This window comes from Adiantum capillus-veneris, chromosome 22 (assembly GCF_014529385.1).
Source record: "Adiantum capillus-veneris isolate H3 chromosome 22, ASM1452938v2, whole genome shotgun sequence".
Taxonomy (NCBI): domain Eukaryota; kingdom Viridiplantae; phylum Streptophyta; class Polypodiopsida; order Polypodiales; family Pteridaceae; genus Adiantum; species Adiantum capillus-veneris.
The window spans coordinates 68,517,644-68,661,822 of NC_140952.1; the positions used below are offsets into that span (position 1 = coordinate 68,517,644).

The 144,179-nt window shown below is 43.2% G+C and overlaps 1 protein-coding gene and 1 long non-coding RNA gene across 3 annotated transcripts; both read right to left on the reverse strand.

Annotated features, from left to right (window-relative positions):
• Nucleotides 1-18,873: 18,873 nt before the first annotated feature.
• Nucleotides 18,874-92,774, reverse strand: LOC147429538 (uncharacterized). Its single transcript, XR_015185877.1, has 2 exons — nucleotides 92,627-92,774; nucleotides 18,874-19,044 (listed from the first exon to the last, which is right to left on the reverse strand). It is a non-coding gene; the product is annotated as an uncharacterized LOC147429538 (long non-coding RNA).
• Nucleotides 92,775-115,827: 23,053 nt separating this feature from the next.
• LOC147429539 (uncharacterized) lies at nucleotides 115,828-136,109 on the reverse strand. Of its 2 annotated transcripts, XM_086495792.1 has the most exons (10): nucleotides 135,805-136,101; nucleotides 135,587-135,642; nucleotides 135,452-135,504; nucleotides 118,853-119,415; nucleotides 118,412-118,558; nucleotides 117,776-118,339; nucleotides 116,838-117,608; nucleotides 116,478-116,563; nucleotides 116,327-116,367; nucleotides 115,828-116,214 (listed from the first exon to the last, which is right to left on the reverse strand). In XM_086495792.1, exons 1-10 carry the CDS (start codon nucleotides 136,024-136,026, stop codon nucleotides 116,132-116,134), a joined length of 2,586 nt encoding a protein of 861 aa, XP_086351918.1. In that variant the 5' UTR covers nucleotides 136,027-136,101; the 3' UTR covers nucleotides 115,828-116,131. The 2 variants fall into 2 exon arrangements, with proteins under 2 accessions (XP_086351918.1, XP_086351917.1); XM_086495791.1 differs by having other exon boundaries at nucleotides 115,828-116,563; nucleotides 117,776-118,300; nucleotides 135,452-135,642; nucleotides 135,805-136,109.
• Between the last annotated feature and the right edge of the window lie 8,070 nt (nucleotides 136,110-144,179).

Sequence of the window (144,179 nt, forward strand, 5' to 3'; positions counted from 1 at the left end):
CCCACTGCAAATGCACCTATCGCAAATGAAATCTCGGTTCTTGAGATGAGTATCTTGTACATGAGACTCCTGAATGCTGATGCAATCCTAACAATATCTGCCAATTTGACCATCTCAGTCAAATCTGGCTTAGAACTCCACTTATGGAAATCACCCTGACACCCGAACTCCAATCCGTGGAATCCATCCTCGTGTCCATCGCATGTCACATGTGCACCAAGAGCATTTGTCTGTCCTGAACCCTGTGTGGTAAGAGAAATTCCTAGCTCTAACTCACACACATCAGCCTCTGGCCGAAGAATATCCATGAATGACTAAATCACGGCTAGATCCCCAGCACTCAAGCTATCCATATTCATCATCATATCCACGAATGACATGCCGTGTTGCACAACTGTCTGCACAACTGGCTCAACATGCTCACAAACTGTAGCATCATGCAACCTATTCGCAAAGGAGACATGCCTCATCTCTCTGCATGGCTACGTACTCATGAGCGAAGACTATCCCATCTCATATGTGACATACTTGCATCGCATGAATCGTGCCAACACTAGCACCATTCGCTATGACTAGCTGTCTACGATGCAATCTGAAACTATGTTTGTCCAGCACTACCTGGCATCCGCTATCTCCTAACTGAGTCACAGAGATCAAGCTCTGCATCAAACCTGGCACATGGCATACATCTCGCAACACGTATGATGCACCACTCGGCAACAAGAGTCTGACATCTCCTACACAAACTATGTCATGTATTGAACCATCAGCTAGACACACATGTCCAAGCATACCACTAGCATATGTGCTAAACCACTCACGACTCGGTGTGACGTGAAACTTAGCACTCACATCTAGTATCCAATGTGAAGGTAAGGTGTCGTCAAAAACCATCAGCTAGACACACATGTCCAAGCATACCACTAGCATATGTGCTAAACCACTCACGACTCGGTGTGACGTGAAACCTAGCACTCACATCTAGTATCCAATGTGAAGGTAATGCGTTGTCAAAAAACGACATACGAAAGTCAAGAGTAAACATGGAAGCAAAGGAGACATCTCCGTCATGTGTAGCCACATATTGTGATAGCATCCCTCTTGTGTTGTCTCCTGCGCTGTCATATTCGCCAAAACAACACCTACGTACATGCCCTGTATGACCACAATGTCAACACACAACATCTCTATGTCTGCAAGATCATCCTTTGACTATAGGCGTCTCTCTAAACTCATTTGTGCCAAAACCATTGCACAATCTTTTCCATAAATCTCTAGTTGTACACGCATTTAAACCAATGCAATAGACAAACCCACCAAGGTGTAACATGATCGTCGAACGTGCAAGCTCATCCAAGTCCTCCCACTCATCGTCAGTCATAGACTCTGGTCTAGTATCCATGCCCTATAGTGGCAACACTTGGCCCAACTAAGTTAATGCATCATGCATACCTTCTTTCCAATGCTCAAAGTTTGAACGATCAAACTTTGTATGGAAAAGCACAAACCCTGACAATGATGTACATGCCAAATCCATGGCGATAATCTGTGACAAGACCGAGCACAAATCAATCAACTGACAATAGCCAAAGCCTCGCTAACTCATACACCAAGTACTATCAAAATACAACATAAGCTGGCATAAGCTGTCTAAGAGAAGTATCAGCTTGATCAATGTAATGAAACAAAATGAGCAAAACCCCTCAAATGATGCCAAAAACCCCACTCTAATCCAAGAGCACTATGTAGTAATCGATGAAATTATTATCAACAATCTTCCTCCTAAAGAGATTACCATATATATGTCAAATGAAGTAATCGGGTGAGCAAACACTCTCACAATGCGATGCCAAAACACTATGACAAAGCAACCACTGAGTGCCACATGCAATCAAAACACAATTGCAAACCATGCGCATAAACTAATAAACTCGCAAGAAAAATCCAGCAGAGTTTTGATAGTATTTGGCTATCTAACCATAATAACCATACATGCCATAAACATGCTCAAAACCATGATCAAATCATGGGGAAAATCCGCATGCAAGTATACATGAGCTGCCCCAAAGTCTCAACTCCCTAAACTTGAAAAAACATCCTGTAATCCGAAACACAAAGTGCATCAACCACACTCTACAAGTGAGGCATATACTAGCATAAACTTGGATGTAAACCAACCAAAATATGACACAAATTGATGCTCAAAACAACTAAAATCAGCCCACATATGCCATTGCAAGGTGAAGAATATCATCCGCAGAAAAGCGCACATCATGTGCATCCACATGGCAATGTAAATGAGCATCAAGCATGTACCAAATGTGTAGCAAATGAGCATCCGAATCAAATGCCCCTAGTTCTAGTAGATGATCTCCATAGTGCCCTCTATCTAGTCCTTCATCCTCAGTTGTCCATGCCTCCTCTTCATCTACTATATGTAGTAACACACATGGTGAAGTGTTACTCTCATTCACATCCCTATTACTCTCCTCTAGGATGGCATATGATGATCCAAATGGTGGGAAGTAGAATAATTCAATGTATATCACTCTAATCTCAGTGAGTTGTAAACCGATCCAGACATGACGAGCCTCATTATCTTGTGCCACAACTCAAAGACGACCTTAAATCTCTCTTCTGAAAAGTATTGCTACTCCTCTAGAACCTCTAGAGGTCCCTTTTTGTGTGGTCCTTCTAAAAGCAAACTCCCACTGATATCCCTCTAGTCGTGGTAGACCTCTTTCAGGGCTTTGGTGTGTCTCTATCAATGGAAATGCCTGTATCCTCCATCACATTGTCTAATCTCCGTGGGTATGTCCATAGTGAGCCATTGTAGCTCCATACCTCAATGCATGTCTCTCATTTACTAGGTTTTTGTTGCATAGGTCATGATTCCCTATTCGATGGTCCTACCATCAATGATGACCCAACCATCAAGACATGTGGCCTTTTTCCCCTCCTTGCGTGCTGGTCAGACTTGTAACATGATGCTCTCTTGTGTTCCTATTGCGTCCGAGTAAGATCGTTGTCAAGGTAGATTATGCTATCCTCTTTTAGGCTCCACAAGATCACCTTTTTTCTCATAAAGGTGGTTTTCTTTGTCTCTGTGTGGGGAATTGTAGGATGAGCACTCTTGCCTTTGTGAGATCTTTGCCAGCTCGCCATGCTTTGATAAAGGGAGGGGGTGTTGGGGTAAAGGTTTATGTGGCCGGTTAGGCCAGGTGCCCGCCCACTATGCTCATTCATTATGTACAAAATAGAATAAGGGGGCTCACATGTAGAGAGTGAGTTTTAGCCCCTACAAACACAAGGTCTCCTCTTCTGCTCTCTTCTCCATTGTTTCACACACTCACACACGCTCCCGCTCGTGCACTTCAATTGGTATAAAAGCTTAGGGATTGGGAAGCACCATTGGAGCTCAGCGGGGAAGCAAGCAGAGAAGCAGCAAAAACTGCACCACATTTTTGCAGTTCTGTTTTGACCTATCAAAATGTCTTCATTGAAGCCGATCCCACGCTATCTTGACCAATTTTTTGTCCTCTTCCACTTTAGAAAAGAAAGTTTTCTTAAAATCTTCATCAATTTTGAGATATGTCACTCAGATTGCCTGTAGGTCGTGAAGTACAAGCTGCAAATTTTTACAGATCTATTTTGACCTGTAAAAAGAGCTTAATTCATGTCCATTCTCTCTTTTTCCAACCGTTTTTGTGTGGTCTACAACTTTGCAGAAGGAAGTTTCTGCAAATTCTGAACGGTTTGGAAGATATGGGCTGATCGGCTGCAAGGTATTTAGAAAGTTGAAGATTATGTATGCCTATTGTGGTGATTTGCTACATACAGAGAGCTTGGATTGAGCTTTGTCATTCTCTTGTTTTGAGCGTTGATGTTTTTCTCTTAGTGAAGAAAGTATGGGTTGAGATTTTAAACAAATTTATGCGCATACGTTGAGAACATTTTGTGGATGTATGCATTTTTGTGGACTCTCAAGATTTGAGAGTCGGATTCATCACAAGTTATGTGCATTGACTTGTGCGATTAAGCAGATTTCAAGAGTGTGGTGCAAAGAGTTTTGCAAGAATTTTTAGCATGATTGAGAGCTGAATTTCCATCATCTCATTATTTATAATGGGATGGCTCAATAGCCAGGATTTGGAGGACTAACTTCTTTTAACATGGGTGTCATACCAGATTAGGAGGTACAATGATAGATTATGACATGGAAGCTCTAGAGGCAACAACACTAGTCACATCCCTAACAGTTTCTCCACAATTTATTGGTGCAAAACACACATACTTAGCCCTCTCTCTAGCCAACACACTTGTGATGCCAACCCCAACATCAAAGACACCATCACCACCATATACTTTGCACACAATTCAGCTGACATCTATTCAGAAAGAGTAAAGCGGGGTATGTTAGAGACAATGGATCCTATAACAACACCTGATGACATCACTACATAGTTAGTTTCCATATTGGACAAAGCTACTTGTCAAAGCTTCCCTCACCAGACACACTTTGGAGAGCATGTTAGACCTGGAACTATGCCCTAGAACAGATCGTATGATGATGAGTACTGAGAGCTACAAACACATGTCTACATGCAATGAGCCCTAGGTAATATTACAGAAAGGATAGCATAGAGAGAGATGGGGAGACTCATCCGTCATAAAAAACAAACATTTGAATAAGCACACGAACTACAACTTTATCATTGCTTCGTGAGTAAGGATTGCATCTTGATCCACAATAACTACCTTCTTCATTGAGGGGATGGTACAACTATAAACCGCCTATAGCACGAGCGAGCCTCAGACCGCACCGAATTACATGGTGAGCACATCATCTATGGAGCTAGGACACTAGCTCTCTTTATAGAACTTTTCTTCAATAGAGCACTAGCAAAGGGCCTCCCAACCAAGTGGACTATGCACACCATTGTGCCTATCCATAAAGCAGAAGACATGCTCAACCGGGCAACTACATGACTATTATGATTGGTCACACGTTAGCCAAATTGTATGGAGCAGTACTACAGGTAGAGATGAGCATCCATGCAAAGTGAGAGGGACTCCAAGATCTAGGGCAGGCAAGATTTAGAAGAGCCTTCTTTACCAAAGACCACATCCTCACTTTGAGGTGCTTGATTGGCTAGACCAAATTACGGAGGAGGAAGCTATATTGTTGCTTTATGGGATTTTGCAAAGCATTTGGCACGGTGCCATGACAGAGACTCTTCCAGCATCTAAAGTTACTTGGCATCCCCCCAAGAGAGATGATATGGGGCATATATGTCTTGTATGAGTAGTTCTTTCGATGAATTCATTGCCCAATCGGGATGTCAGATATTATTGCTAGCACCAATGGTGTGAAGCAAGGATCCACTATCTCCCACACTCTTTGAACTCTACATCGATGAGGTAGCTCTTTATAATATAAGGCAATAGTAATTTAATCATGTGAGTACACCACCTAATTCAAAGCATCCTTTACGGATCGATTTCCATGATTACAATGGTTCTAAGACTTTTACGTAATGGTATGCACATGTAGAGAGAGAAAAATGATTGGTGTGGTGCACGTTTATATGATGATATCTAAGCCGTTGTATGCATGTTTGTATGATGATATCTAAACCATATGCACATGTAGAGAAAGAATTGGGATTGGGGTGGTGCCTCCTGCTTACCATAGGCAATCTCTATGCCCATTGCAAGCCTTATGATTTTACTGGAGTATGTAGATCTGTGTCTCCATGATGATAAAGGTATTTGTGGACAGAATGTGTGTGTTTTTCAAACATATGGAATAGTGAGATAGTCCAGTGATCCCCAAAATTTGTATTTGACCAGGAAGTATACCATAACCTTCTAGAAAAGAATTGTCTAATGTAACATTGGTGACATTTGTGTTGTTATCTACAGTCAACATTGGTTCTCCTCATTGGCTTCAAGATATGATGATGTGCGTGAACTGATGGGGTGTGTGAGTATGTTGTGCTTGTTGCCAAGTGAAGAGAGCTCGTGGTTTATGTAGTGTAGCCAAGGGATTTTCCCAGGTGATTGCTTTCAAACTCGAGCCTCATGCGTAGCCTTCAAAGAGGCACATGTATATGTTTAAGTTAGAATTGATCTATTTTTATATATTTTCTATGAGCCAGTGTGCCCTTAAAGGAAGTATTTGAAGTATTACAGATTACAAAATCTTCTATTGATTGAATGTGGTCCTACAGCTATTAGGTGGATAGAAAAAATGTAGCCGAGTACGAAATGGGACATATAGTGATGTATAACAATCATGTTATAGCGTTTCTAGTTCTACTCACATTTTGTCAAGATGAGTTAGATTTAGGTTTGTTGACGTTAGAGTTAGTGAAGTATCTACATAGTGCATAGGAAAAATGGTTAGATTATTTGGGCTAGAGGCACATTCAAACTATCTGGACATTAATTGTGGGATGCATGTATCCCTCACCAACACACAAGCATTCACAAATATAAATTTTCTTGGCATCCACGTTGATCGTAATGCACAACCATTTTACAAGTTCATGGGATGTTTTTATACCAATAAAGGGACATTTTTTATTTGCATAGAACTTGTACAAAAAAAGAAGAAAAAATGGGTTTGGCAATTCACGTCTATATTGAATCTCCCCATGTCTTGGGAGGTGTAGACAGGAGCTATATAAAAAATAATGGCAGATGGGAATCAATGCTCCGCAATCGAGAGCATGGTATGTAGTTAAGTACATAGCTCAAGTCACTACTCCTGTAGTTTTAGTTACTCTTCTTATTAGAACTTGGCATGGTACATACGGATTTGTTGGAGGATGCTGACTTGGTTTGAAAAACAAAGCTTTAGTCAAAATCATCGAGAGAGACACAAGGAAAATCACCATGGATGAGGTAGATGTGTGTATTGCTAGTGAATTTGCTAGACCTCAAGGTGGTGTGTGTGTGTGTGTGTGTGTGTGTGTGTGTGTGTGTGTGTGTGTGTGTGTGTGTGTGTGTGTGTGTGTGTGTGTGTGTGTGTGTGTGTGTGTGTGTGTAGATGTTCTATTATAGATAATAAGACATAATTGAACTTATCAAAAGACAGTTGGCTTTGAAACAAAGGAGATGATAAGGACAAAACAATTCAGTCTTAGAATCAATTTTATACAATGATTGTAGGAATGAAGCATCATTCCAATATATAGTTTAATAAAAGAACTTCCCAAGCAGTAGGTATGTGTAATCCAGTGTTGGACAGCTTGCTAGCCAAAAAAAAACCTTCCAAGATAAGAAAGAGTCCTTACCTGCATCCATCCAAACAAGACAATAGATATGTAAGCCTTGGATGTGTTTTACAGGTATCAATGAACTATACCAGTTGTTATCCATGTCCATCTTACAAACTATTTTTTAAAACTTACAAGCTAAGTCCATATTTATGAAAAATGTTCTCTCTTTTTTTTACTAAAATCCCAAAGTTTTCAGTAAAGTAGTGTCATTTTGATTAGAAGGCCATCACCCCTTCTAATCCAAGTGTTTGAATCACCCCCTTTTTTTATTATTATTTTTATTAGTTATGTCAGTTCCATCAAAAGAAGTTTTTCTTTAAAAAGTTCCATTTTAGAGTTCTTATCTAGTATCAAGCATGTTTAAGTTTGTTTTTAGGTCAAATACCCATCTTGGTAAATGGACTCCAAATTATCCAAAAATCTGTATTCACTTTTCTTAAGCACTCCAAGTAGAACGGAGCCTTGATATAAGCCAAGCCTTGAGCCGAATCCAAAAAATATACCATGCTTAACATCAGTATCCAAAGCTACAAAAAGGAGTAACATCCGCCCAAGAGAATGCAGAAACTGTAATGTTAATCCAAAGTAAAGACCAAGTACTACAATATTGTGCAATCGGGCCCAACAAGCCCAAGAACCCATAACAGTGCACAGTAAGACAACAATGCACCATTACCTATGTATTTATCACAACCAACCTAAAACAGTGCGCAGTAGGATAGAAACACACCATCACCCATGTATGTACCCATAGCCAATCAATATGCGAGGCCTATCAAGGCTTCTCTATGATATTGCTAAAAAACCTATGCAATGTTGGGATTAAAGCCCAAGTGGCCTCTTATACGGATATGGTCGGCCGCCTGCCTAACTCACTTATCACTAACTCTTTGTATATACTCACTTATACTTTTGTGGATAATAAGGTTTTGAGAGATACCCTTCAAACGAATTCTATATGTACTGTGTAAGCTCTCTGTGTATCTGTGTGTGTGTGTGTGTGTGTGTGTGTGTGTGTGTGTGTGTGTGTGTGTGTGTGTGTGTGTGTGTGTGTGTGTGTGTGTGTGAGTCGATCTACCCTCCGCTCCGCAACTTTAACTGGTATCAGAGCGAGGTGCAGTGCGATTTTGCGTAGTCAAGCGCGCGCACTTTCCAGGTAGATTCTAGATCCGGAGCTTGGAAATTCACACTCGGCGTTCCGGGAGTATTTCATGTAGTTGACCTGTAGTTTTACCCCCCTTTCGAATCTGTTTATGCCCTCAAAATTTCGTTATGAGCACTACATCAGAAGATAGGTTTCAGTCGCAAAGAAACCCGTCTTGTGTAGATTGGCAAGCAGGAGGTGGTCGACATCAATATCGGCATCAACATACATCACCATTAGTCTTCAAAGCATCATCTATAGACTAGGTACACATATATATCATCAGATATATACATTGCAGTCTGCATTTCTACTTCTTGTGCTTGTCAGGTTCCAGGGGAGGTGTGGCCATACGACGGCTTGACATCACTGGCATGTATTGCAGATTGATGTACTGTGATTGCGGGTCTGCTAGTTGTGAGTCACGCTAGCAGACAGACCGCCGCAGCGGTCATAGGACAGTGATTGGTCTATTGTAGGATGTATGATAGTTCTGGGCAGTTTGTTGAGCCATCTGAGAGGGTCGTCTGTGAGGTTTTTTGAAGCCAAGTAGTGGGGGTTGGGTTACCCAGTGTAAGGTGGATTAGGTTGCTAGAGTTCCCCTCTACACGCATCCTCTTCGGCGACTTTTATCCCATAGGATGTATGACTTTGTGTAGACACTAGATTGCATCTTATGCGTCAGGCCGTTGAGGCATTGTTTAGGGTTCAGTCTTGAGACAGATACAAGTTCTGTCATCGCCTAGACGGGAGACAGTATATGCTTACAAGATAGCATATTATAGAGATTTTTAGATTTGTCTCACTGGTCAGCTATTTACGGGTTTTTTTTAGCTATCTTTTGGTTTCCAGAGCTCAGTTTACAAGGGAGACTCTGTCAAAAAATTTCAAAATACTGACAGTTCTTGAGGAGAGGTGTTCAGCTTGTTGTTTACAGCTTGTTTATTGTGTACAGAGTCCAGTTTACAGGGGAAACTCTGCCAGATTTTTCCCAGAAGTAAACAGTTTGGCAGATATGGAATCTTCTCAAAGTGAGACTCTTTACAACATAAAGAAGCTGGATGGCACAAACTTTCCATTCTGGAAGAAGCAGATTTGGCAGGTTTTGGTGCAGAAAAAACAAGTGAAGCCATTGAAGCTCAAAGGGGAGGGACCAGAAGGTATGGCTGAAGATGAGTGGGAAGAGCTTGACGAGTTAGCTTGTTCCACAATCATGCTGACACTGGCAAAAAATGTTTACTTCAACGTAGCATAACAGACTATAGCGTATGGCGTATGGCAAAAGCTATGTGGTATGTACGAAAAACAAAGTGCTGCTTCTCAGATTTACTGGCTCAAGAAATTGGTGGATTTGAAGATGAAGGAAGGGACAGCCATGTCAAATTATCGCAATGAATTTCACACAATTTTTAGCCAGTTAACAGCATAGGAGATAGTCTTTCCAGATTTAGTGAAGGCTATGTTTCTCTTAATCACTTTGCCAGACAGTTGGGATACTTTTCGTACAGCGTTAAGTAATTCTGTCATGCCAGAAGGTCTTACAAGTGCCAATGTAGAAGGCAGCTTGCTCACAGAGGAAGTGAACAGGAAGAACATTGACAAAGGCAAAAGCAACAGTGCTTTGGTCGTTCGAGGGAGACAACGGTCTAAAGAGAATAAGGGTAAGAAGGCACAAAACCGAAGTAAGTCTCGTGACTCGAAGTCAAAGGATGACATAGAATGCTACCATTGTGGCAAGAAGGGTCACATGAAGAAAGACTGTACGAAGTGGAAACAAGAAAACAGCAAAACAAAGAGTTCTGAGCAAGATGAAAAGAAGAGTTCAGTGAAGATTGAAGAGGTGAATGTCACAGGATTTGGTTCAGACAGTGATTCTGGTATAGCAGCTAGTGACATCTTCCTCACAAGCAATCTTGATTCTGTTTTCTTGACTGCAGAGGATGGACATGCTATGAGTGATTGGATTATCGACTCAGGGGCATCTTTACATGTTTCTTCGCACAAAGAGTGGTTTACATCATACATGGCTACTAAAGATTATGTCAGACTTGGCAATGAGCAGGTTTGTGACATACTTGGAGTGGGAGATGTGCAGTTGAAGTTTCAAAATGGCTCTTCTTTATGGCTCAAGAATTTCAGACATGTTCCAGAAATCCGAAAGAGCTTGATCAGTACAGGGAAGTTGGATGATGCGAGTTATGTGACAGTTTTTGGGAACATCGCTTGGAAGATCTCCAAAGGTTCGATGACTGTAGCACATGGCAGCAAGTCAGGAACTCTGTACACTTTACATGTTTCAGAGGTTAAAAACCATGTAATTAATGTGATTGAGCAGCCAAGTTGGCATCGTAGGCTGGGACATATATCAAAAAGAGGAATGGAAATACTTTCTCATTATGGTTATTTGCCTGGATTTTCATTTCAAGATTTTGAGTTTTGTGAGCATTGTGTTTATGGTAAGCAAACACAGGAACCGCACAGATCAAAGAGGAATCGTAGGGACAAACGGTTAGCTCTTGTGCACAATGATCTATGCGAACCAATGCCTAGTTTGTCACTAGGGGGAGCAGCATACTTTTGTACATTCATAGATAACTATTCTCGCAAAGTATGGGTTTACCTCTTGAAGCACAAGGATGAGGTGCTCAAGGCCTTTAAGACATTCTTGCAGCTTGTGGAGAATCAGAGTGGTCAGAAATTGAAGTGCTTAAGGACAGACAATGGTGGAGAGTATGTTTCCAAGGCTTTCCAAGACTTTTGTGAAGCAAAAGGAATAAAGCGAGAACTTACTGCACCATACAATCCTTCACAAAATGGAGTTGCAGAACGTATGAATAGGACCATACAAGACAAGATCAGAAGCATGTTGTCAAATGTTGAATTGCCTGATGGATTTTGGGCGGAAGCAGTGGCTACAGCAATCCATTTGATCAACAGGTCTCCTAGTAGGGTTCTGGATAAGAGTGAAGTGGCTGAGATGCTATGGACAGGCAAGGCACCTTCGTATAAGCATCTTAGAGTCTTTGGTTGTGAAGCTTATAGCCATATTCCTGAGGAGTTCAGGAATAAGCTAGAACCAAAGAGCAAGAAGTGTATTATTCTTGGCTACGGAGAATTGGGCGAGATGGGTTACCGGCTTTGGGATCCTGAGTCCAAAAAAGTTATTCGTAGCAATGATGTGCATTTCAATGAATCCAAGTTTCACGCTAAGCCAGAGAAGATAGAGGAGATCAGAAGAGTTGTCTTCTGGGAAGATGGACCTAGTGCTAACACATTAAGACAACATGGTCAGGCTCAGGAACAACCTATAGAGGCTAGAGGGGCAGAATCAGTTGTTGTGAGAAGTTTTGAGCGTGTCACCAAACCACTTGATCGTTATGTTCCATCTCTAAATTATGTCATGCTCACGGATTGCGGAGAACCATATTGTTACGAGGCATTACAAGTGGTTGACTCGAAAAAATGGCAGTTGGCCATGCAATCAGAGATGACGTCTCTGCATAAGAATCAAACGTGGGATTTGGTTCAATTGCCAAAGGGCAAGAAAGCTCTACCTTGTAAGTGGCTTTACAGGTATAAGCTTACTCCTCATGATGGACAGCCAAAATACAAAGCACGGTTGGTTGCTAAGGGTTTTAAGCAAGAACACAGAATAGATTTTGATGAAGTCTTTTCACCAGTTGTCAAGATGACAACATTGAGAAGTGTACTTGGTTTGGTTGCCAAACATGATCTGCACTTACATCAGATGGATGTGAAAACGGCATTTCTTCATGGAGATTTGCATGAGGAGGTTTATATGCAGCAGCCAGAAGGGTATGTTGAGAAAGGCAAAGAGAAATTGGTATGTCGTTTGAGAAAGAGTCTCTATGGCTTGAAACAGGCACCAAGAGAATGGTACAGGAAGTTTCACCAATTTATGCTTTCTCAAGGATACAAGAGAGGTGAGACAGATCATTGCCGGTATACTTGACAAGCTAAGGATGGTAGCTTGATAATCCTCATTTTGTATGTGGATGACATGTTACTTGCTGGTAGACAAATGGCAGAAATTTCAGCTCTTAAGTCAAAAATGGCAAAGTTTTTTGACATGAAAGACATGGGTGAGGCAAGTCATATACTGGGTATGCGTGTCCAGCGAGATAGGTCAAAGAAGATGCTTTACTTATCTCAGGAAGAGTATATTGACAAGGTGTTGCAACGTTTCCATATGGACATGGGAAAGGCATTGATGACACCATTGCCGTCATATGTGAAACTAAGCAACCAAGATTGCCCACAGTCTGAGGTGGAAAGAGTTGAAATGGATAAGGTGCTGTATGCGTCTGCATGGGGGAGTTTGATGTATGCAATGATTGCTACACGTCCGGATATTGCATTTGCAGTGGGAGTGGTTAGCAACTATATGTCAAATCCCGGCAAGAAACATTGGGAGGCAGTGAAAGGTATCATGAGATACTTAAAACATACAAAGAGTATGTGCATATGCTATGGTAGTCAGGATTTGAGTGTCAGAGGATACACTATCTCAGATTATGCAGGAGACTTGGATAAGAGGAGACCTACATCAGGCTATGTCTTTACATTGGCTGGAGGTCCCATATCATGGCGATCTCGATTACAAGATTGTATTACGCAATCTACTACAGACGCTGAGTATGTTGCAGCAAATGAGGCATGCAAAGAAGGTATTTGGCTTGGTAGATTGGTAGCAGACTTCGAAATCAAAGTAGATATGCCAGAGTTATATTGGGATAGTCAAATTGCTATACAATTGGCAAAGAATCCAGTGTTCCATTCGAAGACTAAGCATATTGATGTGAAATATCACTTCATTAGGGAAGTACTTGAAGACAAGCAGATACAACTGCTGAAGATCCACACCAAGACAATCCTGCTGATCTACTCACAAAGGGACTTCTAGGAGAGGGCTTTCTGCATTGTCATGAGTTATTGGGCATTGGATAGATGGCAGCCATGTAAATCTTTGTACATTTATGTTCATAGATTTATAGTTACTTAAAGTGCCACATTGGACTTTAAGTGGGAGGTTGTTGGGATTAAAGCCCAAGTGGCCTCTTATACGGATATGGCCGGCCGGCCGCCTAACTCACTTATCACTATATCTTTGTATATACTCACTTATACTTTTGTGGATAATAAGGTTTTGAGAGATAACCCTTCAAACGAATTCTCTGCGTACTGTGTAAGCTCTCTGTGTATCTGTGTGTGTGTGTGTGTGTGTGTGTGTGTGTATGTGTGTGTGTGTGTGTGTGTGTGTGTGTGTGTGTGTGTGTGTGTGTGTGTGTGTGTGTGTGTGTGTGTGTCGATCTACGCTCCACTCCGCAACTTCATGTAAAAGCGACAGTAGCAAGTAAATCACAAGGTTTCTTGATGCTCATTAAGCTCCCCAAAGCATGTCGAGTAACTTCCAACAGAGTACTTGCCATGCTACGTAAAGTAGCAACACAATCCCCTTAAAAAATCCAATATTTGACATAGAGAAGTCCTCCAAAATAAAAACCAGTTAAAAGATTTTCAACGGCGACAGCCGGTACCTCATACCCCCCAAAAAAATCAACAGTAATCATGACCTTTAACAGCAACCCTACCAGTGGAAGGGAACACAGCATGCTAAAATACCATTACAATATGTGTTTTTTCCATCCAACCAAGGACCTTAACCATGTTATGTTTATACAGAGTTGCAACCTCATAAAGCACCACATTAGCTACAGCACCACTATCATAATGAAATTTCCCTTTAAACCAGTAGATATCGCAGGAAAAACTAGTACGTGCCATAAACTACAACAGCATGTTGTTGTTTAATCATGGCCCTATTTGCCACACCATCTGGTAACACCATAACGACTATGGTCAGATTAGTTCAACGTAGAAATGTACATCATTCATGCCATTAAAAAAAATCATCTCATACACTCCTAGACTAACCAGGTTCCCAACCAGGAGTCGTTTATGTAGAGAGAAAAACCATATTACGAACTACCATACCAAAACAGGCTGCAGCGTAAAGAAACACAATGCATTAGCACCCCCCCTGTTTTTAAATAATCACCAGTCTGTAAAATATGTATGCAAGGGCAAAGAAGCAAACTTGAGTCACCTGCGTTGCAAGCTCCATTCTTCACAGTATCACAGCAACTTAATGTAAACAGAATAATCATGCCAAAAGCTAAGTGAGGGGTAGAGATGCACCCTCACCTCTTTAAATAGAGGAAGGAGGATGGTCGTCCGGTCAGTGTGATGAGCAGAGTGCCATGAATGTAGAGATCCCCACAGCTACAGCGAGCCCGCCAATAGGTAGAATGCAAGAACTATTCCTGGCGCCTTCACGGCAAGTATCGGCAGTAAAACTGCCTTGCTTTGTAAAACCCCTTTTCCTAGAAGGGTTAATATGTAGGTGGCCACCAAATGTGGTGAAGCTTAGGCTAATGCTCTTTAGGTATTAAAATGTGTGTGTGTGTGTGTGTGTGTGTGTGTGTGTGTGTGTGTGTGTGTGTGTGTGTGTGTGTACCTGCCCTGTCCTAGGCACCAAACACAATGGGTATATAGTAGGCCCATTGTGAATTGGCCTATTACCTAATTAAAGAAATGAGATTTTCATGTTTAAAATGTAACCCAGGCCAGTTATGTTGAGTTAGAGATTGTATAATTTTATGGACAATTTGGTTTCTACTGAACCCGTTACTGCAATACTTATTTATAAGTAGTTTAATGTCCTCCCAGGCAAGGAGATAGTTGGAGGAAGAGTAAATGATTAGATATAGTAGGCTGATACAGGTGCTAAGTGCTGCTTTGTGTGGTCTATTACTATTTCTCTTAATGAATTTCATCGGAGGCAGTTTAAGTAGATCCCTTTTCCACGCAAACCTTAGGTCGTATCCACCAACATAGGGAGTGTGAAGGGAGATTAAGGAACTGAACCGAGGTGAAAAAAGCTCCATCAGGATTTAAGAACTCGTGTAAGGATGTAGGTTCAATTTTTAAGCAGTGAGGGGATATAAGGAAAATTTCCTCAAGGAAAGCTTTATTGTTGATGCTAAGTATGTCATCCATGTACCTGTAAGTATGTCTGAAAAGTGACAAGTTATTATCTCGACATTCCATGGTTTTAAGAAACCACTTGTATTTGAAGAAGGCTAGGTAGGTATTACACATAAGTGGAGAACGGGAGAACCCCATGTGGATACCTAGGCATTATTTAAAACAATGACCTCCAAAAATTATAGTACACTTATCAAGCAGCCATGAAATGTACCGACAAAGTTTCTCTTCATTGAAGTGTAGGGGGTGTAAAGAGTGTGTTTTCTTTATCCACTTTGGTTTGCTGGAAAGTGATATATAAACAAGATTTTTCCTTCTTGCATTGGAGAAAGCCATTTTAATTACCTTGGAGAGAACAATTTTAAGGCCAAGTTCCCCATCTAGGGGAATATTTTCATAACATTGTGTGATATCAGCAAAAAAAATATGAAAGATTTTTTCAGGGACGTTAATAGAGACTTCAGTGGAGTTTTTTGTAATCCAGAAGGGGGTGTACTATATTTGAAGGAAGTCATGACAAATTTTCTGTTTAGAGGCACAAATAAGTTCACACTCAGCTAGTATTAGCTCAAGGCATAGCGTGATATCCTTAGTGATATTAGTAAAAATACAATTAAAAGTGTCAGATATCCATCTGAATTTGTGTTTATGTATTTTATATGTGGGAAAAAGTATTGGCAACTTTTTGTCTTGTATAGTATAGCCTAAATCCTCCAAGTTTTTTGAGATATTATTGGTGGCAGTCTGAATGGAAGAGTTAATTCTCACGAATTCATGCCCAGAAACCCGATCTTGGGCAGCAATCCAAGCAAGTTTTTTACAGGTGAGAGTGGGGCAATTAGGGTTTTTGTCTAGCCCGACTATGAACCAATTATTAGATATCTTTTCAAAATCAAGAGCAAGTTCCGGTGTTAACCAAGAATTATAAGTAGATAACCATTTTCTAGGGATTTGTGATATTTTTTCGAAGGAAGCATTCCTCCATAACTTTAGCTAAGTCCAGTAGGACTGTCTTCTTCAGTTGGAGAGAACTGACAAGGTCAGTTAGATAGCTAAGTAAAGTTGATAGAGCCAAGTAAGGGTTTTTAGGAAAGTTAGGTATGTGATTGAGCCCATTGGCCAAGATTTTCCTAATCTTTATATTGTCAATGATTCTAAGATCACAAGTAGAAACATGAAGACCGTATGTATCAAAGTCTTTGCAATATGTGGTATATAGACTGCAAGTACATTCTGGAACAGATTCAAGCCGAAGAAAATCATTACTATAAACTAAGTTTTTTACAGTTTGTTGATATGACCAGCCAATGAGAACATTATCTAGCAGTTTATGATTGCCAGAAAGATGGTCAAAGCACTCACAAAAAATTGCTTTACGTTGTATCCAATCGAGAAGTACATTATGGAAGAGACAGTGTATGTAGATAAAGCTTTGGTTTGGAGCAACTTTGTTGAGAATCCTTCGTCCACAAGGCCTCATGGTAACCTACAATTCAAGGGTTACATTTCAAGAAAATTCCTAATGGGAGAATTTATGCCTCTTCCCCTAGTAAAGCTAGGAGATTTTCGTCGGTTGAAGAAAGAGCTAGGTGTTCAAAAAGAAGTAAAAGAGTTAGGGGTAGTGAGAGAATTAGGTCTTGTCAGAGCAGGAGAGTCATCTTCCTCAATATAGGGTTTGAGTAAGCTAGTGATAATTTTTACACCTTTGTAGTTAGCATAAGTGGTAAGGTATATTCCAGGTTCATCAAATTTCAGTTCCTTTAAGATGTCTAGCATTAATCCACGAAAAATGTTAAAGGCAATATGAGAAATTACAATCTGTTTAGCTTGGCTGCCCAACCAGAAGCAAATAAGGGAGAGGTAAAAATCAACTTGGTTTTCTGGGAAGAGTAGGTCCAAATGGTTGAGAATAAACCAGATGGCATGATCAAACCACATGATGCTAGATTCGCAAGAGGCCTTAGGGTCAAGAAATCTGCAAGCACATGTAACATAGGGTCGAAAGACGTTCCAAATGGATTCTGTATAGAAGTCCGGGTTACTTTTAGAAAACTCCATGTTCCCTTTCGTATGGATATAGAAGCCACTATTAGAAGGGCACTTAGAATGGTCAATGATATTGAGGTTGAAGGGTGCTTTAATAAGTTCTCCTTTGTCAAGAAGCTGCCCACCTTTTAAGATCCTGAGTCTGCAGACCTCGGCTGTAGATGCAGGGAGGTTGGCAAGGTAAACCCAAGTTTCACTCAAAATAGGTGCTTTGTTGGGCAGGACCCAAAGCTGATGGTCCACTCCAAAAGACTCGATCTCAATCTGTCTAACAGGTAAGAAGGAAAAAACTTTTGAGATTTTTGGCACCATTTCTAAAAGGTTTGAATCATTGGGGAACAAAGAGTATTCTGAAATTCTTTGACTGCTTCAAGAGTTGCACTATCCCTACAAAAGATACCACCAGTTTGAGGGATCGTAGGGGTAGCTAGGGTACTAACAAAAGATGGATTGAGGCCGCATAGCTTCCTCAAAAAGTTAGACAAATCAGTCCTAGAGGAAGAGAATAGTGCAAGCTCCTGTTGGTATTGTAGAGAGAGAATAGGAAGTTGGGCAATGTACTAAAAGATCAAATTCACACCTTCCTTGGAGTCCTTATCTAATGTAGCCAAAACTTTAACCCAATCATAAAAAGATAATATGTGTAAGATAGACATTTTCTTGTCTAAGGTAAGAGCCAAGTCCCATATTAATTGAGATGAATCCAAACTGTTAATACATTTGAGGACAAGAGACGTGGCCACAGAGAGAGGTTCAAAAGTCAATTTCAATCCTTGTGAGAGAGCAAGGGATTGCAATACATCAAAAAGGTTAAGTGAGGTTACAGTTACTTACAAAAGTAAGTAATATAATCCTTGGCCTTTCTAGCAAGGAAGGGTCTGGTTCTAATTGCCAGAGCTTTTTTTGTTTTATGGCCTTTTAGGTACAACTTATCTGCTCGAGAATCTTTGTGTGATTCTCATGGCTATGTTTTATACTCATGTGGGCTGTCATTCTAAAAGGTTTGTGGTCCTGAAAGGCAATAAATATGATTAGTAACTGTAGATTGGGCTTGCAAACCTTAAACCGGTAAGTCAAAGACTATAGTAGCCGTGAGCACGGGACCAAAAACATAGTCTAAGAAGGACCACCTAACACCAATCAACCAAAAATTTACAGACTGTGGGTTCAACTTAGAGCTAAGTTTTTGCATTTTTTTCCACAGCCAGCATCCCGGTTTTTTTTCCAAAAAACCTTATGTATAGGATGTGTGTAGTTGTTCTGTTATAGATAATAAGACATAATTAAACTTATCAAAAGACAGTTGGCTTTTAAACAAAGGACATGATAAGTACAAAACAATTCAGTTTAGAATCAATTTTGTACAATGATTGTAGGAATGAAGCATCATTCCAATATATAGTTTAATAAAAGAACTTCCCAAGCAATAAGTATGTGTAATCGAGTGTTAGACGGCTTGCTAGCCAAAAAAAACCTTCCAAGATAAGATAGAGTCCTTACCTGCATCCATCCAAACAAAACAACAAATATGTTAGCCTTGGATGTGTTTTACAAGTATCAATGGACTATACCAATTGTATCCATGTCCATCTTACAAACTTTTTAAAAAAACTTACAAGCTAAGTCCATATTTATGAAAAATGTTTTCTCTTTTTTTTTTACAAAAATCCCAAAGTTTTCAGTAAAGTAGTATCATTTTGATTAGAAGGCCATTACCCCTTCTAATCCAACTATCTGAATCCCCCCCCCTTTTTTTTTTTTATCAGTTATGTCAGTTCCATCAAAAGAAGTTTTTCTTACAAAAGTTCCATTTTAGAGTTCTTGTATAGTATCAAGCCTCTTTAAGTTTGTTTTTAGGTCAAATACCCATCTTGGTAAATGGACTCCAAATTATCCAACAATCTGTACTCACTTTTCTTAAGCACTCCAAGTAGCACGGAGCCTTGATAAAAGCCAAGCCTTGAGCCGAATCCAAAAAATACACCATGCTTAACATCAATATCCAAAGCTGCAAAAAGGAGTAACATCCGCCCAAGAGAATGCAGAAACTATAATGTTAACCCGAAGTAAATACCAAGTATTGCAATATTGTGCAATCGGGCCCAACAAGCCTAAGAACCCATAATAGTGCGCAGTAAGACAACAAGGCACCATTACCTATGTATGTACCACAACTAACCTAAAACAGTGCACATTAGGATAGAAACACACCATCACCCATGTATGTACCCATAGCCAATCAATATGCGAGGCCTATCAAGGCTTCTCTATGATAGTGCTAAAAAACCTATGTAAAAGCGACAGTAGCAAGTAAATCACAAGGTTTTTTTATGCTCATTAAGCTCCCCGAAGCATGTCTAGTAACTGCCGACAGAGTACTCGGCATGCTACGTAAAGTGACAACACAATCCCCTTAAAAAATCCAATGTTTGACATAGAGCAGTCCTCCAAAATAAAAACCAGTTTTCAAAGATTTTCAACGGCAACAGCCGGTACCTCATGCCCCCAAAAAAAATCTACAGTAATCACGACGTTTAACAGCGATCCTACCAGTGGAAGGGAACACAGCACGTTAAAATACCATTACAATATATGTTTTTTCCATCCAAACAAGGACCTTAACCATGTTATGTTTATACAGAGCTGCAACCTCATAAAGCACCACATTAGCTACAGCGCCACTATCATAATGAAATTGCCCTTTAAACCAGTAGATATCGCAAGAAAAACCAGTACGTGCCATAACTACAACAGCATGTTGTTGTTTAATCACGGCCCTATTTGCTACACCATGTAGTAACACCATAATGAGTATGGTCAGATTAGTTCAACGTAGAAATGTACATCATTCATGCCATCAAAAAACATCATCTCATACACTCCTAGACTAACCAGGTTCCCAACCAGGAGTGGTTTATGTAGAGAAGAAAACAATATTACGAACTACCATACCAAAACAGGCTGCACCGTAAAGAAACACAGTGCATTAGCACCCCCCCCCCCTTTTTTTTAAATAATCACCAGTCTGTAAAATATATATGCAAGGGAGGAGAAGCCAACCTCAGTCACCTGAGTTGCAAGCTCCATTCTTCACAGTATCACAGCAACTTAATGTCAACAGAATAATCAACCAAAAGCTAAGTGAGGGGCAAAGATCCGCCCTCACCTCTTTAAATAGAGGAAGGAGCATGGTCTTCCGGTCAATGTGATGAACAAATCGCCAGAATGTAGAGATCCCCACAACTACAGCGAGGCCGCCAATAGGTAGAATGCAAGAGCTATTCATGGCGCCTTCACGGCAAGTATCGGCAGTAAAACCGCCTTGCTTTGTAAAAAGCCCTTTTCCCAGAAGGGGTAATATCCACGGTGGCCACCAAATGTGGTGAAGCTTAGGCTAATGCTCTTTAGGTATTAAAATGTGTGTGTGTGTGTTTGTGTGTGTCTTTAGGCAAAATCATCGAGAGAGACATGAGGAAAATCACCAATGATGAGGTGGTTTGTGTGTGTGTATATGTGTGTGTGTGTGTGTGTGTGTGTGTGTGTGTGTGTGTGTGTGTGTGTGTGTGTGTGTGTTGCTAGTGAATTTGATAGACTTCAAAGTGATGTGCGTGTGTGTCTTTTGTAACTGTAGAGCTCTTTCTTAAGGAAGCTCCCTCCATGGTCGATTCGTGGCTGTGTTGTAAATAAAGGAGGGTAAGTTTGTGAGAGAAGGAAGACTTGCATGATGATCTAGTTTGGGGGGGGAGAGAGAGAGAGAGAGAGAGAGAGAGAGAGAGAGAGAGATTAAATACTTGGAAAACTATGATTTAATAGAGGTTTTTATTAAGATAAAAAGGTATTTGCATAAAATAACACCGAAAATGCTCTATGATGTATAGGTTCTTCTAGCTTCATAATTTATTATTAAAGATAAATTCCAAAATTTGAAGATAAGATTACATCAAACCTAGGTTTTTTTGTGCACTACAAGTCACGATACTCCCAACTAGAAAGATTTGATGCATGCCCTCAGAAGACCGGGTTGGTTGAAGATAATAGTGATGCCAAAAAAATTGTTGACATGAGGAGAGTTAATTGAAGCTAGGAAATTTAGTAGATAAGATTAATTGGCACATACAAGTAATTGCATCAAGACTCTGGATGACTCCCAATTTACCAAACGTTTGGAAGTCAGTAACTCAACAAACTTTTGAGATAAGTACAACCACTAAAACCAATATTAAATAAGAGTTTAAAAAGATATATAGCACGATAGAGTCTAGGATAAATTTGTCTGGTAAGCTTGCAGACAATCAATGGTTATCAGGAGGCGAGACATCTGGAGAAATCTCTAGGTTCAAACAAGAAGAGTCCTATGAAAGAGACAATTGGTTTTACTGTGACTAGCCAACAAGCTACCGTACTACTACGTTGAGCAATCTTGAAAGGAGAACATAAGAACCACAGAGAGTACAATGAGTACTAACATAAAGAATGTTAGCAATCAATGGAGCGACCGGTTTTATGATTTATTACACTTCATGATGGGACTTTCGGTACTGGTGGTTGAAAATCAACAAAGAAGGGGCGATATGTGAAACATGGGATTAGTCCCCCCTTTCCACTAGCTAGCAAACCCATGTCTCCAAGTGCACCTAACTACTTATGTCATCTCTTTCCAAAGGACCTGAAATAGACATTCTTTCAACATTTTCGAGATAGTTCTTAAGATCATGAGCTTCCTTCCGCTCCAAAGGCACCATACACGTAACTAGGTGTGGGGGAGGGGGGCACAAACAGACTATCAACTATGACCCTACCCTTCCACTTGTTGGCAATTCCCTAAGGCCAAACCACACCTAACTATGTGTGTATTGCCTTCCTCATAGAATCTCAATTTGTTATGGTAAGTCACATCGTGGGTCTAAGGGGAATTTGTTTACAATCTGTTATGCTTAATAAAAAGATGTGTGTGTGTGAGAGAGAGAGAGAACCCCGCCACCGACGGGAAGTGCTACTAGTGTATGTATATTCATGTGTGTATGTAATCCATGTGTATTAATGTAATGACCTTTTGTTTGAAAGATTTTGCATGCAGATAGTTGTGCAATATAGACATGTAGGAGAGAAATTTGGGAGAAGGTGTTTACTTCAATTTTAGGCAATGTCGAGGGTTTGTAGGAATGGCAAGGGAGTAGAAACTTCACTCTAACTTTAGATGTCATTGAAGATAAATAAACAGAGATCATACAATTTTTATATTGGGACTAATCAACCATTTCATCAATCAACATATAATAATGTCAAGTTCATGTTAGAAAAGGAAGTAGAGAGATTAACATTAGACCAAAGTTATGCTCAAAGTAGTTTGTAATAGGGAGATGAATAAAAGGGTCTGCATATAGTAGGAAAGAAAGAGAGGTTAGTTAACCTTCCAAGCAAAAAAACAACGATGGCATAAAAAACTACATAGTTATGGATGCATGTGTGTGTGTGTGTGTGTGTGTGGAGAGAGAGTGCTATCATCAAATAAGGATAGTGAATGAAGATATGAGGGCCGAAGGCTCAATACGGAAGAATAGGTCTTGGCTGCAGAGGCAGGACTAGAGAAAGTAAAAGGGGGGGGAGGAGGGCACTGGTGTAGCCCACTCTTTGTGAGCAGCAGTCGGAGGCAAAGGAACAGACGGACTAGCACGCAAGTCGCACTATCACATTGGAGCATTGTTGGAACTTGGAAGCAGGCCAGGCGGCTGGCCCTCCGCTATAGGCATAATATATTTGAGGGACGCAAGACCAGGAGGTCTTTTATGGTTGCTGCTGGGTGTAAAAATCATAGTTACCTAGAATGGGAAATCGGAACGGGGAACGGGAACGGCAACATGCATGAAATGCCATTCCTTGTTACAGATACTCATGTCCAAAACACGGAACGGGGATTCGGAATGGGAACGGGGAACGGAGAACATGAGGTCAAGATGGCTGAGCAGTTAGGGGCAATGAAAACACTGACTATGGCCTTAATGGCGTGTAAACCACTGTGTAGTACTCATGGCTATACAGGCCACAGCAGGGGCCATGTGAGCAGATTGTCATGGGGACTCCCGAGAAGACGCAAGGATGTGAATGGGTTTGTGTTCTCAAGGTAGTCATTGGGAGATGAAGGCAAAAAGGCGTTGCTGTAGTTTGTCCTACAATTTTCCTTTTTCCTTAGAGAGCAACATTAAGAAGGTGCACTAACGACAATACCTAGCTTTAATGCAAATGGGTAGACACCATGGAGCTGCGTGAGAGGGGTTAACGACACAAGCTGCAGCTCTTGCAGAAGGCATTGACGGTAACCTAGGGCAAAGGATCTCCGTGCTTCTATTGACCCCTTTGCTCTACACAGGTGGAAGTGGACAGAATTTAAAGAGGGTGGACAATCAGTGAACTTTGAATCCTTTTTCAGATTCCGAGATGCTCCGAAGGCTTTGGCTTTCATTCAGCAGTTTGATATAGCCTTCTCTGGAGGACATTACTTAAAGCACTCCAAGATTAGGAGGGCAGCATCGGTTTTAAAGGGAAATGCACGAACTTGGTGGTCCACTCTTCTTTTGAGGAAAGAAGCTCCGACCAAGTGGTTGAAGTTCAAACGGCTCTTTATTTCTTCTTGGTTGACCCAAGAATACGAACGAGATGTGAGAACCGCTTGGAACTATCTTCGGATGACCAAGGGTGACACTTTGGACGCATATTCTGAGAGGTTTTGGGATTCTTTTCTACCGACTCTTCGTTTAAGGTGGTCACTTTTAAAGAATAGATTGAGCGGTTTTCCTGCGAACTCCCTACATAGATTTGAGATTTCTACCTTGAACAAAAGTCTGAGTCTATACAACAACTAATGGAACATGCTAAGTGGGGATTCTCGATACATTCGGGTAATTTGACCTACCCCACTGATGAAGTTTTGACTCAGAAGACCAGATAGACCTCGACCAACGGTAATAGAAAGAAGAACTACTGTCACAAACTGGTGACGTGGCAACCCTTTAAGTTGTCAAGTGACGAGGGGACCCCGGGGGGACAAGACAATTAAAGCAAGCGGCTACTGCCGTGGCTGGCGTACGGAATTCCGTAAATAACACTGACTGTATAAACCTCTGCAATTCGCGCTGACAGCCGTATGACCTGCCGGAAATTACGCTGGATGAAAGATTTTTAAGGAATTGCTTTTGGGACATAAAGATTTTGAGTTAAAAGATTTTGGGGCTATGCTTTTGGGCATCCCTTGTACCAATAAATAAGTGGGCTAGGCCTCATTACTAAGAGCATCTGGACACAGAGTCTGAGAGTGAGCGTCTGCCTACTCTCTTGTACTTTGAACACAGATCAATATAAAAAGAAATACCGAAAGGGGCGCTAGTCTTTGGGCCCAATACCTCTGGGCACGGAACTACGCCGGGCCGTGTTCTCTTTGTGAACTGTTTTGGAAGTGAATCTTTGTTGTGTCATGGTAGAATCTTGACTTGGGGTGTCCAAGTTTGTTATAGTGGTATCAAAGCGCGGTCGATTTCTCATCACCTGGGAAATCCGATCCTTTTCTCGCGACAGTTATGGATTCCAACAAGAGTCAGTCGACTTCTTCTGCATCTGCTAATGCGGGAGGAGATCACGAAGAAGATTTACATAATCAAACAGAGGAAGAGTACGGGCCTCCTCGACCTACTTAGTTCGAACTTGAAGAGATGGAACGTCGACAGCAGGTTGACGAGGCAACAAAGCAGATGATTAAAATGCGAAGGATCCGAAATTTGCAAAATTTTTGTCTCGGCAATCCATCGCAGAAGTGCACACCTAGTGGTAGAAAGCAACAGAACCACCCAGGATGTTTACAGAGCAAGAATTACAAGAGGTGGTTCAGACACAGATAAGTCAGCTTTTGGACGCAGACAACAAATCCGAAAAGCAAGAGAAAAGGCACAAGAAAGGGACCGACTCCCCGAGTTATTTGGGTCGTCAATCTTCTTTTGCATCGGCAAGAAAGTAAAAGAAGCGTGTACGATTTGAAGGACTACCCAATTCTTCTTCTTCTTCTTCTTCTTCTGACAGTTCTTCTAGCTCTTCTAACTCGAGTGACGAAGACAGAGAAGGCAAAAAGCGAAGCAAAAAGAAAAGCTTTGGAAAGGGAAAGAAAAAGGAAAAGAAGTCCAGATTCTGCCCAGTTTCTGACAGTTCTACAGAGGAGTCATCCTCAGACAGGTTGGACTCCGACGATCACATGTTTTATGCAAAGAAGAAGCATTTTTATAGAGCCAACCAATATGAATTTCTCGAAGATAAAAGCAAGAAAGTAAAAGAATTCAAAGAAGGTTGACAGTCGATTAAGTTCGAATCCTTTTCTGGGTTTCGAGATGCTCCGAGGGCTTTGGCCTTCTTTCAACAGTTTGACATAGCTTTCTCTGGAGGGCATTACTTAGAGCACTCCAAGATTAGGAGAGCTACATCTTTCAAGGGAAATGCTCGAACATGGTGATCCACTCTTCTTTTGAGGAAGGAAGCTCCAGTTAAATGGTTGAAGTTCAAAAGACTCTTTATTTCTTCTTGGCTGACTCGGGAGTACAAACGAGATATACGAACTGCTTGAAATCATTTTCAGATGACCAAGGGAGATTCTTTGGATGCTTATTGCGAGAAATTTTGGAACTCTTTTCTACCGATTTAAGGAACAGATTGAGCAGTTTTTCTGCGGACTCCCTACAAACATTCGAGACTACTGCCTAGAACAAAAGTCTAATTCTATTCAAGAATTGATGGATCATGTGAAACGGGGTTTTGCGATACATTCGGGAAATTTGACCTACCCCACTGATGAGATCTTGACTTAGAGAACCCAATAGACCTCTCACAATGAAAGTAGAAAGAAAAAGAGTTTCCAAGAAAAGAAAGACAAGGATACATGACCCCGACTTACTCTTCTGGAGACGGCCAATTATATCAGAGAAGGGAAGTGTTTTGGATACGGGGAACATGGGCACATCTCTGCGAAGTGCCCCAAAAAGGCACAACAAGAACAACATGAAGACAAGCCAGAGAGTTCGAGAGCAGCAGAGGAACGTGGCAGAAAAGGCAAGATGAAAGCAGGACTGGTTCCAGATTGCATGGGTACTGATCCAAGCACGATTGATGAAACTACAGAACTTTGCCGAGCTTGGGGCAAAGTGAAATATTAAGAAGCCCTCACTTTCTTTGATGGAGGAGCCAAGGCCAACTTCATTTCACCTGAATTGGCACCGCGGCTTGAGATTACACCCGATCAGATGGGACCACCAGCATCGGCAGTTCTAGCGGCACCCGGACGGGACATAGCCATTACACCTGTCATTGGCAAACTTCGGTTGCACTGTTAGGGGTATTTGGGGCATGAGGACTTTTACATAATGCCCTTAGAAGGTTGTGACGTCCTCCTTGGAGTCCCTTGGTACCATAAGAATAACGCCGTGGTCGATTATCGGACAAAGAAAGCGACTTTGATAAATGAAAAGGGCCGAAAAATTGTACTTGATGTGAAACTAAAGGGCGAGTCTGTTCCTATTGTATCGGCTTCGGCCGTTTTCAAACTAATGAAATTCAGTCTGTATGTTTATTCGATCTATTTGAAAGAGTTAAATGATGAACACATAACGAACATGTCTGAACTTGATAAAGAACGCCAAGATTTTCTCCACACTCATGCCGATTACTTTTCTGAGGGCCTGCCAGGCGAGTTGCCACCATCTCGTCCTGAGGATCACGTTATTGATCAGATACCTGGAAGCACACCACCGAACCGGCCACCTTACCGTGTTAGCCAAGCCCAAAATGAAGAGATTATGAACCAAGTGAAAGACCTTCTGGAAAAGGGTCTTATCTAGCCGAGTACTTCACCCTACTGCTCTCCGGTGTTGTTGGTTTTAAAGAAAGACGGATCTTGGAGAATGTGCATTGATTACAGAGCTCTCAATAAAATCACCATCACGAACAGATTTCCGATTTCAAGGATCGATGATATTCTTGACCGACTACTACAGGGATCCCGTGTTTCAGTAGGATTGATTTGAAAAGCGGATATCATCATATCAGAATCGCGCCGGGAGATGTCTACAATATAGCCTTTCAGACGAACTTCGGTTTATATGAATTTCTGGTGATGCCTTTTAGCCTTACCAATGCTGCAACGACTTTCAACCGAATGATGGATAGGATTTTTAGAGAGTACAGATCTTTTGTTGGCACTTTCTTTGATGACATTATAGTCTTCTCCAAGGATGAGGCGGAACATAGACACCATTTGCTACAGGTCTTTCAGGCATTGCGAGATCACAAGTTAGTTATCAATGCCAAAAAGAGTGAATTTCTCTTGCCGGAGATACACTTTTTTGGACAAATCGTCTCAGCAGCAAGAGTATAGATGGACTCTACCAAGATTGACACCATACGTGATTGGCCCGATTTGAAGAATGTTCATGAAGTTAGAAGCCTCTTGGGCTTAGGTTCTTACTACTGGCGGTTCATTTGAAAGTTTGCAAAGGTCACTTCCCCTTTGCACGTTCTGACACAGAAAGAAGTCCCTTTCTCGTGGGGACCCACAGAGGTGACTGCCTTTCAGACTTTGAAAGAGAAATTGACTACGGACCAATATTAACTATATATTGTGATGCTTGCGGTCGTAGTCTGGGTGCGGTGTTAATGCAAGAAGGCCATGTCATTGCCTATGAGAGCCGATTGTTTTCAAGGCCGGAATTGACAGCACAAATTTATGAGAGTGCTTTTGACGGTTATCCATGCTCTTACTCAGTGGCGACATTACCTACCCAGAGCCGATTTTACGGTCTTCACTGATCATCAAAGTTAACGCTACTTCTTGTCACAGAAGCAGCGTTCAGAAAAGCAAATGCGGTGGGCTAACATCTTGTCACAGTTTCACTTCTAGATTGTCCATACATAGGGACAAAAGAACTTAGTGGCAGATGCTTTGTCCCGGAAGCCGTTAGTCTTAGCTATCTCCGCGATTCACCATAGAAGCTTCGAGGACATGATCGCGGGATGGCTACTTGATGAAGAAAACGATGTTCTGCGTTACACAGCATTGAGGGAAAAGGTTCCGAGTGAATGCCATTGTCCACCTTTTACGTGTTACCGCGGCATTGACACCACTTTGAAAGGTGTGTAGCGTTACTTCTTTTGGCCGAGACTCAAGAAGGATGTGGACAGCTTTGTACACAGTTGCTTTGTATGCCAGAAGGTCAACTTTGACAGGCATAAAGCACAGGGATTGTTACAGCCTTTACCCATTCCCACCCGCCCCTAGGAAAGTATTGCTATGGATTTCATTTTTTATCTCGCGAAGACACAGAGTGGGCATGATGGCATTTGGACTGTCATCGATAGATTTAGCAAGCAAGCTCACTTCGTTCCAGTGAAGAAAACAGTCAAGCCGGATCATTTAGGGGGACTGTTCATTTCATACATTTTCAGATTACATGGCATGCCTGAGACAATAGTCTCTAACAAAGATCCCCGATTCACGAGTTTGTTTTGGAAGGCTATTTGGGAGAACATTGGCACACGGTTGCAATTCTCGTCATCTTTCCACCCGCAGACAAGAAGACTCAATGGAAAAAAAATTTGCCCTTGGTGGAATTTGCCTACAATAACATGATCCACTCTTTGACAGGGAAGGCACCATTTGAGATTATTGAAGGTGCTACGAAGGTTCCACCCTTCCTTAGCACAAAAGATAAGATTTTCGAAGCCGACCAGTACACAAGGGACTTGGACACTGCTTTTGCCAAAGTTCGGGAGGCTTTAGAAAAATCTCAGGAAAGACACAAGAAGGCAGCAGATCGACACCGTCACGATTTGAAATCAAAGGAAGGCGATTGGGTGCTCTTACGTTTTGAGAAGGCACTGGCTTTTTCCAAAGCTTAGCATGAGATACTATGGACCTTTCCAGATAAAAGAAAAGATAAATCATGTCTTTTTTAGATGGAAGATTCACAATGCTTTTTATGAAAGTGTCTCAAGGTAGGACCAATACATACGTACGGTACTGATCCATACGGACGTTCCGTACACAATGTATTGTGTACGTACGGATCGTACCGTACGTGCATCATTTTACTTTTTAAAAAATTTGGGGATTTTTCCACCCGTTTGTATTCGCTTGAGGCCCATATGTTCATGCGTGACCAAAATTTGCCTACCTTAGGCCCGAATCCCAAAACGCTTAAATTTTAAGAAACCAGAGACTTACTGTACGAACCAGAGAACAGAGAAACTCTTACAGAGAGTGAGAAAAAGCTCTGCACAGGCTTACACAGGGAAGGTAAGTGCCTCTTTCCCTCTCTGGTGTGTGTTGCTCTCTACCCCACGCTCGTCTGAGCTTCCCTCTCGCGTTTCCCTCCGTCTCTCTCTCTCTCACACACACTTTTTGTTCCCGTGATTCTTGCTCAATGCTCTTGAATCTTGCAACAGGAGCAAGAATGCCGAAGCCGACCAATCCCTGTTGGAAGGAACACACAACTGTCATCCGTATTGTCAACACTCCAACTCAAAAGGGTTCCGGTTGTCGCGAATGGTCATGCAGGTATTGTGGTTTCTCGCTCACAAGTACAATCACACGTGTTGTGAGGCATTTGATAGGGATTAAGTGCACAAACAACTGTAGTGCGTGCAAGAAAGTGCCCAAAGCTGTGAACGATAAGCTAATTGCTGATAACTTTCCAGAAGAGTTGGCAACAGACTCTTTTAAAGGGACTCAGCAGACATAGGATGCGCTGCAAGATGCTCTTCTTGGAGAGTTTGGTGTACAGGGAGATGACATTCTTGAGTCTCAGTCCACACCTATGGGACAGCCATCTGGTAGTAGAAAGAGAGCACGGATCATCGGAGTAGACGAGGATGAAGAGGACAGTGATGTGCATGCGTCGAGGCAGACTACTTTGCCTTCACGGGTGAATTCCCAATCTTGGGTAAAAGGAGCGGCAGAGAGTGGCTGAGATGGAGATTGCTCGCACTCTAATCAAGTGCAACATTAGCTTCAATGTCTTGAGAACTGATCAGTGGAAGAGGATGGTTAGAGCCATTGCACAGGTTGTTGCGACAGATTCTTGGTCAGGACTTGAGTACAAGAAGATGCGCACCACTATGCTTGACGAGCAGAAAGCCTTGATAGACAAGGCATTGGTCCCAGTAAAGGCAAGTTGGCAGCAGTTTGGTTGCACTATTATTTCCGATGGCTGGAGTGATATACGCAGGCACCATATCATCAACATTCTTGTCTCCTCTTGCCTTGGTACCTATTTCTTACGCGCTGTGATGCCGGGAAAGCAGGAGAGAAGATTACAGCAGAGTTCATTTACAAGCATATCAAGAAAGCCATTGAGGATGTGGGTAAAGATAATGTGGTACAGGTGGTTACAAACAATGCATCCAACTGTGTAGCAATGGGGAAAATGGTGTCGGTTGAGTTTCCAGGTATTGTTTGGACTCCTTGTGCAGCCCATTGTCTAGATTTGCTCATGGAGGATATAGGGAAACTACCTTGGGTGCAGCCCACAGTGACTGATGCTACTCGGATTACTACATTTTTCCGAAAGAAGCATCAAGCTTTAGCCATATTTTGCAGCCACAGTGCTCTTGACATGGTGAGGCCATCCAAGACCAGATTTGCATATATGTACATAGTTTTGCAGAGACTCTTGAAGTTGAGGGATCCACTTCTCCAAACTGTTGTGGACCCAAAGTGGAGAGAGATGCATGATTCACAAAATGAGAAATGCAAAGCCATTCAGAGACGGGTGCTAGATGATGCATTGTGGACTGAAGTGCAGAGTTTGACAGTGGCGTTGCAGCCCATTTACATGTTGCTGCGGGTCACCGACATGGAGGGATCCACATTGGGTTTGGTTTATCACCTCTTCATGCAAATGAAGGTGCATAAAATGGCTTGCCAATCCTTGTCACAAGATCGGTAAGCTGAGCTTAATACTTAAATACATTATACTATTAATCTCTACTTGTAATTTCCTGAGTCCTGACCATGTTTGCTTGGGTTTTATGCAGTCGAGCTGATGTCCTAGCTCGATGGGAGTTTATGAGTCGTCCCATTCATGGGATGGCTGCAATACTCTATCCTTTCGACCCCAGAGTTGTTTCATGAGAGTAGTATCTTGGCCCTGAAGGACAAGTACATCAACCGCATGTTTAGCATTGAGGAGCAGTTGCAGATACATGCGGAGATGAGTAGTTTCATGAATAACTTGGGGCCGTCATTCACACGAGCAATGGTGCTACGTCCAGAGGCCACCAAGCTTCCTCTCACATGGTGGCAAAACTATGGTAGACAGGGCCTTTCACATCTCACTACTATTGCTCTACGCTTGCTCTCACAGGTATGATTTTGACACACAGAGGTCACTGTTGGCTGACTTCAAGTTTGATGGTATTGATGCTACCATTGCACTTGCCATTGTAGGATTGCTCAGCAGGCGCTTGTGAGCGCAATTGGAGTGCCTACTCCTTGATTCATACGAAAATCCGCAATCGGCTGAGCACTTCACAGCTAGAGAAGCTAGTATATTGTAGGGCCAACATGAGGCTTGTACATTCCTACCATGCTTTGGGGACACTCAAGCAGGTTTGTTAAGCTTTGTTCTCATTGCTCAATGTAGTATTAGTATGTATAATGTTGTATACAAGTCAGTGGTCACAGTTGTTTATACTTTGAAGTTTGAATGTTGAATAGGCTGACCCTACAAAAGTGAAGTTGATGGATGATCCGACTACAGAGACGTTGGATCAGCAGATTCAGAACGAGCAGGAGGATATTCTTCGCATGCTCCATAGGGAGTTGGAGAGTGTGGATAGGTGTGCGACTAGATCACGCGCACGTGCTTACAGTATTCCACTCCGTGAGAGAGCTGCAGATCCAGGGATTGCAAGGCGGTAGATGATTCGCAAGGGGAAATTGCCTATTCGTACACCTCGGCGACGTGCGAATGAGGCAGTTCCTCTCATTCACACTCAGGAGGAAAAGGAGGATTTTGATCCAGACTTGCAGGCACCTTGCCCAGCAATGGTAGAGCCAGAGTATGATGAGGGCAATGTCTTGACTGATGGAGACATGTCTTCTTCAGTTTCCTCATCCTCTGCCTCTGATGATGAGTTTTGAGGTCACCATTTGCTAGACATTTTAGTTGGCAGCAGCCAACTAGTTATTTTCATTTGATGTATGCTTTTTTAGGAGCTATCTTGACTATTGACTCCACATTTGTGATTTGTGACCTGTAGCTGAGTCCTGACAGCTGTTGTCAGTTGTGACATTCACATTAGTATGGACTCTGTTTGTTAAATGTTCATTGTCTTGTGACTGTCCAGTTGTCTTAACTCATAATTGTCTTGCTCTTTTGATGTCATGACTCATGATAGCAGTCTATAAGTGACGAGTCTAATAGGTAAACATGTACACCGTACAAGTTCAAACTTCAGTGCCCGCAGGCGCATATCGCACGTCAGGTATGCGATTCTTGAGTCTCTAGCTGTTGTATATAGAATTTAGACATAATCAAAGTTGTAAAACATCAAATTGACAAATTCTATAGCTTTGTCTCTGAAACTGACAGTTATTTTTGTGGTTTCTACTCTTTTTTACCAATGCCACGTATTTTCCGTACATAAAAAATTTACCCATACGGGACTATGTACAGTACGTACTTCCACGTACCGTACAACACGTATGGTTCCACCTTGAAGTCTCTTGAAGCCTTTTAAAGGCGATGTGCCCGATGATGGGGAGCTAGATGAGCAACCCGAGGTGGAGAAAAGCGAGGAGATACTCGTTTTAGAACAGATATTGGCACACAAAGTTAGAAAGATTAAAGGTAAAGTGATTAGGCGATTCTTGGTTAAATTCAAGAACTATCCTGCATTGGATGCGAAGTGGATGGAGGAGGAGGACCTAGCAGATACTCCTCAGATTTTGGAACTTTACCTTGAAGCATTCAGTTTAGCATAGTCTACTCCGATAGAACCCCGATTTCAACATGGGTGAATCTAGTGTAGCGGGCTTGTACAAGAGGGGAGTCACTCTGCTCCTATGTCAACAGATTACCCCGATTTCGATATAGAGTCACTGATGTCCCTTTGGGTTTCAAGGATACTGTTGGGCTGACAATATTCTGTTGTATGACTTTATGAACTGGAATTCCCAAAAATGAAACTGATTGATTTGTACTTGACTTGTTTGAGTGCAGGAACAGAAAGGTGAAATGACTGCAGCATTTCGGTCTCATAAATCTCTATAGACATGATTGCAATAAGGATTAGTTAATCGGGCATCTGTGATGTCCCAACTAAATCTAGATGAGATTACTAAATATGTTGCTGATTAATCACGGTCTGAGATTTGAAATGAATTTGAATGTGATTTGTCATGTGATGTCCTGTGATGTGACTGTCGATTTGTACAAGTGCTAGATGTGTTGTGTCTAGTGCGTCGGTACTAACAGTCAGAGTCTGCTAAGACAGTTTATGGCCTCTGTCTGTTTTGCAGGCATAATCGAGGGCGATTACAATTCTTTCAAGAGGGGGATTGTAACAGACTTGGACACTCCAAGTCAAGAATCAACCCAGCAGCACCAAATAACCACTTCAAAACAATTCACAGATCACAATAGATTTGCACTGGCTCGGCGGAGTTCCGTGCCTAGAGATATTGGCCCCAAAGATTGGCGCCCCTTTCGGTATTTCCTTTTATATTAATCAATCATCAAAGTACAAGAGAGCGGTTAGGGTTTCACTCTCAGACTCTGCGTCCAAATGCTCTGAGAAGTGAGGCCCTCACCACTAATTTAAAGGTTACAAGGGATGCCCAAAAGCAAAGCCCCAAAAGCTTCAAAGCAAAAGCAAATTCTCTCTCTCTCTCAATGAGAGTCAGTAAAAAGCAAGTTCTCTTTTTCTCTTTCTTTCTCCCAAATCAAAGCGAAAAACTGAGATTTGCGTCGCTCAAAATTTCCCAAAAAAAAATTTAAAAAAAAATAATTCCGCCTCCACGATTTTTGGAAATTAGGGTTTTTGGCAGAAATTAGGGTTTGCAGGAATTTTAGGGTTTCTAGCAGAAATTAGGGTTTCTGCTATCCGCCACACTTTGTGACATACCCCCTCTTGAAAGCATTGTAACGACCGCGATTACGCCGACAAAAGCCATAAACCGTCTTAGCAGACACTGACTGTTAGTACCTACGTACTAGGAAAAAGCCTCTCCTTTCCCTTTTTCTTTCGCAGGCGTGCCTTCTCAAAAGTAAGAGCACCCAATCATCCTTCTTCAATTTCAAGTCGTGACGATGGCGATCCGCTACCTTTTTCTGTCATTCTTGAGACTCCTGTAAAGTCTCGCGAACCTTGGCAAAAGCCGTATCCAAATCTCGCGAATATTCATCCACTTCCAATATCTAATCTTTCGTGCTCAGGAAGGATGGAACCTTCGCAGCACTTTCAACAATCTCACATGGCGTCTTCCCCGTCGAAGAGTGTATCGTGTTATTGTAGGCAAATTCCACCAAAGGTAAGTTCTTTTCCCATTGAGTCTTCTGATAAAATCACTGAATTGGCAATCTCAAATTGCCCGTCAATCTCCAAGTGGAACGATGACGAGAACTGCAACCGCGTGCCAATGTTCTCCCAAATTGCCTTCCTAAACCAACTCATAAATCTGGGGTCTCTGTCGGAGACAATCGTCTCAGACGTGCCATGTAATCGGAAAATCATCGTGATCATTCTGTATTCTCGCGAGATCAAAAAAAAATGAAATCCATTTCAATATTTTCCCAGGGGCGGGTGAGTATGGGTAAAGGCTGTAACAATCCCTGTGCTTTATGCCTGTCAAACTTGACCTTCTGGCATACCAAGCAACTGCGCACAAACTCTTCCACATCCTTCTTGAGTCATGGCCAAAAGAAGTATCTCTCTACTCCTTTCATGGTGGTAGCAATGCCGCGGTGACCCGTAAAAGGTGGACAGTGGCAATCAGTCATAACCTTTTCCCTCAACGGCTGTGTAACGCACAACATAGTCTTTTTCATCCAGTAGGCTTCCCGAAGGGAGTATCCAGCTACTATCTCCCCATCCCGTATCCGTGTGAAAATATCTGCAAAATTTGTATCTGTGGCACACTGATCGACCATATCCTCGAAGCTCCTAAATATGATGTATCGCGGAAATAGCCAGAACCAAAGGTTTCCGAGACAAAGCATCTGCCACCACATTCTTTTGTCCCTGCACATGGACAATCTCGAAGTGGAACTATGACAAGATGTTCACCCACCGCATCTACTTTTCCGAAAGCTGCTTCTGTGACAAGAAGTAGCGCAAACTCTGATGGTCTGTAAAGACAGTAAAATCCGCTCCGAGTAGGTAATGCCGCCACTGAGTAAGAGCATGGATAACCGCCAAAAGCTCTTTCTCATAGATCTGTGTTGTCATCTCCGGCCTAGAGAACAAATGGCTCTCGTAAGCTATGACATGGCCTTCTTGCATTAAGACCGCACCCAGACTACGACCACAAGCATCACAATATACTTCAAATGACTTCTGCAAGTCCGGCAAAGTCAAAATAAGTCCCGTAGTCAATTTCTCTTTCAATGTCCGAAAGGCAGTCACCTCTGTGGGTCCCCACGAGAAAGGTACTCCTTTCTGTGTCAAGGTATGCAAAGGGGAAGCAACCTCTGCAAACTTTCATATGAACCGCCTATAGTACGAACACAGTCCCAAGAAGCTTCTAGCTTCATGGACATTCCGGCCAATCACGGATAGTCTCTATCTTGGCCGGGTCCATTTGCATTCCTGTTGCTGACACAATGTGTCCCAAAAAGTGTATCTCTGGTAGGAAAAAATTCACTTTTCTTTGCATTAATCACTAACGTGTGATCTCGTAATGCCTGAAAGACTTGAAGCAGATGATCTCTATGTTCTGCCTCATTCTTGGAGAAAACAATGATGTCGTCAAAGAAAGTGCCAACAAATAGCCTGTACTCTCGAAAAATCCTATCCATCATCCGGTTAAATGTCGCAGGAGCATTGGTTAAGCCAAAAGGCATCACCAAAAACTCAAATAACCCAAAAGTCGTCCGAAAAGCTGTCTTGTAGACGTCTCCCGGTGCTATTCCGATCTGATGATATCCACTCTTCAAGTCAATCCTGCTAAAGCACGAGGATCCCTGTAACCTGTCGAGTATATCATCGATCCTAGGAATCGGAAATCTGTTCTTGATGGTGATTTTGTTGAGAGCTCTATAATCGATGCACATTCTCCAAGATCCGTCTTTCTTCAAAACCAACAACACTTGAGAGCAATACGGTGAAGTACTAGGCTGGACAAGACCCTTTTCCAAGAGGTCTTACACTTGGTTCATAATCTCTTCGTTCTGTGCTCGGCTCACACGGTAGGGTGGCCGGTTCGGTGGCGTGCTTCCAGGTATCAGATCAATGGTTTGATCTTCAGGCCCTCTGAAAAGCAATCGGCATGAGTGTGGAGAAAAATCTTGGCGTTCTTTTGATCAGGTCAAAACATATTCAACCTTTATCCAGTGTTCAGTTCTCTTCCAAAAGAATGAGTAAGAAACTGAAGTTCATCAAGTACAATCTCTAAGCCCTTCATTTATCAAAGTCGCTTTCTCGGCCCGGTAGTCAACCACGGCGTAGTTCTTGTGGTACCAAGGGATCCTGAGTAGAACGTCACTCACGTGCCCTGAACACCCCTGTCATTGCAAACAAAGTTTGCCAATGCTAGTTGTAATGGCAACATCCCATCCGGGTGCCAGTCGAACTACCTCCGCCTGTGGCGTCAGTCTATCGGACGTAGTTCCAAATCGAGCCGCCAATTCCAAGTGAAAAGAAGTTGGCCTTGGCTCCTTCAAAAGAGCTTCCTGATCCTTCACTTTGCCCCAAAAAAAAGCGGCAAAGTTTATACTTTCATTCATTTGATTCGGTGCAAGTCCCACGCCATGTGGTACCAGTTCTGCTTTTCTATCTGCCTTTTCTGCCACATTCCTCAGCTGCTCTCAAACTCTTAGGCCTGTCGTCGTCTTTATCATTCTATTCTTTCTGTGCCTTTTTTAGGGCCACTTCGCGGAGATATGTCCATGTTCCCCGCATCCAAAGCACTTCCCCTCTCTGATGAAGCGAGCTCTCTCCTCAGGAGTAAGCTTGGGTCGTGCATCCTTTTTTTTCTCTGGGTTGCTCTTTTTCATTCTACTTTCATTCCCAAAAGTCTGTTCGGCTCGTTGTGTCATGGCCTCATATGTGGGGTAGGTCAGACTGCCAGAGTGAATGGCAAAGCCCCGCTTCGCATGACTCATCAACTCCTGAATAGAAGCTGACTTTTGTTCCAAGCAGTGATCTCGGATCTCTGTAGGTAGACTCAAGGTAAACCGCTCAATCTGTTCTCTGAACGAGATCTTCTTGAATGAAGAGGCGGGTAGAAAAGAGTTCCAGAATCTTTCACAATAAGCATTGATTGTATCTTTCTTGGTCATCCGAAGATGGTTCCAAGCAGCTCGTACATCTCGTTCATATTCTTGCGTCAACCAAGAAGAAATAAAAAGCTTCTTAAATTTCAACCATTTAACTGGCGCACTCTTGTTAAAAGAAGCGTGGACCACCAAGTACAAGCATTCCCCTTAAGGTAAGAGGTAGCTCTCTGAATCTTGGAGTGCTCTGAATAGCGTCCTTCCGCGAAAGCGATGTCAAACTGCTGAATAAAAGACAAAGCCTTCGAAGCATTTGAGTATCCTAAAAAGTATCAAACTTGATCGAGTGGCCACCTTTAACTCTCGGACTTTCTTGCTTTTTTCTTCGAGAAAGTCATACTGGTTGGCTTTGTAAAAATTCTTCTTGTTCGCATAAAACTTTCCGTCATCGGAATCTGAGCTGTCTGTAGACGAGTCCTCAAAAGAACTATCAGTCTCTGGGCAAGATGTAGCCTTCTTCTTGCCCTTTCCGAAGCTTTGTTTCTTGCTTCGCTTTTTACCTTTTCTGTCTTCTTCGCTCGAATCTGAAGAGCTAGAAGAACTGTCAGAAGAAGAAGAAGAAGAAGAAGAATTGGGTACTCCTTCAAATCGAACACGCTTCTTTTGTTTCTTTGCCTTGTCAAATGTCGACCGACGACCCAAATATCCCGGGAAGTCAGTACCTTTCTTCTGCTTTTTGCCGTGCTTTTTGTCTTTCTTTTGCACGTCGAAAAGCTGAGCAATCCGTGCATCAACCACGTTCTCCAGTTCCTTCTCCGTATATTTCTTGAAGGCAAAAGGTTTCTTGAGAGCGGGTTTCGGGAGTGGTGTTGTGGTTCTCTGCCACTCCATCTGTACCTCTTCCAAAGAGGTCTGGTTCATATATTTTGCCATCTTCGGGTCCTTGGAAAAATTGAGCATCATCTTTGTTGCATCGCCGATCAACTGGCGACACTCCATCTCTCGCCGCTCTGCCTAAGTAGGCCAAGGCGGGCCGTACTCTCTGCCGGAATCTTCCTTGTGATCCTTGCCCGCATCTCCAAATGCAGAGGGAGTCGACTGATCATTGCCTGAAGCCATAGGTGCCGCGGAAAAAAAAATTCGGGGATCGGATTTCACGTAGAAGAGAAATCGGCCGTGCTCTGATACCACTGTAACAGACTTGGACACTCCAAGTCAAGAATCAACCGCAACAGCACCAAATAACCACTTCAAAACAATTCACAGATCACAATAGATTTGCACTGGCCCGGCGAAGTTCCGTGCCTAGAGATATTGGCCCCAAAGACTGGCACCCCTTTCGGTATTTCTTTTTATATTAATCAATCATCAAAGTACAAGAAAGCGGTTAGGGTTTCACTCTCACACTCTGCGTCCAGATGCTCTGAGAAGTGAGGCCCTCACCACTAATTTAAAGGTTACAAGGGATGCCCAAAAGCAGAGCCCCAAAAGCTTCAAAGCAAAAGCAGATTCTCTCTCTCTCTCAATGAGAGTCGGTAAAAAGCAAGTTCTCTTTTTCTCTTTCTTTCTCCCAAATCAAAGCGAAAAGCTGAGATTTGCGTCGCTCAAAATTTCCCAAAAAAATAATAATAATAATAAATAAATAAATATTCCGCCTCCGTGATTTCCGGAAATTAGGGTTTTTGGTAGAGATTAGGGTTTGCAGGAATTTTAGGGTTTCTGGCAAAAATTAGGGTTTCTGCTATCCGCCACGTCATCACTTTGTGACAGGGGTATGTCACAAATGGTGACGTGGCAACCCTATAAGTTGTCCCAACTTATGGCCAAAAGTGACGAGGGGACCCTGGGGACACGAGAATTGAAGCAACCGACTGTTGACGTGGCTGGCGTATGGAATTCCACAAATAACGCCGACTGTACGGACCTCTGCAATTTGCGTACAACCTGCCGAAAATTACACTCGCTGTTTTTAGCAGCTTTTGGATGAAAGATTTTTAAGGAATTGCTTTTGGGTTTTGAGTTAAAAGATTTTGGGGCTATGCTTTTGGGCATCCCTTGTACTAATAAGTAAGTGGGCTAGGCGTCATTACTAGAGCATCTGGACGTAGAGTCTGAGAGTGAGCAACTGCCTACTCTCTTGTACTTTGCACACAGATTAATATAAAAAGAAATACCAAAAGGGACGTCAGTCTTTGGGGCCACTACCTTTGGGCACGGAACTACGCCGGGCCGTGCTGTCTTTGTGAACTGTTTTGGAAGTGAATCTCTGTTGTGTCGCGGTAGAATCTTGACTTGGGGTGTCCAAGTTTGTTACAACTCCAAAAAAACAAAGATGCACGACCCCGATTGACTGCGGAATAACAAGTCGATTATCTCAAAGAGGGGAAGTGTTTTGGTTGCGGGGAACAAGGGCACATCTCCGCAAAGTGCCCTAAAAAGGCACGACGAGGAGAAACTGAAGAAAGGCCTGAGAGTTCAAGAGCAGTGGAGAAGCGTGGCAGCAAAGGCAAGATGAGAGCAGGACTGGTACCGGATTGCATGGGAATCGACCCAAGCCAGATGAATGAAAGTACCGAACTTTGCCGTGCATGGGGCAAAGTAAAAGATCAGGAAGCCCTCATTTTCTTTGATGGAGGAGCCAAGGCCAACTTCATTTCACCTGAATTGGCGGCTCGACTCCAGATTACGCCCGACAGGATGGGGCCACCGGCGGAGGCACTTCTAGCGGCGCTCATACGGGACGTAGCCATTACACCTGTCACTGACAAACTTCGTTTGCATTGTCAAGGGTATTTAGGGCACGAGGAGAAGGGTGTGACGTCCTCCTAGGAATCCCTTGGTATCACAAAAAAAACGCCGTGGTCGACTATCACGCCAAGAAAGCAACTTTGATAAATGAAAAGGGCAAGAAAATTGTTCTCGATGTAAATTGAAGGGAGAGTTTGTCCCTATTATATCGACTTCGGCCATTTCAAAATTAATGAAGTCCATTCTTTTTGTTCACTCGATTTATTTTAAAGGATTGAATGATGAACATCGAACGAACATGTTTGAATTGGACAAAGAACAACAAGTATTTATGCACACACATGCTGACTGCTTCTCAGAAGACCTACCAAGCAAGTTATCTCCATCTCGTCCTGAGGACCACATTATTGATCTGATCACTAGAACCACACCACCGAACCGGCCACCCTACCGTGTTAGCCGAGCCCAGAATGAAGAAATTATGAACCAAGTGAAAGACCTTGAAAAAGGTCTCGTTCAGCCTAGTACTTCACCTATTGTTCTCCGGTTCTCCCAGTACTAAAGAAAGACGGATCTTGGAGAATGTGCATTGACTATAGAGCTCTCAATAAAATCACCATCAAGAACAGATTCCTGATTCCAAGGATCAATGATATTCTTGATAGACTTCAGGGATCCTCTTGTTTCAGCAAGATTGATTTGAAAAGCGGATATCAACAGATCAGAATCATTGTCACAAGACGGGCACCACGTGCCAATAAAAAAGAACAGACTGAACAAACTTTTAGCACTTCAATAACAACTAAACTGAAAGAGAGAGAGACTGACACGCGACACGGAGTGGCGGAATTCCACCCCAGAGAGTATTGGCCCCGAACCTTGGCGCCCTTTTGGGTATTTCTTTATATTGCATCAACACAGTACAAGCCGGTACTCCAGACTCTGCACCTTCTCCAAGAAGCATGCCAGAGAATGAGCCCTAGCCTCATATTTAAAGGCCCTTGGCCTAACAAGTAGTTTACATGAAAAGCTTCTGGTCCAAAAGCAAAGCCAAAAAGTTGCCAACGTAAATCACGGAAATCCGTACAGCTTGCCATGTCATCATGCTAGCGCAATTTTCAAAAATCTGCCACGTTGTTGAAATTTTAGGGTTAGGGTTTTCAAAATTAGGGTTTGCAGGTTTTAGGGTTAGGGTTTCAAAAATTAGGGTTTGCAGGTTTTAGGGTTAGGGTTTCCAGAATTAGGGTTTCAGCAGTTAGGGTTTTCGGCAAAAATTAGGGTTAGGGTTTTCTGCTGGGGCAACCACGTCATCACTTTGTGACACTTCTTCTCTTACTTGTTCTTCTTAGGGTTTAGGCCCCTCGGCCACATCTGTAAGTTGGCTCCGTTCTTCAGTAGGTCGACACGTCAACAGTTTGTTACATCTCCCCTTCTTGAAAGAGAGTAATCGTCCTCGATTACAGCATATCTGCAAAACAACTCAAGTTAGCTCAAAAATTTCCGAGGGTCATTCCGAGGGACAATCAATTTGCTCTTTTTATTAAGGAGTTAGCCTCTCCTTTCTGCTCTTTTGATCAAGGAGTTAGCTTCTCCTTTCAGCTGTTTTGATCAAGGCGTTAGCTTCTCCTTTCTGCTCTTTTGATCAAGGAGCTAGCTTCTCCTTTCGTCTAGATCGGAACTCTTGATATTCCGGCGTAGTAAAATTAGTCATCACACCCAAACCATATTGATCTTCCACGGGTGTCTTGATGCATTAAAATTACATACCCAGGCAATCTCATCCAATTAGGAATATTCAGTAGTTGGCACATCACAATGCAACACAAATGCTTACATATGCATGTTACAAGACATAGAAACATAAAGCCGCCGATGAACACTCCCCCCGCAAATAACCATACAGGTCCGGGCCATGAGTTGTTCAACGACTCCCTATCACTCCTCCCGCAAATAACCTAAAAAGGTCCAGGCCATGAGATATAGAGGCCTTTTACAACCAAACGCCCCCCAGACCGCAGCCTGCGTCGTTTGGAGGTGTTGAGAGTAACTACTGCTCAGACTTCTTAATACTCCTCCCGCATAACCATCCAGGTCCGGGCCATGAGTAACAACAACAATACTCCCCCCGTAAAATAACCACAAGGGTCCGGGCCATGAGTAAAAACATCACTTTTCAATCATTCAATACTCCCCCCGCAAATAACCACAAGGGTCCGGGCCATGAGTATGAACAAGCATTCTCAAACATAATTTCTCACTACTCTCGGGAGTAAAATCACCAATCATTGAAACCAGTATCAAACAAGAGTCAAACAATTCAAATCGGCACCAAAACAGGTTCAAAACAGATACCATCCATTTCAAACAAATTCCAAACACGATCACCAAACAAGATCAAACAGAACTCAAACTTAAAAAGCAATCTCGACATCAGCCGCGCTCAAAAAGTCGACTGACTTTCCATCTTGAAACCTACACCAAAAATTAGGGTTAGGTTCCTTCCATGAGGTCGTAGCCGAGCACAGCATGGTCCATCAGCTCTTGGACAGACAGTGTTTCTTTGGCGGCGATGGTAGTCCCAAGAGATAGCAATCACACCGAACCTCCAAGGTTATCTGATTGTGAAGAGACATCTACTGGGAGATGTCGAGAAACTTCAAGTTATAATCTCCTAGGGTTTCATGGCAAGCATTTCAGGATACCCCACTCTACCAGAAATTGCACTCCGAAGGAAGATGTCAGAAACCATATAACTTCGGGCAAAAATTTTCTTGAAAGCTTGCCAAGTACTTGGAGTATGCTGCCTGGTAGCCGTAGACATCAACATTTGTATGGCACTGCCTTTGAGAAAAACAGCAGCTCGAAACAAATCTTGGATCCTTCTCCTGCAAGTGATCTTTAATGGCTTATGCCCTGTAAGACATGAGCGGTGAAGATGGGAGCGCACCCGATGCGCGATGAAGTAAGGGTGGGAGTGGCTGATAAGTCCAAGTTGGAGGGCAAAGATACCTCAAATAAAATTCCAAAAGCTCTGTCTGCTCTTTTGTAGGACCGGTATGCTTTCAGAAAAGCACACGTTGGAGGGCGAAGATACCTCAAATAAAATTCCAAAAGCTCTGTCTGTTCTTTTGTAGGACCGGTATGCTTTCAGAAAAGCACACGCCTGATGCTCTGATACCACTGTCACAAGACGGCACCACGTGCCAATAAAAAAGAACAGACTGAACAAACTTTTAGCACTTCAATAACAATTGAACTGAAAGAGAGAGAGACTGACACGCGACACGGAGTGGCGGAATTCCACCCCAGAGAGTATTGGCCCTAAACCTTGGCGCCCCTTTCGGTATTTCTTTATATTGCATCAACACAGTACAAGTCGGTACTCCAAACTCTGCACCTTCTCCACGAAGCATGCCAGAGAATGGACCCTAGCCTCATATTTAAAGGCCCTTGGCCTAAAAAGCAGTTTACGTGAAAAGCTTTCAAACTCAAAAGCTTCTGGTCCAAAAGCAAAGCCAAAAAGCTGTCAGCGTAAATCACGGAAATCCATACAGCCTGCTACGTCGTGGCAGCGCAATTTTCGAAAATCTGCCATGTTGTTGCAATTTTAGGGTTAGGGTTTCCAGAATTAGGGTTTGCAGGTTTTAGGGTTAGGGTTTTAAAAATTAGGGTTTGCAGGTTTTAGGGTTAGGGTTTCCAGAATTACGGTTTCAACAGTTAGGGTTTTTGGCAAAAATTAGGGTTAGGGTTCTCTGCTCTCGGGCAACCACGTCATCACTTTGTGACACTTCTTCTGTTACTTGTTCTTCTTAGGGTTTAGGGCCCCCAGCCACATCTATAAGTTGGCTCCGTTCTACAGTAGGTCGACACGTCAACAGTTTGTTACGATCACTCCTGGAGATGTCTACAAGACAGCCTTTCAAAGAAGCTTTGGTTTATACGAATTTTTCGTGATGCCTTTTGGACTTACCAATGCTCCAACAACTTTCAACCGCATGATGGATAGAATTTTTCGAGAGCATCGATCTTTTGTGGGCACTTTCTTTGATGATATTACAGTTTTCTCCAAGAATGAGGCAAAGCACCAACACCATCTGCTTACAGGTCTTTCAGGCATTGCACGATAATAGTTTGGTTATTAATGTCAGAAAGAGCGAGTTTTTGTTGCCGGAGATACATTTCTTGGGACACATGGTCTCAAAAGAGCGAGTTTTTGTTGCCGGAGATACATTCTTGGGATGCATGGTCTCAGCAGTAGGAGTATAGATGGACCTGACCAAAATTGAGACTATCCGTGATTGGCCTGCTTGAAGGAATGTTCATGGAGTTCGAAGCTTTTTGGGCTACCGGCGGTTCATTCGCAAGTTTGCAAGAATAGCTTCGCCTTTGCACTTATTGACCAGAAAGGAGTCCCTTTCTCGTGGGGACCGACAGAGGTGACTGCTTTTCAGACACTTACAGGAAAATTGACTACTGGACCAGTATTGGCTTTGTCTTACTTGCAAGATCCATTCGAAGTTTATCGTGATGCTTGTGGTCGTAGTCTGGGAGTGGTCTTGATGCAAAAAGGCCATGTGATTGCTTATGTAAGCAGAATGTTTTCAAGGCCAGAATTGGTAGCACAGATGTATGAGAAAGAGCTATTGACAGTGATCCATGCTCTTACATAATGGCGACATTATCTACTCGGAGCCGATTTCGCGGCCTTTACTGATCATCAAAGTCTACGCTACTTCTTGTCACAAAAGCAGCTTTCGGAGAAGTAGTTGTGGTGGGCTAACATCTTGTCACAGTTTCAAGTCTAGATTGTCCATATTCAGGGACAGAAAAATTTAGTGGCAGATGCATTGTCTTGGAAGTCCTTTGTCTTGGCTATTTCCGCAATCCATCATAGAAGCTTCAAGGATATGGTTGACCAGTACGCCACCGACTTTACCAATGTTTTTACTCAGATACAGAATGGGGAGATAGTGCCAGGATATTCCATACAGGATGGCTACTTGATAAAGAAAACAATGTTGTGTGTTACACAGCCTTTGAGGGAAAAGGTCTTCATAGAGTGCCACAGTCCACCATTTACGGGTCACCGCGGCATCGACACCACCTTGAAGGGGTTGGAGCATTATTTCTTTTGGCCGAGACTCAAGAAGGATATGGACGACTTTGTTCGCAGTTGTTTAGTATGCCAAAAGGTCATGTTTGACAAGCATAAGGCACAAGGACTACTACAACCTTTATCCATTCCCACCTGCCCCTAGGAAAGTATTGCTATGGATTTCATTTTTGATCTCCCGAAGACACAGAGTGGGCACGATGGCATTTGGGCTGTCATTAACAGATTTTAACAAGCAAGCTCACTTCATTCGAGCAAAGAAAACAGTCAAACCAGACCATTTAGCGAGATTGTTCATTGCACAGATATTTCGGTTACATGGCATGCCTGAGACGATCGTCTCCGACAGAGATCCCTAATTCACGAGTTTGTTTTAGAGGGCTATTTGGGAGAACATTGGCACGCGGTTGCAGTTCTCATGATTATTCCCACCGCAGACAGATGGCCAATCTGAGATCGCAAATTCAGTTGTGGATTTATTGAAGTCTTACATCTCTAATCAGAAGATGCAATGGGAGTTTTTTTTTTACTTTGGTGGAATTTGCCTACAATAACACAGTTCACTCGTCGATGGGGAAGGTGCCATTTGAGATAATTGAACTTTGAAGGTGCTCAGAAGGTTTTTGAAGTCGATCAGTACACAAGGGACTGAGATATTACTTTTGCCAAGGTCCGTGAGGCTCTAGAGAAGTCTCAAGTACGACACAAGAAGGCAACAGATCGACATTGACGAGACTTGAAACTAAAGGAAGAGGATTGGGTGTTCTTACGTTTTGAGAAGGCACGCCTAAGGAAACGAAAGAAAAAGGAGCAGCTTTTTCTAAAGCTTAGCATGAGGTATTATGGCCCTTTCAAGATTAAAGAAAAGATAAATGAAGTCTCCTTTCGACTGAAGCTACCAGATACTTGGGAGATTCACAACACATTCCATGTGAGTCTCTTGAAACCTTTTAAAGGTGAGGTGCCAGTTGATGGGGAGTCTGATGAGCAACCCGAAGTAGAAGAGAGCGAGGAGATACTCATTCCTGAACAAATTTTGGTACACAAGGAAAGAAAGTGAAAGGTAAAGTGATTCAACGGTTCTTAGTTAAATTCAAGAACTATCCTGCATTGGATGCGAAGTGGAGACCTCGCAGATACTCCTCAGATTTTGGAACTTTACCTTCAAGCATTCGGTTTAGCTGCATCTACTTCGAGAGATCCTGCAAATCAGCAAGGTCGAATCTCATGCAGAAGGATTGCACAAGAGGGGAGTTACTCCCGCTCCCTTGTCACGGATTATTTGGATTGAATAGAGTCACTGATATCCCTTTGGGTTTCAAGGATACTGTTGGGCTGATAGTATTCTGTTGTATGACTGTATGAAATGGAATTCCCGAAATTGAACATGAATGATTTATACTCTCTCATGTGACTTGTTTGAGTGCAGGAATTGAAAGACGAAATGACTGCAGCATTTCGGTCTTATAAATCTTTAATTGTGAAGTATTTTAAGTGAATCTCTATTGTGTTGCGACAGAATCTAGACTTGGGGTATCCAAGTTTGTTACAAATGAACCTACTAATATCATGTAGTCAATCATCACTTCTAAAGGGGTTGATAGCAATTAGCTTTAGAAATAGCCAATAAAGCAACATACCTCTGACTTCTAAACAATTGACCTCAGTTGTAGTGCTTCAACACCAGGCTTCAATAGAATTGACCAAGAGATAAGACTCGGTCTCCAAATCTTGCTCAATTATCTACCGAGCATTTGGAAGAAAGTAATTTTTGAACTTCACTAGATTCTTTTTGGTGATCTTACTTGAGTTAGAGCTATTGTTGCAAAATTAGGGTTTCTTTCGTAACCCTCTTTGCATCTGCAAAGTAAAAATACAAGTGCAAGAGCACAAAGGAAGATGGCTCCAGACCTTGTTAGACTAACGTGTCTCAAGGAGAACATGCATTGCATATTATGCGTATTTATGTTTGTGTTTGCATCCGGGGATGCCTGGACATACTAAATTGTATGTTGTTTGCAGGATGAGACTAACACTTGTGTTCAGAGGTCTCAAGAAAGAAGGCCAATGATGTCTCTACCTATATCAGAATCCAATGATTGATGGAGATTTGGAATCCTCATGCAAAGAGCTTTCACCTGATACCCCATATGTGGGATAGTTACCCGAGCTACTGTAAAACAAATACGTAATTTCCCAGTTAAAAAGTAACTTTGACTTTTTAAGCAAGAAAAGCAGAACTATCAACAAAGCAACTGAAGACCAATAAAGCAACTACTGTGCAGCTTCTATAAAAGGGACCAGAGATCAATTGCATGAGTTCTACCTGCAAGCAGAGATTGCGAAAATACACAGAGAGCAACAGAGAGATTGCGCAACCATATTAGATACAGAGACAAGAGAAAATTTCGATCCTCTTTCTAGAGAGTACAGAGCAGAGTTCCTGAGTGTTGGAGTGACAAAGAGATAGAGATTAAGACATTGTGAAGGATTCTTAGCAGATTGAAGACTTACTGGAGATTCAGAGATATAGAGCGAATTGTCGGACTGTTGTACAGGAGAGAGACAGAAAGATTACAGATCGTTGATGTTCTCTGTTTGGAGAATCGATCCGAGATACAGGAGTAGACGAGAAGGGTTGATACCCTGTCTGCGTTTGTGTGCTTGTATAGAACCCCCTGAATAAAGATACTTTGAAAAGGGGGTATTGGCCCATCTATCAGTCCGAGTGCTGTGTCGACCCGATTTCTCTTACCCTATCTCTCTTTATTTTCAGTACACTTTTCAGTTGTGGTGTGTAAATAAAGACAGTTTCACTCCAAGTTTGTGACAGTGGTATCAGAGCAGAGTCGTTTGCTTTTCTATCAAGCAAACCGGTCCAATCGCATCAATGGAGTCATCACAAGCAACTGATGTTCCACCAGTTGAAGTTCCAGAGATCGTACAACAAGTGCGCAAAGGGATACAAATACAACTGCACATGATAAAATTTGTCACTGATTTATTGCATGAAGTGCAAACTGGTTTTGCTACACCCAGATTCCCAGATTGGCCTCTCTGGTTCAGCCGGATGCCTTACAGCAATTAGTGGAAGCTATTACTCAAAATTTTCCTCCTTTATCTGGGAATGCCTTGGCTTCAGCACCTCCACCCGTTTCTGTCACCCCTCCCATTCTTTCATCTGTCTCTACCATTCCACCAACTATCACGGTGCCTCCCATTTTTTCTTTACCACCTTCCATCCTCTCCGTTTCTTACCCTAAAAGTTCCTCAACCTGCTTCTAAATCAGCCCCAGTACTTTTAGGCGGCATTTTTTGCACTATGGCTATTGATTCCCCCACTCAATCTCCTTCTCCTCCTGTTACTGTTCCACCCCCTCCTTTTATACCATCTACTTCTAGACCTTACCCAAGTTTTATCCTTATCCTCCTCCTTATCCCTTTACTCCCAAAACCTTTAAAGATGGAGGTTCTACAGTCAAGTTTGACACTTTTCGTGGTATTAAGGATCGCTCAAAGGCATTTCAATTCCTTCAACAGTTTGATGATGTTTATTCTTGAGGATTTTATACCGAAGAATCAAAGATCAGTCGTGCTGCTTCTCTTCTTAAAGAGAATGCACTTCAGTGGTGGAGTTCTCTGGCCACCAAGCCTCAATGCTCCAAGAACATGGCACCAATTCAAGGCAATTTTCTCTTATACTTATCTCACTCCGACATTCGAATTGGATGTTCGTACAGCTTGGAATCAACTTCATATGTTACCCACAGAAAGTTTGGAAGATTACAATCAAAAATTTTGGGACATATTTACTCGTCTGTTTATATAAGGATTGTACGCTCTCTGATCAGTGTGAGAAGTATAGATGTGGTAACTGGTTTACCATCACCTCTTTGGGAATATTGTCTTCCTGTTTAGGTTAATTCCATTCAGGAACTCATGGAACATGCTACATTGGGCTACAAGATTATGGACACTAAGCTGAAATTTTCAGTTTCAACCCATGCTCCTAAAGCAGTGTCCACTTCCACTACTATTGTACCTTCTTCTGGCGCCTCCACACCTCGACACTCTTTTCAGCAGATGAGCAATGCCTTCAACCTGACTCTCTCCCAGAAAGACCAATTACGGAAGAATGGACAATGTTATAGATGTTTTGCTACAGGACATAATTTCTTCAATGTCCTCTACTTAGCGATGCCAAAACCCTTCCACCCTCTTCCCTTCCTCCTCTTTTGAAGAAGCCAAAACCTACTGTTGGTCTGGTTGCAGATATAATTGGCTTACATCCTACAGATGCATCTCATGAGTTATGCCGTTCTTGGGGAAAAGTTAACAACACCAAAGCTCTTTTTATCTTTGATCCAGGAGCATCAAAGAATCTTCTTTCTCAAGACTTTGCCAAGCGTCTGGACATTGATTACACTACCCACGGATTTATTGATGCTCAGTTAGCTACTGGAGATTTGACACCTGCCACTTCACTTCTTGGTGCTTTATTGTTTACCTCTTCAAATTCAAGGATATTCTGGATCAGTCAACTTTCTCATCTTGAAGCTACCAGCTTCTGATGTTCTACTTGGCATGACTTGGTTTTACATAACCGGAGCTATATTGGATGCAAGAAACAAAAAGATATCTTTATCTCATCACAGAAAGCAGCTTACATTGGATGTTAAGCTGAAAGATGAATCCTCCTCAGATTCTTAACCTCTGCCTCAACCTTATTTTCCCTTGTAAATGCTCCATCACATTTATTTTTCTCTATTATAATTTTGATTTCTAACTTCTCTTTGTAATCATGCAGGGAAATATAATCAAAGCATATACTTAATCTTGCAACCCACATTCTTGCAACCGTTATCATGCAACTAAATGTTATGACACTCTTTTTCTTTAAGGAAATCTATACTCTCACTCCTCTTTCTCACCGTGCGCGGTGTGCTTCTACAAGAAATCTCTGCCTTCTTTCTCCCAGCGTGCACGCTGTATTCTGATCTCTCGTGGTGTGCTGTCCTCTCCTTCTCTCTGTCACCATGCGCGGTGTGCTTCTCTAAAGACTTCTGCTCTCTACCTTCTCTTTCTCACCGTGCACGTGCTTCTCTCTCAGCATGTGTGCTGTGTTTTGACTTCTCACTTCCCTTTCTCACCGTGCGCGGTGTGAACGTCCTCTGCGATAACTCTGTTTATAACAGTCGAGGTCAACTGTTTATAAGTCGGGGGGATGGCGCAAAATTAGGGTTTTTTTTGTAACCCTCTTTGCATCTGAAAAGTAAAAATAGAAGTGCCAGCACACAAAGGAAGATGGCTCGAGACCTTGAGAGACTGATGTGTCTCAAGAAGAACATGCATTGCATATTATGTGTATCTATGTTTGTGTTTGCATCCAGGGACGCATGGACATGTCTGTTAGTGAGCATACTGAATTGTATGTTGTTGCAGGATGAGTCCAACACTTCATGTGTTGAGAGGTCTCACGAAAGAAGGCCAATGATCTTTCTAGATGTACATCAAAATCCAATGATTGATGGAGATTTGGAATCCTCATGCAAAGAGCTTTCACCTGATATAATATGTGGGATAGTCACATTCTCTCTCTAGAAAAGTGTTGAAAACAGTCTCTCTAGAACTGGAAAATGACGATTACTCGCTCTCTAGATTTAGAAGCAGCAGTACCACTCTCTAGCTTTCAGAAGCAGAAACGCTTGTATGAGCTACTGTAAAACAAAATCGTAATTTCTCAGTTAATAAGTCACTTTGACTTTTTAAGCAAGAAAAGCAGAACTATCAACAGAGCAATTGAAGACCAATAAAGTGTCAAAGTGAGCAGTGGAAGATGGAGAGAGAAAAAGACAATGGCGATAGAACACAAGAGACAGGGGGAAAAGGCTGGCAAGCTCCAATAACTCCAGATGGCATAGACTCCTATGTAAAAGATGTGTGAGAGAACCCCCCCCCCCATATATAGGAGAATAGGGGGGAGGTCGGGCATGGCCTAGAAAAACCCACGACCCATCATAAATGTCAAACCCTCACGTGGATGTGTGTAAATGACCTAAATAGGTCTATATACGATCAAAGTGTTGTGCAAGCACTAAGTGTGCCGGAAGATCCCTATCCAGCAGGTGTACGGGTGGCCAACCCACAACCAAGAGCCATTGCACATGAAATATATGAAGCCTGTAGGCAAGGTGCGCAACAATTGGAGATGAAAAATCTAACACCCCCCTCAACAACAGATGCGGAGTAGCTGAGGAAGAAGATGCAACACGCCTAGCAAATCTGGAGTGTGAAAAGAAGAAGCGTCAGCCAACAAAATGACAAACCGTCCAACACCATTGTGATGATGATCAAAGCTAGGTTAGGCTGATCAAGTCGCACAAGGAAGCTGATGGAGAGGCCAACACGGAGCAAGTCGTTGAAGAAAAAATGTAAAATGGAAAGATGGAAAATGAGCGGGGATCTCATCAGTGAAGGTCAGCAGGAGAGAGAGGCGGAAGAGGACCCCCCTTGAAGCAAAGCACTTTGACACAAAGGAGTAGGCTGCCAAGGTGGTAAGCCGGCGAACTCCAAGCCTAAATGATCTCTATCATAGGAGGGAAGAAGAGGATAGGGTGAACTAGAGGGAGATGCCATCGGCCTGTGAAGGGCTGGAGATGGCGATGACAATCGTCTGACGAGCTGTCCCTTCCTCAGAATCTGAATCCTTCTTGCGATCTCGCCGTCTTTTATAACATTTGGCTGCGTAATGACCTTTCATTCCCCAGTAGATACAAGTAATATCAGGCCTATTAGGTCAAAAACCAAGTCCCGACTGTCCTGATGAAGCACCACCACCCCTATTGGATGTAGAAACCAATGCAATGTGACTTGCAGAAGCTTCTGAGGTGGTTCTCTCCTAACTACGCAAAGCTATCTGCTACACAACAGGTAAGAGCTCCTCCCAAGTGATAGGGTAGGGTGCGGAGAGGTTGTAAGTGACTGGAACAAGGAATCGTAAGCGTCGGGAAGTTTGAGCAGCAATCAAGTTGCCATGCCCTCTGAAGAGATCTGATGACCGCAAGCTGCTAGTTCATCTCGGAGTAGAAGCATGCGGGATATGAAATCCTAAAGAGACGGGAATAAAGAGAATTGTAAGTCCATCAGAGTCTTCTCCAGATCAAGGATCCTTTCGGGTGTCTTCGCCTCGTACATGTTCCAGAGAAAACCCCATACCGCATGTGCAGAGGTGTGAGAACGTAAAGACGTCAACAATTGTCCGCACAGTTGATGAGTATAAAAGAGTAAACCCTGCGATGGTTCAGATGCCACTAATCCACCATAGCCTGTGTAACCACAGAGGAAGTACCTGATCCGCCAGAAGCAGTACCATGAGAATAAGTTGTAGGGGCAGTAGAAGAGCCAGCACATATACCAACGGAAGTAGTGGTAATTGATGATGTCGATGTAGAAGCCACAGATGCGGGAGCAAGGCCTAGACACACGGCATTGGTAGGATTTTTGAGCCAATCCCAAAGGTCAAATTGCATGAGCATCACCATGATCTTCATCTTCCAGACGATAAAGTTGAAACCGTCGAGCTTTTCGCTATGAGGAAAGATGCATGGTTGGGTAAGTTGCCATAGCTACAGACATAAAATCAGCAAAGAAGTCCCAAGTGTAGAACCAGAAGCAAAGGTGAGTGGAGGATCTGAATGTCTGTGTCAAAAGAAACACCAAATCACTGCGAAGAGGGTAAGTGACGGAAGAGGCAAGGGTGCTGTCCAAACCTGAAAACGCAGTGAAAGGGGGCTGAAAACTCCACGGGAAGCAGAGTTTGAGCAATCCACGCAGTGAGGGAATCACCGGATGCCGAGGTTTGAAGGTGAGGGCTGTCAATGCACCAAAACAGGCTCAAAATCAGCAAGGAAAGCATCGGTAAGATGTTGGTAGGTCATAGGATAGTTCAGCTTCCAAGCAAGAAAACCAAGGAGCAAGGAGTAGGGGCTCCGGTTGTCCAAGATCAGCGGCAAAGGAAGGCTGAAGTGGATGAGAAAACACAGATCAAGGGCTGCCTCCTGCACAAAAAAATGCAAGGGCCAGTTGGCTGAAAAAACGCAGGTGCAGAGGAGGGGCAGCAAGATGGTGATGGGGGGTGGGAAGGAGGGCGATGACAGAGGAAGGTGCAGAGGAGGAAAGCTGTTCACAAAACGCAGGTTTGTATGCAAAAAAACGCAGGTCCCCAAGGAGAAAACACTGGTAGAGATGGAGAAGTCCTTCGCGACGAAAACCTCGGTAGGGTCCTCCTATGTGTAGGCGATGGCAGATCCTTGGTCTAGAAGCTCTAATACCATGTCAGAGTGAGTTCAGGAGCCACCGCAAGTCTCTAATCTAAGAGCCTGCAAAATATCATAAGTCATTGCAAGTCTCTAATCCAAGAGCTTGCAAAAAACATAAATGTCTCCCTTCAAACAATGTCGACAAATCCGGGACCAATTTATCCCAAAATGACAGTTTCACTGCAAGAGAAAAAACTTCAACTTTGCTGGTGCCATTGGTTGTCATCCCTGCTACTTCCATCTTCATCTTCGACTTTGCTTCCCGCACCATCTTGGTGCCGCTATTGCCATAGTTGATGCCCTAGCCTCATCATGAGCTTTATTGAAAAATGCAAAGCTAAATGCAAAAGTAACCGATGATGCAAAAACTCCTTCCTTTGAAGGTAAATCTCCCCTTTGCTCTCTCGTTGTGCCTTGGAGCGGTCTTAGCACTTTGGTTTTTATTCCAAGGCCAATTTCTAAACTTGCATGAAATTATAGGCATACATTGCTATGTTGTGCTTGGTTGAAATTTTTAAATTTATGAGAGAGAGAGAGAGAGACAGGTTTCCTTTCTTTTTTTTTTGAAGCTTCGTTGAGCAAGGTCCTTGAAGTATTGAGGTAGATAAGCTCTTGTGGAACAAGCTTCTTGATTGGTTGCAGCTCTGTAAATGCTGGTGGGAATGTCCTCTTAGAAGAAGGTCCATGGGGGTCGATTGCATTGTGAACAATCTCTAGCTAGAGATGGCAACACACAAGGTGTTTATGTCACCAAGAGGGGCTCATGGGAAAGGCTTCTTTGGCCTATGGTGATGAAGCGTTTTAGGGCCTTTGGAGGTGGAAAGGGGATAGTGGAAGGGGATAGTGTGTGGCAGCCAGCCCTTGTGGACCTGAGAGGGCATCAAGTAGAGTTTGGCGCACTTCCTCACATCGTCCACATAGCATAAGTCAAAAATAACCTTTTGCTCACACTAAAATTAGTATACAAGGATTTGAGCACACGACCTTGTGAGCAACACTCGATCAATAGTGCATTGGCCACTTCACCATATGCCTTTACATGGAAAGAGGCCAAGAATAGGCAAAATAAGTCAGCTTTACCAGAGATTCCCACAGACACACACAACTATCTTTGGCAATTTGATTAGGGGAGCTAATCAAGTCAAAGGCAGCAATCAGGGGCCACAACAGAGAGCTTGAAACTCACAAAAGCTTGCCAATTTCCCACTCTAATTGAAGTGATAATTGGGCTCCTAGGTGAGTGTTCTTGCTCAATGGAGAGGTGGTTCAAAGACCTACTTGCACACACGATCAATGCTACTTAATGAATGCAATGCGAGAGATTAATTAGCAACCAATTAGAGGTAGGAGAGGTCTAATTGGTCTAGCATAGAGAGAGATTAATGCAATGCAATAAGAACCTAACGATGATTACTAATCAAATATTAGCCTTTCCACTAGCCCAGACAGTAGTGGCTCAAAGGGGAGAACCCAAGAAGATGCTCACATCAACTAGTGAAACACTAATGTTTATTTAGGCATGCTAAACTAAGGATCTAATGAGATTAGAAGGTACTAATCTCTCTCAAGCTCTAATAGCATTTGTAGAGTTAAGATGGATAAGAGACAGGAGCATTCATGGTGATAGCATGCTAATGATAAGCTTAACAGTCTTGGGAACCTCCAAGACGAGAATCCAACACGACACAAGAGAATTATTTAAGATACTTCACAACTTTAAAATCACAGTTCAATTTGGTCGACACGGCCCCTTTGGGTATTTCTTTTATTATATTAATGCTTGATCAAAATACAACTCCCGCAAGTCCTCGACTCTTAGACTCTGCGTCCAGATGCTGTGAAGAGTGAGGCCCTTGGGCTCCTTTTATTCTTACAAGGGATGCCAAAAGCAAAGCCCCAAAAGCAGTTAAACTCAAAAGCAAACTCTCCCAAAAGCAACTCGTCTTCAAAAATTGCCAAAAAGCATCAGCACACATTGCAGAAATCCGTACAGCCCTGCCACGTCAGCAGCCAACGTGAAAAGAAAAAATCCATACAATCGGCCACGTCAGACTGTCAACACGTTTTGTGGGATTCCGTACTGCTGCCACGTGTCTTGTTGTCCGTACAACCTGTCAGCCACGTGTATGTCCGGACAGTTTTTCCACGTCATCATTTTGTGACATACCCCCGTCTTGAAAGAATTGTAATCGCCTTCGATTATGCCTACAAAATCAGACATAAGCCATAAACCAATTCAATAGACACTGGCTCCAAGTACCGACGCATTAGACAACACGAATCCAGCACTTGTACAAAGATGCACTCACATCACATGACATCACATTCAGATCAAATCACATAGAAATTCATTCCAAGTCTCAGACCATGACTGCCAACAACGTATTCAGTAATTGCATCTAGATCCACCCCGAACCTCACTGATGTCGGATTAACTAATCCCATATTGCAATCATGTCTATAAGATTTTCAAGACCGAAATGCTGCAGCCATTTTGTCAATCATTCCACTCGAGCACTGTCGTGTGCAAGTAATCATTTTCAGGGATCCCAATCCATCACTAAGTTCATACTAAACAGAGTAGTCCAAACATTCAGTTCCAGCTATGTTGCCATCTCATCCCGCAGGAACTCTTGATACGTGCACAATAGTTCCATTGAATCGGTCGTGATTCAATTATCAGGTTCATTCAGGAGTTGTCACCGCTCCAAAATCATTATCTCATTCTTAATCCTGCTATTTGCTCACAAATAGTAGAATCTTCCATAAAACATTAGTTTCATTCAAAATTCATGATACTTATCATTGTCAGGTTTATTCTGGAGCTGTCATTGCTCCGAATTTGTCATCCATTATCAACAATTTCCCCTATTGCTGCACACATCTAGCAAGTTCTTCCAAAGAACATTAATTTTAGGTAAATCATATTTACCTTGGGAAATTCTCGTTTCAAAGTTCTTCATTCACACACTTAGTTCATACTGAACACAGTGTTTTAATCATGTAGTCATCCCAACTGTCCAAAAGCCTTGATGCACCTAGATCCCTGTGTAGCCATCTCATCCCGCAAGAACTCTTGATGCGCTCAACACAGTATCCAATCATCTTATTCATATGGGAATCTTGATACACTAAAATCATTCAACATGTGTCATCATCCATTCCTTCAAATTCATCATTCTTATCTTGAATCGGCAAATCCATTCTTGAGCTTCTGTCGCTCCTGATCTCACCATCTCATCCTCGATTTCACCTATAAAACAGGCAAGGAGATAGCTCAACTCGTTGCAAAAGAGTGGATGTCCAGCTCCATACTTCTCAATCCATACAAATGTGAGTTCCTCGCTCTTATTTCCGGTTCTTTGTGTTTCGCCTTCTTTAAGCTCTGAAACGAAACGTTTCAGAAATCTCGAAACCTCGAAATGCACGAAACCGCGAAACGTTTCATGTCACACTGATCAGTATCTTTTTCAATGTCCTTTCCAGTATCTGGTTCATCTTCTCGTCGACAGTTTTGTTCCAGCTCTTCCTGTGAGTAAAGCTTCTGTTTTTCTGTACTCGTCTGTCCTTTCAGCTTCCCACCCCGTCTTGAGAGGAGACTCAATGGCCTCACGCCATCTCGAGTGAATCTCATCAATCGGGTAATTCTTCAAGTGTTTCGCAAATCTCGGGTTTCTAGGGTACTTGATCAATCTTTTCACACATGTGCTCTGACAAACTTCTCTGTCGAAAAATTTACCCAAATCTTCATTCTTTTCTTGAGTTCCCATGTCTTTGCCTTTCCGTTGAGAGGTGTTATCTCTGTCAGATTCTCCACAATAACCCATGTGTAATCTGGGATTCTTTATAGCTTATGTTCTGTAAGACAGAGCCATGAAGACAGGAGCGCGCCCGATGTGCAATGAAGTAAGGGTGGCAGTGCCTAATAAGTCCGGGATTAGGACACAAAGATTCTTTAACATCAAATTCCAAAGTGCCCAAGTAACCTGTTTGCTCTTTGATAGGACTGGTATGCTTTGAGAAGAGCACACGCATGATGCTTTGATACCATTGTAACAATCTTGGGAACCTCCTAGACGAGAATCCGACATGACACAATAGAATCAATTAAGATTCACAACTTTAAAATCACAGTTCAATTTTGTCAACACGGCCCCTTTCGGTATTTCTTTTATATTAATGCTTCATCAAAATACAACTCCTGCGAGTCCTCGGCTCTCAGACTCTGCGTCCAGATTTGCGCTTCTTTTATTCTCCTACCGAACTAACGGTAAAACCCCTTCGCGATGCTTAATGTCACCCATCATATGACGCATCAAAGTTTTCCGTTCCTGATGGCTTTTTAATAATTCCAGTAGATCTACAGTTCCTACCTTACGGTTCAAGTGCACATCTTTAAATATCCTAATTTCAATAAAAAGAAATTACTCGAGAAAACAAGAAAATAAGAAAATAAGAAAATAAGAAAATAGTCCATTTAGCAACAACCAGCAACATATTTAGTAACCACATCTAGATCCATTCTAGACCTCATTGATGTCGGGTTAACTAATCCCATATTGCGGTCATGTCTATAGAGATTTTTTTTCGACACAAGCACTGTCGTGTGCAAGCAGTCATTCGCCTCAAGCACTGTCGCGTGCAGGCCCAAATCAATCAGCTTCTGGACACGAAGAAGCCGTCGGAAAAGCAAAATGGGAACTAATTTCCCCGGTTACTTGGGTCAAAAATCCACTTTCGAAATGCCAAAAAGCAAAAGAAGCGTGTACGCTTCGAAGGATTGCCCAGTTCGTCCTCATCTTTTGACAGCTCAGACACCTCATCTTCTGCTGACTCGAGTGATGAGGACAGGAAGGGCAAGAAACGACAGAAAGATCATATTTTTTATGCAAAAAGAAAGCACTTTTATAGAGCCAATCAATATAATTTCCTCGACGACAAGGGCAAAAAGCCCAAATAATTCAAAGAGGGAGGACACGCAGTAAAGTTTGAACACTTTTCAGGGTTTCGAGATGCTCCCAAGGCTTTAGCCTTTGTCCAACAGCTTGACATAGCATTTTTGGAGGCCGCTATACAGAGCACTCCAAGATCAGGCGGGCGGCATCCTTTTTGAAAGGCAATGCACGAACATGGTGGTCCACTCTGTTGTTAAGGAAACAAGCCCCGACAAAATGGTTGAAATTTAAGAAACTCTTTATTTCTTCATGGCTCACACAAGAATATGAACGACGTGATTATTGACTGGAACCATGTTCGGATGGTCAAGACAGAATCTTTGGATTCTTACTGTGAAAGATTCCAAGAAATTTTTCTATTTGTTTCATCTTTTAAGAAGATCAGTTTTAAGGAGCAGATTGAACGATTTTATTGTGGACTTCCCAAAGAAATTCGAGACTACTGTCTCGAAAGGAAGTCCGAGTCTATACAATAGTTGATGGGACATGCAAAGCGGGGATTTGCTATACATTCGGGTAACTTGACTGACCCATCAGATGAACCTTCAACAAGTCATAGCAAAAACAATCGACGAAGAGATAGACGACCGTCACTAACAAAAGACCAAAGAGATGAATATTTCAAAGCAGGAAAGTGTTTTGAATGTGGAGAACAAAGACATATCGCTACACGGTGCCCCAAAAAGGCACAAGAATCAGGATGACTGGCAAATTGAAAGGACAGCAGGACGAGGCGATACTCGTTTCAGAACAGATTTTTTATGAACTAGCATTATTTAGCCTTATGAATTTATGAAATAAGACTTTGTGATCCGTCTCTGAGACCGGCTAGCCTCTCCTCTCATCACGCTCTCTCTGTGTTTGCACAGCTCGAGCAAAAACAGTCCCAGACATCCCTGATCCTCATATCCCATGACTCTAGAAAGTGGTCCAAAGCCCTCCTTGAACAAGCAATAAAAGCGGCCTCGTGCCTCATAGTAAACTGGGTAGTGGCATGAATAGTGCAACTCTGTCTCTAGCTCCATGTGACATAGGGGACATGTCCTGGCCTCTGCTGGTACTCCGCTATACCTACCAATCTCGATCCGAAGCTGGTGTGAAGATGTGCCTATCTGGCCAATAATGCATCGTATCCCATGAGATACGTGGATGTCCATGTATCTGGGCCTCGTCACAAAATCATCCTCAGTGAGCTGGAGAAGATGCTCTCTATAGAAAGCCATCTTCGTGCCCAGTTCCTACGCCAGCTATATCCAAGTCCTCCAGGTGTCAAGCTGAGGCAGGTCCTGGCGGATGAGCCTAGTGATCTCAGATTGTGTAAGAGTCAACGAGGGTGCATCCAATGAGTATTGAAAAGGGGGCAATCTATCCATGCTGAACCCATGTCCCTGAAACCATGATGTCATCTCCCCATACTAGCATGTTGTATCTCCCTGCCTAGCTAATTGTCGAGAGGACTCGTGCTAGTCGTGCATATCTATCTATAGGGAGGTCCCATAAGCGGTGTATAAAGGAGACTGATCTGGTGAGCGCCTCAATCACTAGTGGGGGGGCAGCTAGCTCTGCTCGAATACTTTCATGTGGTACTGAAGCCTTGGCTCCGATGAGTGGCGAGACCATGGAGACCAAGGGCTTCTCAGTGTCTCTCCATCCATCAGTGCGCCCTGACCTCCCATGATGGTCCAAAGAGGGGCCCCATATCTGAACTCCATAGAGCAATTTGCAGGCCACCAAGGTGTGAAAAAGCCAAAGCTTCGTCCGAGGCTCCTGAAACTCGATCTGTGAACATATCCTCTCCAATCCCCCCAATGTTGCATAGGATCTAGTCAGTCTTGTCTCTACTGCTCTCCTCAATGAGAATGATGGTCCACTAAAGACCACTCCCAGGTGTAAGCATCTGTATACTCCACTGTCTCATGGCCATAGGTGAATGTGGGTGTTGCTTTCCTATCCACTATGGGCTGGTGTTAAAACACCGTAACCTTGGTTTTACCAAGGTTGATAGACAAACCACTATCGTAGGAAAACCTATGCAATGCGTCCAAGTGACGCTGCATCCCCTCTGGAGAGTCGGAGATCAACACAATATCATCAGCATATAGCAATAGTGGAATCCATGTCCCTGCCAACTGTGCCCCTCTATCACCATGTCTCTCAATATAGTCAGAAACCCCATCCACATACATACCAAATAGAGTAGGGGAGAGTGGGCAGCCCTGCTTCACCCGATAGTGGAGTGAACCAATGTAGATAGCCCTTATGAGTGCATACATGCCCCATGAGAGAGAGAGAGAGAGAGAGAGATGATACACGCGCTAAGTAGTCAGCGCAAGTTCCTATCGTACATTCCACTCTCTAAGAACTAAAAGAAGCTTTGAGTCTGTGCAAAGCACAAAAACCCTAAAGTCTTCCGTTGCACCTTACACATTTTTTGGTTGTTGGTTTGTGTTTTTGGGAGACAGGTGCAACTCTGGGCTTTCTTTGCTTGTGTCATGCGATTCCCCTGCCCGCCACCCTGCCTGCTCGCACAACACCTCCCGCCAGCCATCGCCCAGCCTGCACCATTCGTACCACTCGCCTCCTCAGCAACGCACCACTCGGCTCCAGCCCACCCCTCGCCTTCAGCCCACCTCTCGCCTTGTGCTGCATTGTGCTGCACTTCCACCATCACAGCAGCCCAGAGACGGGCAGCCCAGGCCACCCCCATATCCATTAGTAGCTCAACATTCAAGGGGATGGGCTGTAAACACTAGGCTTCCCGTGTGCTCAGCCTCGCCCCCTCGAGCTCGACCATGGCACCTCTTGACAGGAAAGAAGTGGAGGACATGATAGCCAGAGCTATCACACAGGCAAAGAAAGATGCGGACAAGGCACTGAACGCCGAAGTAAGGAGGATGACGGAAAAGATGAAGCAGATGGAGGATAACATCAGAGGCCTCACAGAAGAAAAGGGGGCCTGGAAGAATGCATTCGAAGAACTTCGTGACACCTCCAACACGGAGATACACCGTATACAAGAAAGCATCAACCACCTCCGGATCTCCAGGGAAGAGGGGGAAATCTCGAGCTTCGAAGACATAGAAGTAGATATCAAAAATAAATGGAAAGCAGACATCAAAGAAGAGATCCAGACAGAAATGGAGGCCAAACAATCGGGATGGGTGGAAGTAGTTAAAAAGAATATCAAGAAGGAGGTATGCAAGGAGGTTCACATGGGAGAGCACTTGAGGGTTCAGCTTACTCTCATGGAGGAGCGATTGCGCCATATGAGGAAACACAATGTTAGGATCAGTGGCCTTAAAGAGGGACCTTCAGCAGAGGAGGATGCACGAGAGCTCTGTAGCCAACTAGGCTACAAAGAGACTATGCCTTTTACAAAGGCATGGCGAGCTGGCCGGGACACCACTCGAGCTCGCCCGTTGATCATGCAGTTACGAGGAGATGAGGACCGCACCACCTTTTTTCGCAAAAGGGTGCTCTTACGAGGCCTCCAGGGCAGCCATATCTTTATGGACGAGGACCTCACTAGGATGCAGATCGAGCACAGGAAATCATGCATGCCCAGGGTCCTTCAGGCACGGAAAGAAGGTAAAAAGGCCTTCTTTCGAGATGGTAGAATCTTCATCAACGGCCGCCCAATCTCATAGGGATTCGGGACCTATGAGACACATACACTAGCACAGGAGACACCACTCAGAGGGGCAGTCTGGAACTGCAATGGTTCTATATGGACACATCCGGAGCACCTAGAGGAGATCATCAGTGAGCATGACTTTATATGTTTTACGGAGACACATGAGAGCCCACAGAGAGGACTACCTATAGTCAAAGGATTTCAGTGGGAGTCGACTTACAGGAACATCACCAGACAGAGTACAGCTCGGGGGTCAGGAGGGGTGGCCATACTATTCAGACAGAGCTTACACAACCGGATACAGGTGATGAGTAGAGACGAGGAGGCATGCTATATGTGGGTACGGCTAGAGCTCACCCACGAGAGAGGGCTATACATTGCCATATGCTACTTTTCACCACATGGATCACGATATGCTATCCAGGACCCCTACTCTCGACTGTCGGAGGACATTTCTCACTACACATCACTCGGGGAAGTCCTCCTCATAGGGGACTTCAACGGGAGGACACAGAGCCGACAGTGTGAGATCTATGATATGGAGCAACCGGAGATCATGAGGGCACTTGATGCAGAGGACATTGGGGTGAGTAGAGTGTCTACAGATGGGGGACAGGACAACACTGGATATGGCAGACACCTTCTTGAGCTTGGCAGCAGGCACCATCTCGTTATTTATAACGGGATGGCGAAGTGGCCATATTCTGGGGGATTCACTTGCTTCCCACACACTGGCGGAGAGAGCACAGTGGACTATTTGTTGGGCTCTACCCAGACAGCAGAGCTTATACACTCCTTCAGCGTTGCACGCACACCGATAGGGGCGGATCATACTTATCTTACATTCTCCCTTTTTGCTACACAGCTTGCTGACCCCCCCGCCTCCCCCCCTCACACTTACACTACCATTTCTTTCACTCATGAGCTCACTCCTATTTATATACATCACCTGCATGAGCACCTTATACACTTAGACCCCACAGCACCTCTGGACACACTCACCACACACATTACATCCATCTTACACGAATCAGCCACTCAAAGTTTCCCACATCGCATACATACACCCTCCACGCACTGGCACTATGCCACAAAACAGGTGGTACGACGACGAATGTCGAGATCTACACAGACACCTACGTATATTGGAGATCAGAGGGGAGATTACACATCGCCAGGCTCAACGCAGGATGCAGACACTTACCCGTCATAAAAGACGGGAGTGGGAGGAGCACCAATATTGGGACATCTATCATTTACTCATGAGCAAGGATAGTGTTGAGGCATGGCGTCGGATCAGACCTCCCAGGCCATCCACTCCTATTCAGGACCCAGCGACATGGCACAATCTACAGATATGCCGAGAGCTTATACGAGATCCCAGGACAGCCACCCATACCTACGCCATCGGCTACCCGACCCACATCATCTACTTTCTTCACCACCCACATGGTGAAGAAAGCTATATCCCACCTACAGCATGGGAGGGCTAGAGATCAGGCAGGCCTACAGGCAGAGCATCTTATATGGCTGTGATACATTGGCACCACTCATTGCCCACCTCTTCAACCGCGCGCTTTCAGAGGGATTCCCAGAGTCATGGACAGAGCACACAATCGTGCCTATCCACAAATCTGGGGATGCCATGGATCCTAGCACATATCGCACTATCATGATTGGTCCTATACTGGCCAAACTATATGGCGCGGTTTTAGAGGAGCTCAGTTCTCTAGCAGAGGGAGAGGGCATGAGGACACCAGGACAAGCAAGCTTCTGCCGAGCTTTCTCTACTATTGATCATATCTTCACCCTTCGTTGTCTGATCGACAAGACACGGGTGAGGAAGAGGAGATTATATTGCTGCTTCGTGGACTTCCGCAAAGCATTTGACAAAGTACCTAGAGAGAGACTTTTCAGACGTTTGGCTGCGCTTGGGATTGGAGAGGAGATGGCATGGGGGATCTATGCATTGTATGAGCATGTATCTGGCAGAGTGAGATGCCCGGGTGGATTAATGACACCCTTGTGAGCACCATTGGTGTGAAACAAGGTTGCCCCCTATCACCTACACTCTTTGGTCTATACATTGACGAGATTGTAGACTTCATCTTGCACAGGGGTGGAGAGGGTGTGGATATTGCAGGGACTATTGTACGCATACTCTTATATGCAGATGATATTGTCCTGTTGTCAGAGACGGCAGAGGGACTACAACTACATTTGCAGCCCCTGGATGATTTCTGCTCACAGAGAGGACTCACAGTGAACCTTGGCAAGACCAAGGTTCTCATATTTCATACATCAGCTCAGATTCGCCAACAGAGTAGATTTACAGTAGCTGGAGGGGATATAGAGCTGACAGGCTCATATGTATATCTGGGGGTTACATTCACCGCAGCATCAGGGACCTTCTCCATGACACACGCAGCCAGAGATAGACTTACCAGAGGATACGCATCACTAGCTCTGATGGAGAGACAGTGCCACCAGGCCCACTTCCAGGAGCCCCGGACGAAGGGGTGGCTCTTTGACACACTGGTCACACCTGCACTCATGTATGCCTCGGCCATTTGGGGACCGGGACTAGCAGACTCAGTATGGACACAGATAGAGAGGCCACAGATTATTATGATCTACAGGATGATTCGCAGCAAGCCATCAGTTCCACACAACATTATTAGAGCTGAGCTGGCTGCACCACCGATGTTGGTAGAGGCACTCTTTCAGACTGTTTTCCTTCTTCACAGATTCAAAGATATGGATCCAGATAGGATCTCTCATAGAGCCTTCATTGCATCTAGAGAGATGGCACAGGCAGGGGACACTAGCTCATGGTATGCCCAGACAAGAGATTGGCTAGCTCAGCACGGTTTTGATATCGATAGACTACCACCACTCCAATATGACACCCAGGCCCCGACCTATTCCCTCTCACGCTCTGAGAGGAATAGGGTCATCAGACAGGAGATATGGCATACATATATTCAGAGGACATGGCACAGGCCCACAGACACCCTACCTCCTAAAATGCTATATTACTATGAGCATTTTATGAGGTTCTCAGAGCAGGGATTCATTGAGATTCCACTATATATACATGCAGGAGTACATGCCACACCGACTTCGGGTCAGCATTGGCCAGCTACGAGTGTCATCACATCAGCTAGAGATTGAGAGTGGCAGAGCCAGAGGCATACCACGAGAGGAGCATACATGCCAGATCTACCAGACGGAGGTGGAGAGTGAGGAGCATTTTGTCATGAGATGCCCAGCATATACAAAGCTGAGAGAGAGAGATGGCATTGGAGACTCATTACAGCAGCATATGATAGGCCGAGAGCAGAGGAGGTTTGGCCAGTTCCTGGTTGCGGCTTTAGAGGTTCGAGAGCAGTTGTTACAGCCACGCCAGAGTCAGGATAGCAAGACACAGACTACCATCACACAGTTTTTCCAACGAGCAGGGCCAGACCCCCCCACACTACCTACACAGAGTAGAGGGCTTACCCTTCTGCAGGCAGAGTCTCAGAGGGCACGTCGGAGACCGAGGCGATACAGGACACATGGGTGTCACCAGAGGGAGATCTCGAGGATACTAGCTCTACACCATCAGTATCTAGAGCAGAGTCATGTACCAGCACCAGGGGATCCAGCATTCCAGAGATACCTGAGCAGGCCACCACCGATGTACCACATTCTCTACCCTACATATGTTGCTTGTTTTTAGATACCCTCCCTATCATCTCATGGTAGTATCACCTTGCAGCCCCTAGTTGAGCCTCATGATGCGTGAGCACACCTCGACACGAGGACCCACACTATACATTGTACACCACATGCACCACCCTACCACACCCTTTTGCATAGTATAGGCTCATTTCAATTTGTACCTTTATTTTCCGATGCCTAGAGCATCAACACATGTATATGATATTGTCTCATAGGTCGAGTTCGGCCTTTCGAAGACGTTAATAAAACTCTCTCTCTCTCTCTCTCTCTCTCTCTCTCTCTCTCTCTCTCTCTCTCTCTCTCTCTCTCTCTCTCTCTCTCTTAAAGAAGTATGGCTTGCATTTTCGGGAACACTACCATTGTCAAGGAAAAACCACCTCTCTCTCTCTCTCTCTCTCTCTCTCTCTCTCTCTCTCTCTCTCTCTCTCTCTCTCTCTCTCTCTCTCTCTCTCTCTCTCTCTCTCTGTGCTGCAGCAAGGCGAACGCGCAGGACGCTTAGGACAGGAAGCTCGTGCGGGTCATGCAGAGACCAAAGACACTGAGGTTGCGCAGCTGTTGAAGGCGCACAGGGCAGGAGCAGGGCACACAAGGAAGTCCTTCCAAGTGCAGGCAGGGGAACTCGCGCAGGTGCAGAAACGCAGAGACTGAGGGCTCCCGCAGGACCAAGCAGCACGTGCAGATTCTCTGGCTTTCCGCTCTGCAAGCTCCAATACGCGTAGCAGGTCCCAACATCCTACACGTAGCAAGTCCCTTCAGCTACGCGTAGGAAGTCAATAGCGCAAGTTTTAAAGAAACTTTTAAGCCTAAGGTAAATTTGGTTCATTGCCCGGGAAGTTGGTTCACAAGTGTCTCTCTCTCTCTCTCTCTCTCTCTCTCTCTCTCTCTCTCTCTCTCTCTCTCTCTCTCTCTCTCTCTCTCTCTCTCTCTCTCTCTCTCTCTCTCTCTCTCCCCCCTACGCGAGCTCCTCCTACGCGTCGAGCGAGCAGGCCCTATTCTCAGTCCCCCACCCTAGTACCCTACCCCACATTTGGGGCCCGGGTTCGATGGATCCGCCTACCGAAGAGGAAGGGCCCGGGTGTAGATAGCTACACCACCCCAAAAAAAACAACGGCTACTTTCAAGCGGAGAAACAGAGATACTGTACTATCACCAGGATCATTACGAGTGGGGAAAACGTCCAAGATACATGATGAACTAATGATGGAGAAGGTCCAGGTGATGCTCAAATCAGAGCTAAACTACATGAGAGATGACATCAGGAAGGAAATGCACGCGAGCGCTGAGAGCTACAGGAACTCCATGTACGGAGACATGATGAGAGAACTAAGGAGAGAGATCCGGGGGATACAGAATGAGGAGATTCAAATCTTGAAAACGGAATTACGAAACCTAATCAAGGCCGAAGTAAATGTAACAGAATGCGTTATGCAAAAGAAACTCGATGAGGCATCAGCAAGTTTTGAAGCATGGAGAACAAATATGGAAAAGCAAATGGGGGAAAAAGATGCAATAATCGAGGAGCTAAAAGGAGAACTTGCGGCTTGCAAATCTGCAACTAAGGAGAAGGGAGACGACCAACCTTCGGTGCTGAAGGAGCTCGAGGACATGAAGGATCAAATAAAAGCTCTACGGGAAGGAGATCAACAGAAATCGAAAACAGCATCTTCATGGGCGGAACGTCTTTTTAAGACACAAGAAAAGGTCGATGAAGCAGAGAAATGGATTGAGGATGCGAAGAAAGGGAAGGCCCAGATGCCCGAGACCACACCTACCTCCACCATCATAAATATGACCATTGAGGAAGAGCAGAAAAGGAAGACTCGGGCTTTGCATGTGCGGGTCACAGGAGTCAAAGACAAAGAGAATGTAGATGAAGAAGCGAAGGAACTGATACAACGCATAGGCATCACAGAACCCATTCACACAAGTGCATGGAGAGTGGGCAAGAAAGGAACCAATGAGAAGGGAAACGTAAAGGATAGGGCACTTATTCTCCGCTTCCTGAATATAGAAATAAGGAAAGAATTTCTAAAGAAGAGGCCAACTCTTAAGAAAACCGGTATTTTCCTGGGAGATGACCTTATATTGGCACAAGTGGCACACATGCAAGAGCTGATGCCAAAGATCAAGGCAGCAAGAGAAAAGGGGAAAATCGCCTTTTATAGAGGAGGGAAAGTAGTGGTTCTGGAAAAGCGCTCATCATGACGGTGCGAGATGTATGGGGCGACGCTCCGGATAGCAGCGTGGAATTGTAATGGATCATATAGGCTAGATGTAGGTGCCTTTGAAGACAGCTTTAGGGACAAAGACATAGTTTTCTACTCAGAGACACACCAGATACCGGGACAGCGTATGCCACATGTGAAGGGTTATTTATGGGAAACAGCTGGTTGACGAGACAAGAGATCTCTACAGGGTAGCCGGGGTTCAGGAGTAGTAGCAGTCTTATTTAAAGAGGAGTTGAAACCACTACTACAGATTATCAGGAAAGATGAGCAAGCAAGGTATATGTGGGTGAGAATGAGAGCCGAGACAGGTAGATTTCTATATATCGCTATATGCTACTTCCCTCCGAGTACCTCAGTCTACTCCTCACCTAAAGGACAATCCCCTTTCTCCATATTGAATAATGACATATGGGAGTTCTCTAGAGATGGAGACATCGTTCTCTTAGGAGACTTTAATGCCAGAACGGCCAACTCTCAAGCAGTATTCTATGATACTTCTGAGGAAATGCTCAGAGAAGTGGATTTATCACAGAGAGGGCTTACTAGAAACTCACAGGATAAAGAACACACTGAATATGGGAGACATCTCAAGGAGATGGCAACTATACATGGTTTGGCCATACTTAATGGTCTAGACAATTTCCCGTTATCTGGGGGATTCACATGCTTCCCGCACAGGCATGAGCCAGTACAGTGGATTAAGTCAGGACTTCACCAAGCTTTATTTCTAGTATCAAGGACTTTAAGGTGGGACCCACGCCGGTTGGGATTGCAGTGGATCATGCTCTATTGACCTTATCAATCTCCTTCCAATACAATGCCTCTCAAGTACAAAGGAAGAAGACACACACAAGATATACTTTCACGCCAGAAACTGATTCAGTCTATGTGGAAAAGATCTATAATAGGATGTGGGCAGCCGAGCCAATATATACTGTAGAGGAGATTACTTCTCAATTAACAGAGATACTACATGGAGCAGCACAAGAGGCATACCCACATACTCAACCTGATCAGAAGAGAGGATCTGGGAACACGCCTCAAAACAGTTGGTATGATGAGGAATGCAGAGAGACGAGAACCCAAGTCCAGAAAGAGCTTACACTTGGGATCATCACATATAAGCAGTCTCGGATTGCTCTTCGGCATATAGTACGTCGCAAGAAAAGGGCATTTTTAGCCAAACTAGAAAAGGATTTATATCAGCTCTTCTTGAGTCAGGACTCACATGAGGCCTGGCGCTTATTTCACGAGCACTCACCGCCTCCGACGATCACTTCTCCTGAGATCTGGGGTCAATATGTAACATCATTATATATGGTATCTGGACAGCCTCCATTACCAGATCCGCTAGAGCCATGCCCTGCTACTAGTACTTTCTTTACTACGGAAATGGTGGAAAAAGCCATTGATAAGATGAAGACAAGAAGAGCATATGATCATGAGGGTTTAGTAGCAGAACATCTGATCCATGCCAGGGATCTACTTTCAGAAGTCCTTGCTTGTCTGTTTAATCAGGTCATGTGTGAAGGATTCCCTGAATCTTGGAAATTATCTACTATCGTACCTATTTTCAAGTCAAGGGATCCTATGATACCTGGGAACTACCATACCATTATGGTAGGTCACACTTCGACCCGACTGTACGCATCCATTCTTGAACAAAAATTGAGTAGATGGGCAGAGAATGAGGGCATAAGGGCAACAGGACAAGCTGGATTCAGAAGGGGTTATTCCACTTTAGATCATATTCTTACGCTCACAGCCATTATTGAGGAAGGAAGAGCAAACAGGAGAAGGATGTATTGTTGCTTTGTGGATTTTCGGAAAGCTTTTGATACAGTACCAAGGGCCAGATTGATGCGCAGGATGCAAGAGTTAGGGGTCCCCAAAGAGATTATTTGGGGGATCATGGCCTTATACGGATCAGTAACTGGTTATGTACGTACTCCAGAAGGGGATTCGGACGTTGTTCATTCCACCGTTGGAGTAAAGCAGGGATGCCCACTGTCCCCTACTTTATTTGGTATGTACATAGATGAGGTATCAAATTACATTGAGAGAGAAGGTGACAGAGGTGCTCAACTTGCAGGGTCATGGATCCCTTTGCTATTGTATGCAGATGATATTGTATTGATAGCAGAATCACCAGATGGAATGCAGAGGCAGCTGGATGCTTTACATAAATTCACGAAGGACAGTGGACTGTCGGTAAACTTGGGTAAAACCAAAGTTATGGTGTTTAACACCACACCGCAGTGGGTTAGGAGATCGGCACCTACATTTGCATATGGCCAGGATACAGTAGAGTACACAGATGCATACACATACCTTGGGGTGGTATTTGCAGGACCGAAGTTTACTCTTAAGAAAGCAGCGGATGCTACATTCTCTAGAGCCTCTGCGGCCTTGGGAGGGTTGGAGAGGATGTGTTCACAAGTGCAGTTTCAGGAACCACGAACAAAACTTTGGCTCTTTGATACTATGGTGGCTTCGGCTATGCTTTATGGGGTCGAGATTTGGGGACCATCTGTGGATCACGATAATTGGAAGTCAATGGAGAGACCTTTGGTATCTATGATTTCCCGAATGATTAGAGCCAAGGCCTCCGTACCACACGCGATTACCCGAGCGGAACTAGCGGCCCCTCTGATAGAAATTGAAGCTTTTACCAAATCAGTGTCCTTTATGCATGGTTTGTGGGATACAAATAACTGCCGATATACTAGACTGGCCCTCGAATCCTCTCGACAATTGGCAATGAAAGGGGATACATCATGATGGTATGCGCAAATGTCCTCATGGTTTCAAAGACACGGGTTCAGTATGGAAAGATTACCTCCCTTCCAATACTCGCTTGAGGCTCCATCACTCGCAATTACACGAACGGAGATTAATAAGATCATCTGACAGGATCTTATACAGTTGGATACTAAGAGGACATGGGTAGACCCTACAAAGAATTGGGCATGAAGATGGCTGACTACAAAGAAAACTTCCTACAACTATCTGAAGATGGATTTGTGATTCGCCCGAGTTACATGGATACCCACCTATCTCATGGTTTGAGATGTGCTATTGGTCAGATTCGTACATCCTCACACCAGTTGGAAATTGAATTTGGCAGATTTAGGGAATCCCACCTAAAAGCAGTATTGGCAAGTTATGCGGAATGGAGCCGGAGACAGAAATACACTACATATGCCACTGCACAGTATACTATGAGATACGTGGGCGTTTTCACTGCCTCTTTAAAGAAGGCTTTGGACCTCTAGATAGAATCATGCAATACCAAGATCAAAGATGCTTAGGCTTGTACCTACTGGAACTACATCGGCACAGGGATAGTCTAATGAGAAGACAAAGAGCACTACAGCCTCAGAGGCAGATCACAGATTTCTTCGGATCGAGAGAAGCAAGAGTGGAAGGGGAAGCAAGAGGCCAGCAGCCAACACAAAGGAGTACCCACATTCATACCAAAGGCAACCTAATTGACAGAGCGATTGAGCTTAGGAAATGGAGACGACCACGACCAAGAGGCAGAAGCACACTTCACCGGAGGAGACTACAACAAAGGATTAGAAGCATTCTAGCCAGACACTCAGAATGCTCCTAAGAAGTTTATTTAATACCTTGTATTTAGTTTTTCACATTCACTTTCACACTTTTCACACCTAGTACTTTAGTACTAAGGTACCCAGACAGATTCACCACTTTGTATCAGTTTGGTCTCATAGGTCATTCTGGCCTTTTGAAGACGTTAATATAACATTTCATTTCATTTCTCTCTCTCTCTCTCTCTCTCTCTCTCTCTCTCTCTCTCTCTCTCTCTCTCTCTCTCTCTCTCTCTCTCAGTGGATGGGCAGAGAGAGAGGGCATACGGGCAACAGGACAAGCAGGGTTCAGGAGAGGTTTCTCCACTCGTGACCAAATTTTGACACTCAGAGCCATTATTGAGGAGGGTAGACACCATGGCAAGATGATATATTGTAGCTTTGTGGATTTCCGCAAAGCCTTTGATACAATGCACGAGCCAGACTCATACGCAGATTGCAAGACATGGGGGTCCCCACAGAGGTGATATGGGGGATCCTAGCTTTATACAGGACACTAGTAGGACAGGTACGCACTACTCAGGGCATGTCCGACATGGTTCACTCCACCATTGGGGTGAAGCAGGGTTGTCCCCTATCTCCGACTCTCTTTGGGATATATGTAGATGAGTTTTCATATTATGTACAAACAGAGGGTGATAGAGGTGCTCAGTTTGCAGGGACATGGATTCCGTTGCTATTATATGCTGATGATATTGTGCTGATCTCAGATTCTCCAGAGGGGATGCAACGTCATTTGGATGCATTGCATGTATTTGCACGGGACAGTGGATTGTATATGAACCTTAGTAAGACCAAGGTAATGGTGTTTAACACCACAGCGCAGTGGGTAAGCAGGTCCACCCCCACTTTTACATATGGTCGAGAGACTGTGGAGTATGCAGATACATACACTTATCTTGGGGCAATTTCAGTGGTCCAGTATTTTCCCTGAGGCGTGCAGCAGATAGCGATTGACCAAAGCCTATGCAGCATTGGGGAGACTTGAGAGGATATGTTCGCAGGTTCAGTTCCAGGAACCTCGGACAAAGCTTTGGCTCTTTGACACTTTGGTCACTTCCGCCATGCTGTACACACTGGAGATATAGGGCCCCTCAGTTGATCATCATAGTAGAGCTGGTAGTATTGATGGATGGAGATGTATAAAGAAGCCCTTGGTGTCTATGATTTCTCGGATGATTAGGGCCAAGGCCTCAGTACCACATGACATTGTTAGGGCGGAGCTTGCTGCTCCTCCATTGGTAGCGAAGGCACTCACTCTATCAGTTTCATTTATGAATAACACTTGGGCTCTCCCTAGAGACAAATATGCTCGATTAGCACTAGAGTCTTCGCGACAGCTAGCATTGCAGGGAGATAGATCATGTTGGTATGCAGAGATGGCATCTTGGTTTCAGTTCCATGGCTTTAGTATGGATCGGCTACCCCCATTTCAGTACTCTCTGGATGCACCCTCCATCTCCCTCACTAGGGCAGAGATTACCAAGCTCATCAGACAAGACTTGATTCAGTTGGATACGAAGAGGACATGGATAGCACATGAGCTAGGTACGAACATGACTTTCTATAGAGAGCATCTTCTCCAACTCACGGAGGATGGTTTTGTGATCAGACCAGGATACATGGATACTCATCTATCCCACGTGATACGATGTGCTATTGGTCAGATACGCACATCCTCGCATCAGCTAGAGATCAAGACAGACAGATTTAGAGGAGTACCCGCTGAGTCCAGGATTTGTCAGGTGTGCCAGATAGAGCCACAGACAGAGCTACATTACATGTGACTGCCCAGTATACTATGAGATACGAGGCCGCTTTCACTGTCTATTCAGAGTGGGTTTTGGGCCACTTTCTAGAGTCATGAGATACCAAGATCAGAGATGCCTCGGATTATACTTACTGGAGATTCGCAAACACAAAGAGGACCTCTTGAAGAGGGGCACAATGAAAGAGATTTAACGACAGCGGAAGATTACAGATTTCTTTCAATCACAGACAGAGGAGTTCGAGCAACCTCCACAGCATAACAACACCAGAGGCACCAGAGGCACCAAAGGCATACTGCTTCATCCGGCGATAAAGTTGGGGCAGTCCTCTCGCCCACAGATGAGGGAGCCCTCTTGACATCAACACAGATTGCGACAGAGGATCCATACCATATTGGCGCGACATAGGAGCCGTCCCGACAGAGTGCCTACCTTGGAGAACATTGAATCTCTAAGGCCTTTTGGATACTAATGTATATGTATATGATGCCTCACCTGTCAGAGAGCTCCATTGTATCAGCTCACCCTTTGTATTCCCTTTGAATCAGATTTCACCCCACCCCTACCCACTATTTTCTTTTCACTGCTTTGTACTTTTTGTACCCAGACCTAGTATTAAATTCACCACATGTAACCTTTTGATCTCATAGGTCATTCTCGCCTTTTGAAGGCGTTAATATTACATTTCATTTCATTTCATCTCTCTCTCTCTCTCTCTAAAGAATTTCTAAAGAAGAGGCCAACTCTTAAGAAAACCGGACATGACCTTACATTGGCACAAGTGGCACACATGCAAGAGTTGATGCCAAAGATCAAGGCAGCAAGAGAAAAGGGGAAAATCGCCTTTTATAGAGGAGGGAAAGTAGTGGTTCTGGAAAAGCGCTCATCATGACGGTGCGAAACCTATGGGGCGACGCTCCGGATAGCAACGTGGAATTGTAATGGATCATATAGGCTAGATGTAGGTGCCTTTGAAGACAGCTTTAGGGACAAAGACATAGTTTTCTACTCAGAGACACACCAGATACCGGGACAGCGTATGCCACATGTGAAGGGTTATTTATGGGAAACAGCTGGTCGACGAGACAAGAGATCTCTACAGGGTAGCCGGGGTTCAGGAGTAGTAGCAGTCTTATTTAAAGAGGAGTTGAAACCACTACTACAGATTATCAGGAAAGATGAGCAAGCAAGGTATATGTGGGTGAGAATGAGAGCCGAGACAGGTAGATTTCTATATATCGCTATATGCTACTTCCCTCCAAGTACATCAGTCTACTCCTCACCTAAAGGACAATCCCCTTTCTCCATATTGAATAATGACATATGGGAGTTCTCTAGAGATGGAGACATCGTTCTCTTAGGAGACTTTAATGCCAGAACGGCCAACTCTCAAGCAGTATTCTATGATACTTCTGAGGAAATGCTAAGAGAAGTGGATTTATCACAGGAGGGGCTTACTAGAAACTCACAAGTAAAGAACACACTGAATATGGGAGACATCTCATGGAGATGGCAACTATACATGGTTTGGCCATACTTAATGGTCTAGACAATTTCCCGTTATCTGGGGGATTCACATGCTTCCCGCACAGGCATGGGGCCAGTACAATGGATTCTGTCATGACTTAACCAGGCTTTATTTCTAGTATCGAGGACTTTAAGGTGGGACCCAGACCGGTTGGGATTGCAGTGGATCATGATCTCTTGACCTTATCAATCTCCTTCCAATACAATGCCTCTCAAGTACAAAGGAAGAAGACACACACAAGATATACTTTCACGCCACAGACTGATTCAGTCTATGTGGAAAAGATCTATAATAGGATGTGGGCAGCCGAGCCAGTATATATTGTAGAGGAGATTACTCCTCAGCTAATAGAGATACTACATGGAGCAGCACAAAAGGCATACCCACATACTCAGCCTCATCAGAAGAGAGGATCTGGGAACATGCCTCAAAACAGTTGGTACGACGAGGAATGCAGAGAGACAAGAACCCAAGTCCAGAAAGAGCTTACACTTGGGATCATCACATATAAGCAGTCTCGGATTGCTCTTCAGCGTATAGTACGTCGCAAGAAAAGGGCATGGTTAGCCAAACTAGAAAAGGATTTATATCAGCTCTTCTTGAGTCAGGACTCACATGAGGCCTGGCGTTTATTTCACGAGCACTCATCGCCTCCGACAATTACTTCTCCTGAGATCTGGGGTCAATGTATAACATCATTATATATGGTATCTGGACAGCCTCCATTACCAGATCCGCTAGAGCCATGCCCTACTACTAGTACTTTCTTTACTACGGAAATGGTGCAAAAATCCATTGACAAGATGAAGACAAGAATAGCATATGATCATGAGGGTTTAGTAGCAGAACATCTGATCCATGCAAGGGATCTACTTCAGAAGTCGTTGCTCGTCTGTTTAATCGGGTCATGTGTGAAGGATTACCTGAATCTTGGAAATTATCTACTATCGTACCTATTTGCAAGTGAGGGGATCCTATGATACCCGGGAACTACCGTACCATTATGGTGGGTCACACACTGACCCGATTGTACGCATCCATTCTAGAACAAAAATTGAGTAGATGGGCAGAGAATGAAGGCATAAGGGCAACAGGACAAGCTGGATTCAGGAGGGGTTATTCCACTTTAGATCATATTCTTACGCTCACAGCCATTATTGAGGAAGGAAGAGCAAGCGGGAAAAGGATGTATTGTTGCTTTGTGGATTTTCGGAAGCTTTTGATACAGTAGCAAGAGCCAGATTGATGCGCAAAATGCAAGAGTTAGGGGTCCCCAAAGAGATTATCTGGGGGATCATGGCCTTATACGGGTCAGTAACTAGTTATGTACGTACTCCAGAAGGGGATTCCGACATTGTTCATTCCAACGTTGGAGTAAAGCACGGATGCCCACTGTCCCCTACTTTATTTGGTATGTATATAGATGAGGTATCAGACTACATTGATAGAGAGGGTGACAGAGGTGCTCAACGTGCAGGGTCATGGATCCCTTTGTTGTTGTATGCAGATGATATTGTATTGATAACAGAATCACCACATGGAACGCAGAGGCAGTTAGATGCATTACATAAATTTGTGGAGGACAGCGGACTGTCGGTAAATTTGGGTAAAACCAAAGTTATGGCGTTTAATAACACACCGCAGTGGGTTAGGAGATCGGTGTTGGGTTAAAGGCCTAAATAACCCCTTTTTGTACATTTTTATACTTTGTCCACGTTCATATTGAGCCGAGACACATTTTTTAAAGGTCACTTATAATAAAAGTGGGAAAACCCAAAACTCACTTATTGAGTTTTCCCCAAAAACGTGAGCTCTCTCTCTCTCTCCCTCTTCTTCTGCTAGCGCTTCCTCTCTTGCTGGCCTTCGTCTCCCCTCTCTGCACACACACTGCACTTCCTCGCGTGCTCTTTCACTTGCACACACCGCCGCGCGCGCTCATCAACTGGTATCAGAGCTCGATTAGGGTTTGCCCCCAAACCTACAAACGTTGAATTTCAGCCAAGAAGGTCAAAACTTTATCGCAAGATTTTGCAATTTCGTCGCCAAAGGACTCGTCCCCGGACACTAGAGAGCTCCCGGCAACCCAAATTGACCTAAAACAGGCTGAAATTAGGTCAAAAACAGGAAATTACAAGTTATGACAGCGAAAATACAGGTTTTACAAATGATGTATTAAGGTGTGGGAATACTTTTGCTAAGTCTCCGCTACCCGAAAACCCTAAAATTGCTGAAAAACAAGCCCTAAAACAGGTGTTTTAAGCAAATTTCAGATTTACGCAGGTTTTTGCAAGTGTTTTTATGGTGCGATTACATTCGAGAAAGTGCAAATTGATGCAATCTACGCACATTTGACAAATTTTGTCGATGTATGACCATTTGTGGCTAAATTTCATGCAATTTTGATGCTACAAATTGGGGCTTTTGCGCTTACATGCTTCTAAAGGCTATGTATTAGCCTTATGTATGTCTTCTGAGGCTAAAAACAACTAAATTCATTGTTTTCGAGCACAAATTCGCTCGCTGAAATTTCCTGCGCATAAATTTCAGAAATTGAATTTTGTGCCCAAAACGTCCTATTTTGCCCCAAATTGCCTCAGTGACCATTTGGAGCTGTAGTGCACATCTCTGTGAGGCTATACTCCAATTTTTGCGCATTTTGCCCAAAAATTCAGCGTATTATCCCTCTTATTTTTGTTACACTCTTCTTGATTCATTACAGATGCAGATGCGAAGTGTGACTAACCCAAGAGGACTCCTGTTCTCGAATGGTCACACCCCTTCGCCCAAAAGACATACCTCTTCGCCAAAAGCCACACTCCTTCGACGACTGGTCACACCCCTTCACCTTACGGATGCGACTCTTCACCCAATGGTTGCAGCTCTTCGCCGAAAGGATGTGTCTTTTCGCCTAAAGTCATGTCTCTTCACAAAGAGACATGCCTCTTCACTGATGACTATTCAATTCCTATAAAAGGAACTCTTGTATCACACTTTCAATCAATCAAACACAGAGTCTTCTAAGTCTTGTTCCAAGTTCAGTTTCAGTTTCTTAAGTCTTGATCATGAGTTTAAGTACTTAATTAAGGATTAGCAACTAAAATCCTTACAATGGTATCAGAGCCATTTTTTTCCGGGACCCGAAGGTTGTGAGCCTCTCACCCTCGCCGCTACTCTCCCCCTTTCCGGAGTTGTATGGAAGCAGAAGAAAAATGGCCAGGACCCATGTCAACATGAGGTAATCTTTTTTCAACCACTTACATAAAGATAAGCAGCAGATGGCAGACAGAGTGGGTGTTGCGGCATACCGGTTGCACTCCTGGAGTAAGTCTCTCCAGCAATAGGTGACTCTTCGCGTGGACGACTTGCGATTTTTCCCATGAAGAGTCGCACCCCCCCCCTTGCGCATCTGACGCGAGCCAGCGCATCCAGGCGGCCCCTTCACTCAACAACTCAAACACTGCAGCCCACGCTAGCAGCGTTCGAGTTTAATACAGCCAACGCAGCGTTTGGGTTAAAATAAAAAGGCCAGCACTGGATTAAAATAAAAGGCCACCCTTTTAATTAAAAGGGTTTTTGGCCGGCCGCCCAACCCAACTCTTAAGTGGCACCCTTTGGAGATTAATTAAACAAAAAAAACAAAAGGCCAACGGCAGCCAGCAAAATGACTAACCAACGCCAGCGTGAAGGAAATCCATCGCTCTCTCTTCTGCTAATTCTCAGCGCCACCAATTCTGGCCATCGCCAGGTACGCACGCGGGCTTGTTCAGAGTCATGGAAGACGATGCCCTCGACGTTCCCGTCAATTTTCTCTCGTACATAGACGAGGTGCCCGAAGAAATATTGCCAGAAAATCCTCCTCAAGCTCCCGAAGTGATAATTATACCAAATACCCCCGAACCAGAATCTGTACCCGAACCGGAACCCGCATTCGAACGGAAGTAATTCTCATTTCGGATTCCCCATCTCCAGTTTCAGTTCCAGAGGAAAGACAGGTTCCCAACTTCATTCCGACACCCGAGCCTGCTCCTGTACCTGCATTACAGCCAGCAGTGTTGCCACAAAATTACCTGGTTTATGTCACTCATCGGCATGCCTCGCGCTCACAGGGCTGGGTGGTGTGGCATATCATAGTTACGTGCGAGCCTCTTCATTTGCCACACTACGAGCACATACTGAGCCGGTACCCCCACTTGGCCTATTCTCTGACGGAGTGTCGCGTGGATTTAGTAAACGACATCATTTTCCAACAGCCTTTAGTTCGGGTTCACAGCGGGTTACAGCTTCCGGACTACACGCCTTTGACGCCAGACGACACACCTCCTATCGACGAGGTGGAAGATATCGAGGATTCGGATCTTGGACCAGATTTCTTAGAGGAGTGGGACGCAGCATCAGCAGCAGCTTCACCCTTTTACGGCAACCACACCTCTCCAGCCTCTCCGAGATATTCCCTCTGAGCCGTCAGAATGTCAGAGACAGGCAGTGCTCCACCAGACGATCCGATAGCCATCCTCAGAGAACAGATGTCCGTCCTCCAGGAGGCCCTCTCCACCGGTCTTGCATCGATGACCGCACGTTTGGATGTTCTGTACACCTTTTCTTCTTCGAGGACACAGCCACCTACCCATTCAGTTTCTTCGGTAGCACAGTCAGTTCCTGAGCAAGTCGACGCTCCGGAACCAGAGGTAGACAATCCTGAATTGAAATATCTTTTTAAGATAATAAACACAGCACAAAAAAAGAAAATAGATGCAAAGTTGCCCGAGCCATACAACGGTCGCCGCGATAAGCGCGTGCTGGACCATTGGCTTTTCAAAATGGAGGTTAACTTTTCAAATATTGATCTCATTGAAAGCAAGAAAGTTGCTTTTGGCTAGCTCTCTACTAAAGGATACTGCATTCCTTTGGTGGCGTCGCTACATCAAAGATGGAAAAATCACCGCTACTTGGAACAAATTCTGGCGCGTTCTTTGCAAGGCTTTTGAGCCTGCAAATGCCGATTTTCACGCCCGGTCTTCTCTCCGCCGCTTGAGCCAAACTGGTTTCTTGGCCGCGTACATCTCAGAGTTTCAGAAATTAACTCTTGAGATAGAGACTCTCAATCCTTCCGACAAACTCCACAGTTTTGTTGACGGACTTAAGCCTTCCCTGCGAGATGATGTCCATAAATTTAACCCTACCACACTGGATGCTGCAATCGCTTATGTTGAGCGTCTTGGTGACAATCGGCGCCCACTCAGAAGTTTCCTTTCTGGTGATCGAGTTTCCAATTCTGCAAGCTCTTCACAACGTAATTACCAAGGACAAGGTGGTCAGAATCAACGTTCTTTCTCAGGAGCTCACTCTTCGAGACAATACTCTACTAGACAAACTTCTTTTCGACCCCAATCTTCTGGACAAGCAGCCACTTCCAGAGCCTCCTCTTCGGCAAATAATCAGAATCGACGAAACAATCGTCCCAATCATAGAAGGAATGGTCGTCGAGATTTTCGACCAAATACGTCCTCTTGACAACAATCCTCTTCATCAGCTCCTTCAACCTCCAACTCCAACCGTACAAGCTTATGTACAATTTTTCATGGAGATCACAAGTGGTATGAATGCCCCAAGAAGACAAATCCTTCAAATCCTCGCCAGAATTCTCACATGGAGACCACAATTTCAGAACCTATCCATAGCCAACCTCCTGTCCCAGACAAAGGCAAACAAGCAGCACGTTGTGTTCGAGTTTCCAAGGTTGTAAGTGCCTTAATGATGAATGCTCGGAATCACGTCACTGCTCCAGTGGATCTTTCGAATCAGGTTCTCAGCCTCCTTGGCTTTGTTGGCAAGCAGCCAATCAATGTTCTTGTGGATAGTGGGTGTTCTACTAATTCCCTCAGCACATCTTTGATTACTAAATTGTGCCTTCAAACTCAACCTAGTGAGACAACTTACCAAGTAGAACTTGCTAATGGTTCCTTCCTCGAGTGCAACAAAAGGATTGAAAAGCTGGATTTTCAGATACAGGATTACCAGGATCAGCTTGGTTTTTCAGTTATGCCTTTGTCACATTACGACTTGATCCTTGGCCAATCTTGGTTATTTCAGTATGATCCAATAATCAGTTTCGAAGATCACTCAATTCGGCTCTTTCACAAGCAACAGGAAATAGAGCTTCGTGGTCTTTTCAGTACCAAACCCATTATATTGGTTTCTGCTTTACAAGTCAAACGGCTCGTTCGAAAACGTGATTGCGCTACTGCCTTAATCATGTTAAGAGATGTTAAACCCGGTGCAGAAGAAGCAGAAGTTAAATCCTCCTCAAATATTGTCTATTTGCAGCAACCCTTCTTTCAACCACATTAGGACTTGTTTCCCGACGAGCTACCAACAACTTTGCCTCCTCGGCGTCCCGTGGATCATCCCATTGATTTGATCCCAGGCCGACCTCCACCAATTCGAGCCCCTTATCGAGTTTCATACTCAGAGTCTCAAGAGATACAGCGGCAACTAGAAGATTTGTTGGATAAAGGTCATATTCGCCCAAGCAAAGTCCCTTTGGAGCTCCTGTTCTGTTGGTCAAAAAGAAAGATGGATCTATGCGTCTTTGTATCGACTATCGTGCTTTGAATAAGTTGACGATCAAAAACAAGTTTCCCCTGCCTCGCATTTTATTTGGTCAGTTACTGGGAGCAAAGATATACTCCAAAATTGATCTAAAATCAGGGTATCACCAAATTCGCATTCGCATTGGTGATGAGTACAAGACAGCTTTTCGCACAAAGTATGGTCACTATGAATTTCTGGTATTACCATTCGGGTTAACCAATGCCCCGGCATCTTTCATGACGCTGATGAACGAAATATTCGGACCATACTTGGACAAGTTCGTGATTGAGTATTTGGATGACATTTTAGTTTTCAATCGAACGATGGCTGATCACAAGGAACGTTTGAAGCTTGTCTTCCAAGTTTTGCGAACCAATGTGCTATACATCAATAAGAAGAAAAGTGATTTCTTCAAGAATCAGGTGGAATACTTTGGTCACATTATTTCTCTCAGTGGCGTTGCAGTCGATCCCAAGAAAATACAGGTCATAGTGGATTGGCCTTTACCGCTCACCATCTCAGATGTACGCTCCTTCTTGGGACTTGCAAACTTCTATCATACCAAGGTCCACAAATTCTCCGACATTGCAGCTCCTTTGACTGAGCTTACCAAGCAGGATAAACTTCACTGGACTGAAGAAGTAGAACAGTCGTTCAAAGCCCTTAAACACGCCTTGACGACAACTCCAGTTTTGGCTATTGCAGATCCTACTCAACCTTTTCAGGTCATGACCGATGCGTCAGATCGTGCTTCTAGAGGTGTTCTTATGCAGAATGAGCCTGTCATTGCTTTTGACAGCCGCAAATTTTCAGCCATACAAATGAGATACCCAGTTTATGACAAGGCATTTTTAGCCATTGTTCATGCTTACCGCACTTGGAAACACTATCTTCTTGGCGCAGATTCCGTGGTGCAGACAGATCATCAGTCATTGACATACATATTTACTCAACCTGTGATGAATCCTCGTCAAGGACGATGGGTTGAGTTCTTGGCAAATTTTCATATGATTATTCAATACGTGCCAGGCCTTGCAAATGCAGTTGCAGATTAAGCCACCTTCCTCGAGCCATCAACTTTGCCATTTCCGGTGTGCAGATGGAAATACCTGCTTGTTTCAAGCATGAGTATTTGACAGATCGAGATTTTGGGGATGCATTTCAAGCTCTTAAATCCTCTACTCCGACTCTTGCAGAGATGAATATGTTTGCAGCTTACACCATTGTCAATGACTTGCTGTATTACATTGATCGCATTTGTGTTCCACACAATACACCATTGCGGAAAATTTTGATCCAAGAACATCATGAAGTCCCTTTTGCTGCTCATCCAGGCATCAACAAGACATACAGATTGTTATCTGCAACATATTTTTGGCCACAAATGCAGCAAGATGTTATCAAGTTTGTCAAAGCTTGTCATTCCTGTCAAACAATGAAGGCTTCTCGACAACTTCCTCGAGGGTTACTTCATCCTTTGCCCGTACCTCAAGAAAGATGGGAAAGTGTCAGCATGGATTTTATCACTACATTGCCTCGTTCTCGAAAAGGCAATGCACAGATTCTCGTAGTGGTGGATCAGTTTTCAAAGATGGCACACTTTATTCCTTGCAAGAAAGCTGCCTCGGCACCAGACGTTGCGCAATTGTTTGTGCAACACATTTTCAGATTACATGGATTACCAAAGTCTATTGTTTCAGACAGAGATCCAATATTCACAGGGCATTTTTGGACATCCCTTTTCAAATCCCTTGGTACAAATTTGTTATTCAACTCAGCATACCATCCTCAAACTGATGGGCAGACAGAAAGAGTGAATCAAATTTTGGAAGAAATGCTTCAACATTACATACAAATTCGATTGGGATCGTGGGAAGAGTATTTGCCACTTGTAGAGTTCGCATACAATAACTCTATCCATTCAGTAACTGGCATGACTCCATTCCAAGCAGCTTATGGGCATACTCCTCTTATACTGACAAACTTTGTTCTTCAACACAAAGTAGCTCTAGCAGATCAGTTGGTTCAAGAAATGCAAGATGTACTTATTCAAGTACGTGATAAGTTGGTTCATGTCCAACAAAAGTACCAGAAACAAGCCAATAAGCATCGACGACATGCAGATTTCCAAGAGGGAGATTTGGTTTTATTATATGTAGCACCTCATCGCTACAAAACTGTGAAATCGGTCTTTCCAAAGTTGCGCCCTCGCTTCTATGGACCTTTCAAAATAATCAAGAAGTACTCAGTTGTCAATTACAAGTTGGAACTTCCACTCTCATGGAGAAAACTTCATCCAACTTTCCACATTTCTTGGCTCAAACAATACATACAAGGAGATTCGCCAATTCCAGACTTATCTTCTTATGTGCCAGAAATTGAAGATGAACATATAATTCTTGTTCCAGAAAAGATTCTTGATGTTAGACAAAAAGAAACAAGACGAAAGATCACAATAGAATTTCTTGTCAAGTGGATGGATCTCGATGAGTCAGACTCAACTTGGTAGACGGATGAAGATATGCAGTAGTACCCAAACCTCCTTCAAGAATTCTTTGAAAAGCGGAAGACTTTCATCTGAACACGGGGTTTTAATGTAAATGGGAGGGAATGTCACGATTGTGACTTGTTACACTCTTCTTGATTCATTACAAATACAGATGCGAAGTGTGACTAACCCAGGAGGACTCCTGTTCTCGAATGGTCACACCCCTTCGCCCAAAAGACATACCTCTTCGCCAAAAGCCACACTCCTTCGACGACTGGTCACACCTCTTCACCTTACGGATACGACTCTTCACCCAATGGTTGCAGCTCTTTGCCGAAAGGATGTGTCTTTTCGCCTAAAGTCATGTCTCTTCACAAAGAGACATGCCTCTTCACAAAGAGACATGCCTCTTCACTGATGACTATTTCCTATAAAAGGAACTCTTGTATCACACTTTCAATCAATCAAACACAGAGTCTTCTAAGTCTTGTTCTAAGTTCAGTTTCAGTTTCTTAAGTCTTAATCATGAGTTTAAGTACATAATTAAGGATTAGCGACTAGAATCCTTACAACTACGACGTCATCTTCTTCGGATGTGAAGAACCTCTTCGACATTAGGAGGTTTGATGGTACAGGTTTTGATCTTTAGAAAGACAGGATTCAGGGAATCCTATTTCTTAAGGATTGCGAAGGGGCACTTGAACAGGTGAAGCCACAAAATATGACAGATGAAGCATGGGTTAGCATGAACAGGAAAGCCGTTATATACATTAAAATGGCCATGACAGATGAGACCGTCATTGATGTGAAAGGTCTCACGACTGCTTTTGATGTGTGGGAGAAGTTAAAGGGAATGTATGAAAATACAACGCCTGTCAACCAGGTGCACTTGATGCGAAAACTTGTTGGCATGCAACTAGATGAGTCCAAGAGCGCGGCAGAGCACTTGTCATTGTTCGCAGGTACTTTGTCGCAGTTACAGGATCCTGGCTTGCCTCCTTTTGATGATAAGCTGAAAGCTATCTTCTTGCTTATGACCTTACCTAAGTCATGGGAAACTTTGGTGGTTTCGTTGTCCAATAACCCCAGTTTGACCTTTAATGGTGTTAGGGGTTCTATCTTAAATGAAGAAATCAGGAGGAAAGCAAGTGGAGAGGGAGGCAGCTCTGCCAACATGGTTAGAGGCAGGACAGAAAAGAAGAATGCTTATGCACAAAGGAGTAAGAGTAAGAGTAAAGAAAGGGGAAATGCAAGCAAAGGCAAGGGTGATGTGACTTGCTATCAATGTGGCAGGAAAGGTCACAAGAAACCCGATTGCAGGTACTATAAATCTGAGTTAGAAAGAAAAAAGAACGGCGGAGACAAAAAGAAAGAGAAGAAGGAAGTCAAGGCAGATGCACAGAATAGCTCAAAGGACAAAGAGAAGGCCAATGTGGCTTCTAGTGTCGTGATTGAGGAGTTGTCAGATGTAGAGGACATCTTGTGTGCCACTTTGTCAGATGATTATGCTTATGACTTTGATGTCTCTCTAAATGTTCATTCACACGACATGCAGATCACCAAGAGTGATCTTATTGATGCTTTATTGACTGTCAATGATGCATTGTCCCAGACTTGGATTGTTGATTCTGGTGCTTTATCCTAAGCCTAGTCCCACCTACAGTAATGGTAGAAGGAGACTGGTATAATGCACATCCACCACCAATGGAAGAACCTGTGACTTATACTCCACCAGAGCTCGCACCAATGTATTATGTGGCTAATCAAGGTGTTAGACCTCCTATGGTCAGACCCATGATTAAGCCAAGAACATGAAAATGTCATAACTGTGGTGCAGATGATCATTGGAAAAATGAATAGCCTCACAAGAAACTTAAGCCAGTTGAATCTTATTACATACATGTTGCAAAAAGGGAGGACACTTCCCGAAAGATTGTCCTAAAAATCCTTTAAACAAGGGTAAAACAGTAGTAAATGTAGTCCAAGTGATACCTAGTAGCTCATCTGAGAGTGAACCGATTGTTCCAATCAAGGTAATCACAAGAGCCCATGCTAAGAAAAAGAAACATAACTCCTCTGATGATTCGGAGAGTACAAAAATTGCCTCTCATCATTTCATGTGACTCCTATCAAGGAGTGTTTCTCTACTTTTGATGCGGGCAAGCGTGACCATGTATACCTTGGAAACAATCATGCATGTTCCATTGAGGGTATTTGCACTGTGCATCTCTCCATAGATGGCACAAATGAGCTTGTCTTGCATGATGTTCGATATGTGCCGGGAATCAAGAAGAGTCTTCTTTCTGTTGGTCAGATGGGTATGCATGGTTACAGCATCTTGTTTGAGAGAGGGTCATGGAAAATGTCTAAAGGCTCAAGGCTGATTGTAAAGGGCACAAAGAAAGGGACACTTTACTACATGCATGGAAAGGCAGTGTTGGGCAAGTTTATTGCATTGGCTGAAATTAACTCTCACATTGAGTTGTGGCACAAGAGGCTTGGCCATATGAGCCAAAAGGGTCTTTCTAAGCTTTGTACTTTGAACAAGCTTGATGCTAAAGGCACAAAGCTTGACTTTTGTAATGAATGTCAATATGGCAAGCAAGTAAAGCGTTCTTATTACTCTGGTGTTTCTCGTAAATCTTGTGTGCTTGATCTTGTACATTCCGATGTATGTAGCATGCCTACTAAGTCTATGGGTGGTGCATGTTATTTTGTCTCCTTTGTTGATGATCATTCTAGGAAAATTTGGGTTTATTTGCTTAAGTCTAAGGATGAAGGCTTTGCTGCGTTTAAGAGATTTCATGCATTTGTGACCACCCAAACTGGTAGAAAGCTAAAATGCTTGCGTACAGGCAATGGGGGGGAGTACACAAGTGCTGAATTTAACAAGTTTTGTGAAAATTTGGGCATTAAGAGGGAGCTTACTGTGCCATACAGCCCTTCTTCTAATGGTGTGGCTGAAAGATTCAATAGGACACTTTGTGAGAGGGTGAGATGCATGCTGTCCACAGCTAATCTCTCTCATGGATTTTGGGGAGAAGCTTTGAAAACTGCAGTGTCACGTGACACATCCCAACCCTATGTGTCCGTGGACAAGCTACACCACAGCAGGGTTCAGTCAAAAGTCTAGATTAGCAGTGATCTGGCACTTTTGTGAGTCTATTCGTAGACCGTGCATGCCCAGTCACTTAGCAATAGATGCATATCCTCCGGTTGCACACAGCATGATCATCGGAATTCCCATCAGAATCCATTAGCATCAGTTAGGGGAATTTTCCAGTGCATTTAGCCTATTTTTTTTTTATTGGTATTTTCACTTATTATTTGTAAGTGACTTTCCAACAAAAGTAGGTAGGGCAATTTTGCTAAGTTAATATATAAGCAAACCCAAGTTAGCACTAAATGGCAGAAGAGGCAGCAGGAGCACCTTGCTCAACAGGCAACTTCTCAGCAAGACCAACCCCCGCGACTACTCTGGCGTTTTCTCCACAGAATACCTAGCGTTTTTGCATCAGATCAGCCTTGGCGATTTGTGCACAGCAAATCAGCCCCAGCGTCATCACGACACAGCAGATCAGCCTAGCGTTTTTGCATTTGCAGAACCCCGACGACAGAAGGACCAATTTCAGCCCCATGGCGTTTTTGGATTTCAGCAGCAAATTAAGACCGGCATCATTCACCTAAAGTGTAGCAGATTCAGCCCGTAAAGACCATCAGTTTTCAGCCCTAAGAAACCTCATTTTTCAGCCAAGAGAACGCAGCCAAAACAGTCATTTTCAGCCATTGAAACAATCCCGAAATTCAGCGATTAGAACATCTCAGATTTCAGCCATCGTCGTCGTCGTCGTCATCGTCGTCGTCGTCGGCATAGACCAAGTTGCATAGTCCATTGCATACGCATTGTACACCTTTGTGCAATCAAAGAATAGACCACTATCGCCGACGAGAGTGGGGACTTCGAAGGAGGGTTTCACAACCTCTCGGGTGTCGTATCTCTTCTCTCTCCTTCTCTCAGTCTCATTCACTTGCACGCACAATATCCACTCACTTTGTTCGTGACCAGAGCACTCTACAAGACGGAAAGCTCTCTCTTTCCCTAAGAACTAAAAGGAACCTTGAGCAATAAAGATCACTAATCTTGAGAAAATACAACATTCATTCCGTTGCACCTAACATGCAGTGCATATATGCAATCGATCCTCTCACATGTCTTTGAAAGGTGACATCCCTGAAGAGGTTTGGTCTGGCAAGCCTCCTTCATATGATCACTTACGCATTTTTGGTTGCGAAGCTTTTGTGCATGTTAGACCTGAGTTGAGGAGTAAACTAGATGCGAAGTCCATTAAAGGCCTCTTCATTAGATATGGTGAAGAAGGCGAAATGGGTTACAGGATTTGGTTACCTCAGCTCAAAAGGGTTGTACGCAGCCGGGATGTTTTTAATGAGGCAAGGCTGCTTCAAAACAATTGTGCCTCAAAGCATGACCATAAAAGGGTGAAATTTCAGCATGACCAACCACCTGTTAGGCCTATTTTTGACCCTCAGGATGCACCACAAATGGCTGAAAATGTAGATGATCCAGTGGTGTTTGAGCCAGATGATGTTGGACAGCAAATTGAGGCTCCTGAAGGACATTTGCAGCCAAGAAACAATGCTGAAAATGGTGCTGAAAATGATGTACAGCAGCCCATTGTTGATGATTTTGTAGTGCCACCTGATGTAAACCCATTGCCGGATAATGTGGATCATTGGGTGAGGCGGTCTACTCGTCAAAGACGGCCTGTGAGTCGATATGACCCCTCTTTGCATTACATTATGTTGACAGATGAGGGAGAGCCTCTTACGTATAGAGAGGCAAAGACATGTGAGCACAGCGACAAGTGGGAACCCCAAGTATAAGGCAAGGCTTGTGGCAAAGGGATATGTTCAAACCAAGGGCATAGACTTTCAAGAAGTGTTCTCTCCTGTTGTGAAGATGACCACTTTGCGTCTATTGTTTGCCATTGTGGCTGCTCTTGATTTGGAAATGGACCAAATGGATGTACATACCGCTTTCTTGCATGGTGATGCGGAAGAAGAGCTTTACATGAAGCAACCCGAGGGTTTTGTTATCCCTGGCAAGGAACATTGGGTATGTATGCTCAATAGAAGCTTGTATGGGCTGAAACAATCACGTATATACTGGTACAAGAAGTTTGATCGCTTCATGCTTAAACATGGTTACAAAAGAAGCCATGCAGACCATTGTTTGTATACCAAACGTGAAGAGGATGGCAGCCCTATCATTCTTGTGCTCTATGTAGACGATATGTTGATAGCTGCAAAGAAAAGAAGCATTGTTGATGCTCTTAAAGGGCAGCTGAAATCTGCGTTTTCAATGAAAGACCTTGGGGCAGCTTAACATATACGTGGAGTGCGTGTTACACGACAAAGAGACAAGCGCCTATTGTATTTGTCGCAAGAAAAGTACATTGAAAAGGTGCTGGACAGATTTAACATGGCTGAAGCAAAGCCTCTTGGTGTGCCATTACAGCCATATGTTAAAATCTCCGAGGATGATTGCAAAGGAAGAAGCCAATGACATGCAAAGTGTGCCTTATGCTTCAGCTTGTGGTTCACTTATGTATGCTATGGTTGCTACTAGGCCTGACATAGCTCATGCAGTGGGAGTTATGAGCCGGTTTATGGCTAATCCAGGCAGGTTGCATTGGGATGCAGTGAAGTCCATTATGAGGTACTTGAAAGGGACTAAAAACAAATGCCTCTGCTATGGTAAAGGACCAATGGAGTTGAAGGGATTTTGTGACTCTGACATGGCTGATGGTGTTCTAGATTGCAAAAGATTGTTGCATTGTCTATAACAGAGGCTGAATATATTTCAGCCACTGAGGCTTCCAAAGAAGCTATTTGGTTAACACGTCTATGCAGTGATTTTGGTTTGCCTGCCAAGGCACCTATGCTTGGTTGTGATGGCCAGAGTGCCATGTGTCTGGCAAAGAACGCCATGTTTCATGCACGCACAAAGCATATTGATATGTGGTATCACTTCATATGAGAAGTGCTTGAGAATGGCCTTATTACATTGGTTAAGGCCCATACATCACAAAATCCAGCCGATGCTCTCACTAAGTGCTTACCCAAAGCACAACATCATCTATGCATAGAGATGGTGGGAGTCACGTAGCTTAAAGGCACCATTTATGCCTTTAAGTGGGAGGTTGTTGGGTTAAAGGCCTAAATAACCCCTTTTTGTACATTTTTATACTTTGTCCAGGTGGACACATTTTTTAAAGGTCACTTATAATAAAAGTGGGAAAACCCAAAACTCACTTATTGAGTTTTCCCCAAAAACGTAAGCTCTCTCTCTCTCCCTCTTCTTCTGCTAGCGCTTCCTCTCTTGCTAGCCTTCGCCTCCCCTCTCTGCACACACTGCACTTCCTCGCCTGCTCTTTCACTTGCACACACCGCCGCGCGCTCATCAATCGGCACCTACATTTGCATATGGCCAGGATACAGTAGAGTACACAGATGCATACACATACCTTGGTGTGGTATTTACAGGACCGAAGTTTACTCTTAAGAAAGCAACGGATGCTAGATTGTCCAGAGCCTCTGCGGCCTTGGGAGGGTTGGCGAGGACGTGTTCACAGTGCAGTTTCAGGAACCACGAACAAAACTTTGGCTCTTTGATATTGTGGTGGCTTCGGCTATGCTTTATGGGGTCCAGATTTGGGGACCATCTGTGGATCAGGATAATTGGAAGTCAATGGAGAGACCTTTGGTATCTATGATTTCCCGAATGATGAGAGCCAAGGCCTCCGTACCACACGCGATTACCCAGGCGGAACTAGCTGCCCCTCCGATAGAAATTGAAGCTCTTACCAGATCAGTGTCCTTTATACATGGTTTGTGGGATACAAATAATTGCCGATATACTAGATTGGCCCTCGAATCCTCTTGACAATTAGCAATGAAAGGAGATACATCATGCTGGTATGCGCAACTGTCCTCATGGTTTCAGAGATACGGGTTCAGTATGGAAAGATTACCCCCCTTCCAATACTCTCTTGAGGCTCCATCACTGGCAATCACACGAACGGAGATTAATAAAATCATCCGCCAGGATCTTATACAGTTGGACACTAAGAGGTCATGGGTAGATGGGAATCAAAGGGTAGACAAAAGGCTCGCGGGAATACTAGTAGAGGATCAGGAGGAGTAGTTGTACTTTACAAGGAGGAGTTCTCTATATTGCATATGCTACTTTGCACCTTCTAACTCCCCCCCTATGCTAGTCCAAATGGACAGTCACCATATGTGATTATGGATGAAGATATAATGCAATACTCGAGATTGAGAGATGTCTTGTTGGTTGGGGACTTTAATGCAAGGACAAAATCTTGTCAAGTCTAGAGAAAGAGAGAGACTCTCTCTCTCTCTCTCTCTCTCTCTCTCTCTCTCTCTCTCTCTCTCTCTCTCTCTCTCTCTCTCTCTCTCTCTGGTGTGTGTGTGTGTGGGCACGCACTAATAAGAAGAGGAAAATGGTATAAACTTTCTATCACCCAAGTGTGGTAGATTGGTTATGCCATTTCCCTTTTGAATAACAGGTCTTGAGTTCAACTCTCCTCGTCGAATAGATCTTTAAGATCTCTTGGGATAGTTTCCTACGACGATAATATTCTCTTCTTCTTCTTCCTCTCTCTCTCTCTCTCTCTCGTGCTGCCATTCATCACTTTGTAAAGCTGAGGTAAGGAGGCGTTGTTGGATTCCTGCAGCTGACTTGTCGGGCCTTGATCGATGCTAATCCTTTCCAACTCTTTCAAACTTATGCACTCATGGCGTTTCAAGACAAACTATAGAACTCTATCGCATTCCTTTCTAACCTCAAAGACGAGAAGTGCATACCTCTGTAGAGCTCGTATGCTCCCATCTGTTTCTTTGTTGTCTTTCTTTGTTCTTCCTCATCAAACTCTCCACAAATCTCCAACCATTTAGGATACCCGGACAAACTTTGTTTACCATCGCTATAATATTAGAAAGTGGAAGTGGTGCATTTGTGAATGAATCCTTTGGGTACATTAACTTGTCGATCCACAATGACACTCTCCATTACTTCTTTTTAATTAATCCCTTTTATGACATTTTATTGCATTTCTTTAATGGCATGTCACAAAATATCAACACAAAGCTAAAATGTGTTAAGCCTTCTTAATGCATGTGTAGATGACAAAGAGCTTGGGATTCTCATGTCAAATTAATATTCACATCTAAAAACTTGGGTTTTCCATCACCAGAGTAGGCCTTTGCTAGCTCTACCAGTTAGGAAGTGTATAACAAAAAACTTCCATGTAAAGTTCTATTACTTCAACATAAGGAGTTGTGTGTAATTTATCATTTTTACAAAATGGTTGCCTCATTTTGTCAAGATTTTGGATGCAAACATAGTAAAAGAATATGAAAAAATAGAACAAGTCAAGCTATATATTTCAAAATATCCTTGAAATTTTCATTTTCTATGTCTCAATTAACATGACACTTCTCAAAATTGGGTCCAAGTTTCTCTATATGGTCCCTTGTAAGCCATTTTGAGCTCTACTTGGTGTATAATCGAAGTACTTTCCAAACTTTCTACAACTAGCTTATCTTGCCCTTTGAGGTGCATGCACTAACTTTGGAGATGGGTGAGACAACGATAGACTCAAACCACAATTAGCAACACTATAAAAGTTTTGTTACCAAACCTAGGGTTAATGTCATACTCACCCAATATTGTACCACACATACTCAATTGTATTCATGGAAAGGTAATTGTCAACGATGTTGGTGGACATAACCACCTTGTACCCTGAAAAAGGTGCAAGCTCCAAATTAATCCTTGGTTATATGATGCTGGCAAATAGTGAAAAATACAAAATGGTAAGACACAATCGGCTAGCCAATAACCAACAAGACTATAAGGCCATAAAAAAGGGTTTGCCACATTCACTTAACTACTATAACAAAAGAATCTTTTTTTAGGGTATGAGCCCTCAAGAGTTTTGAAGGCACTAGACGTAATCCAAATCATAAGGCGTGCAACAAGCACTATACATGATACATTACATGTGAAAGCAAATTGCAATCATCATATAGCAATTCATGTCAGTTCTCCACATACTCATAATGCTACATGGTGGTTTTTGTTATCACTTTGAGATCAAGTGGCCATAAATTAGCACACATGGGATGTACTAGTGTGAGAAATGTTTCATCTCATACTCAGAGTGCTACATGGTGTTTTTTGTTTTCACTTTGAGATCAAGTGGCCATAATTAGCACACATGGGATGTACTAGTGTGAGCAATGTTTCATCTCAAAAGGCCTACACACAATTGTTTCTACACATGTTTGAACTCCTTCACATGCTCTTAAGAGGGTTCCCATAGACCTTTTAAGTTGAAGGGCCTCTAAATCAAAGAGGCCCTCTTATCATGGTAGAGCATCCTCGAGAAGGAATCTCTTAAAGGTCAAATATAGTGTTCCATTTGCCAATCCAAATATCAACCACCAAGTAACTTGTTGTAGGAGGTCAAATGATCGAGGTGACTTTCTTACAGTCATTTGGAAGGGTCTTTATGCTTTTAGCACTTGTTTGGTAACGTAATAATAAATAAAAGTTTCCTTTCATAATATCTCAATATTTGGTAGTGGTAAGCTTCCAAATTAGGTGTACTTGTACATTTAATAGTGCAAATTGTCTACGTAAATTTCATACCAAGGAGTGTCCCAAATTTTCTAGAGAAAGACCCTATCTTTTCCATGAAGATAAGTGGGTTTGTGACAATAGCTTTGGTTGTCAAAAAGCAGCAATTTATATTCTAGACATAAATTAAGTACAAGAATATGGGATTTTTCTCATGTGGCTATTACCAATGTTTGTATAGCTACACACTAAGGATATGTTGTTTTGATAGACTTTGGTATTTTAAATTTATACTTCAAAATAGAAAGTATCAAACCATTAAAAAGACTAAGATGATATTGGACACAACCATCAAATACTAAAATTGCACACATATGAGAAAACTAGCTTTCACAATGTGGCTTTATAGGCATGTGGAAAACTATCAACACATAGCCAAATGGTAGAGGCAGCAAAATAGTTCATCTAAGCCACAAACCTATCAATATTCAATTGACAACAATGACCAAGAGAAGTGAAGGAAAAGGGAAAAAGAGGGAAGGAAGGGGGACAAATTTTATTTTTTTCTAATTGCAAATTTGACCACTCCACACAGCGTCCACATGACAGCTGAGTGGTTTAGGTCATTTATTCAAAATGTTTGGCCGCTAGGTCTTGGGTTCAATGCCCACAAAGGCTTAGCCATGTGAGGCTTTGAGTTTCCTTTGAGTTGGGGAATTTGAACCAGATTCTCCCTAATGAGGTACACTTGTCCTAGTATGTTTGTTGTTATTGAGTAGAGTACAATCTTATCTATATAATGAGCCTTCTTTTCAAGAAAACAAAAATATTCCATAGTTACATTGTTAATTCTATGGGATAGTAGGTGCTATATGACTTAAGGAAGAATGGTTATATAATACGAATACATGAAAAAATTCACAACAATCAACTTTTAGTAAAAATTGGCAACGGTGAATTTTTGTATATAGGCCATAACTTGAAATACAACATCCCCTACCCCTTAGAAGCATGCGAACCTGTTTGAAGCTTTTAGAGTTGACTATATAGCACTCTAAACTCCACTAGTATGATGTTTAGAGTGCTCTTATTACTCCTATTATAGCCAAAAATAAGATTTGTTATTTGACACAATTTAGGTTGAACAATTTTCAATAAGCACATGGTTGAAGCTTACATTAGGCGTAAGTGTGGTATATTTTAAGAGAAGGGCAAGATCTTTCCCTTTATAGATTGATATTGCATTAAAGAATTGGAAGCATAAAAATTTTCACGTGGATGAGGAGAGGTTTCCCAAAAAAGGAGAGGCAAAGGAAGAATAGAACACCCTAAGCAAAATAACACTATGGTTTTTGCAAGTAAAAAACTAAGGTAGTTTCACTCTGCCATCTCTCTTTTCTTATTTATAGTGTTGGTTGCAACACACACTATTAGATTGAGAAGACCTCAAAAATATAGACTGGTCACATTGGTAGATAAGAACTGGATTAGGTATGAAAGGCAAGGGATGTCATTGAGACCCCAAGCCTAGCTTGCGGGATTATCTCTAAAGAGAAATCCAAAATGGGAATGGTCCAAGTCCAATGTGAATGGAGCTTTGAAGATCCCAAGGTAGATAAAATAAATTTTGGGTGGAGAGTTGTGGATATGCCAATTGTTGGGTTTGCTGGCCTGTGTCTATCCGACCGTCACTAACTCACTTACAGTTTCTTTTATCCAACTATATAGATAATACATTACGTGCCATACACACTAGCTCAATATAGTGTGTGTTGTGTAGGAGGGCAAAGCTCACCCTCACATGTGTCATACTCTCTTCTCTCTCAGACTCTCTCTTTTTGCTCCTGCACTCGATCCAACAATTGGTATCAGAGCTTTGGCTTCGCAACAGATGGAGTGCTACAGAGAAGTGAGCTTTCGGCTATGGTGAGCTCGATTTCAGTGGAAGCTTGAGATTGGTGAGCAACCACTAGATCTCTACTCGTGGAAGCTTGAGGGACATTCCAAGCTTGAGAGGAGGGTGTATTGCAAGTATGTATGCTTTTTTGCAGCCATACTTATTGTAGGAAGAATGCATATTTTCATTTTCGCAAGTCATTTTTGGGCTCCAAAACAGTGTTTTTTGCGTAACTTTTGCATACGGAATGCGATTTATGCAAGGTTAGGGTGTAACCTGGGGTTTTTGCATGCTCCGGTTGCAATGGTGATATCCATTTTGACTTAATTTGACCTCTAAAATTTTTGCAGTAGTAATTGTTTATTGTGTGTTGAGGATTCCACACATGGTTTGCTCTCAGATGTGGCAGTCGTATTGGCTGTAAGTTTGCTCACAGGTGGGAGGATACGATGTATATCTATGTGGTCCGGTGCTCAGAGAGTTGGTAGCACTTGTTTGAGGTCCACTTGCGGCCACATATAGGATATGTGGTAGATATCTTGCGGTTGCCAATTTTACTTGCCATGTGAGACACTTGTAGGATACTTTGACACCTTTGTGAGCTGAATATTCAGCCAATTAGATTTCTATTTTCATGCATACAGAGGGATGAAATTCTCAGCCATACATAGCTTTACAGGTGCCATATTTTTGGCAGTGGTTGCATCTCAGATTTTGGTCATGTATGCATTAGTTTTTGGCATAGTTTTCTCGACATCAGACAGTATACACAGGTTATCTTCTACGAGAATTTTTGCAGTGATTTTGGAGCTTTATGCACACAGATTTTATGCATTGAGAGCTTGGCATGGTTTAGTGTCAAGGTCGTTAGCAAGCTTGCTCGACTAGATTATTTTATGCACGGTTGATTTCAGAGTTGAGATTTGATTATCTTTTCTGATCTGCCATACGCTATGGCTATTGAGTACATTCTTTTGAGAGCGTTTCTTCATGCGATTTGACCACGATTTTGGTTTCCTCCTAGAGCTCTCTTCGGGTGGAAATTTTTTGGCATATTGCTTGCACTTTTTTGGCGTCTGTTTGTGCGCAAATCCTGTGATTAACAGTAAGGACTATACGTTATTTGTGGATACTACCATCGTACCCTTTTGTGGAGCCATATTTAGCTTGTAAGACAGCCCACGCCATTTTTGTCGGCCATTTCTGAGACTTGGTCTGGAAGATAGCCATTTCTGAGACTTGGCTATACATTTGTTGCATATCCTACGTTGAGAGGGTCGTGGTGAGGTTTTCTTGAGCTGGGATATTCTCAAATGTGGAGATACTTTCGGTGATACAGGTAGTCGGAGATCCCCCTTCGTGACCTCACCATAGGATATGTATAGAGAGGACTAGGTGCTCGTTATCCATGATGGTTTTTGGTATGTCAGTTTGACAGTTTATGCATAGCTAGTACTCTCATTTGTTCTTGCTATTTGGTCAGAGATACCCTTTTATGTGTTGGTTACATTTCTTGGCACTTTTGGTCTCTGTTTTGGTTGGGATTTGCTCCCAAAAACAAAGAAGACTCTGCCAAAATTTTTCCAGAAATTATGGGCTTATAGTTTGCCAAGATGTCGCTTAAAGAGCGTGATGTCTATGACATAAAGAAGTTTGATGGCCCAAACTTTGCTCTTTGGAAAAACCAAATGCAAGATGTTCTTGTCCAAAAGAAGCAAAAGCTGTCTATCATGTACAAGGAAAGAATTGAGCAAATGGGCATACTCAATTTCAGTGGGATGAGCTAAATGAACTATGCAAGTCTACTATTAGATTGCATCTTGCCGAATCTATTTACTTTTCCATGTTGGAATGTGACTCTGCTTACGTGGTATGGCAAAAGCTATGCAATACCTATGAAAAGGATACGGCTAACAATTAAGTTTTCTTAATGCGAAAACTGTTCAACCTTCGTATGTAAAAATCTGCTAGTGTTGCTAGCCATATCAATGATTTTGACTCTTTATTTGTTCAAATACGTGCGCAGCGCATGAATATGGATAATGAGATGAAAGCTATCTTTTTGCTTTGCTCATTACCTCCATCATTGGATATATTTTGCACTACGATAAGTAACTATGCACCTAATGGTACACTAGTGTATAATGATATCACTAGTTCTCTTTTGTATGAGGAAATATGACGAAAGTTTATGGGTAGCTCGCATCATGGCGAAGCTCACTATGTGCAGAAAGATGGGAAGCAAAGAAAGGGTCGTGCTACGCAGCGTGATGCAAGTAAAGATGGCAAGAGGGACTCATCCCATGATAGGTCAAAGTCTCGTGGACGTTATAAAAATATTCATGAATGCCATGATTGTGACAAATATGGTCACATGAAAAAAGATTGTCATACTGTAAAGAAAGAGGATGCAAGAGAGATACACAAGACAAGCACACACCACACAGAGATGGAAAGCTTCTTCTTCTTCTCACAGAAAAGAGAGTACAAAATGACTAAGTGCTAAAGCTGAAACGTAGCACATATGTACATGCGGTCACTAAGTGTGAACACGCTAGAAGCGTACTAGGCTGGCACTATAAGTGTAGTCCAGCTGTAGAATCATTGGCAGAGATCCTCCGTGTCGGTCACCTAACGCGCCAGTGAGTAAATGCCGTAAGCGGCCAAGACCCGTAGTGGATGCCAGCTCAAGATGTAGAGCTCGACATCTCAACACTCCCCCTCGAGCTTTGCATGTCGCAGAGTCCAAGCATAGTCCGGAAACGTCGAAGCTTCTCAGCTCCGAGGGCCTTTATAAAGATATCCGCTATCTGCTCCTCTGTGCTGACGTAGACCAAGTCGATGTCGCCCGCCAACACTCGCTCTTGAACGAAGTGGTAATGGACCTCTATGTGCTTGGTCCTGGCATGGAACACTAGGTTCCTCGCCAACTGCATGCTGCTAAGGTTGTCACAATGGATGACAATCTGCTGGTCCACCTGCACTCCCAAATCCTCAAGTAATGTGTGTAGCCAAGCTACCTCGCACGTTGCAACTGCTGCACCTCTGTACTCAGCCTCTGTGCTCGATAAAGTAACCGTAGGTTGCTTTTTGCTGCTCCAAGTACCAGCAGCACTCCCAAAAGAGAACATGAAGCCACTCGTAGATCTCCTATCAACAATGCTACCTGCCCAATCTGCATCTGTATACCCATACAATGCTAATGGCGCATTTGCTGCATAGAAAAATGCGTAGTCAAGAGTCCCTTGCACATACCGAAGTGTGCTTCGTACTCCATCCAAATGTGGCTTCCTCGGAAGCTGCATGAACTGACTCTCCAAGCCTACTGTGTAGCTCAAGTCTGGCCTCGTGATAGTCAAGTAGATTAGACTACCCACAATCTTCTTGTACATCTTGACATCCTCAACAACATCACCCTTCTCTACACTCAGCTTTCCATTCACATCCAAGGGAATAGAAATTGGCTTACAATCAGCCATACCATACTTTGACAACATGTCCAAAGCATATTGTCTCTGTGGTGACAGCCATACACCCTCTGGAGTCCTGATCATCTCAATGCCAAGAAAGTAGCGCAACTCGCCCAAATCTTTCATTTCAAACTCCTGTTTGAGAAGACCCTTCACATGGTCAATCTCCATAGCATTGTCACCCACAATAATAAGGTCATCTACATATATGGTAATGACCACAATCCCCACATCACTCTCATGTACATAGAGTGAATGATCAGCATGAGCTCTCCTAAACTCAATACTGACAAGATACTTGGCAATCCTGCCATACCATGCTCTAGATCCCTGCTTCAAACCATACAAAGCTTTGAGAAGTCTGCATACATAATCTGGGTAACCTGGATCGACATAACCAGGTGGCTGATCCATATACACTTCCTCTTGCAACTCACCATTCAAGAAGGCATTCTTTACATCCATTTGATGCATAATCCATCCTCTAGATGCAGCCACTGCTATGACAGCTCTCACAGTCGTCATCTTTGGCACTGGAGCAAAGGTCTCCTCATAGTCTATACCATACGTCTGTGCATAACCCTTTGCGACCAGCCTTGCCTTGTGACGCTCAATGTTACCATCAGCCTTATGCTTGGTTTTATACACCCATTTACAGCCAATAGCTTTCTTGCCAGTTGGCAATGGCACCAACTCCCATGTGTCGTTTGCTTCCAATGCAGCCATCTCTTCATTCATTGCATCATCCCAATGCACATTTCCAACTGCATCCTCAAAACATGTGGGCTCCACATCGTGTATCACCTTAGCCATGTAGGCTTGGTGATGTGCTAGATACCCATCATAAGTCAATTTCTGAACTGGATTTCTGACTCTGTTAGATCTGCGCGGTCCTGGGTCACTCCTTTGCCCTCTAGCATCGTCTTGTACTTTCCTTACACCAGGTGTCCTGACAGCCGGAATTCCAAATTCCTCATCAAGACTTTGTTCAGAACCATCTGAATCCATGTCTACATGTGAAAACCCTTATGATGCATCAGCCATAAAGGGAGGTTCATCTACCTTTTTCTTTCCTTTTTGTGATACATTCCCTGTACCTGCTGGTGGAGTAACCTACGTACGTAGTCTACCATTCCATGGCCTCTCAACAAAGCCACGAGAAGAGGACTCTTGTGGTCCACTCAAAACCTGTGACTGTGGCCTCACATTTTGTACAACCACATCATCTTTTACATCAGCCCCAATAGTGCCATGTGCATTATTGTACCAGCTGCTCATCTCATCAAAGACTACATCTCTGCTCACTCGTAATTCTGGTGTAGTAGGATTGTAGCACATGTACCCCTTTTGTTCAAGGGAATATCCCACAAGAATACATTTCTCTGCTTTAGGATCCAATTTCCTACGCAACTCATCTGGTACATGCACGTAAGCTATGCAGCCAAACACTTTCAAGTGTGCCAAATCAGGCTTTGTACCTAAAAACTTTTCCTCAGGCATTACATCATGCACCGCAGCTGTAGGTGTCCTGTTCATAATGTACACAGCTGTATTTACAGCTTCAACCTAGAAATGATGAGGCATGTTCTTCTCATTCATCAATGCATGTGCAATCTCTGAAATGTGCCTGTTTTTCCTTTTTGCGACCCCATTCTGCTGGGGAGTATATCTGCATGTAAACTGCCTGCGTATACCATGCATTCGCAGAAAATCTGAAAAATCGTTGGAGAAGTACTCTCCCCCTCCATCTGAACTCAATGTCTTGATTTGCATATCTGTCTCCTTCTCAATCATGACTTTGAAGTCCTGAAAGTGACCAAACACTTCACTTTTGTTACGCATGAAGTAGACCCATACTTTCCTTGTATGGTCATCAATGAAAGAGACATAATACCTGCAACCATGTATACTTGCAGTATTGGTTGGACCCCAAACATCTGTGTGCACCACCTCGAGTGGCTTTTTACATACATTGTGCTCATGTGGAAATGAGCCCTTTGACTGTTTTTCAAATTGGCATGCTGCACACACTTTATGCATACCATCCACCTTGAATTTGGGCAAACCTTTTACAATCTGTTTTGATTGCATGGTGCGCAATCTCTGCTCATTGACATGGCCAATGCGTTTGTGCCAAATGTCAACATCAGCCACAACACCTATGCCCTCTGCAAATAATGCAGCTTTTACCACAGGCATGTTTACATTCAGCATAAACATTCTGCCCACACATTTGCCCTCTGTGATTAGCTTACAGCCATTCTATAAATCTTCTACATAGCAGCCATTTGGATTGAAGCAAACCTGCAAACCCTGCTCAACCATTTGTCCAACAGAAACAAGATTCTTTGTAATGTTTGGGACATGAAGTACATCTACTAAGTACTTTGATTTCCCACTCTTCGTATTTAGAGGTATGTCCCCTACATGAGCAATGGGGTGAGCTGTGTCATCTCCTGTCTGCACATAGCCTGACACATCTGGTTTGCGCATATCTCTAAACCACTCTCCACGAGACGTCATGTGATTAAAGGCACGTGAATCCACATACCAAACATCATCTTGGGTGGAATTCTCTGCAGTCATTGTATTCATTACATGCTGCATAACAAACATGCGCTCGTTGTTGCTGTCATCTGCATCTCTGCTAGTAGATGCATAGTTGCCATGTTCTCTCTTTCCACTTTCTTTTCCCTTTGGACAGTCACGTGACATGTGACCTCTTTCACCACAAGTCCAACATTCTCTGCTATCTGCACTATGTTGCTGCCTGCTTGATCCTGCACCACGACCTCTTTGACTCCCCCTGCCTTGAGACTGGTTTCCCCTACCACCTGTATTGTTTTGATTTGATTGACCTTCTTGAAATTGGCCCCTGCAACCACTTGGGCCTCGACCACGACCTCTACCTCTACCTCTGTTGGAGTTAGAATAGAAGGCCTGTTCAGACCTATTTCTTCCACGAGAAGAAGACGTGTCAAGACCAAGGTTCTTCTCCTCAAGAATAAGCATAGAAATCAAATCTTGGAACACGGGGATGTCGTCTCTTGTATTCATGGAAGACCTGCAATGTACATACTCATCTCCTAGACCATCCAAGCATGCACGGACAATGTCGTCGTCTTCCACTGAAACTTTAATAGATCCAGGAGCCTCAATGATACTCTTGATCTTCAAAGCATAATCATTGATGGAGAGGTTGTTCCTCTTAACCTGATTTAGCTCCGACTTTAGTTGAAGCTTCCTGGCCTTGGTGTTCACCTCGAACACTCTGCTTAAGTTTTTCCATGCAATGGCGGGGGTTTCAGCATCCTGTAGATAGCCCATCATGCCATCTGTGATGCTCATAGAAAGCCAATACATCACTTTGCTCTGGCCTTGTTGCTAGTCCCTCAAGGCTTTCCTTTGTTCTGCTGTAGCATTTTCCTCGGAAATCTCTGGTTCCTTTTCATTGTCTCCTTCTACATAGTCCCAATAACCTTTTCCTTTTAGGAAATTTGTTATTTTGAACTTCCATGCAGGGTAGTTATTTTTCTCAAGCTTCTCAGTAACAATCTGACTGAAACCGTCAAACATCTTGAAGCACTAAGACAAAATAGCTGTAATATGCAAAAACCTGCAAATCTGCCGAACCTGCTATCGTGGTACCTGTAACGCTTTCTACACTCAACGAGTGTCCACAATCAAGCGTATATACAACCACTGTACTTGTACAGTAAATCTCTGTGTACTACACTTTGTAGACCTGTTCATAAACTTGTACGAAAAACCCCTAAAAAATTTTCCTTGCGAACGAAGGGATTGTGATGCTCTTGCTCTCTTAGCCTCTCTTGCCTGCACCAAGCTCTGATACCATGTAAAGAAAGAGGATGCAAGAGAGCTACACAAGACAAGCACACACCACACAGAGATGGAAAGCTTCTTCTTCTTCTCACAGAAAAGAGAGTACAAAATGACTAAGTGCTAAAGCTGAAAAGTAGCACATATGTACATGCGGTCACTAAGTGTGAACACGCTAGAAGCGTACTAGGCTGGCACTATAAGTGTAGTCCAGCTATAGAATCACTGGCAAAGATCCTCCGTGTCGGTCACCTAACGCGCCAGTGAGTAAATGCCGTAAGCGGCCAAGACCCGTAGTGGATGCCAGCTCAAGATGTAGAGCTCGACATCTCAACACATACTCGGAAGCGTGGTAAGGGAAAAGGCAAAAGTAAAGATAATGATGGTAAAGAGGAGAAGTCAAAGAGCTCAGTGAAAATTGAAGAAATCAATGTGGCTTCAGATGACTGTGATGCGCAAGATATCAATATGCTGACAGAGATTGATGATGTGTTCTTTGATGTACATGAATCTCTATCATTGCCAACTGAATTGCTTGTCAGCGGCGGTGAGGTGTCACACACATGGATACTTGATTCGGGTGCTTCTTTGCATCTTACTCCGCATAGAGAGTGGTTTACCATATATGAGGAGACAATTGAATTCGTCACACTTGGAGACAGCTATGCATGTGACATCGTGGGTGTTGGTGACATTGCTATGGTTATGGCAAATGGTGTACATTTCATGATCCACAATGTGCGTCATGTCCCAGCTTTCACAAGCAATTTGATTTCAGTTGGTTTCCTTGATGACTTGGGTTACAAGTCACCTTCTTTTAGTAGTCTTGGTGTATTGCAAAGGGCAACTTGATGGTTTCACAAGGTTTGAAAGTGGGCTCCTTTCATCCTCTTTAAGTGTCAGCCAAAAACAGTGTTCTATGTGTAACCGAGCTGCCAATCGTTGCATTGTGGCATAGCCGATTAGGACATTTGTTCAAGAAAGGAATGGAGACTCTTTCTCGTTTGGGTTACTTGCCTTGTCTTTCATTTTATGAATTTCCTTTTTGTGAGCACTGTCAATATGAGAAGAAAACACGTCCTTCTCGTAATGGTTCATTTGAGAAAGAGCGTAAACCTTTAGAGCTTGTGCATAGTGATGTGTGTGGCCCTATGCCCACTAGATCTCTTGGTGGAGCGTCTTATTTTGTCACATTTATAGATGATGCAACACGTAAAGTCTAGGCTTATGCTATGAAATCCAAAAATGAGACATTTTCTTGTTTCAAGCAATTCTTATCTAGTGTCCAAACTCAATCTGATCAAAAGCTTTGCGCTTAGACAATGGTGGAATGTACATTTCCAAGGAGTTTGCAGATTTTTTGTTGAGGAAGGGAATTAAGCGAAGCTCACAGCTCCCTACACCCATGCATAGAATGGTGTTGCTGAGAGGATGAATAGGACCATCTAGGAGAGGATTATGTCTATGCTTTCACAAGCTAATTTGACCCAAGGTTTTTGGGTTGAAGCACTTTGTGCCTGAGGAATTATGGTCAGGACATAAATTGTCTTATGACAAGCTTAGGACGTTTGGGTGTGAGGCTTACACACATGTGCGTAAAGAGCTTCGTGGTAAGGTTGATCCCAAATCTAGGAAATGCATCTTTATAGGCTATGGACAGGATGGTCATTTTGGCTATCGTTTATGGGATCCTAAGAGTCGATCAATTATCCATAGCAACGATGTAGTCTTCAATGAGACTAAGATACATAAACAGCCAGAGAAAGAGGTAGAATTTTGGAAAGTGATATTTTTTAATGTATCACCTCCTTTGCAGACATCTCATGAGCCAGTTATGCCACAAGTGACTGCTCCTGTCACTAGAGAAACTGAGAAGGCTAGTACTAGTCAACCGATAAGGTCTCAGAGAGCCTCAAATCCGCCATTCTGTTTTGTTTTTGGCCTAGATTTTGTATTGCTGATAGGTAGTGGTGAGCCGTCTTGTTACAAAGAGGCCATGCTAGCCAAGGATAAGACTTAGTGGGAGCTTGTGATAAAAAGTGAGTTCTCTAGTATTCAGAAAAATAAAACTTGGGAATTTGTTCCATTGCCAAAAGGTAGGAAAGCACTACCTTGTAAATGGGTTTACAAGAAGAAGATTGCATCCACTGTTGAGAACTACAAAGCTTACTTAGTGGCCAAAGGTTTCAAGCAAGAATATGGTATGAAGATTTGGAGCTTGAGCAAATGGATATCATTACAGCTTTCTTACATGGAGATCTCAATGAGGAGATTTATATGCAGCAACCTGAAGGGTTTGTGTTAAAGGACAAGGAACATTTAGTATGTAAGCTTCTGAAAAGTCTCTATGGCTTGAAGCAATCATCTAGACAATGGTATCAAAAGTTTGATGCATTTATGTGTTCGCAAGGCTATAAGTGCAGTACTGAGGATCTATGTCTTTATGTGAAAAGACAACCCAATGGAAAACTAATTATGCTTATTCTTTATGTGGATGACATGCTCATTGTTGATCATTCAAAGAAGGACATTGCTGACCTCAAAATGAAGCTAAAGAGTCAGTTTGACATGAAAGATTTGGGAAATGCAAATCACATTTTGGGTATGCGCATTACTCAACACCATAAGAAGAGATTGTTATACTTATCTCAGAACAATTATGTGCATAAAGTTCTTGAGCATTTCAATGTGGAGAAGGGGAAGGCGTTGAGTACCCCATTGCCTGCATGTTTGAAACTTAGCAAGAACGATTGTCCCAAATCTGCTGAGGAAAAAGATGCAATGGCTAAGGTTCCTTATGCTTCAGCTTGTGGCAGTCTCATGTATGCCATGGTGGCTACAAAACCTGAATTGAAAATGCAGTGGGAGTTGTCAGCATATTCATGTCCAACCATGGTGAAAATCATTGGGATGATGTCAAGTCGATTCTTAGATACATGAGTGGCATTGCAGATAGAAAATTATACTATGGTCATGGAGATCCATCAAGGGATATGTAGACAGTGATTATGCAGGCTGTGTTGATAGACGTAGATCAATGACGGGTTGGATCTACACATTTGCTGGTTTTGCTATCTCTTGGAGATCCGTTCTTCAAGATTGTACGTCGATTTCCACTACAGAGGTTGAGTATGATGCTCTGAGTGAAGCATGCAAGGAAGCTATATGGCTTGCTCACCTAGTGGGAGATCTTGGATTGGAGCACAAATTGCCAGTTCTTCACTATGACAGTCAGAGTGTTGTTGCTTTGGCCAGGAATTTGGTGTTTCATTTCAGAACAAAACACATTGATGTGCGGTATCACTTCACTCGGAAGTGATTGGCAAACAAAAAGTTTGACTTGGTGAAGATTCGTACGTCAAAGAACACAGTGGATGCACTCACGAAGTCTCTCCAGCCATCAGTTTCAGCACTGTCGTGAGTTGATGGGCATTGGGTGAGATGTAGTCTTCCTCACTCATTCTTTCTTTTGGCCTCCCACATTGGCCATCAAGTGGAAGATTGTTGGGTTTTTTGGCCTGTGTCCGGCCGATCGTCACTAACTCCCATCACTAATTCAAGTACAGTTTCTTTTATCCAACTATATAGATAATACATTACAAGCCATACACACTATCTCAATGTAGTGTGTGCTATGTAGGAAGGCAAGGCTCACCCTCATGTGTGTCTGCGTACTCTCGCACTCTCTCTTCCCGCTCTTGCACTCGATCTAACACCAATGGTTAGGCTCGACACATGCACGAGAGGTGAGGCTATGAGAGCCAGATTTGGGAAAGATGAAGATGAGAGCAAGGACCACAAAGTAGAGGGAGAATCCTTGCATCTTGCATTTGGTATCAAAGCATAATCAATGGCAAATATGAACAAAAAATTGTATCTAGATTTGCAACCAAGAGGATGGAATAATGTAGTAATTGTTCATGGTGGTGAATATTTTGCTACAATAAGATCATGAGATAGGTCCTAGGGGAGAGTTGGGATAGGGGGCCAAGATGGCAGCTCAAGGATCTTAAGACACCTAAATACAACGGATCTTTGCTTAATCGTATCGCAGATTAAGTGGAGCAATGGCTATCTAAATGGGAGCAATGATTTTGATTGTGCCATATTTACGATGATGATGCTAAGATACAATATGCTATATAATTTGTTGACTGTTGCACATAGATGGTGGCACAAAATGAGAAAGATAAGTTAGTGCCTATGACTTGGGTGGATTAAAGTAATGGTTACTGGAAATTATGTGCCTATTGATGAGCATAGTATTGCACTTGATGCATGGTTCTTCTTATCTCAAAAGAACATCATTGTACAAGAGTATGCAGAGAAGTTCTGTGAAGTTTCTTTGAAAGCACCATAGCATATTCTTGATTTCTTACAAGTGCATAAACTCATGCTAGGATTGAAGGAGACTTTGGGACCTCTTATGCACAAAGAAAAATGTAGTACCTTGAATGAGGCCATTGAACTTGCTTGTGTTAGAGGATAGCAAGAAAGAACCAGTTAAACCTAGCCAGAGATCCTCATGGAGTAGGTTCCCTCGTCTTTGAGCTCCTAGTGCACCTATGATGTAACAGTCTAGTCAGATTCAGGGGAAGGAAGCCAAAGATCCTCATGTTAGCACTACTCTCTTAGGTATTAAAAGGAAGGTTTCTCCTATGGCAAAAAGAGCATTCAATTTCTCTATGCTAACCCCACAACAAAGAGAAAGGGATATGAAGAAAGGCTTATGATGTGGATGTTTGGGAAAACATAAATTCAAAGATTGTCCTAAGAAATCAAGAAGGGCAGCCAAGAATTCTTGCATTGAGGAAGAAGATTTTTCTTAGTGAGTTTGACTCTCCCAAAGACTTTTGGTAGTGTTTGTTGCAAAGAAAGTGCCAAGTGTGCTAGATGTATACTTGTCTCCGGGTGCATAGAAGGGATATCAATTAATACATAATGCACTCATTGTCATGAATGGACTTTGGAAGGAAAGCAAGCTAAGGTCTTGTTTGAAACAAGTTCCACTCATACTTTTATCAGTTCCAAGCTTGTAAAAAATTTATAGCTCTAGACAAAGTCATCGGAGTATAACTACATTGTGAGTTAGCAGATGGCAAGATAACTGAGAGTTGGGATCAACGAGTGGTTGATCTACCTCTCAAAATTCATTCCTATAAGGAGAAGATTGATTTTGAGATTACACATTTAGCATGGTTTGATACTATTTTAGGTAAGCAGTGGCATGCTAGAAAGAAGCTGCTAATAATTTTTCAGCTCATGTGTACCATTCTTAAGGTAATGGCAAGCTGGTGATGATTCATGGAGAACCAAACTTTCCATAGATAAATCTACACAGGCCACCAATCTTTTCAAGCTAGAATGTAACTATATTTTCTATATTTCTAATATTCATTGTGTGCCTCCTAAGGTGGACAGGACACAAAGTGGAGGTAGAATAGCATCTACTCAAGCTCTATTTGAGAAAACACGAGCATATCTTTTGATGTGTTTAAAAGTGAACTGCCTTCTAACTTTCCTCTGCATTGGAATGTGGAGCACAATATCAAGCTTGTGTTAGGATCACCTCCAATCACCAGCCACCATACATGATGAGTTTGAAGGAAGTGATAGAAGTTAAAAAAGTGATTGATGAGTACTTGGAGAAGGGCTTGATCCGACCCACTTTTACTTGTAAAGAAGAGACATGGATCTTTCAAAATATGTATTGATTATAGGGCTTTAAATAAGATCACAATAAAGCACAGATATCATATACCTAGGATAGATGATCTCTCAGATTCCCTACATGGCTCACTATCTTTAGTAAGATAGATTTAAGGAGTGGCTATCATCAAATAGGGGAAGAGAAGAAGATGTATATAAGATAGCTTTTAGGACCAGGTTTGGTGATTATGAGTGTTTAGTGCTGCATTTTGGTCTTATTAATGCTCCCATAACTTTTTTTATATTAACTCTTTTTTTGCCAAGGGCTTTACCCTCTTTTATTTTTTTATAAAAGTTTTTTTGCCATGTGCTTTACCTTTTTTTTTCATATGTCTTGCTTTGACGTGTGCTTGGAGTATTCTACTCGATGCTCTTCAGTAATTAAGGTAAAACAGTTTTTGCTTTAATTTTAGCTTTTTTATAATTAGCCACATGGATGAAGGCCCAACGGCATGATGACACGTGGTTCAATCTCCTTGCAGTTTTTTTTTTCGATATTAAGGGAGTAGTCAAACTGCCCAAGGCTAAGGCACATAGCTTGTTCACACTACAAAATACCTAATTGTCATAGCACTTCAAGATGATTGGTGTAGCGGTTTGAGTATAAGGCTTGCGTTGTAGTGATAGTTGTTAAAACTCCTATGAGTTCTGCTCGCGCCGCACGCTACTGCATATCCACCTTGTTTCAGGCCTCCTATGCTGGAAATGAATTTCTTTCTCCATCGCTGCTGATGTGGAAAGTGGAAGAATGAAATTCAACAGGTAAGCATTCTCCTCTTTGGTTTCCAAGCAGTCTGAATTTAGCCTGAGGAGATGTCAAGGTAAAGAAGAGTGTTTAGTGTCAATTTACAACCCCATCAGCATTTACTTCTGCCTCACCAATAGTATGGCTTCCCTTGAAGCCTCTCTTGCTTCCGCTGCTCACTCCGGCTCTTGTCAACACCACTATTGCAATTATTGGAAGTCAAAACTCAAGCCATCACCACCCCGTCCTTGCATGCGGCTTTGGAATCTTGAAAATGAGCAAAACCCTACTCCCAATGTTCCTTGGCACGTCAAACCAAAGTATTATGCCTCTGCCATTGCTGCCAAGCTCGCATATATTCTACCCTCACCAACGATTTTCAAAATGTTTTTTCCTTTTCTGGTTTAAACTTTGTCCTACAAAAAGTTCATGCAATTTTGCACAAGGCTAGACACTGCCCATGTTGTGCATGTGGTAAGACCTCCCTATTTGCATCCAGTCTAGTAGTAAATCCCTAAGTGAGCCAAAAACCTATGTACACACTATTCTCACAAACCTAACATTGGTCATTGCCTAGCCAATGGTCACTAGTCAAATGGATACCACACTTAGGCTAGAGCTCTCAACTTACATTTGTTGACAACCTACACTAGATGTCACCTGCAATAGTCACTTACATGAAGGGAAAAAGTTCCTAGTCGCACTTATCCTGGTTAGGTGGCTATGGTATACACGTAGAAAAATTAAATAGGTTGAGTTTGAGGGATGGAGTTGAGACATATAAACTTAACATAGGGTCACTATACAAGGTACCTTGCTCACAACATGGGAACCTACTCTAACCTCTTGTTGACATCATAGATGATTTAATATCTCTCTTGTATTGGCTATATAAGCCCTTCATCTTAGTGGAGACGTTCCTGAGTTTTGTGCTCTCCCTTGTGTGATCCTTGTTTTTTTTTTTCACACTTTTCCCCATGAGGAGAGAGACAAAGAATGAGAGTGAGAGACGTTTTGTGCTCTCCCTTGTGTGATCCTTGTTTTTTTTTTTCACACTTTTCCCCATGAGGAGAGAGACAAAGAATGAGAGTGAGAGATGCCATAAAGTGGCCAAAAGTGCTTTGTGGCAACTTTATGACCAATTCTATAGGTGGACATTGTGTCCCAACCATGTCTAAGCGGTATATATGTGTCCTAAAGCATCCGATAGTGCTTTTTGTGTGCCGCTCCTAATCCAAGAGTTGTGTCCCCCTCAACGTTGTAGCTCCTACAGTGCAATCACACATTGCATATTTAGCAATCCCATTGCAAAATTGAAAGACATGCAACACGGGAGCTTTGTGCTTCTTGCATTGCAAAATCTCGCCTCTTACCCATTTTTTGTAGCGCATGTAGTATGTTGGCTGCATATTTCTTGTACTTGCAGGAATCCTAGGCGGTGGTATTCACCTCCAAGCAACACTTTAAAGCCACCAATTTCAAGGGGATGACTAGAACCAACAACCTATGGCTTCACCTGCTTTGCAAAACTAGTATGAGCATGTATGTTTCAAGTGTGTGAGTGAAAATCACATGTTTTTAGAATGCTCGGAGGGAATGCACTACAAGTGCTGTCAGCTCCAAGTAGGCGTATAGTTCCATAGAAGGACATGTAGCATATAATCTGGCAAGCAATATATCTTTCTTGTCCACCCTAAAGAGCGCCATTAATAGCAAGAGCACGATCAAATTTTACTAGCAATGAGATTCATGCATAGATAAATGATCCAACTAGCGCAAAATTTCCATGGGAGCCCAATATTTGGCTTGTCCACAAAGGTTGTGAGAGCAAAACATAGGCTCAACTAGTGCTACTGAATTCCATATCCACACAAAATTTCATGCAGGGGAGCATAGCAAAAATAGAAGATGGTGTTAAAAGGATGAGTAGCCAATTCAATTATATGAAATTGTGTAATTTCTCTATTTGGTGCTACGCCATTGATTTTGCCAAGCTCACCCATAGTCCCACTCACCTCCATGCACAGTCCCTTGTAGTAGTTGCTATGTTCAGTTTGGTATACATAAAACAAAAGGTAATGAATTCCTCCCCATCCAATAGGGATCAAAAAAGGAAGTGATCCTTCATTACTAGAGGAGAAGGTTATCTTGACCCTCCAATAGTGGAGGAGGAGCCGCATCATGTCCCTTCAACGTTGAAATTGAAGTCGAGAGAGAGAGAGAGAGAGAGAGAGAGAGAGAGAGAGAGAGAGAGAGAGAGAGAGAGAGAGAGAGAGAGAAGAAGAAGAAGAAGAAGAAGAGATTTATCGTTGTAGGAAACTATCCCAAGAGACCTTAAAGATCTAGGTGACGAGGAGTTGAACTCGAAACTTGTTATTCAAGAGGGAAATGGCATAGCCAATCTACCACACTTGGGTGATAGAAAGGTTATACCATTTTCCTCTTTTTATTAGCGCGCGCGCACACACACACACACACACACACACACACACACACACACACACACACCTGAGAAGACGAGAGTTTTATCGTCGTAGGAAACTATTCCAAGAGACCTTAAAGATCTAACCATTATCAAAGCAATTTGAGTAAAGAGGGCAATGGTATATCCAAGTGTGTAGCAAAGATCTAGGGGTTGTAGCAGAAATTTTGGCTGAGAAAGTCCCAACATATGTACAGCTTGGAGATGCTACCCCGTGCCCTTGGAACTGACGATTGTGGATTAGGTAACCAAAAATAGCTGCAAAGTCTACTATACTCATATTTGTATATGACACTAACTTTATGGTCTCTTAGTTGACAATGGACATTGTGTTGTTACTAAGAGACATTGTGTCGTTACTAAGAGACATTGTGTCGTTTGACCAAGAATAGTAAGTTAACTAGCCAAACTTGTGACTTCAATCTAAAAGAATTGGCAAATGTATAGTGCAACATTCACACACCAATGACCACACGAGAAGGGTTATCCTCGAACATATACTTAGGTGGTCTTCACACGATGTGTTTCAAAATAGAGAAGTGAAGGTGATTTTAAACTTCTCTTATTCACACAAAGAGTTTGACTTAGTTTCCTAAAAAGTAGAAAAAGTGGTTCCTTTTCATTAACTATTGCTAGAAAGGCAAGAGTTTATGAAAAGGAACAATCTCTTGCAAGAGTTTGACTGCAAAGTTTTGGTGGGATCCTAATGAAACGTATGACACTACATGCATAGAAAAACAAGATTTGCAGAAGCTAGGAATAGTGACGAGACCCATCGTGTGAAAGCCCTTTTAGCACATTGTAAGCCCTTTTAGCACATTGTAAGGAAGAGAATTCTAAAGGAGTTTCCATATTACAGTGTGCCCAAGTCTTTCCAACATGATATAGTAGTCAATTTATGTTGGTCGTAATCTTCAATCTAGAGCTCCTTGTACAACAGTACAACAAAAGGACAAAGCCAAGCAACCAAAGTATCTCAAGAAATTGAGAAAGAGCAGTGTAAGTAAAAGGCAAGCCAATTGAAAAGAGCGTTATATTAGAGTCTGTATATAACAAGTGCCATAGTCTTCAACATGGTACTAGTCCGTTCATGTTTGTCTACAAGCTACATCTAAAGTTCCTCGTAGTACACTGTTACCACGCAAAAGGACAAAGTTCGAAAGCTATAGACAAAGCTCAAAGATAGAACTAGAGCATGTGCTAATCAAACCTAGGATAGACTCCAAGATAGCCTAATCATGAGCTCTACAATCTTCAATTAAGGAGTGAGTCAAGTTGAGCTCATTCTTTGTTCAAAAGTATGCTACGAACTTGCACGAATGAAGTCTCCATCGAGTAAAGAGGTTGATTGGCATAAAAAGTCCAGGGCCTAGCAATGTCCATACTCATACTCATAGCAATGCAATGTCCACTTTACGAAGGAGCCACCACGTTGAAGCTCTTTTCAAATGTATGTTCCTCACCTTCATGATTAAAGTTACCATTTTTTAGTAGCTTAATGAGCAAAAAAAATCCAATGTGTCGCCAATAGTGCTTTCAACATTCATACTCAAAGAAATGCAATGTTCCCACGTAGGAAGCAGTCACCATGTTCAAGCTATTTCCAAAAGTATGTTCCTAATATAAATATTGATAGGAAGCTTGAGTATGCATTCCTCAATGGAAAAACAAATCATAATCTACAATCGGTCAGCTAACAGTTTTCTTTGAGCTACCAATAGGATATTCAGGGAGTTTAATCCTATATAATCTCAAAGGCTTTCCTTTCAAAATGCCTCATGGGTTGTAATGTTAACTTATCAAATACTAGATATCTATGCTATTACATAGAGAAGGGATCATGAGGGTATTGGTTAAATATGATAAAACCTTGATAAGATACCAACAAGGCTTCATGAAGAGCCTTGTAATGTTATTCCTTGTTTTTCCTAAGAAAGCTAGAAATTTGTTGTCCTTCCATAAATGTCTATCCTTAGTCAATGATGCCATTGCCAACACTCTATTTTGTGAGGTAATGCTTTCTGAGTTTTGTTTATAAACCTTAAGTAATGAAAACAACGTGAGACCTTAACATCATAGGCATTCACAATCATAGGCTCTAAATTTGTTGCCCTTCCATAAATGTCTATCCTTAGTCAATGATGCCATTGCCAACACTGTACTTTGTGAGGTAATGCTTTTTGAGTTTTTGTTCCTTAACATCATAGGCATTCACAATCAATAATGACATGTCATTTCTTGCAAGGCTCTTTTTCATTGTTAGCACGGTGTAAATGTACTTTTTCTTTTTGTATTGCACATAATACCTAATCATTTTGTACAATTTACTCAAGTTGCTCTCAACCATATATTTTACTTTATTACTCTTGATCATAGAATTGGGTAAAAGTCATTATTAACACTGTTTGGTTTCGAAACAATTGTTGATCATATGTTTTGGTCAAAAACTCAACTAAAACGCGTGGTGATATAGATACACAGGTTTTCTCGAATATTTGTTTACACTTCATTGTCAACCAATTCCATGCATATCGAAAATTTCACAAGACAATGAACACCGTTTGCTAATTTTCACGTTCACACGTGCACCTTGTTATCGAGTTCATGCATTCTCCTTCATAGTGAAATGTTTATACAACTTTTGCCAATTTGATTTCATAAACTTGTTGGTGGCCTAATCAATCCTTAAAAGCTTCAAGCACAGGATTATAGTGGCCAAGTGCATTTCACAAGTTCTTCAAATTGATTGCCTCAAATCTTAGCTTAATTAAGGTTCACAGAAGGTCATTTTTCCCCTATTGTACCTTTTTATTAAAGACCTGATCTTAGTGTAATTAAGGTTCATAGTAAGAAGTCTATCTCTTCTTTGATAGTCATTGCCTTCCTCACATTTCTTCAAACATATAAATCGTTTATTATTTTTCTCTTGAACTCTTGTTTGATTGCTTGTCTTCTTCTTTAGAAGCTCTTGGTTTTTTCCTGTAATGATAATGGCTTTTGCCCTTCACAAGTTGTAGATTTGACTCCTTCTGGACAAAGTATATGTACAAGAAGGCCAAGTATCAATATTACTGTATGATTTGATAAGCAAAGATGATTCTCGGAGGAATGCCGCCACCAACATTAACATATGAGTTTTACAATTGGGTTTGTGTAGAAGAATTCTGTATAGGAATTGACAGGGTCACCGAGTTCATCCTGAAGGACCTTCCCGGAGTGTGCAATCCTGAAAGATTAAGCTCTACTTCTTCCAAGGGAGAGCAAACATCAAGCAAAGCATGTACGACGTCGATAATTTTTTGTTTCAAGGCAAGCAGGAGTACAGGGAGTAAGTACATACAGATGGTAAAAATGTAATAGACACGCAAAGACATGGCAATTAGGAAAGTCAAATATAATAAGTCATAAAAGACCCCAGATTGAGGGAAGCAAATGAGGAAAAGCTGGACCTCCATCATTGATAATATGAATCTAGCAGGCTGGCGGGAACTGTCTATGTTGATCACTAGCAAAACGTGCATGGATGCATGGCTGTTGCAAATCTCCTGACAACTAGCAATGTATAGCTGATCAGGTCACAAGGGACTAGCATACCTGCAACAGCCAAAGCTTGGAAGACAGAATACTGAGGATCCGAAAGGAACGACACAGACTGATCGCCAGAATTGCTGGAAAGAATGTACCATTAAGGTGTTTGCTGTCTCTGAACCACACTGAAAATCCTCCCTAACCAGAAAAAAAGAGCTTTCATCTTCATTCAATTCAAAGGGAATAACGAACCTTGCCTTTGTTGATCATAAAGCCGAACATTCCATACTGTTCTTATCAAGCCAAAAGCAAACCATTGTCATGCCATTCTTTGATAGCTGATCGTACGGCAAGGTTGGGGATGAGACTTTTGTGACTAAGCTCAAGATTGGTCATTGGTGACCTGTTGTTTGTCCGTAGCCAAAGCTTAATAGCATCATGCTCGTAAGTGAAACCATCCGCTGCGATGTGCGGATTCTCCATGATTTCCTGTTTCAATATGAAATGCATTGAAACCAGTGACAATCAATCACTCTCATTGTCAAAGAAAAACATGCACCACAAAGCCAAGCTATTGGGTTGCCAAGTTCACTGATAACACATCTCGTAATCTAGCTACTTCTGTACAGACCAGCCAGGCTGGTGAGCTTTTTGAGGAGCTCTGCACATCTGAACAGGGGATGGATAATCTTGAAAACCCAATAGCTTCACGTTGCTCAAGCAAAACCACATAATAAAAAATAGGAAGTGAGTGAGTTGGAACCTGAGATATGGGGCAGAAAAAAGAGCCTGGAATAATATTCGTTCTACCAGAGGAAGATGGCCCTGCAGAGGCCACGCTGGCAGCTGCCATATCTGCAACTCTCTGGAGACGTTCAAGTTCGGGAAGTATTTTAGTTTCCAGATTAGGGCGATGCTTCCTTCTTGGATCTGCACATTGCAGACTCAAGTGGGCAAGAGCTGATGCTTCTGCAAGAGGCCATTCACCTGCAATCTTGTCAAGAACATCCTCAACTCGTCCACAATCTAATGCTTCCTCAACTAAATCAGTAACCCCCATTGGTTTCTGGCCTGTCAACAGCTGCAACATGATAATGCCTAGAGAATATACATCCGATTCACGGGTTACCACACCCGTCTGGAGATAGGCTGGATCTATATATACAGAGGTTCCAACCAGCACAGTCTCTTTGTAGATGGTAGTATTAAGTGTAACATTGTTTGGTACTAGCTTAGCTACACCAACATCACTAATCTTGCTGACAAAGTGTTGATCTAGCAGAATATTGCCAGGTTTCAGATCACGATGAACAACTGGCTGAGGGCGTGAGTGCAGGAAGAGGAGAGCTGTTGCAACTTCTAAACAAATTCGGAATCGAACATACCAAGGCAAGGGAGGAGTATTGTCTTTACAATACAAGCGGTCCTCAAGGCTGCCATTGGCCATGTAATCATAAACAATACAACCGTGCTCAGGGCAGGCCCCAAGTAGCATCACCAGGTGAGGGTGACGAATGTGAGACAATAGCTCTACCTGGAACAGTACAGCACAACAAGAAATGAGACAAAACAGGAGAACCAGCAAATCGCAAAGCATACATGACCTAATTACAAACGATTGGGAAGGCAAAGAACATAAGACTCAATTGTAAACGATTGGGACGTGGCATAAATTCCAATCCGATTTCTTTTGTCACTCACTTCTTTCTCGAATTCTTTGCGCCCTTGCGAGCCTTCTCTAGCCAAAACCTTGATTGCAACTGTCATATGATGTAATTTTCCCTTGTAGACTGGTCCATATCCACCTTGCCCTAACTTGTTCTCTTCACAAAAATTATCTGTTGCTATTTGTATCTCTTGAAAGGTGTAAACTGAGTACTTCTGCTCCTTCCTCAACTTCAGAATTGCCTCTCGTCTTGCAGTAGCCTCTTTAGAAGCTCTCTCCTCAGCTTCTTTCCTCAGCTTGTCAAGGTTTAAAATTGTTTCTTCATATCTGCGTCTTTCTGCCTGAAATTCTTTCTCAGCCAACTCTGCTGCCAAAGCAGAAGCATCTGCCATCCGTCTTGTAGCCTCCAAGTCATTTCGTGTGACATTATGCTGTCTTACTTCTTCTGCTAGCCTCTCTTGTAAAATCTCTTGATCCCTCTGAGCTGCTTCTACCATGGCGCCAACTATCTCGAGTTCCTTTTTGTAAGAAGAAGCATTTTGTGATGCGATCCTAGCCTCCTGCAAAGCGGCATCTAGTTTCCTTTCATACTCATCAATCTGTATAAACAATGGAAAATATCTAAATCAGAGCTGAATTTTGAGCTGAAAAAGTACTCCACAGACAATCACCTTTTTCTTGGCAATTTCAATTATACCCTCTGCCATTTTTAAGTTGTTTGCTTGGCACTCTGCTTCCCTCTGAACCCAGAGTTGTGCGGATTGCATCGCTTCATTCAGCTGCTGCTGCAGCGATTCAAACTGCAGAGCTGGAAGAACCTGCATACACTAGCAAATCAGAGCAATTGCCAATGCATAAAATCCCATGATCCTCAACAAATTTGATATATACGTGATACACACATGATTGCTGTTTTGATTCCTTTTGGCTGAAATGATGCTTACGGAAACAAATGACAGAAGCAATCAGTCACATGGTCACTGAAAACAAGAAAATTCTGATGAGGCACTACCGTACTAGCCTTTGAATTTGCAATCTCAGCAAACTAACGCATATGCCCAGCCACAAAGAATAATTTCATTGATTGATTTAGGAGTCCAACATACTTATACCTCATTGGTGTTACACGCAGGGTTGAGATCCATTGGAGCATTTTCCAATTCATGCAAAAAATTTCGTGATGATAATGCTTCAAGAGTGCTTGATCCGGCCGAGTTTTCTAGATCGAAGCTAAATTGAGAGAGTGCATCATAATCACTGCACGATTCCAAATCTGATGTATCCATCATCCTATGGTTGCTTGCGTTTGCAGCAGATGAGTTGGCTAAACCACTCAAGTCCTCCATGGATGCACTGGAGCCTTCTCCTGCATGACCAGTAGCCATAGATGTTTTGCTTTCAATCCTAGTCACCAAAGGTGTTTTGTCATTTCCAGGTCTCTGCCAGTGATCAGCCCTACGAGATTCTTCCTGAAAGGGTACAGCTGCTGTAGCTTCGGACAACCTACTAGGAGGCATGGCTGAATGGTACCTCATCAGAACTCTAGCAGCAGAACTTGGAAGGCCGACACTATCAGGAGTCCCTCGTGAAATGTTCATGGAAGCACTATTTACCAATCTCGCATGGGAAGTGCCATCTTCACCAACTAAAAAGCCCTCCTCTGTAATCAACTGATCTGCTTTCAAAAACATAAAGAAGTCATGCGGCATGCATTTAAGATTCTTGTTATAAAAGATTGTTGTTAACCATATTCCTTTTAAGACGCAAACAGGTCTGCATGAATTAAACCATGTGCCGACATGCACTGTTGACATGCACAACCAATCTGTAACAAAATATCCTTCCCTCGCTAGATGGCAGGCATCTATGTTAATACACACACTTTTGGGCATGACAGGATCCACCTTCAAATAAATCCACTGTGTTCATAAGGCTATGGTCGCACAAGGCTTAGTTATCAGTTACAGATAACTAAGCCAACTATGCCCAGACAGAGCATTAAATGAATAACTAAGCCTCTTGCATGGTCACGCTAGGCTTAGTTATTCATTCATCCTCCCAACTAAGCCTTGAACTCCACAACTATGCCAAAATCGGCATAGTTACGAAGGGTGGCCATAGTTACTCATTTAATGCTCCTTTTTGCGAGTGACCAAGAATGAGGCTTAGTTATTTGTTCAAATAACTGATAACTAAGCCTCGAGTGACCATAGCCTAAGACTAGATCCCAAATATAGTCCTCCCTAAACAAACATGAAACATAAAACACTGCTCTCTTTTAGTCCTCCCTTATAAAACACTACTCTCTAGAGAAGGCACCCTCAATTCCCCTGCCATGTGCAACATTAGAGATCCGCATGTACAAAAACTACCCCTACTACTTGATCATCATCAACATATCTAAAGTGTCATTGCTCCCACTAGAGATTGTTTGTATGTTTAAAGATTGCAAAGTCTCAAGTTAGAAGCTTTTAGTTCCCCTTTACTTAGTTCCACTTCTCTTTCAATTTAGTTATTTACAAAACCTTTTGTTAGACATGATGAGTCTTCATTCTTATGTTCAAAACTTCTCTAAGTTTCTAGACCCAGTTTCATGGCACTTGATTTACATGCCAATGTATTGATGGCTCATTTTTTTCTCATGCCCTTTTATACTTTAAAATTTCTATCGTAAAGCGTCGTAATTTTTAACGAGTTGGTTGACTTTTTAAACGGGTTGGTGCCATCGCCTCCTCCTCCTTCATCTGTGTTTTTTGCAGATGAGCAGCCGTGTTTCCCTCTCCCCTCTCATCGCCTTTCTTGCCCATCCCTATCGCCATCAGCAGGAGTCCATCGCCATTCTCTTCCACCACGTCCATTGGCTGCCCCAAGGCTGGCCAAGGTGATCCCCTATCTTCCCCATCATCTTCTCCCAAATCCATCGCAAAGAACCATCAGATTTCATCCCATACCTGCGTTTTCCAGAGGGCTGGACAGCAAACAGTTCTCAGCCTATTAGGTCATTCATATCAGCCCCGGAGGTGCCTTACTACAAGGAGTTACCGCGGGGGCAGTCACTTGAAGGTGTGCATTGCATGAGCATCAGGTATAGCAGTTTTGTATGGTCTTTTGTGCAATATGAAAGCAAATACCGCTCCGGCAATGAAGTGGGGGCCCCTCAAAGGGTGGTTGGGACCCCATCATGGTGTCGTGTTCTCCTCTCTCCATCTCTCCCACTCACATATACCTTCACATCACATATATGTCTCTCTCTTACTCTCCTATAGGAAATAAGGAACCATCTCTAATTCAATAACCATAATTGGTTGTTTGTGCGAAGCGTAGATCTCAGTGCGTTCTCTCTTCCATTGCACCTTACATTTGTATCAGAGCTTCCCTTTTTGCTTCGGCTTGACTAACTCAACTCTAACAAGTTTTTTTCTTTGTATCTGAGGTGTAACAACCCTAACAAGTTTTTTTCTTTGTATCTATGTGGGCTAGCGTGCATCCCTAAGGTTCCTCCTCTCACTCTCGGTAAAGTAGGCTCCGTCCTTGGCGTCGGAGTGAGGCATTGAGAGCGCGAGAACAAAGCAATCCTTGTGGCGCAAGGCCGCAAGAGGGTGTGCATGTGAGAGGGTAGATAGGTCCATAGTGTGAGGACTACTCCCATCTCCTAAACTTGGAAAGATCTTGTATGGTCAAAACCCACAGCGGCATGGATACGCAAGCTTCTCCCATCGGGGTCGAATCCTCTTCAATGGATCCTCCTCCACCAGTTGTTTCTGTTCCACCCAGTGTCCTGGATCCCTTCTCTACTGCACCTCCCTCATCAACATCCCCTGGCACTCCTCATCCCCCACCCCTATCCTTGAAATTGGTGATGCAGACAATGACGGAGATGATGATGACACAAGAGGCGTGAAGGATAGCCTTTTGAGGCCGAGGAGGATAAATGTCTTGCTCTTGAGGCTGAGAAGGAGGCAAAGCGGCTTGCTCTTGAGGCGGAACGGGAGGGCAATTTGTTGGCTAGGGAGGCGGAGAAAGACAAGCATCTTCATGAGCTTGTCGCATCTTTGATCTCTTGATCGGCGGCTTCTGAGTCTGCTCTCGATTATGGGTGACTTGCTTCTACTATCACCAAGGCCTTGATGAAGGCATATTCCGATTCCCAAGCACCAGTCATCACGAAGAAACTCCAGTTTAGTGAGTATGATGGTAAGATGGAGGCTGTCACTATCTATTCGTGGTTGCATCAATTTAATGCTTACTTTGATACTACTAAGCAGTCTGACAATAGTAAAGTATCGATTGCCGCTATGTACTTGTCCGGTGATGCCATTAATTGGTATCAAGCGTAACAAGAAGAACGAGCCAAGGCGTATGAAGAGGACCATTCTTCGTCCTACTTGGAAGACCATCCACTATCTTATAGTTGGAAGGAATTCCAAGATGCCTAAAGGCTCGGTTCATGCCTCCACAATACCTAGACCAACTTAAGGATGATTGGCATGCTCTTAAACAAAACAATTCTCCTGTTATGTCTTTCTCGAATCGTGTTTTGTAGTTAGGTGTGCAACTTCGGTAAACGGAGGACGAGTGCAAGGACGCGTTACATCTTTGGCTTGGATGACTACATCAAGTATTGTGAGAGTCCGCGTGTGCGGAAGCGTGAGAGAGAGAGAGAGAGAGAGAGAGAGAGAGAGAGAGAGAGAGAGAGAGAGAGAGAGAGAGAGTAGACAACACAAAACGTTGATATGGTGAAGAGAGGGCGATCAGCCCCCCATGAATACCATGAGCAGAAGACCCAATACACAATAACCAGATAGTGTGGAAGTGGGTACCCCCCTAGCCCCATAAACAAGTGCCCAAGGGGACATAGGGCAATGCCTGGAAAAATCCCCCACGAACCACAAGAAATTGATATATGGAAATATATGAGGGTGCCCAGACAAAGTGGGCGGCCGGCCCCAAACTCGGGCGGCCAGACCATGAACAACCTAGACTATGGGTGGCCAGCTTGGAGACATACTAGCCGTACAAGTATGCCCTAGACCTGTGAAGCAGCAGAGTGGTGTAAATCTAACACCCCCTCTCAGCACCTGATGCAGAGCAAACCGCGTGAAGAAAAAGATGTGAGGCAAATGATGAAGATGTCTACTGCGATGTCCACTGAAGGACAATACTCCATGAGTGTAGCAGCAGTCTGGGGTGTCACGACCTCTGAGAGATCTCCATGGTTAAGTACCACGAGCAGTGTAGCAAACTATTGTACTCTGCCGATACAGGGTGAAGATACGACGTGAAGGTCCCGAACAGAGTGTGAAAAAAAAACAACTTCTTGTCGTGAAAGGAGTGCCAATAGACCTGCAAGTGTCCTGCCCAATAGGACCTGGGGTGTCTGTAGTCAAACCATCTGGAGAAAATAGGGAAGCCCGAGAACCGTCATGAGAATGACCAGAAGCCTATCAATGCATGAACCTGTAACCCAGTGTGGCTTGGTGGCTAAGCTATGTAAAACTCCACGAAGGCCAGATGTAGCAATCTGCACCGTAAACTCCTTCGAATCAAGGAAAGCCAGACTAAATAGTATGCACTGTAGAAGCTACCGTAAGCTGCAGCAGTCACCGAGAGACCGCATGGACCACCACTGGATGGTGTAGGTAGGGTAATCCAAGATGAGGGGAAAGCCAGACTCTAACAGCCTGCACTGTGAAGGGCCTCTGAGAAGAGGTGTCGTCACACCAAGTTGTCTGCAACGTAATCATCCTGTACGAAGGGAAGCCAGACTGAGCAGTCTGCGCTGTGAAGAACCTCTGAGAAGAGGAAAGGTCAGACCAATCTGTCTGCGCTGTCTTGCCTGTATCTCTTGCCTCCAATCCTCCGATGTCAACCAAAACAGAATCCACGCCAACAATGCCACCAAACCGCATCTCAATGTGAATGAGCTAGGAGTGGCCTACTGCCCAGGTCGGGGGATAAGACTGCTGGAAGGTTATTGAGGGTGAGTGTAAGCAACTATGAAGGTAGCAATCCAAATGATTAGGAGTGTAGAAGAGCAACTGCACTACCATCCAAGCCAAGCTCCGCACGACTCCGGATGTAGTCGAAGGATGCCTGATCTCTCACATCTTGCGGGTAAACTCTAAAGAACTGAAGTCCCACTTGTTAGGTGCAACGGAATGATTGTTTACGCTTTGCTCAAGATGAGTGCTCCGAACTGTGCTCAAGGTTCCTTTTGTTCTTATGGAAGGGAGAGCCTTCCGTTCTTAATGAGAGAGTGCAATGATCACAACAAAGTGGATGGACACTGTGCGTGCAAGTGTATAAGACTGAGAGATAGAGGGAGAAGAGAGATACGACACCAGAGACGACGTAAAACCCTCCTCCGAAGGCCCCACTCTCGTCGGCGAGAGTGGTCTACTTATGATTGCACAATCTGGTTCAATGGCTGATGCATGAGACTGATGCAAGTCTAGGCTATATCGACGATGACGACAGTGATGACGAAGTCAACCTAAGGGCTGAAATTTGCAAATCTTTCTACTGCTGTCCAAAAAAGCTATGGGCTGAATCTGCTACGGGTCCAAAAATGCTGATTTTTGGGGCTGTTTCTGTGGGTCTTCGTCGCTGAAATTCTGCAGGTTTAGGGCTGAAAACAGAGGTTCCCAAAGGCTGAAAACTGATGGTCTTTCCGGGTTGAATCTGGTACACTTTAGGCTGAATCTTGTTGGTCTTTATCTGCTGTTGAAATCTCTGCATATGCTGAAATCCAAAAACGCTAGGGAAGCTGGTGGCAAAAAGGCTAGGTCAGTTGGTTTCTGCTGCGGGGAGATCTAATGCAAAAACGCTATTTGCTGGGACTTGCTGGCGGTGCTGATGCAAAACGCCAAGCTGGTGCAGTTCCAAAAATGCTAGTGGAAGGGGTTTTCTGGCCATGGTCTTCTTGCTTGGTGGGGGAAACCGCCAAGGTCCTGTTGAGAAGTTGCCTGTTGAGCTTGGCTCCTGTTGCCTCTTCTGCCGAATAGTGCTAGCTCTAGTTTGCTTATACACAAACTTGGCAAAATTGCCCTACCTACTTTTGGTGGAAAGTCACTTAAATTAATAAGTGGAAAATGCTAAAAATAGGTAAAATAGGCTAAATGCACTGGAAAATTCCCTGGAGAATTCTGATGGATTCTGATGGGAATGCTTATGATCATGCAGTGTGCAACCAGAGGATATGCATCTACAGTAAGTGACTGGGCATGCACGGTCTGCGAACAGACTCACAAAAGTGCTAGATCCCTTCTAAATCTAGACTGACTGGACTGAACTGAACCCTGATCATGCTGTAGCTTGTCCACGGACACATAGGGTTGGATGTGTCACGTGACACCGCTCCAGACTGTAGATCCAAGCAGTGAACATGTCCAAGAAGAGATCCAAGATCCTCTCGCTAAGTCCATGTAGATGCTCATGTGTAAACAAGTGATTTGACGTGTCGAGGTCAAGGGTAAGTGTTTATCCACCAAAGATGGTGATGTCGTCCTCTGGGAATGTCGGAATCCCATATGCCATGAGCATGGCCATATCTCGTGTGAACTCCTCTTATGAATGCATAGGTGTGTCCATAGCAAACCAAAAGTCACCAACCCCTCCGGAGTGCGCAACCGCCGAATGATGGCTGGAATGAATGGATCTCCCAAGGATCGTACGCCCGTAGATGATCAACTCAATGTCGAAGATATCGTGTACTGCAACAGTCATTGAGAGACCGCATGGACCAACCACCGGATGGTGTCCTGGCAAGAGGTAACTTCATCCTCTGTAAAAAACTCAAGCCAAGTGTCTGATGTCCACCCAAAAACGCAACTGCGAGGTGATTAAAACCCTGCTGTCCAGCGATTTTCAGCGTGCTTGTACACCCCCGGTAGGGTCCGGAGCAGTGCAGAGGGTGTAGGAAGGATGGTGAATCCCTGGCACAACCCCAGGTGGGCTGAAAACAGAGAAAAGAGCATGTATTGCTGGCTAAAATCTGAAGATCTGAAGAGGAATTTGACCAGCAATGCACTAGATGCAACGCCGTGTGTCGTAGGCAAGATCCAGGTGGGCAAAGCTGAGTGCTGCCCCCTCTCCTGCAAAAACGCAGCAGCTGTCCAAAAACGCAGATGGCAGCCAAAAACGCTAATGGAAGGAGGAGGTTTTCCGCGATGAAATTGCCCAAAAACAGTAGCGCTGGCAGCCTTGATAAAAAACGCCAGGTGTAAATGCAAAAACCCAAGTTGAGGTAAGGTCCTCCGGGACAGAAAAACGCAGATTTCCATTGCTTGCCTGGTGAATGCAAAAACACTGAGCTCCTTTACAAAAACGCTGGCTGTTTGATGATCCCTTGGGTAAAGTACCTGTTGCTGAAGGTGCGCCCTCAACACTGGCGACTGATACCATGTGAGAGTGAGCAGCGGAGAGGGTGAGAGCCACGCCCGCCAAAAACGCTGGAGAGAGAGAGAGAGAGAGAGAGAGAGAGAGAGAGAGAGAGAGAGAGAGAGAGAGAGAGAGAGAGAGAGAGAACGCTAAATGCACAAATGCTCTCAATAACACAATGATCAGATGATGATGAAATGTGTACCCCCCCTGGACCCCCCTATATAGGAGTGCCCAAGGTGGGCGTCCAATTCAAGTGAGCGGCCGGCCCCAAACTCAAGCGGCCAGACAACGAGAGAGAGAGAGAGAGAGAGAGAGAGAGAGAGAGAGAGAGAGAGAGAGAGAGAGAGAGAGAGAGAGAGAACACAAAACGTTGATATGGTGACGAGAAGGCGATCAGCCCCCCATGACTAGCAGAAGACCCAATACACAATAACCAAATAGTGTGGAAGTGGGTACCCCTCTGGCCCCATGAATAGGTGCCCAAGGGGAGGTAGGGCAATGCCTGGAAAAATCCCCCACGACCCAACAAGAAAATGATATATGGAAATATATGAAGGCGCCCGGACAAAGTGGGCGGCTGGCCCCAAACTTGAGCGGTCGAACCAGGAACAACCTAGACTATGAGTGGCTAGCCCGGAGAAATACTAGCCGTACAAGTATGCCCTAGACTTGTGAAGCAGTAAAGTGGTGTAAATCTAACAAAGTACGAAGTCAAGGTACAAGCCCAAGGACCTGCATGCCCAAGCAGTTCCATTAGTTAGGATTATGTATACTGCATACTCTCTTGCATAAATGATTGTACAAGTAAATGGACGAGTGTTGTTACACGTTTGTGGGCATCCGTAACCATCATCATGTAGCTAGAGGTAAGGGCTACTGGCTTGTCCACTTTCAAGTTGATCAAATAGGTCATCTAGGAGATGCAGCCACGTGTGCACCTAAGTCGCACATTAATTAGTGCACATTTAACCTTCACCCAAAAGTGACTTAAAATTGAATGGTCAAAGATTGGCCTTAATCTCTAGACTAGAGATTACATATAAAAGGAGACCTTCATCTATCATTTCCACGTGAATTGAATACTGTAAGATGGAGTTGGGGCGCCATCTACTGCTCCCTCTACACTAGCGTTTTGCCATTAGGAGCTCCAGCGTTTTCCTATTCCAACCTCCAGGACAGCCATCGCCACCTCCTCCTTCATCAAAGTCCTTGCAGATGAGCAGCCACGTTTTCCTCGCCCCTCCCATCGCCTTTCTTCCTCATCCCTACCGCCAACAGCAGGAGTCCATCGCCATTCTCTTTCATGCGTCATTGGCTGCCCCAAGGCTGGCCAAGGTGATCCCCTATCTTCCCTATCATCTTCTCCCAAATCCATTGCAGAGAACCATCAGATTTTATCCCATACCTGCTTTTTTCAGAGGGCTGGACAGCAAATAGTTCTCAGCCTATTTGGCCATTCATGTCAGCCCCGTAGGTGCCTTTCTACAAGGAGTTACCACGGGCACAGTCACTTGAAGGTGTGCACTGCATGAGCATCAGGTATAACAGTCTTGTACAATCTTTTGTGCAATAAGAAAGCAAAGACCACTCCGGCAACGGAGTGGGGGCCCTCCGAGGGTGGTTGGGACCCCATCTTGGTCTCGTGTTCTCCTCTCTCTATCTCTCTCACTCACATATACCTTCACATCACATATCTCTCTCCACACTCTCCTAAAGGATAAGGAACCATCTCTAATTCAATCAATAAAGGGTTGTTTGTGCGAAGCATAGATCTCGGTGCGTTCTCTCTTACGCTGCACCTTACATTCTCCTTGAGACACATCAGCGTATCAAGGTCTTGGAGCCATCTTCCTTTGTGTGCTTATACTTCTATCTCTCCTTTGCATATGCAAAGTGAGTTACAGGAGAAACCCTAATTTTGCAGCATACATAGTATAAGAATTTATGACAGTCTTAGACGCCCACAACCGTGTAATAACGCTTGATTCTGCCTCGTGCAATCAGAGGGTATCATGTCACGTGACACATCCCAACCCTATGTGTCCGTGGACAATCTACACCACAGCAGGGTTCAGTCAGTCCAATCAGTTTAGAATAGCAGTGATCTGGCACTTTTGTGAGTCTATTCGTAGACAGTGCATGCCCAGTCACTTAGCATAGATGCATATCCTCCGGTTGCACACAGCATGATCATCGGAATTCCCATCAGAATCCATTAGCATCAGTTAGGGGAATTTTCCAGTGCATTTAGCCTATTTTCCTATTTATTGGGATTTTCACTTATTATTTTTAAGTGACTTTCCTACAAAAGTAGGTAGGGCAATTTTGCTAAGTTAATATATAAGCAAACCAAAGTTCACACTTTCTGGTAGAAGAGGCAGCAGGAGCTTCCCGCTCAACAGACAACTTCTCAGCAGTAACCCCCCGCAGTAGTAAACCCATTGCCATCACCACCCCTCCCTTGGCGTTTCCTTCTCTAGCAGCAGAACCATTGCCTTGAAGCTTCTGTCTTCTAACGCTTGTTCCCCTTGCAGATCAGCCCCATCCTCAGTGTTCTCCCGCGACAGAATCACCTCAGGCCTTAGCGTTTTTGTCCCAGCAAGCTCAACGATTTTGCAGCATCTACTAACGTTGGATCTGTTGGTCAATTCAGCGTTTTTCTTCATTGCATTCAGCAGAGCAGACATCAACCTTGTAGCGTTTTCATCAGCAGATGCATAGCAGCCCTAGCGTTTCCTGTTTCCAGCCATTCGGCAGCAGAAGGTCATCAAATCACTAACGCTAGGACAGCAGGTCAGCGTTTTTGGTTTGCAGCCTAAAAACGCAGATTTTCAGCCATGACACAGTAGCAGATTCCCCCCAAGTTGGTTGCAGATGCTCCCCCATTTTCAGCCATAAAAACGCAGCCAAAACAGTCATTTTCAGCCACCGAAACAGTCCCCGAATTCAGCGATTAGAAGATCTCAGATTTCAGCCATCAAGTCGTCGTCGTCACCACCGTCGTCGTCATCGGCATAGTCCCCTTGCATCAGTCCATTGCATTCGCATTGTACACCTTTGTGCAATCAAAGTAGACCACTCTCGCCGACGAGAGTGGGGCCTTCGGAGGAGGGTTCTACAACCTCTCGGGTGTCGTATCTCTTCTCTCCTTCTCTCAGTCTCATTCACTTGCACGCACAATATCCACTCACTTTGTTCATGATCATAGCACTCTCCATAAGACGGAAAGCTCTCTCTTTCCCTAAGAACTAAAAGGAACCTTGAGCAATAAAGATCACTAATTTTGAAAAAATACAACATTCATTCCGCTGCACCTAACATTGGTATCAGAGCTTTGGAAGTGTTTTGCATTACTCAAGGAAAGAACCACAAGAATTTTTTTGCTTGTTGCGATCGCACGAACCCAAGTTTACTTGGGCGTGGCGATTCCTAATTGTGTTTTGTTGAAGAGTGACAGGAATCCCAAGAAAGAAGAGCTTGTCCAACCTCCCCTTGTGTCTCTTTTCACTCATTGAGAGTGGACCGTGCACTTAGCGGCCGGCCAATCGACGTGAGGTGGGAAAAAGCAACCTTGGTGTGAGCGCAAGGCCGCCCAGGGGTGCGCCCGCAGAAAGGAGTAGAACTCAGGTGAAGAGAAGAGCCTTCTCCAACGCGATTTGCAAGCGAAAGAGAACCTCAAGAACCCAAGATTCTCACAAATCAAGGACCTCAAGAACCTCATGACCCTCAAGAACCCAAGTTTCCTCGCAAGCTTAAGACCCCAAGATCATAGTGCATGGTCGTCACCCAAAGCGGCATGGATACTTCGCATTCAGGTGATGAGCATGAGAGAGGCGACGAAGGATTCTCCTTACCAGGAGACTTTTCCAACCCTCCCCCTTCGCCATCTACGCCAAACCTTATGGAGGCAATGATGAAGCAGATGATGGCCATGATGGATAGATAGGAAGACAAGCGCCTTGCTTTAGAACGCGAGCGCGACGCAAGAAAAGAACTAAGAAAGGAAGAAGCGGCAACACGAAACGCGACATTGGAGGCCGATCGTGCCGCTCATAGATTGGCTTTGGAGACCGAGCGTGAAGCTCGTAGATTGGCTTTGGAGGCCGAGCGTGAAGCTCGACGAGAGCTACGCACTCAAGAATTGATTGCCCAAGTCCTAGCCTCGAAGACCGAACCACCCAAAGATCGTGGGAGTTCGTCGAGTGGCGCAAGCCACGACGCGGATTCCAACCATCCAGTTACAGAAAAGTTGATTTTCAGTAAGTATGACGGTAAGATGGATGCTACAGTTATTCATTATTGGTTGCATCAATTAAATGCTTATTTTGCGACAACTAAGAAGACAAGCAATAGCAAAGTTTTGACGGCAGCCATGTACCTTGCCAGTGATGCCATTAATTGGTACCACGCATGGCAAGAGGCACAGCTAGCCGCGCACCTAGAGGCAGCCGACGATTTCACGCCTCTCTCTTTTAGTTGGGCTGATTTCCAAGACAAGCTCTAAGGCGCGGTTTATGCCACCTCAGTACCTCGCATGATTGAAGGACGATTGGCGCGCTCTCAAGCAAAATGGTATGCCGGTTATGTCTTTTTCTAATTGTGTTTTGCAGCTAGGTACCCAACTACGCATGTTAGATGAAGAGCGCAAAGAGGCTTTTCTCTTTGGATTGGACGAGTATATCAAGTACGATGTCGAGGTACTTGATCCAATCGATCTCAACAAGGCGGTAGCAATTGCTCTCACACAAGAGATGAAGCACAACAAGGGAAAGCCTAAGGAGAACAAGACTTCCACAAGTACCTCGCAGACTTCTCAGAATGGTACGAACAGTAAGAATGATAACTCTTCTAACCAATCTTCCAAGAGTCTCTCATCAAAGAATTCTTCCAATGAATCTAAGGGTAAGGCTAACACAACTGCTAAACCTAAGCTTACTCCGGATGAAAAAGTAGCACAAGGAATTGTAGGAAGATACATCACTTCGGAAGAACAAAGCACTTACTCTAAAGAAGGTCGTTGTTTTCTTTGTCACATTAAGGGTCACATAAAACGAACATGTCCTAAGCTTGAATCGAATGAATCTAAAGAACCCACAGCACCCACTACATCTGTCAATGCAATGAATGATAACACGATTGTGCCCAAAGTTTCTCAGGACCCTCCCATTGATGATTCACTCATTAAATGTTATGGTCGTACGTCGGGCACCGTTTTGTCATATTGTTTGACCCAGGTAGTATGCATGATGTGATCAACCCCTCTCTTGTTGAGAGAGCCTGCCTCGAAGTTAGTCCGAGATCTCCTATCGAGGTCTTTGGCTTTCGTCCTGGTATGGACGCTCTCATCACGAAGGAGTGCCTTGATGTGTTGTTTGCAATTCAACAGATTGCCTTCACTAGAAGATTTGTTGTTTCTCCTCTCTCAGGATGTGACATGATTTTAGGCATGAAATGGTTTCGTGAAATAAACCCTCTCGTTGATTGGGAGGCTAGCACTTTAACTCTCAATGCCAAAAGTGATTCTCCTACTGCCTTGCATGGAATGGACACTGCTCCTTCTCCATCTCTCATTGCTAATATGCAGGACAAGGTCGAAAGAATTCGGGATAAGGAGATTCTCTCAATCTCTTTTTCTCCACAGCATGACACAGGATTTGCATGATTATGAGAAGCATGATGATTTGCATGATCAAGATGTGATTTCTCACAAGCATGATGATTTGCATGATCAAGATGTGATTTCTCACAAGCATGATGAATTGCATGAACACGATGTGATTGTTCACAAGGATGATGTGTAAGTGAATGTTTTTCCTAGCGAAACTAACCTCGCAGATTCGATCAATCACGAAGATCAGATCTTGGCTTTCGAGTCGAGGTCCAAAGAAACCCCACAGGACGATTCGATCATTCAGGATGAACCAATCTTGGCTCTCGAGCCTAGGTCCACAAAACCCCTTCAAGAAGAAGCGATCTTGGCTATCGAGCCTAGGTCCAAAGAACCATCACAAGAAGTATTATGTGTTCGCATGATTGATACGCACGCATTGTTCAAGTGTTTCATTCGTGAAGGTTTCCTGTATTTTAGTCAACAACGTTATGTGATCCCTTTTCCTAGGCATGACATATTGTATGTTGAGCACGTTTCTCTCATGGATGAGCACGAATGTATGCGGATTCTTCATGAAAAGTTGACAAGTCTGTATGTCAAGAAGTCACATTCTATGTCTCTTCCTTGGCATGACACAGTTGTAGAAAGAGCACATGATTGTATGAGCACCAAGCATGGGCATTTCCATTGTGATTTGCCACAGTTGATTGGTTTCGATCAAACAGAAAAGATTCAACCTCATTGTTTGCATGTGTTTGATGAATGGTTTGTCAGTCCGTCTCTATATTCATCTACATTGCATGCACAATCTGTAGAGAAGACAAGATTTTTTTCCTTCACTTTACATGGAATGGGTATGTTCATGGTTTTGTGTTGGAGATGGTTTCAGGAATTTTCAACCATGGAGATTCTTGAAGACGAAAGAAGCAGGACTCTAAACGAAGTTGAAGCAAGAAAGAAGATTCTGAAGACTTTGTGTCGCTTTCGGCGCGGCCCAAAGAAGCAAGCGTTGCAGACCTTTATGAAGTTCAAGTACCGCACGACCCACACATCAGAGTGGGCCGGCAAAGAGTCCCTTCCAAGATTCCGGATGCTGTTGGCGATCTCCCTCGACGCCATACAGTTCGGTACCAGTACCTCACTTTGAAAAGGAGGGGCTGTCACGTGACACATCCCAACCCTATGTGTCCGTGGACAATCTACACCACAGCAGGGTTCAATCAGTCCGATCAGTTTAGAATAGCAGTGATCTGGAACTTTTGTGAGTCTATTCGTAGACCGTGCATGCCTAGTCACTTAGCATAGATACATATCCTCCGGTTGCACACAGGATGATCATCGGAATTCCCATCAGAATCCATTAGCATCAATTAGGGGAATTTTCCAGTGCATTTAGCCTATTTTCCTATTTATTGGGATTTTCACTTATTATTTTTAAGTGACTTTCCTACAAAAGTAGGTAGGGCAATTTTGCTAAGTTAATATATAAGCAAACCAAAGTTCACACTTTCTGGCAGAAGAGGCAGCAGGAGCTTCCCGCTCAACAGGCAACTTCTCAGCAGTACCCCCCGCAGCAGTAGACCCATCGCCATCACCACCCCTCCCTTGGCGTTTCCTTCTCTAGCAGCAGAACCATTGCCTAGAAGCTTCTCTCTTTTAGCGCTTGTTCCCCTTTGGATCACCCCCATCCTCGGTGTTCTCCCGCGACAGAATCACCTCAGGCCTTAGCGTTTTTGTCCCAGCAAGCTCAACGATTTTGCAGCATCTACTAACGCTGGATCTGCTGGTCAATTCAGCGTTTTTCTTCATTGCATTCAACAGAGCAGACATCAACCTTGTAGCGTTTTCATCAGGAGATGCATAGCAGCCCTAGCGTTTCCTGTTTCCAGCCATTCGGCAGCAGAAGGTCATCAAATCGCTAACGCTAGGACAGCAGGTCAGCGTTTTTGGTTTGCAGCCTAAAAACGCAGATTTTCAGCCATGACGCAGTAGCAGATTCCCCCCAAGTTGGTTGCAAATGCTCCCCCATTTTCAGCCATAAAAACGCAGCCAAAATAGTCATTTTCAGCCATCGAAACAGTCCCCGAATTCAGCGATTAGAAGATCTCAGATTTCAGCCATCAAGTCGTCGTCGTCACCACCGTCGTCGTCATCGGCATAATCCCATTGCATCAATCCATTGCATTCGCATTGTACACCTTTGTGCAATCAAAGTAGACCACTCTCGCCGACAAGAGTGGGGCCTTCGGAGGAGGGTTTTACAACCTCTCGGGTGTCGTATCTCTTCTCTCTCCTTCTCTCAGTCTCATTCACTTGCACGCACAATATCCACTCACTTTGTTCGTGATCATAGCACTCTCCATAAGACGGAAAGCTCTCTTTCCCTAAGAACTAAAAGGAACCTTGAGAAATAAAGATCACTAATCTTGAGAAAATACAACATTCATTCCGCTGCACCTTACATATCATAACTAACTAAGTTGTATGCACGTCCTGCAGACAGGGTCACAAAGGTGCCAAATCAGTTCCTAGGTTGTCCTAAGCCCTAGAAGACATAAGTAGCTTGTCTACATACATAAGGCTATATGCATGTGACAGAGGGGGATTGCAGCACATGGCTTACAGAGTTCTTTCAAAGATGCACCCCCTATACTTGCCTCCCTTGGCATGGAGTCACCGTGGCACGAGCAGAGAGCCTCAGAGCTAGCCGGAGAGAGTGGGTGCCAGGATTTCCAATGGCCAAACTACATCATAGGGAGGTGGCAGCGATCAAATCTCAACACTGACAATCAGAGCTGATCCAGGCATATTTATCATGGAGTTGTACACCCCCATCCTTTTTGTACACCCCGTTTTTGATTACAGATGGCTGCATATTGTCTTGTACATACCTGACATGCATTGCCATTAGTGGCAAAGCTCCATCCAGTCCCCCTTATATCCCGTCTTGTTTCAGATCCAAGCTTCCCTAGCTAGTAGTTCTTTATGATTTATCTTTTCAGTTTATTTTCACTTTTGCGATACATAGGACATTCATTTGTCTCAAAGGCCGACTTCCACCTTCCGTAAACCTTAATACAGTCACTCTCTCTCTCTCTCTCTCTCTCTCTCTCTCTCTCTCTCTCTCTCTCTCTCTCTCTCTCTCTCTCTCTCTCTCTCTCTCTCTCTCTCTCTCTCTAGGAGAGAAAGGATTCCAAAATTCTGCATGCCGAAACTATATCATAGAGAGATGGCCGCGATCAAATCCTGGTATCTCTATGCTAATCCCTACAGATTCATTAGGGAACCCCATCTCTGTTGTACACTTTCTTGCAAACCCCCCCATTGATACTCGATGGAGATGGTTTTGCATATCCTAATTGTATACCCAACACATATAGGCATGCATTGCTACTAGGGATAGAGCTCCATCCAGGCCCATTTTACCCATCATGATTGTACCTCACTACAGTTCGAGCTCCTAGCTTCTCTAGCTAGTAATTTAGGATTTTTTTCTCAATCCATCTTCACTTTTGCGATACCAACATTGTAAATGAATTTGTCTTAAAGGCCAATTTCGGCCTTCCTAAGACGTAAATGTACTCTCTCTCTCTCTCTCTCTCTCTCTCTCTCTCTCTCTCTCTCTCTCTCTCTCTCTCTCTCTCTCTCTCTCTCTCTCTCTCTCTCTCACACACATACACACAAGCATGCAAACAAGCAGACCAAGTTTCGCAAGTACCTTGAAGTATTTCATCACTCGACATGCTCAGTGAAATGCTGACATCACTTGCCCTTGAACGAAATGAGGATAATCCAGACCCTGCTGCATCCTTGACAGAGTGCAGTGTATTCCCTCGTACAACCATCACGCTACAGAAGTCTGGCGCATGTTTGGCTACATAAGCTGAGATGCTTTTTGCCCTCAGAACTCTGAAAGCCATGACAAGCACCTCAATAATTCACTAAAGTTCTTGTGGCGCATGAACGTATGTATGCATACTACATGAATAAGATGTTACGATGATTGTCTGACTCGCAGCAAAGTAAGAAACTCTATACAGTATGTGCAGGTAAACAAAATTTAGGAAATACCTGGTCCCTGCATAGCAGGTCGCTCAGGGCGTCTCTAGGATGGGATCTTAGCTGCCCACTTCCACAAAAATGTTGGGCGCGAAGGAAGCCATATCCAGAAAGTACCGTTGGCAACAGTTGAGGGAAGAAAAGGGCTCTAGGAGGCATCCAGACGGAGGGAGACGAGGCGACGGGCACCAGCTGTGGCGCCATGGTTGAACAGCCAGCGGCGAGGGGAAGCATTGCTGTCGGCAGCACAGCCACAGCGGGAGAACGACGCTCCTCGCACCTGCGCCGACCAAAATGTGATCGGTCGAGGTCATTGGTCGGAGTGGCAAAGCGCACATGATACGACCGTGTGCACACTTTTGACTTGACTTGGCTAACGATCGGTCAAAGGGGCTAGTTCTTATAAGGGAAAATTACCGAAATACCCCTCTAATTGGTGGAAATTCCCAAAATATCCTTGTAACTATTTTGGTTGGATTATTCAAGCTTATCAGTTCTGTTTTTGAGTGCTTAGCATGTAATTTGTCACAAATTACCTCGCGAAAAAGGACAGTTATATCTAAATAATGAAGCATTCATCTCCAAAGCCTACATAACCAACTCAAATTCTAGTTTTAGTATCTTGTACTGATAGACAATCAGTCTTCTTATGAAGGGTATAAATTTTTTTATCTTTGGAGAAATTTAATCTCTCAACCAAGGGTACTTTGGGAATTTTGGAAAATTGAGGGGCATTTTGGGAATTTATGACAAAATATATGGGGGTATTTTGAGAATTTTTGAAATTTGAAGGGTGTTTGAGAAATTTCCACAAATTAGAGGGGTATTTTGGTAATTTTCCCTTCTTATAAACTCACTTCATAACGGCTCCATCCAATATTTTTGACAATCGTGCATAAGTATAAAATACTATTATTTGAAGGTTAGAAAAGGAACATAAGCCCATTGTCCGGATGATCCACCACACCATGTGCACACATTATCCAGTAATTAGCACATAGAATATTCTCCCAGAGAAAAGGTCCCGTTTTGATCGAGAAGTGGTGAGATTTGATTTGTGGAGGTCAATGTTGCAATGTGTGTGCATACTTTTGATTTGCCACCGGACTTGGCTAGTGATTGGTCAGAGGGGCATGTTCCCCATAAACTCACTTCTGAACAACTCCATCCGATTTATTGACAATGGTGCATAAGCATAAACTACTATTGTATAAAGGTTAAAAAAGAACATGAGCTTGTCGGTCAACGCACCATGTGCACACGATATCTAGTGATTAGCACATATGTGCTCCCAGAGAAAAGGTCCTACGGGTAAGCACATGTCTTCAAGTCTTGACAACCTCTGTAATAACAAGGTGAGGTTGATTATCTTTAAGCTACTTTAATCAAGAATAGCATGGGGATGGCTAGGGTATGTTGCTCTTGAAGATTGTGTACTATCGATGTCTAGTCTACTTCCTCCTCAAGCTGCCTTTTTCTTGAGAGGCAAATCCTCTCCCTCTTAATGTGTTTGAAGGGGGGGGAGTGCCAACTTTGGGATGTCTAGTCTACTTCCTCCTCAAGTTGTTATTTTCCTTGAGAGGCAACTCCTCTCCCTCTTAACGTGTTTGAAAGGGGGGGAGTGCCGACTTATGCCACTTTGGATGCACTAGTTAATGGTGTAGTTCAGCACACCGTGGACACTCGGGCGACTAGAGCCCTCTCTCAACTAAATGTTGTGGGAATTCAAAGGATTCCAAGTTAGCCTGATCCCATAGTCAAGCATGGTCCCTAGAATCGACCATCTTAAAACCTCCTCTCAAATAGGAGGTGCCAACATGTAGGGTCAAGTCTCAACAAGCACTCACCATCCAATTGAAGGTGAAATCCTTCGTCCCCCTCTGACGTTTGTAGAGGTGAAAGGTAGGGGCATCTCTCTTAACCCTACTCTAATTCAACACAATATTTGGCATGCATCTAATATTGAATGTCAAGAATAAGGTGGAAAATAAGAAGGAAGGTAACCTTCAACATTCATCTTCATGCATCCATTGAAATTGACTCGTGATCGTCATTTGTATGGTATGTGTGTGCCACCACATGACAATAGTTTATGTTCATTGTTGTGTCGTGGCATGCACATACCATAAAAATATTTTATGAGTCGATCTCACCGTTGGTCTTATTCTTGAACATGCATTTGATGCTTTTATTTCTCAGAATGAGGGCAATAACGCGAGAGAGAGAGAGAGAGAGAGAGAGAGAGAGAGAGAGAGAGAGAGAGAGAGAGAGAGAGAGAGAGAGAGAGAGAGAGAGAGAGAGCTAACTCTACCCCTAGCATAAAATGAGATTTGTACAAATGAGAGACAATGGCCGTGCTTATATATGATAGTAGGTGTATCGAGTTTACTACTGATAATAATACAAATTAATAACCTTTGACTAAGGCTAAAATCCAATGTAGGGCATAAATGTGCACCAAGTGTGCACCCATCTAGAGATGACACAATCTCCAACACCTCCTCTCTTCAGCGCCAGATGGCTGGTCCGACGCCAATTCACTGCAGAAGATAATCAAGACTAGGTCGAGGTAGAGGCTTTGTGAAACTATCAGCCATGTTGTCCTTAATAGAACAATATGCAAGTCAAACTTTACCATCAGTAATCCAATCATGAACTTCAATGTGCTTGATTTTCTCACCAAGCACAAGATTATGTGCCAATGCAATAGCACTATGAGAATCTGAGCGAAGAAGAATGGGAGATGTCGAAGGATGGCCGAAACAGTGAAAAATTTGTTGAAGAAGATCAAAATGAGTCATAGCAAAAACGTTAGAGAGTTGAGTTTGAACCCAATAAAGAAGATCTGGGTGAGAACCTGTAAGGATCAAATCATCCATATAAAGCACTATGAAGCATATCTCTCCATTAGTCATGAGCACGTAAAGGTTAGGATCTCCATAAGTTCTTTGGAAACCCAAAGAAAGTAGAAAGCTGTCAATCTTCGCATAACAAGCTCGAGGAGCTAACTGAAGATCATCATAGAGAGCCTTCACTAAAAGAACATCATGCTCATGTCCAGGAATGGTGAAACTTGGTTGTTGCTCAACATAAACTTCCTCCTCTAAAGATGAAATCTATGTCTCCATAGCCTTACGCCCATGAGGGTTAGGCATAGCCTCCTCTGTTGTTGAAGATGCTCAGATCTCTTCAAGTTGAGCCATCAAAGCATAGCGCATTGTTTGTCGAGTGAGGTGGGTACTTGAAGAGGCTTGTTACTGAAGTTCCAAGCCAAGGAGACCCGAGTCCCGTAATAAGGTGCGAACCCACTTAGGATGCGAAAGTCTAGTGGAGGTCCTACATCAACAACAGTAGTAGAGGTAGGGAAAGGATGAGACAAAGGAGTAGATGTAGTAGAGGGAGGAGTAGAAACAATTGGTGTAGTAGTCGATGGAGAAGACATACTAGGTGTAGTGGAAGGAAGAGAGAGAGCAGAGAGAGGCTCCAAAATGTCAAATGGATCATTAGTGTTAGATACAAATTCAACACCATCAAGCCCAAACTTAGACTCATCAAAGCGAGCATAGTGAGAGAGAACAATGTCTCCAATTGAAGGATCCTAGAAGGGAAAACCCTTGTATCAAAGAGCAAAACTTGTAAAGATCATTTGGGTAGACTTCACCTCTAAAGTAGTCCGCTTGGAAGCAGGGACATGCACATGGAGCAATACATCCAAATACACAAAGATGAGAGACATTAGGTTTACGTCTAGAGAGGATTTGCTTTGGAGTTGTACCGTCTACCGCTTTAGTGAGAGAGAAGTTAAGAATGTATACTTAAGTGGTCAAGAATGTATATTGAAGTGGTGATAGCTCCACCCCAAAAGGCGAGAGGAAGCTTAGAATGTTGTAGTAAAGAATGAGCCATTTCTTTCACAGTACGATTCTTTCTCTCAACAACACCATTCTAAGAACGAATGTAAGGAATGGTAGTTTGCCTTTGAATACCTTTAGAAGCAAGGAAGTTGTCAAATGGTAGAAATTCTCTACTGTTGTCAGTCTTGAGAAATGAAACCTTTGATCTTGTTTGATTCTCCAATTGAGAAATCCAAACTTTGAAGTTAGATAGAGCATTAGACTTCTTGAAAAGAAAACAAACCCAAGTTTTGCGAGAGAAATCATCCACCGATAACATGAAATATTTGGAGTCACCAGGAGTCCACCTCCAGTAGACCTGCTAGACGTGCATGAACCAACTCAAGAACACAAGTGGCTTGATAGGTGGCCTCCTTTGTAAAAGAGGCTCTATGTTGCTTGCCTTTAGCACAAGAGGAGCACACATGGTGTGGATGGTGGAGCTGAGGAGACAACAATCTGCAGCAAAGTAGTGATATGAACATGTCCATTAGGGAAAATTTAGACTCACAAAGGGGCCTTTTAAGGAGTTTGACTTCCTCTCTCATGTCCAAAACGGGCGTGCGGTAAATTTTTTGCAAATCAACTCTAAACTTGGCGGAGATTTGGCAGTTTGAATCTACTCTTTAAACTCTTTCTATTGATATATAACACGCCACGAGATTCTTCATATTTTGAAAGATTCTATTTTTGATTCTCTAGATTCTAAACGGAGTTGTCACATCACAAGAGAATAAAAAATAGAATCTTTCAAAATACGAGGAATCTCATGGCGTGCTATATATCAATAGAAAGAGCTTGAAGAGTAGATTCTAACTGTCAAATCTCTGCCAAGTTTAGATTTGATTTGCAAAAAATTTACCACATGCCCATTTTGAACATGAGGGAGGAAGTCAAACTGCTTATAAGGCCCATTTGTGAGTCCAAATTTTCCCTAATTGGCATAGCGATAGTACCATAAGAGACTTTCTTAATGAGAGAGAAGTGCTTTTGATGGAGCAAATAATTGATGAATGTGAGAATCATGAGGAGACATGTTATAAATAAAAGATTTGATGCAGTAGACACCTCTGTCTCGAAGGCCATGTCCAACAATAGAGAGGGACTTCCGATCAATAACTTCAATCACTTCATCATCGAAGTAGACTCCTGATCCTTTTGATGTAGCTTTAGAAATTGAGATCAAAGAGTTTAGGCACACTCAAAACATCATGAAGTGTAGCATCTCCAAACGAAATTTCACCAACTCCGACCACAAGAAAGATTGAATCATCACCGATGTGTGTACCGATGAAGAAGTAGTTTTATAGTTTTCCATTAGGTTTTTAGATGATTTCATGTGAGAGGATGCACCACTATCTCCAATCCATTCCTCTTTGGAAAATGCCTCAAGGTTATGTGGAGAGGGAGGGGTGATGACAACGAGAGAGTCTTCACTTTTAGAGAGAGAATCTTCACATGTACAGAGAAGGAGACTGAGCAAGATAAGCAATTTTAGTGTTACCGTCTTTGCCCTTGTCATTGTCATTGGAAGAGAGAGTAGAGTCTTGAGATTTGAGTTTTGCTTTGGCTTTTTTGGAAAGATAGCCTTTGGTATATCACCGCTCATCAAGATGCCCAGAACGACCACAAAGTGTGCACTCTCGCTTTTCCTTTGGTTTGTGCTTGTTACCTTGTTGCTCCAAAGGTTTGACTTGGGAAGATTGTCCATTACCTTTGCCTTTGGGTTTGCCTTTGCCCTTGCCTTGTGCCACAAGTGTACCATTGGTTTTGCCTTGGCTACGAATGAGATATTTATAATAAAGGAGACTAATCGTCTTCGAATAAGTAGGCATAGGAAGATGCATATAGACATTGTCTTTAGATGCACCAAAAGAGTTAGGAAATTTAGCAAGCAACTTATGCATGGGATTACCAACGGGATGTCCGGCTTCTTTGAATTGTCTCTAATACGAGGAGTGAACTCAACAACTTTGTCCATGATGTTGTTGGAGTCATGAATAAAGATGTGATCCGAATTTGTTTCTAGTTTAGAGATCTTGGTCAATGAAGTTCTCCTATAATGAAGTTGAATGTCTTCCCACATAGCTTGAGCCGTCGTATCCTCCACAATAAACTGAGGAGCTACTGATGAAGTCATGGCATGAATGATGAGGGTCTGAGCTTGGGAATCAAGAAAGGTGCAAGACCGAGGGGTACATTGCTAATTAATCTCCTCCCAAACACTCCTTATAGGCTAGAGCCTTGCCCTAGGACTCTATAAATAGGAACCCCCATTCTTAGCATTGACCTTATCCATAAGCCTCTAGCTCTTAGCCCTAGAGGATTGAGCCCTTAGCTCCTAGCTCTTAGCCGATAAGACCCTTGTCTCGACATTACTCCCCTCTTAAGGGAAAGAGTTGTTTGTCCTCGAAAACTAGAGTGAGAAGATGGAGTCCTCACAAAGAGATGTAGAACAATGTGGACGTGACTGTATACTAGCAACCATGTCAAACTATCATAAGATCTTACTATGAATAAACATGTTGGCCGTATCCAGAGTATTTTTGGTTGTATGTTGGTTGCATATCCTGGAGTGTATGCTCTTAGCATATCACAGGATGGATTGTCCTAGCATCATTTAGAAGTGGTGTATGCTCTTATCATATATGCTCTCAACATAACGCCTAGGGGTGTACGCATATTACTGCTCATACATATTAGGCTTTACTCTTAGCATAGCTATGCTCATAGCAAGGATATGTTCTTAGCATGTCTATTTTCCTTGTTTAGATTGAACCATGTTCATAACTTAAATTGCAACATAAACCATGTTATGTCAAACTCTTGTTCATAATTGGGTGTGTAGAAATGATTAAGTTGTTGTAGTGATGACTCCCCCATCCTAGAGAGAGGTTTCATCCTTGAAACAACCAAAAAAGTATTCTCATGCTGCATCGAATAAATTAAACACTAGGTCCAATAACATCTAATGTGCATGCAATAACAAACCTTTATCCTAGCCTATAGGATAATAAAGTGCATGAATCAATAGTGTGAATCAAGGTAGAACCATAACATAGAAGAAACCATCTGTTAAATTGCAAATACTTGTTACATTAACAAGTCTACGTATCGAACAATTTCTGGCCACTGAAATCGCTCCGGATACCTTGGGCCATAAGGGTCCAAGAACGGATGAACCAAAACCTTGAGACTTTGTAGCAACACATCATTAATAAAGGGTGCCAATGTTAGCCTCAAAGAGCTACGTATTCACCTTGTAATATGCCTCTCAAAGTGATGCCAAAACATATGACATCCGTCAAGTACAATGAAGTAGTTGTGTGTGGAGAAAGCATAATGTAATGGAAATGGCCTATGAACTTTGAGAATAGCCGTATTAAGAGAATTAGAGTGAGCATTTTTTTGAGATCACTTTGAGAACATAGAGGGTGAACTTGATTAATGATGGTAGCAACATAAACATAGTACTAAATTAACTTTTCATGAACAATACTTTTGCAAGAGAGAGAGTATTAGAGAACTGGACAATAGTTGAGGACCGGATTTACTTGGAGCCGGTCCCCCCTCCAAAAGACGTTTGTATTATAGATTCTCCCATCAAGAGAGACTTGGTACAATACAATCTTTGTGTTCCTTGTGACCTTGGTGATGCTATGAAGATGGAAAGCTTTATGCATCACGAGCATAACATAAACTTTGCAAAAAGCATTAACTATCCCAAGCTCAATCCCAAGGCCTCAAACACATTCGAAGGTGGAGAGAGCTAGCGGAGAATAAGGGTAGGGAAGAGGAAGAAGAATCATTCATAGGAGAAAGAAATAGTTCCTCACTTATCATCACTCTACTTGCTTAGCATAGCATAATAGCATAGTAATGAAGATGAAGAAGATGGAAAAATTAAGCATTGAAGCATGGCTCTTGGTTGGATTTGCATTCCATAGCCAAGAGTGTTGGTGTAGGCTCTCCACTTCTCAACAAGCTTGGAGAAGGAGAAGGAGCTCTTGCACTTTGCACTTCACATAATGTGAGAGTGTGTATGTGTGTGTGTGTGTGTGTGGGAGAGTAAACCCCCCCTCTCAAGCTTGGTCCACCCCCCCCCCCCCCCCCCCCTCTCTCTCTCTCTCTCTCTCTCTCTTGTATTATTTAATTATATCATTTGGACATGTGTCTTCTTTTTCGTCTTTGAGAGAAAGAAGTTCATTATTTATTTTTATGCATCTAAATTCTCATTGGACCTCTTTAAAGCCTATCCAATAGGATTCAAGCACATCATGAGGGCCACATGTGGAGGATTCTCTCTCTCTCTCTCTCTCTCTCTCTCGTATTATTTAATTATATCATTTGGACATGTGTCCTCTTTTTCCTCTTTGAGAGAAAGAACTTAATTATTTATTTTTATGCATCTAAATTATCATTGGACCCCTTTAAAGCCTATCCAATAGGATTCAAGCACATCATGAGAGCCACATGGGGAGGATTTTGACATGT

What these genes read in the sequence shown, in the direction of transcription:
- LOC147429539 (XM_086495792.1), bottom strand. Translation starts at nt 136,026, where the DNA reads ATGCTTCCCCTCGCCGCTGGCTGTTCAACCATGGCGCCACAGCTGGTG. An exon ending in CTGCGTGTAACACCAATGAG is followed by an intron (nt 118,559 to 118,852) that starts GTATAAGTATGT and finishes TAGTGTATGCAG; the next exon opens with GTTCTTCCAGCTCTGCAGTT. An exon ending in TTATGATCAACAAAGGCAAG is followed by an intron (nt 116,215 to 116,326) that starts GTTCGTTATTCC and finishes CATTCTTTCCAG; the next exon opens with CAATTCTGGCGATCAGTCTG.